Raw genomic sequence first — 144,179 nt, 5'->3', positions numbered from 1 at the left:
GCTGCCCCCAGGGCGGTCGGCCACCAGGAGTCGTCCCAGGCTGAGGGGGTGGGTCAGAGGATGAGGACCTCCGTCTTGTCCGAGTTCAGTTTCAGACGGCTGCTCCTCATCCAGTCAGCGATGGCCTTCATGCCCTCGTGAATGTTGGTTTAGGCGGTGTGAGGGTCCTTGGTGAGGGAGAGGATGAGCTGGGTGTCGTCGGCGTAGGAGATGATGTTGAGGTTGTGGTGGCGGGCCACTTGTGCGAGGGGGGCCATGTAGATGTTGAACAGCGTCGGGCTGAGGGATGAGCCCTGGGTGTCACGTTATACGGCGCTTGCCATTCCTCTCCACTACGACGCACACACAGATACGACCCGGAATACTCACTTCCGGGTGGAAGTCGAGTACCGGTCTAGTCGTTCGCATAGCGCAAGGGTCAGGGAAGCGCTTCCGGGGGAAACGCTTAAACACCGCGTTTCCCGCCGGCTCGGCGCTTCGTATTCCTTTGGATTCCCCGAGCCGCGAGGCGCGAGATAGCGTCCTGAAGCATACAAGCGGAATAGCGAACGCATTCCCTCTCCGCTGGAACCCAGCTAACTGCCTTCGTCCTCACTTCGGAAACATTCCAGGTATCTCAGGTTCCCCAACCCTTGCCCCCTTGACTCTCCGGTCCGTTGAAGGGTTTCTCCTCTTTGTTGTGCCTGAGTATGAAGTGAGCCTGCCTCTGATGATTTTTTCCTTCTCGCGCACCGCGCCATTCACGATTTTGCCATTTGAGAGTTTGCCAGTTAAAGCCTTGCCATTGAAGAATTTGCCATTGATGATTTTTGCCACTGATGATTTTGCCTTCTCGCGCACAGCGCCATTTCTGAATTTGCCATTGATGATTTTGCCACTGATGATTTTGCCTTCTCGCGCACAGCGCCATTTCTGGAATTGCCATTGATGATTTTGCCACTGATGATTTTTCCTTCTCCCACACAGCGCCATTTCTGAATTTGCCATTGATGATTTTGCCTTCTCGCGCATAGCGCCTTTTGGATGATTTTGCCTCTGATGATTTCGCCTTACCGCGCATTGCGCCATTGCTGATTTTATTTTTTGACATTATTGCCTTTCCGCGCAGAAGCGCCTTGATGTTTTGTTTTCTCTACTCTGGAGCAGCGTTTAACTTTGCGTTCACCTTCCAGGGTTGTTATTGGGAAGTTAGGTTTACTTTCCACTGACCATTGTGCGAGAGCACTGAAATTTGATTTGCTGCATAGCCTGTCCTAAGCACCTCACCTGAGCAACTGCCGTGTAGCGACCTTCGTCACCGCAGTAATGGTGAGTTCCCTGAGTCTAGGACAGGAATAAAATCTGTGTGTGTTTCTACGGTGTGTTGGGGTTCTTCACTGACCTTAGTCTTCCTGTTTATAGGCCATTCCGAGATACCCTGCACGCCTACCTACCGCTTTCGTTCAGGCTCCTTTCCCTGCGTCCATCTCATCCCTGCTGGGTTCTACTGTCCACGAGGGTCAGGTGGGTACAGGGACGGGCGCTCTTGTCGTCTCTGCGGAATCGCTGCACAAGCAGAGGTAAGTCTTGTGGAGCACCGGACACTGGGGGACGCCGCAGATGATGTCGGTGACAGAATCTTGTAAGGGTCCACTGTCCCCAAAACCCAGCCATACCCAGATAAGTATGTGCCTGGAAGACAGGGTGGGGAAACTTATGGATGGCTTGAAGTCAATCAGAGGAAATGTGGCGCTTGAGTGTTTGGAATTAGTAAATGGACTCCAGCATGCGTGAAGGCAATTCGCGACGGTGCCCGACAGACAAGCCAGCTGGCACCCCTTCCATGTTTATAATTTTTTATTTTCACTGTAGTCTGTAGGTCTATTCTGAGTGGCAATTGCTGTAACAGCAAATTCAAGCAATGTACCTCTGCCCAAGCAATAGCTCAACAAATGTATTCTTGTTTTTCCAAGTACTGCAAAGGTCACCAGGTCAGTTATCAGCTATTCCTGCTCAAACCCCAGTCAGCTTGTAGATACACTCACCCTTCCCACCCTGAAGCCACAAACCTGACAAGAATACTTAATCCGGACTCATTGGACAGCAATGTCTCTCAGAGAAGGAAGGACAAACAGAGACAATTTTGGGACTCTTAGAATTCACTCCTGCAACATTTGCACATGCGTTGCACAGTTCCAGTCTAGGATCCACATAGCCTGGAAAAACAACACAGACATATTAGTAGGTTGGTGAGTGCTAAAGGGTTGCCTTTCACATGTATATCAAACAGTTGTTTGTGCACGGGGGAGCACTTTAACATGTGTAGAAGTGACACTCTCCTCAAACCTGACCTGGACACCATGATCCACTGAGAGTGTTTGTCTTCATTCGGGAAGCTGTGTCTACTTACTGCACATTATCGTAGGGCACTGACGTATAGTCCAGTGAATGAACGAATAATTGAGTTCATTAGTCAATAAAAACCACAAACATTGTCAAAATCTACATTCACATATCACACTGTTTTTGTTAAAAAGGAAAGTACAAATAATATAAAAAGTAACACCAGTGATACAAAAAGATAAAATCACATTATTATTAAAAAATGTTCTTAACCACTAGCCCGGGTTGCTACCACATTTATAAAAGCTATTCCTAGCCATGAGCCCAGGGTGACTACCACACATAAAGTGCTGAGGCGCATGTTAAATCCTTGTAATAAGCCCACGCTCAGCAAAGGCAGGATCGGGACTTGGGCAGCAAGGGAAGAGGACAGAGCTTACTCCACCCCTAGCAGTCCACCTTGATCTCAAATTAAGTCACATGGTCATTGCCAGTGGCTCTAGAACACGTAAGAAGTGACGAAGTGCATATATAGGACCTACATATAAAGCGGGTGGTCGAAGGGGCGGGATAGGGACTCAAGACATAATCTCTAGCGGCCCACCTTGGCCTCATGTTCCGCAGTTGTTCACAAATACTGGCTGTGCTGTCATCTTTTTCAAAATTCCTCATTCAAGATTACTGTTGATTGAATCACACATGTTGTCATAAATATTTATTCTACAAAGAAAGATCCGTGAACATAATATTTTTTAAGAATGAGTTCCATGTGAACACTTGTTCCAAGGATAACTTGATACCCATGTTCACATGGACATAAAGGCTGCTCTTGTTTTTGTTTAAATATACCCAGCAAGAAGGTGAGCAGACACCACAATTGATTGGAAGTTCTGCCTAATCTGCGGGGTGGAGGTCCATCCTAAAGCCGCCGTTAGAGGGTAAGAGATTACATCTAATCCTTAGTCCCCAGCATTGGTTTATGGCAAACTAGGAAGAGGCGCAGAAATGTAACCTGAGCTCTCTGATATCAATCTGGCATGTTACCTATTTTATTTGCCAGAACTGAAAAGTCTCAAGGCAGCCTTGGAGGCGTTCCCACATTGAGTACCTTTTTTTGATAGTTAGCACGCTAGGAAGGGTGAATTGGTTGTCGCTTGGACTGCTGGGCGTGATGCAGATGGCACACTTTTCCCTGGGTGTGATAAAGGATTGAGGCCTCACCGCTTGGACCGCTGGGCGTGATACAGGTGGTACACATGGGCCCTGGGTGTGATATAGGGCTGGCACCCCAATCTTAATTTTTTAGTCTCGGTGCTAATGGTTTCGTAACACTGGTGGTATCTGAAAGAAGCGAGAGGTTTGCTCGGATCGCTAGGTGTTACACAGATGGTACGCTAAGCCTCTGGGTGTTAAAAGGGGTGCAATTTGGACATTAGGGAAATATTAAGATCTGGGAGATCAGGTGTAGCTTGTCTTGGTCCAAGAGGGGCCTGTGGTTCATTGAGTTATTCCTTTTTTCTATGACACAATTGTCATTTTCTTTGTCCCAGAGCTGATAGTGACAGACTATCGGGCTCACTTGGTCTCGTATACCGCGCAGGTCTTCCCCTAGTCATAGTATAGCATGCACTAGGAGAGGGCTATTTTTTTCTCATTGCAGTTTGAAATTGATGCAAGGTATTCGATGCTGTGGTGATTCGATGCTGTGGTGATTTGATGCTGTGGTGATTTGATGCTGTGGTGATTCGATGCTGTGTTGATTCGATGCTGTGGTGATTTGATGCTGTGGTGATTCGATGCTGTGGTGATTCGATGCTGTGGTGATTCGATGCTGTGGTGATTCGATGCTGTGGTGATTCGATGCTGTGGTGATCCGATGCTGTGGTGATTTGATGCTGTGGTGATTCGATGCTGTGGTGATTCGATGCTGTGGTGATTTGATGCTGTGGTGATTCGATGCTGTGGTGATTCGATGCTGTGGTGATTCGATGCTGTGGTGATTCGATGCTGTGGTGATTTGATGCTGTGGTGATTCGATGCTGTGGTGATACGATGCTGTGGTGATTCGATGCTGTGGTGATTTGATGCTGTGGTGATTTGATGCTGTGGTGATGCGATGCTGTGGTGATTTGATGCTGTGGTGATTTGATGCTGTGGTGATTTGATGCTGTGGTGATTCGATGCTGTGGTGATTCGATGCTGTGGTGATTCAATGCTGTGGTGATTCGATGCTGTGGTGATTTGATACAGTGGTACTGGTAGATTAATGCAACTGTAGTGTGTCTCAATATTGTGTTTTGTTGATGTCACAATGTGTTGTATGAAGGTGTTGCTATTTTCACAATTGTTTTTCATATCACAGTAAAGTCTGCTATTTGCTGCCAATAGTATGACGCTTTAACAATTGCACTTTCTTCCAGGTTGTGACCCTTCATATGCATTGCTATTTTGTGTTTTTTAAATGTATATATTGTTGCATCTGTACATAGCATTGAGCTCATAATAAGTAGCTGGGACCAGCAATCCTTGTGCATAATATTTTCCCCACAACGAAAATAGAACTTAAAAATTCCCCAAAAACCCCAGAGAAACTAGTGTGTGTCTGTCCCTTAAAAAGTACCCAACCTATCATGGAGTCACTGTAGGAAGCCGGCTCTGTACATACTATTCCAAAGTGAGGTATAGTGTGCACAGAGGCCAGTGGAACCCCAAAGGTAGGCAGAGGCAAAGTTAGATAGAACCTCACCCTCTATTTGTGGTAGTGTGGTCGAGCAGTAAGGCAGTATCAGAGGACAGTGTTAAGCGTTTGTTGTACACACTCAGTCAACAAATGAATTCACACACTCGAAGACTGAACTTCAGACCAATTGTTCTTGTAAAAAAATATTCTTTTAGTTATTTTATTTTCTAGAACCAAGCAAGCCTGGCACAGGCAAGCAATAAGTACTTTACAATAGTAATGCAATTGAAATACAGTTTGAATGATAATTGTATATGCACTTTGATTTTATTTACAGTTTGTATGCAGAGAAATGCAATGCAGTACATAGACTTGAATAGGCTTTTTAGTAAAATAGCAGGTAAGTAACTTTTGAGATTACTAGGCTTACACAGAGTAGTATACCTAGATACTACTCTGGGACATTTCCTGCAAACTCCACACTTTGAAACTTTTCACAGAAAAACAGTCAATGTTATCCTATAGAGGAAAATAGTGTTATCGGTTTTAGGGTAAGTATTCAGTAGTGGGAGTTGAGGTTCTGGGGGTAGACTTACGGTTCCCCCAGGGTCAAGGATGCACTCTCGTTACACCCTCAGTAGCACTAGGGCGGCCGAGTGCAGAGTACTGAGGCCCAATGTTATCCAATGGGGAATAGGGGGCCTCCGGTTGGTGGCTGCTGGCTAGCAGGCCACTCAGCTGTGGGAGCAAAGCTCCTGGACTTTAGCTCAGGGCAAATGGAAAACAAAATAGCACCAAAGGTGCACCCTCAGCGGCACTATGGCGGGCGGGTGCAGGCTGCTGTTTCGACGTCAGGCGCCCTGTTTTCAATGGGGGACCTCTGGTTTGCACAGCAGGTTTGGGGATGAAGGTCTTCTGGGTGCGACCACCACTTCAAGAGGTAAGTTGGGAAGTTAGGGGTTGGTTGGGCACCGTTGGTTTGGGCACACAAGGCCCTGGGACGTCGGGTGCAGGGGTGCCTTTTGGGGTCGGATCTTCTTACCAGCTTCTGGTCACGGTTGGGGGGCCTTCTGGATTTAGACTGCAGGAGTCGGCTGGAGGCTTGAGGCAGGTCAGGGGTCACCGGATCCTGGGTCAGGATTGCCGGGGTGACCTCCTCGTGGTGTTTGCCCACTCGAAATCGGGCCGTGGACGGCGGGTGCAGAGTGGGGCGGATTCGCGGTGTCCGGCCGGAGCCAGAGGTTGCAGGTGAACAAATCGGGTGGTCACGACGGGAGACAAAGTCTTTGTGCTTGAAGGCAGGCAGATCCTCCGGAGTTTTCGAGGTTGCTGGCTGCAGGACACACTAGGACTTCGGGGGAGGAGGTTCGAGCTGGTGACAGGCCGGTAGGGCTGGGGCCAAGTCAGTGGGCGTCTTCCTCTTATTAGCTTCGGCACGGCTGTTCAGTCCTTCTTCTTTTCTTGTTGCAGGTTCTTGTCTGAGGAAGCAAGGTTCAGGGGTGCCCCTAAATACTAGATTTAGGGGTGTTACAGGTAGATAAAAGGCAGGGACCAATGGGTCCCTTCCCTGCGGTGGGTACATCCCCCTATTATGCCACCCTCCAGTGGGAGGGTGCATGAGCCTGTCCCTGGTTGGCTGAGTCCCCTCACCTTCAAGATGGTGTGGACTAAGAGTTGGGCTTCACCTCGCCTCCCCCACCTGAGGGGTGGAGTTGGCAGAGGTGGGTACTCTCTTCCTCACTTGTTTTTCCCGCCGGTTCTCCCACCCAAAGTGGGGGTCAGAACCAGTGGGGACCAGTTGCTGAGAGCAGCAAGTGGCCTGGGGAATCTCACCAAGGCGGCAAGCCTTTGAAGCTTTTCCTTCGTGAACCCTGCCCATCCTGGGGGAGGAGGCTTGGCACCTCGTCCTAGGATGTGCATTGTTTCAGGCCCTAGAGAGCAGCAGGCTCTCGACCCAGGGGTCAAGAAACATGTCTGGTGGTGGCAGCTGAAAGCAGCCACTCACCCTGGACACTATTGGTAGGTTAGGTTTCAGGGGGCACTCTCTAATATGCCCTCTGTGTGCATTTTTTATTAAATCCCACACTGGCATCAGTGTGGGTTTAATGTGCTGAGAATTTTGATACCAAACTTCTCAGTTTTCAGTGTAGCCATTATGGTGCTGTGGAGCTTGTAATGACAAACTCCCAGCACCATATACTCCTAATGGCAGCACTGCACTTACAATGTCTAAGAATGGACTTAAACACTGTAGGAGTACAGTGCTCATGCACCTGTACCCTCACCACTGGTATAGTGCACCCAGCTGGAGTGGTGACTGACCTATGCCAGGGCAGTGGGTTGTAGGCATGGCACACAGAGATGTGTGCCATGTCGACTCTTCACTTTGTTCTGCACCAAAACACGCAGCCTGCAAAGGCAGTGTGTGTGCATAAAGGTACAGGGCCTCTAAGGGTGGCACAATAAGTGCTGCAGCCCAGAGGTCTTCCCTGGTCACAGTGCCCTGGGTACCTGTGGTACCATTTACCATGGGCTGACCTGTGGCTAGAGATGCCAATTGGGTTAGTTTTGGGGAAAGAACACAGGCCCTGGGAACCTGATTGGCAGGGACCCAGGGCACTTCAAGTCAAAGTGCATCAGTAGTCTGGCAAAAAGTGGGGGGGTTACTGCAACAGAAACCCACTTTCCTACAGTCGCCACTAAAACACATGCAAACCAGGTTCCCCTGACAGGAAAAACATTTACAGTATTGCCATGAATGGCACGCACACACTAAGGCACACGCATTTCCCTGGTCATAAGAGGGAACCTTCGACACTAACATAATCCAACACAGGAGGACACACATATGAACTATCAATCAATCAATCAATCAAAGACATTTATAGAGCGCACTACCTACCCGTAGGGTCTCGAGGCGCTTGGGGGGGGGGGGGGTGCCGCTACTGCTCGAACAGCCAGGTCTTGAGCTTCTTCCTGAAGGAGAGGTGGTCTTGGGTCAGGCGCAGGTCGGCCGGGAGGGAGTTCCAGGTCTTGGCGGCCAGGTAGGAGAAGGACCTTCCTCCTGTAGTGGCTCTGCGGATGCGTGGGATGGCGGCGAGGGCGTGGCTGGCGGATCGGAGGTGGCGTTTGGGGGCGTAGAAGTTGATTCGGTTGTTGAGGTAGCTCGGGCCTTGGTCGTGGAGAGCTTTGTGTGCGTGGGTCAGGAGGCGGAATGTGATTCTCTTGTTGACCGGGAGCCAGTGCAGGTCTCTTAGGTGTCCGGAGATGTGGCTGTGTCGTGGGATGTCGAGGATGAGTCTGGCTGAGGCGTTCTGGATGCGCTGGAGTCTCTTCTGGATCTTGGCGGTGGTTCCGGCGTAGAGTGCGTTGCCGTAGTCCAATCGGCTGGTGACGAGGGCCTGGGTGACAGTCTTCCTGGTCTCTGTGGGGATCCACCAGAAGATCTTCCGAAGCATGCGCAGGATGTTGAAGCACGACGAGGAGACGGCGTTGACTTGCCTGGTCATGGAGAGGGAGGAGTCCAAGATGAAACCCAGGTTGCGTGCGTGGTCCGTCGGTTTGGGTGCGGTGCCCAGGGCGGGGGGCCACCCTGTCCTTCTTCTGTCCTGCACTAAATATGCAGGACAGAAGAAGGACAGGAGAGAGGCACTATTAGAACTGTAGGCCATCTTTGAGGAGGCCCAGGCCGATATTCCTTTCCCACAGACAATAAGCAAAGCACCTCCTCCGCCATATGCAGGTATGGAGGTTCTCCCCCCGATGCCAGCTATTAGGATACGCCAACTCGCCAATTGAGGTGGCCAAAGGATCCCCTACCAAATAGCGAACTGTTAGGTCTAGGCATGAGGGCCTAACAGGCCGGCAGGCCCAGCCACCACCCCATTCCAGTGTTAGGGCTCTGTGGTGAATGAGCCACTTTTGTGGTCTGACACCCTATGATGACCCTCAACCACCACCATTCTGTACTGACTTAAGTGTGTTATGTTACCTTAGCCTTAATGTAGGATGGGTTTGCATATGCCTGCTTTTCTTCTGCCTTTTAGTGGAATAGTCTTTCCGAAAAATAGAAGGTATGGGATGTTGAGGTGCAGTCTTGTGGGTGGTGGTGCACACATGTGCTCAATGTTGTATACTGAGGGATTAAGTGTATAATGTCATTTGGGTTAGGTGAATTATGACTTTGACCTATTGGCTTTGACGTGGTCTAATGTCATTCTGCCTTCTGACTTTACCTTGCTTCTGTGTGCACAGTGGTACTTGTAAGTTGTATGGATGAGAATTATAGGTGCTACTTTGACATGGTCTCATGTCATCCTTGCTTTTCTGATTCCATCTTGCTTTGGGCCTTTGTGTGCATGGCTTAACTAACTCTGAAGCCATTTTCTGTGCCTGCACGAAGCTGCAAAGTGGGGAGGGCATGGTCTGCTCTTTCCTCCTGTTTCTCGCATTTTACTGACTAGAGAGAACTGGTTCTTATCAGAGGAATGTACATGGTTTGACTTGTAGGGCCTGATCAACCGTTGCTCTGACCTTGAAGCAAGCTGGTACGGGCTCTCATGAGAACTAGGGGCGTGGCTTGCTAGAAGCTTCGCTGTGTTTTGAATGTGTATTAAAAAGGGGAGTCTACACTGGCTTGGTGGAAGTTCATCCGTGGAGCAGACGTGCTGTCACGGAAGAGTAGAGGCTGGTGTCACCTCTGACCTTCACCCGGTTCAAGCAATGGACTCCCCTTGAGCAAAGTGGGGTGAAGTGATGGAGCATTAGGTGAGGTGTCTCTGCTACTAACTGTCTCTTGATTCTTTACTGATTCTCTCCTTTCCTTCTTATTTCTGATTCTTATATCCATACATATATATATATTTCTACATATATATATATTTGCCTTGATTGGGTTTCAATCATATTATTGATATGTTAGAGTCTGCTATGATAGGTGCATTTGGCTTACCGTGTGGTGCTATTTACTAATAAATACATCCCAGATATACCAATTCGTCTTTTCCTTGTAGCAGGAGGTGTGGACTCTTCTTGGCCAAGTATTCTGTTGTAGAAGGATGGGTGAATTCCCTTCTAGCAGGTAATTGTGTTATAGGAAGTGATGCGCAAATTATTGTTTTCTTGCCTTGCCTTTGGGGGAGTGTTGAAAGTTTGCCCACCTTAGGAAGTGCTGTGTATATGTTATATTCCATAAGTTTGGAACGGATATTCTCTCCCTGGGAAAGTGGCGGTACATACCTTGGTCCAGGGGAGATCTAAAGTTTGTCATTACAGGGCTCCCTGAAGCTGGAGCCCCCTGTCCATTGTATTCGGTCCATCAAGCCCCAGTGGCTTGAAGAACGTACACTCCCACCGGGTCAGGGGAACACACTTGGGTAACAGGCAGATTCATAGAGGTTCTGGACAACAATACGACTAGCGGGGGTGAGGAACGGGGTCCCAGTCCTCCGGGGTCCAACAACAATGTGGGACTCACAGGGTTTGCTCAGGTAGCCAAAGAAATGATGGGTAGCGGGTTTGAAGGCAAGTTCCGACCAAAAAGAACCACGCATAGCTCGGAAAGAAGGAGGCAATCTAGGTGGGAATTAGAGGAAAGGCGTGAACTAAGGAGAGAGAGACTGCACCCGTGCCATAGAAGCTCAGCCAGAACGCAGAGCAACGTGCCCTCCTCCTGAGGAGAGCAGGGTAGGCACAGAGCACTATTCGAGGAAGAGTCCGAGTCAGAGCTAGAGGAGAGGCTTCCGGCTGGGACCTGATCCTCACCAGGTCATCAGTATAGGAGAGAAGTTGACATGAAATCAGAGACCAAGGTAGCCTGGTGCAAACTCAGCGGAGACATAGGAGAAGTAGGATGGCATCTTTGCGTGAACATGATGGGAGCAGCGACGAAGACGTCCGCTGCTCCTCTGGAGCATGCAGGACAGATAGGCCGACCCCAAGGGCGATAGTGGCCAGAGAGGAAGGTGAGATCTTCACACTGCCATTTTCCCACCTGCTAACCTGCTGGACTGAGGGAAATTAGCAGTTTGATAGGCCCCTCGAACCAGAGGAAATGGCTGTGGTGGAAGCCTGCACCTGGCACTGGCACGCAGGGGGAGATCCCAAGTGGAACGTCCCCTGCATGCAGGATTGCCTAAGAAGATGGGAAAACTATGTTAGCCAAAAACCAGTGGAGCTTCCCCTCACCAACATGTACTAACTACTACAGGAGGGCACGTCTGGGACATCTATGTGCCCTGACCTAAGATGGCTAAAGAAGGGACTAAGGACCAAATTGTCATCTTTGCTGGATGGAGCGGGGAAATGGATCTCATGTTTTGAGAAAGACACTGCGGAAGGTAAATCTTGCAATAGGCATTGTTAAAAGGCTGAGCAGCCTTATCGTAGAACAGACTAACACAGTGTTCACCTGAGCTCGCATCCTAGCAGTCCCGCTGACAAACAGCAAGCAGGGTGGGGCCACATTAAATTAATACAGGAACCAAATCTGGATGGCCCGGAGGGAAATGTTCCCTGACCATAAGTAGGAGGGCTAATGGCAGAAACTATGAAACCTCAGGAGACCATAACTGAGTTTCTTGATAGACTGAGGGAACAATGGGGACAAGAGACAGGACAGCCATGGACTGACACAGGCCAGCAAGGTGCATTCTTTTATAACATTCTCAAAAAGGGACTACCCACCAAGATACAGAATGTTTTGGACAGCATGTTAGAGTTAGATACCAAACAAGTGTTGGGAAATACGGGGAACAACCTTTACAACGCAACTTTTACAATGCACTACCATTACAACGAAACTGTTACAACGCAAGTGGATTTACAACGCATGCCATTACGACGCAAGTCTTTACATCGACTTGCGCTAGATGGCGTGCTAACATTACAAATAGTGTAGTTTACTATCCCAACACCTTCCCCACTGTTAAGTGGACTGGAGTTGGAATAGTAAATTACACTTTTCTAATGTTAGCACGCCATCTAGCGCAAGTCGATGTAAAGACTTGCGTTGTAATGGCATGCGTTGTAAATCCACTTGCGTTGTAACAGTTTCGTTGTAACAGCATGCGTTGTAACAGCACGCATTGTAACGTCATACATCCGGGAAATACATGCCCACATATTGCACTATTACAAAAAGAAACAAGAGAAGGATATTGAGAAAGAAGAGCAGACCCAGAAAGACACCGCTAAGTCAGTCCAACACAAGTTGAAAAAGACCGCCCTCGAGGGGCCGCGTTGGCCGCAAGTGTACAAATGGCACCAGTCTTGAAGGGGACTCCACCAGAGGATTCCAACCTAACTACAAGGGCAGGAGTCAGGGAGGTTGGCTGCAGCAAGAGCTTAGAGAATGTTACTGCCACAGAATGGGCCACATGGCCGACCAATGCCAGCTAAAAGCATATCACACACGGAGGTTGATAGACAAGGGCCAGTCCCTGCAAAACCCCCATCCCAAAACCAAACACAAAGGGACCCAAACCTAACATACACACAGCCTCAGGGAAGTCAGACAGCTACCTCAATGCCGCACCCTGCAGCAGGGATCAGGTAGTTGGGCAAAGGCACGGTAACAACAACAACAGACAGGTAAGCCAGCCCAGCTGGGACTGGGGCCACAACAATGACAGGGAGGGGTAACTGTCTGGGGAGGCAGTGCCTTCTCACAAACGAAGAACTCAAATATACATTAAGTCAAAACCCCCGATAACGAACCATCCATTTCATTCATACCTCGCAATTCACTGAACCAAAATTAAAAAGAAGGCCCAATGAGACAATATTAGGAATCCAAGCCTCTACCTGCATTTGGGAAATTCACAGCTGCTGGATGTGGTTTGTTGATCGGGTATCCTCACCAGAGTCCGACATTCCGGGTGCCCACTGGAGCCTAGGCCCCACTCTGCTGCTGATGCCCAGGGCGGGGTTGTCTGCCCACACCCTGATGAGGGGGGCAGGGTGCCTCCCATCCAGTCCTTAAAAACAGGCACTCAGGCCCGCACCCACAAGTCAACTGCACATGTTCCAATAACCAAATCGAAAGGACCCCATTCTCGAGCCCCCAGCCCGGGACCAAAATTCCTTCATGGCATGAGGTTCCAACTGTGCCCCCAAAAGCAAGCAGCCTCCAGCCAGTGGAGGCCCCCAAAACAAATCTGTTGTCCAATGTCGGGAGGCAGGGTTGCCGTAGGTTCGGGACAGTGAAGATCCCATCACCTCCACCGGATTGGATCCGACAAGTTGCGGGGCACCACGTTGCACCGAGTTAGTCGGGAGGGGAGGACTGCCTGAATTGCCAACTGTCCCAGTCCATCACCTTCATTGGATGAATTTCAATGAATTTTCGACCTTAAATTCCAGGTTCTCGGTGCAGCAATGATTCCTCCTCCATTCTCCCTCAAAGTTTTCCAAGCATCCGAAAGCCTGCTCACTGGGTCGTGCTCCTCCAGAATAACAAAATTAGCGTGCCGCCAGTTAAGGAGTCCCAGGCCACAGCTGGGAACCACAGGTCCAACTACCCAGGAAAAGAAGGGGTCAAGGGAGTCGGCAAAGATCCATCACGAAATTAGAACTCAAGAATGTGCTCACCCCCTTATCAGGCCTCGCAGTCAGCCAACACCCCAGGCCTTGCACACACCATCCGAAGGAAACAGTAAACCCAATCTCAGACACTGCAATATCAGAAAAACATGGAGGCCACAGAACAGCTTTCCAACCACCTCCATTCTCTCTTTTGACAAAATGGGATAGCCAATTCATGCCAGTTCTAGGGAAGCACCCAAAAGACTGAAAAAAAGAAAACCAGAGCTGGCCCAAAGGGACGTTTAGAGAAGAGGGGCATAGTCAAGACACCAGGCGCCACTGGGAGGGTCACGTTGCATGCCTCATTCTGGGACCAGAGGGGTATATACATGACCTCAGGATACGTAGCGATCGCCACTCACATTCATTTGCGGCAGGCCCCTTATACATCGCTCCACGCACGTGTAGGTCATAACCACCACGCACACTGATAGTACCTCCCTTGTACACCTTGGAAAGAGGGGCTGGTGACTCCCATGAAACCTTAGCTAAGATTGATGACACCCCATGTTCACGAGATTACCCCATAAAAATGTTGCACCAACTTAACTGCCAGCTAGGCATGGAGAGGGGCAAGGGCCTACATACCATACAAATGAAAAGACCCAACAACCCCTAGAAATTAATGCGTCCCATAACAATAACGCTCTTTGCAAAATAAGATACCCCGACTGGGGCCACCTTCTGGTGCCTCACACAAAATGGTACGAATGAATGGAGAAAAGGCACAGCCCTCAAAAGGAAAAGCACAGGAGCCCTGAAGGAAAATGAAGGTGCATGCTATAACGCACTGTTTTTTGAACTAACAAAGAACACATAGCTCTTATTCAACAGGTTGTCAATCGAACGTCTAAGTGCACCACCTTTTCAGTGGCCACATCAGCACCCTGCAGCATCTACAGTGTGTGAATTAAGGACTAGGAACTGTACAGTGAACTGTTGCCTCGTACTTTTTGACTAAAGACACTCCCAATTAGCAGAGATCACCAACACCTCCCCTGGATCCAGTCCCAAGACCTGCAATAATCCATAAGTTATGTATTGTTGCACTTCTATGTACCCTCTGTTTGCTATGGGTGTTTCCGCATCCATTTGTCATCAATGTATCGCCTAGTCTGATGAAGTCTACCCCGAAGCTATCACCGCACTTGCGTAGGAACCTCTCCTACATCACATTTAATTACACCAATCCCAACACTAGCATTCCACACGCCAAACATAGCGCCCTCTTACGCAACATATGGTATCAGTGCATGATCACTGTGGGCTCCAAGACAACAGCCAGGTAACGTTACGTTTGTTTGCTGACACCTCAACCAGTAGGCCAATGTGAGAAGCTGGCCTGGTATATGCTGTCCACTAGTTAAAGTGGGCACCTTGCACCAGTCCAAATGACCCTTATTGATGATTAGGTTAAAGATAACCTTTATGAAAGCTATCCTAGTGGTAGCTATGGAGAGCAGACTTCAGGCTAAGTCTCAAAGAAATGTAAAGCAGCTTGGTTTACCAGATTATAAGCTACTGAATGACCAAATGAAAGGAGAACCAAACAAGGAATATATCAAATATATGCATTTATTACTCAACACTCTTTACTAACCTCTTTATGAGATTAGAGAACAAGGCACACAATATTAAAGCACTAGAACGACAGTAAATAGCACAATACACAGCGGGCCCCAGGGGGAGACCAAACCATATACTAAGAAAGTGGTATAACAACCACGACTTGACTAGACACAGTGCCTAGAGCACGTAGAATCACTGGGACCCCAAGGTAGTGACACAGGGGACCCACGGAGGACGGGTGCATTGTGAGAACACAGAAGCGAGCTCCGTGCAACTCTATGGGAAACTCGCGGTTGGAATTTTAAAGATTAAGGACACTTAGGAGAGGACTTCAAGCAAACCCTTTGGAACATAGAAGGTTCTAAGGCCAGCACCCTTGTGAGTACCGAGGTACCCGTGTTACCTATCCCAGAGGAGCCGTGTGCATAGGGGTCAAGTGGTGTCGGAAACGCTCGTTGATTTCAATGGCGTGATGCAAAGAAGTGCTGCTGCCGGGAAGATGAGAAGTGTCCGGTGTGATCCAAGCCTGGATCAGAGCTGAGAAGAACCTGAAAGCAGAGGGGACAGAGTCTGGGTCACTTCACAGTGACCAGGGGCACAATAGACGAATTCCCACTGATGTCGGGTGTTTCAGGTGAGAAGAGGTAAAGCTTGACTCTGCAGCCACGGGGACCAGGAGATGTCGATGATGACCAAAGTCCGGAGGTGAGCTGTCCCACGAAGGATGTCGAGTGCTGGGGGGTCAGTGTCCGGATTGAACACCAACAAGCCTTGGCAACTGCAACCCATGCGGTCAGAGGAAAGATGCTTTGGTGAGGACCAGCAAGGTCCTGGAGACTCTCCAAGCTATGGAGAGTCAGGGAACATCTGGAGCAACCATGAAAGCCCATGGAAAGTCAAAGTTGCCTTCACAGGGACCCACAGGTCAACGGACCAGGGACTGCAAAGGGACCTCGAGCTGAATCACAAAATACCAGCACACAGAACACTCGTGGAGAGTAGGCCGGAAATCTACAGTGGAGATACTGCCCGGGGTCAGGACTACAAGTAGCACAAAGCACAGCCTCAGGGGTCTCCAAAAAGCATACACGGTGCACAGGGGTTCGGGTTGCACAGTCCCCATGAGGGATACAGGCCTCAGAATTGCTGAGAGCACAGACCAATCTCAGAGACCTTGGGAACCCACCTCCTGTGTTGCAGAAATCTTCTGAGTCCTCAGGAGCTTCGGAGATGCAAACCGGTCAGATGCGTTTCAGGTGCCTGCCTTGCAGGGGAGTAACTCCTTTACTCCAATAGAGATTCTTCAGTCGTCCAGCGTCGTGCAGATCGTCAAAGTACTTGGTTTCTGTAGCAGAGTTTAGTCCAGGTAAAATCTAAAGTCCTGTAGTCAGCGGTTCCTACTTTATACCCAAGGAAGGGGTGGTACAAACTCTGGGGACCCACCTATGGGAGGCTACACCCATGTCCTTTGTCCAGTTTTGCGCCAGAGCAGGGACAAATGGCTCCTGGAACCGGTTTGAGCTGGACTATGCACAGGGACACCAAATGTGCCCCCAGTGCAGACATCAAAGCACTCTCAGAGTGCACCAACCCAGCCCCAATACACTAAAGCCTGTCTGGGAGGTGGTCACACCTCCCTGTGACAGGAAACCTATTGTCAAGACTTCCCCTGCCAGAGTTTCGTCCACCAGCAGGAGGTCAGACTCGTGTCTGTGGCTGGCAGCATCCATTTTGTGATGCCAGGTTCGGTTGTCATATTTCTCCCTCTATGAAGGTGGAATCATACCTCCCACACCAGTTACTGGTGTGGGAGGTATGATTCCAAGGTGTTTGACACCAAACACGACATGTTTCCATGCAGCCGTATTAAAGTTAGCATTTACCGCAAGGTTATAATACACTTAAGTATATATGGTTGGCTGCATCACAAACAACCCCGGAATATAGGTTCTGAAGGTGCAGAGGAGCTCTGCTCATGCAGTTGCAACCTCTCACATAAAACCCAGCGCCCTGCCTTCAGGATTGATAAGGCCTGCCATAGGGGTGACTGATAGGTTTATATGTGCAGTGATATGGATAGTTATAGTGAACCTATATCTAAGTAAGGGGTGCATGCACCACCTACCCAGGCTGCATTAGCAGACCTGTGGTGCCATTTTGAATGGTGTCCCAGGGGTGGCATAATACATGCTGCAGCCCCTGGGAGACCTCTATATATAGTACATAGTATACCATATACTAGGGACTTATAAGGGTACCCCAGAATCTAATCTGGAGTGTACCTAAAATACATGCAATCAATTTAGAGGAGAAAGCAGCTAGACTGGGCTCCTGAATAGCAGGATCCCAGCCAGACTAAGTCGAAAACAGTGAAACATCAGCAAAAAGTGGGGGTAACTATAAGAAGCAGATCTTACTCTCCTACAGCACAGACAAGCTTAACTTGTCCCAAGAGGTAGCCCCTGAAAAAGCAAAATGCCTTCCCCACCTACATCAAGATACAACCCAACAGAGTAGAACCCCATAGAGTAGTAATGTACCTAACCCGATACAAGACCAATCCCACAGCATTGTACCTTTTCACTGTGTCTAGCGACATTCAAACAGAGGTAGATAGGATGTGCAGGAGGGGCACAATAGGAAGAAAAGAGGTTCTTGGAGGTAGCTAAACCGCCACACCAATATACAATCATGTCCGCCTCTACCTACATCTGTGGTGGCCCTCATCATTTCTGGGACTGTCTTCTTCAATAACAAATGGACTCCAGACATGGAGTTCCAGTGTAGGGCCATCAACCTCAATGATACACAGGGAAATGAGTCTCATAGGGGAAGGTTAAACAACAGCATAGATACCCCATGTCAGGAAATACTGAGGTGAATAGATTTAGGTTGTAAAGGAAGGGGCAACCCTTAACTGTACAGAAACTTACACTGTACTCCCTGTGTTTCAGAGGAAAAGGAACCATCCCAAGTGGAACGAATTAGAACTGTGGTACAGTGCCGCATATTCCGGACATGCAATGGGGCACCTCCATGCTGATGGATACTTACAGGCAGTGCAGCGAATTTGCTCACACTCAGCTCATCCCCAGGTGGCATGATGTAGGAGAGTGGCATCGACTGCATAGTTGCCCCCAACTTTTTGCTGATGTTTTGACTGTTTTATGACTCTAGCCAGGCTGTGGCCCTGCTATCCAGGACCCCAGCCTATCTGCTTCCTCTGTTAAACGATGTGAGAACCCAAGGTACAAGCCAATTGGATACTGAGGATACCCTGGCAGTCCCTTGTAGATGGTACCCTAGGAACCCAGGGCATGGGTCCCTCAGTAGGCCCACCAGGGCTGCAGCACTTATTGTGCCACCCTGGGACAGCCATACAAACTGACACCACCAGACCACTACTGTAGTCTGAGTAAGGTGGTGCTAGCACCCCTTACAGGGATATAGGTACCCTATATCCCACCCCACTACAACACATATACTCTCATAGGTCACCCCTATAGCAGGCCTTGGTAATCCTACAAGGCAGGGTGCTGAGGGATGTGTGAGGGGGGACCCCTACCTGAGTAGAGCCCCCCTGCAACCTTCGTAAAAACCATTCCTGGGTTGTTTGTAGTGATGGAGTGATTGAGTAAGTATGGAAAACAATCAAAGGAGAAGTGTAGTGCGATAAATTGAGAACCGATGCAAGGTGTAGTAAACAGGTGTATGCTGCAGGGATACTGAGAGGAGGGGGAAGTATGGTTAGAAAGAGAGTTGGTGTCGAGTGTATGTTTAGGTATGCCACGTAAATAATGGGGAAGTGAGTTGTGAGAGACAGAGGGTTGATGTAAGGCTGAGTAAACAGTTTTAGGGTGAAGTGTTACGGGGTCAAGTGGGAAGGTAGTGGAGTGAGAGCCGTTGGTAATGAATGCATGAAGAGTGTCTGCGGAGTATGGGGTAGAGGCGAGCTGTTAACATTGGAATACGGATAGGGGAGACGAATGTTGTGAAGAGTGAGAGTGAGCAATTGGCAGAGTAAATGTAGTAGTTGAGTAGAGAAAAGGGTTTGGTAGGTGAATAGTGAATTATCATTCAAACTGCTTTTAAAGGGGCCACTTAGAGGAATTTACGAGTGGGTTGTATAATAATATGGCATTTGGAGAAATTGAATAATGTACTTCGACAAATGATAAAAATAAGTTGCACAATATTGGACAAGTTAGTAATGGTTAAATGTTTTATTGTTATTTACAGTGACCCCCGACGAAGGGCGCTTGTAGCCCGAAATGCATTGGGTACTTTTAATAAACACTGCCTTGTGACAAACTTTGCATCTGTCATGTTTTAGAAAGAGGTCCGGAGGGGCACAACTTGAACATATGAAGCTTTGAAAATAGCATATCACTCCGCGTGTGGGTGAAAGCAGAGTTGAATAATACAAAGTGAAATTAAAAATGATGGAATACTTGCAAGATAATGAGCAAATTGGAGGAAAACTTAGACTGCCATGAGGCGCAATTGGGCTGTGCGATTGGTTTGGGGCGAGATGACGCCCCACTACGAGCAGTTGATGACCCAGGTGCCGTTTGGGCACGGCATTTCACCAGTGAGCACGCATTCTTGGAGTACTTTGAGAAATATGGAGAAGCATTGAGAAAAGGTGTGCATCCCATCACCATAATCGTTCATTCTTGTTTGTAGTGTAGCCATACCATATACTCTTAACCGCATTATAAGTCTATCGCGATAACGCGATAACTTGAGAATGGCTACACAGAACCATATCGTGTTTGGTGTCAAACATGTAGGGATCATACCCCCAGTCCAGCCATGGGCATGAGGGCATGATTCCCCCCTGCTAGAGGGGCGATATGGGAAAAGCGGCAGAATTTAGACACCAATTTAAAAGTGCACACGTAGTACAAAATGGCTACTACCCGCCACCCACACAACTCTGGCTGGCTGTTGCTGGGGAAAATCCCAGCCTCGCCAGCTGGACAATAGGGCTCCAGTGGCAGGGAGGTGCTAGCACCTCCCCAGACAGGATATGTGGATTGGAACTGGGTGGGTGCACCTTAGGATGCCTTTCAGAGTTGCACGTAGGCTGCTACAGCGCCTACATTCTGCATACACCGCTTGGAACCGGTTCAGGGGCATCCTGCCCCTCACCCAGGCGGGAAACACACAAAGGGAAGAGGGTGTAGCCACCCTTTCCCACCTCACCACTCATTGGTGGACACTACTCTGGACACTCCCCTAATCTTGGGGATAAAGGTGAATAACGTGGCCCCAGAGCCTCAGATTAATCTTGGACTTTACAGACTTGACCTTCGACGAGCTGCTGCCCAGCTGACTGAAGAAACTCCCTTGGGGTAAAGGAGTTACCCCCCTGCTTGGCAGGCACCTGAAACACTGCAAGTGACCCGGTTGGGACTTCGCTGCTCCTACGGACTTCGTCGACTCCCAGCAACCTTGAGGTGGGTTTCCTGAGCATCCCAGAGGCCAGCGAGTGTGCACAGCAAAGCTGAGCACCGTGGACCGCGTGGGTGCCGAGATTCCCAATACCCCAGGACACCGGCCACCTCTTGCATAGTACACGACCCTGACCAGTGGGGAAGTTGTGCTTTGGCCCGTGATTGAGCCAACCACTTTGCAGCAATTGTGTCAAAGATCAGCGCCCTAGCCCTCTCCGGTGGCCCGTGGGCTCCCTTTTACGCACGCCAAATTGCCGCCTCCCGCGGTCCCTTGTCTCTCGACTTGTGGGCCCTAGCGGAGATCAATCTCAACTTTCAAGAGTTTCCCTGGTTGCTCCAGGCCTGCTCTACAGTCTCTCCAAAGGAGACCTCTCACAGACCTCGTGGGTTTGCACCAGTAGCTGATTTGTTCTTCTTGCATGGGTTGCGGTTGCCAAGGCTTAGTGGATCCAATCCGGACACTAACACCGCAGCGACCCTCATCTGACGTGGGACAGTTGCCCTTCAGAAGCTGGCCTTCCTTGAAGCCTCCCGGAGCCCGTGGCTGCAGATCCAAGCTATGCCTCTTTCCACTTGAAGCACCCGACATTGAAGGGCTCTTTCCTTTGAGCTCCCTGGTCACTGTGCCGTGACCCAGACTCTGTCCCCTCTGCTTTCAGGTTCTTCTCTACAAACTCTACAACTTCAATCTTCACGGCATCATCGACACTTTTGGCTAGCAGCAGTTTTGTACATTTTCCCATTGAAAATCAGCCTGCGACCCGACATCGAAAACGACCTATGCACCCGGCTTCCCTGGGGCAGGTAACAGTGGTACCTCGGTACTCTCGTGGTAGTGGGCTCCTCAAAAGCTTAACTCCAAGTTTTTAACTGTGAACTCCTGCTAGAAGTGTCTTTAATCTGTTTAAATCAAACCGCAACATTCTCCATGGGATATAATAGAGATCCCGATAGCAGCTATTTCCACTGCACGCGCCTCCCGTGGGTCCCCTTCCTCATAACCTGGGGTGGATTCTTAAGGGGCCAGCGATTCTAAATGCCCTAGGCATTGTCTGTAGAATTGTCGTCGTTCTTATACCACTTTTTTAATATATGGTTTGGTCCCCCCCTGGGGCCCTGTGATTCCAGTGCTATTTATTGTGTTTATAAATGCTTGTTTGAATTGTAACTTTGCCACTAGCCTCATAAAGAGACTGTGGGATTCTGTCTAGAATAAATATATATATGTTATATATATACCTGTGTGGGCTACTCTTTCATTTGGTCATTCAAGAGGTTATCTATGGTAAAACAATAAGCTTAACACTCCTTCAAGACTTAGCCTGAAGGCTGCTCTCCACAGCTAACACTAGGATAGCTTTCTTTAAAGGTTGTCTTAAACCTATCATCAATAAGAGTCGAATTGGACTGGTGCAAGTTGTCCCCTATAACTAGGAGACAGCATATGCCAGTCCAACCTCTCACACATGACCTCTGCTCCCTTATCACCATACACACCCCGACCCTGGTCATTCCCAGAGAAGATTAATCAGAGTTGCTCCAACACCCGCTAAGGAAGAAGACAACTCTGTTGCATCAAGCTTGAGAGAAAAGAACTGCTGAATATTTTGGCTGGGCTTAGTACAAGGACATTCTGAATGAATTCAGAATATTTTCTGACACAAAAATCAATGCAGGGGGGTCCTGTCATGACTTTCTCCCTGCGTTCTTGTGTCCACCACCAAAGGGCTGAACTGTGGGACTCTCCAGTGGTCTAATAAGCTTCCAGACCCTCCCCTTCATGTACATACTGAATTCCAGTCATTTGGATTCTACTTCCAAATTGCCATCCATTCCCAATCCATGCTGAGTTTTGTGAAAGCCAGCCTTCTCATGCTTGAAGCCAACCTGCTAATGCCTGAAACTCAATTACCAAGAATTCTCTGCTCACTGCTTTGTCTCCATCCCTGCAGGCCAAGGATGGGTGGAGGAATTCAGCTCACCTGTGGCTGGCTGCTACTAGCCTGCTCACACATGATGCCTGTGATTACTGTGAGCTCTTTAAGGCCCCAGCTCCTTTCAGTCCAGTGTTGGTCATTGCAGCTGTGTGTCGGTGAGACTTCCCCTTGCTTCCAGTGCTCCCTGAGCTTTTGCTGTCCTTTGTTTCCAGTGTTTCCTGAGCTTTAGCTATTGCTTGTTCCTGTCCTGCTGCTGTTTTCCTTGTTCCTGAATTAGCACTGCCTGCAGTGCTACCTTGACCCCGGAACCTTAGTATTCCTTGTTCCTGAGCCACAGCAGTTTCCCTTGTTTCTGAACTAGCACTGCCTGCAGTGCTACCTTGGCTTTTGAGCTTTTGCTAAATTCTTGTCTTGCTCCAGCACAGCCTTCAATGCTACTTTGTTTCCTTGACTCCTGATCCAGCACTATTCTAGTGTACCCTTGTAGCCTCCCCTTCTGTATGTATTTTCCAGTCCCTGCCTTTCTTCCCATTTCCTTGGTTCCAGTTCCTCATTTGCTGTCTTCCTATTCTGCTGTCTTGCTTCTGTTACCTTGTGTGTTTGTTACCTGTTTATTGCCAAGTGTGCCCTGTGATTTCCTTCCTTTCCTGTTAAGCACTCCTTGCTAGCTCTTTGTCCATTGTGCTAGTGTTTAGTTCTACCCCCTTTGCTGTTACGGCCTTGCGTGTTCCTGTTTGATCGCCAGGATCCGTGGGCACAGCTGACTATCTAGGTGGTGTTTCTTGTTCACTGTGAGTATTGTCTTTGAGTTACATTTATAACATCGCCCTAGGTATACGTTCTACAGACCCTGCCTTTGGATGCTTATCCTATATGTGGGTATTTGCAGTCAGTATTTATAACAGCAATTGTGGGTGAGAAACTTACTAAGCTTCAGTCTTACTGTGTGGAGCTCCTGAGTGCTTTACCCTACATGCCCCTTTATTGTTAAAGTTGTTTCAGATATATGTCTTGCACAGTCGTCCTGGGTGTAGTTTTTCTGATTGCTAAATCACCTCATGGGTGCCTGTCGTTTCTGAGTCTTAGCCATCTTGTTCCTTAGTGCAGGCTTCTCCTTTGGATCTCTTTTCTCCTCTGACTTCCTGTAAGATGCTGGGCAGCGCTCTACTCCCCTTTCTGCGTATGTCTTCTACCCAGTTCTCAGTCCTTGCCCAAGTCCCTGACTGTGTCCCAGACAGTCCCGGACAGTCCCTGACAGGTCCAAAGCATTCTTCACAGTGCAAACAAAAGCGGACGCCCACTGGTTGATGATAACTAAGTAGGACATGCTGAAGATGATTAACAGCACTGTGGACTTAATGCGATAAAAAAAAAACTGAGAGCTATCTGCCTCATGATGATGTAACATTGATATGTGTTGGACTTAATGACTGCAGTGGAGGGAGGAGTGTTTGCCAAGATCGGTGCGTCCTGCTTCACGTTTATTCCAGGGAACGCCCTGGATAACGGAACTCTGACTTTTGCCATCCAAGCATTGCACTGTTTATAAAGAGAATTTCGTAAGGAGGGAGGTTCAATGAAATTGAATGAGAGAGCTGTGATATTATATTCAGGGGGTTAGACATAGTCACCACCAAGTGCTATGTGACAAAAGGAAGGTAGGGTTTGTGAATTATGTGCCATGCGTTAAAATCCGCATGTGCATGAAGTGGCGTGACTAGACTTTTGTCACATAGCACTCGGTGGTGACTATGTCTAACCCCCTGAATATAATATCACAGATCTCTTGTTCAATTTCATTGCAGCCTTGAGGAAGCCCTGGTCTAGATGACCATGTAAGGGCGAAACACGTGTCGGCTGTTGAGAATCTCTAATTGCACTTTACTTTGTTACGAATACCTGACCGCAAAATTGATCTGCCTAAAACCATCACCTGAAAGCGTGAAGTATTCCTTTATCTAAGAGCACTGAGAAACGGAGGGGGAGGCAATCACATACTCTTAACTAGTTATTAACTGAGGTATAAAAGGTTCAATACCTCGAGAATCGCATCCTCCAAACTTAGGATATAAGGCAATTACATCCAGGAGGAGAACCCTTGAACCTTCCCCTGCAATTAACCAAAAAAGACTCAGAGCCTGCTGAGGACAAAGAAACCCAAAGCCTGGAACCACCACTGCACCTGACACCTACAGCCCGAATCTGGGTGGCCCACTGGTCCCAGCGAGGCCCCTCAGAGCTCCAGAGTCCGAGTCCACAGTGGGTTGACCCCTCCAGGACTCCCCGACGTCGCCTGCAGCCACTGCATAGAGACCCCCAGCCAACCGCGGGTGGCTCGGTAAGGTGAAATCTGACCTCAAAAGACACCCCTGCATCCAGTCCCCCTGGAGAGGAGAACCCGAGGTGCACCTACGTCCCGAGTCCCCCAACTTTCCTGCTCAGCTGTTGGTTTCTCCCGGAAGTCTTCCTGGACCGAGCATGCAGCCAAAACTCGAAACCAGCAACTCCCATTGAAAACAACAGGGCACCTGATGCCAAAACAGCACCCTGAACCCAGCTGCCCCTATGCCGCTGTGGGTGCACCTTGTGTGCTAAACTGGATCCCCCTTTGCCCTGAGCTTAAGTCCTGGAGCTTTGCTCCCACAACCTTGTGGCCTGCTTGTGAGCAGCCACTAACCGGAGGATCGCTATTCCCCTTTGGATAACATTGGGCCTCAGCACTCTGCACCCGGCCACCCCAGTGCCACTGAGGGTGTTCTGAGAGTGCATCCTCGCCCCTGGGGGAACATTGGTTCTAACCCCAGAATACCAACTCCCACTAACTTGTACTTACCTGCAAACCAATAACTTCATTTCCTCCCATAGGATTGCATTGACTGTTTCCCTTGAAAATTCTTCTAAGTGTGGAGTTGGTTTGTATGAAACACTGAAAAACTACATAACTGTAAAAAGAGAATTACTTACCTTTTGCCTAGAAACTGTTTCAGTGTGATATCTAGGCATATCACACTGATTACCAAAAGTAACTTAAAAAGTAATCTAATAGGTAACGTGTACTGTAATATAAAAAGTAACTAAAAAGTCATTTCGAAATATTGATTTACCTGTAATTCAACCAACTGCATTTGAACCTGCATTCAACTGTAAAACATTGCATAGGATTTTGCAAAGTATTATTTCACTTACCTGCACCAGGGTTGGCTTGATTCAAGAAATAAAATAACTTAATATTATTTTTGATACAAACAAATTGGTCTGAGCTTAGGCTTTGATTGTGTGACATCATTTGCTGTCTGAGTGTGTACAACAAATGCTTAACACAACCCTCTGATAAAGCGTTACTGGTTGCCCACACTACCACAAATAGAGAGTAAGGTGCTATCTACTTTTACCTCTGCCTGCCTTTGGGGTTCCACTGGACTCTGTGCCCACTATAGCGCATTTTAGTATAGTTCATACAGAGCCGGGTTCCTGCATGGGTCAGATAATGTAGTTCAAAATTCAACTGGAGGGGGGAATGTTGATATTGCTAAAAAACTATGCCAATGCTTATAATGGTACACTCGCATACACAAACGAAATCGCATCACTATTATCAAATTCACCCATCATGAATTCTCCATCAACCCAGAAGCAGAAATGCGTGATCAGGTAGGCTCTGCAACCTAAGCCCATGGTAACTGATTGACAGGTCACAGATTGGGTGGCACGTAGCCTGCATGCAAACGCATGAACAGAAAAGTCTGGTCTATCCCCCAGATAAGCACAGCGACACCACAATGGTACAGAGAAATTGGCCCAAAGAAGCTTACATGGTCAGAGAGGTGTGTGCATTCCCAAACCACCAAAAAGTCAGATGTCACATGGAGTTAGGAATATACAGCCAATCGGGACACAGCACACACAGTTCAGGCAGTGATCACGCTCCCCTAATGCCGGACATCTGGACACATTACCCACTGGCCCACGTTGTATCCACGCAAGGTCGAGGCCCACCTGCATTTGTTATCAGGGAGTTTTTATTTACGACTTCAAAGACAAGGCCCACATTCTTTTACCAAACAAGGATCGCCAGTGACACCCAAAACTGTATAAAAATCGCTTGAATTGACAGACTTTGAGACAGTCCGGAGACCCATTTCTGTAAACTGTACTCCCGACTAAAGTGTTTAATTAAACCAACTGATCCTATTTTACCAAATTCTTCTTGTCTTTTGTTTTCTCAAGGTAAATTCATATTCGAGCAACAAATATTCTGAATCGAAATTTGGAGAAAAAAAACAGGGTAATTTATTTTTTCCATTAACTTGCATTTTGTAAGGAATTTGTAGGCAGGAAAAAGCTAAAATAGGATCATTATTCCATACGTGACAACATTTTGAACCTGGTAAAAGGGAGATTTAAACAAAAATATGAGGAATTAATTTTTCCCACTGATTTACATTGAAGACAAAGAGATTTGAGGAGCGAGACACCTAAACTAAAGCCATTTTGGGCTTAAAAATTCAGGGGTCTACCGCATGAATGGGGTCTGTTGGCATGTATGTTACTTTCCAGGGAAACAAAGACTGATTGACTTAAAAAACACAAGAAATGACTTGAGACTGTATTCCCATAAAATATTTGGGGGTTTACCATCTTTGTAAGAGAAAATGACAACCATTTGTTGTTGTTTTAACTGTCTCCGAAGGCCTGGACATGACGCCAAATAGGACTTTATACAGGGGGGGCGTGGCTTCGCTGAGCTGCGAAATGGCCGCGTGCTAGAGCGGCTCCGCAGGCCGAGCTGAATTAATACTTCAAGATCCGACACTGTTGACCCAAGTGGGAGTCTGCTGCCGTCCCACTGTCTTGTGGGTGCGGCGACATCACCGGAGAATGATAGCAGGGACGTCTGGAGCAGGTGGAGACGGAGACGCATATGAGGCCTGCACGCGCATGATCTCCATGAAGCCGGGACCTCGGGTGAATTCTCTCCCGGGAGGCCCCGAGCCGTGGCTGGGCGGCGCGGACAAGAAAGAGCAGTGGCGGAGGGAATGCGGACGAGAATCGTAGCAGGAGGTTTTCGCGCTGCAACAAGCAGGTGCCAGCTGCCGTTGGAGGGCTGTGAGCGGTAGGCAGAGGAGGAACCTGAACGGGAGCCTGGGAGGACAGCTATGCGTCGCATCCCAAAGGGAGCGGAGGACACCAGTAGCAACGGTGGGAATGTAAGGCGCAGCGGGGCGCTCCGCAACTGCGGCCTGGGGACATTTGCAGCGGCCTATTTATATCAGCACGAGAGCGGGGGGCGCTCAGTGACCGCCCCTTCTGCGGTCGTAAAGTGGGACATTGCCCTCGGGTGGCGGGGATACCGAGAGAAAGGCACCGCCTGGCTGCCATCACATAGCTTGGACACACATGGACTTGCAAGCTTGGGGAAGACTGCTTTACTGTGAGTTGGCTGGCACTAGTGCGCCCAAAGAAAGTGGAGGCATCATAATACACCGGCTGGCTGCTGAGACTGCGGAGGGCGGCAGAGGATAACGCGGTGAATGACCGGTGCGGTTGAAGGAGGCCAGATTGCAGAATCGGAGCTGCGGCCCTCAGGTCATTTGGTGTGGAGGATAGGCTGATGGCTGTATGAAGTGAGCTGTACAGAGGGCTGCGGTGGAGTGGGTAATCGCCGATACCAAATAGGAGCCGCTACGTTATTGACTTGGCCTGAGTAGCCGCTTTACATTTACAGCAGCGCAGATGCTTGGGCTGCAGAGGCCGGATAGCACTGCGAAGTGCCGCTTGGGGCCCGGGGGTAAAGGGGGGACGGCCCCTGATGCACATTGAGTAAGCTGGAAATTAACTGCAACAGCTCGGCAGTGCAAAGGGGAGCCGCACCGGACGGGAGACGACGATTGTGCAGAGGAACGCCAGTTGAGGGGCGTGCTGTGAAGTGCATAGCGGAGACGCCCTGCGAGAGCCCCTATAGAGCCGCTGAGACAGAGGGATGCATACCTGCCCTGCTAATCTACAGAGGGGGTAGGCGTCAGTAGTGACATTTGTTGGTGAGGATTGATCCCTTGTGGAAGTGACCAGTTACTGTCACGCTGAGTCTCGCGCCCGGCAGCGGTATCCCTAGTAGACGGGAAGCCTGATTGCAGCAGACATCGTTGAGAGGAGCCAAAGGTCGGCCGAGATGAGGAAACCCGATACGAGAGCCCAGGCTCACTTTTGACAAAAAAGCTAACAAAGCGGCGGACGGTAAGACTGGTCAGCAGAGTCAGGTGGAGGAGGGTGCCGCCTCGGTGCCGCCGGCAGAGGACATCCAATCCATGTTCAGGGACCTGAGAGCAAGTCTTCAAGGTCTCGACTCCAAAATGGACTCCCTTGCAGAGCGAATGGACCGGATAACACAGAGGATGGACAAGCAGGAAGGCCGAATGGGAGTGTTGGAAACCAGAGTCACGGAGACGGAAGAGGGGCAGACGGAAATGGACAAAAAACTACGTGAAATGGATGGGGTGCTACAGGTAATCAAGTAAAAGAATGAGGATTTGGAAGCAAGGTCGAGGAGAAACAACATAAGAATTACTGGTATATCGGAAACCACAGACATTCAGAACATGGAGAGATACATAGAGACCATGATGAAAGAGCTTTTTGGCCCTGCCTTGTCCCCCATGTTCCTAATAGAACGGGCCCATAGAACGTTAGGCCCTAGGCCACGACCAGGGGCTCCGCCGAGACGTATCCTGGCAAGAGTCCTCAACTATAGGTATCGGGATGCGATCCTTCGATCGGCACGAGAGAAAGGGGACGTGCAATACGATGGGAACACCATTGCTATGTACCCAGACTTCACGTTACAAGTACAAGCGGCCCACAGAGAGTTTCTGCCAGACAAGAAGATTTTCCAACAGATGGGAACTAAGTACTCGCTGATATATCCCGCCAAGTTGCAGATTCAAGGTCCTGGCAAGCCCACCTTCTTTACGGATGCAAAGGCTGCTTTGTCATATGTAAAACAGCTGGCTAAGGAGCAGAGACAAAGGCCGCAATTAGAAGATCCACATGCGGCAAATAATCTGAGCGATAATGACTGAGGGCACCGGAGTGCTGCACTAGCTGGGTAGATAAATCCATGGCTCTGAGTTATTGAGTAGCGGTGGTTTAGTTGGTAGGGACGTTAATTGGATGTAAGAATCTACTAGATAGGTTTGTCAAGTTCTCTGCTGATGTTGGGGCTTTCTCGGCGCACATGTTGACACTGGTACGTAACCATAATGGCTCCATGACTTGGGGCAGTCAGTGTTTAGCTCGGCCACCCTGCCATGAGTGCAGGGGTGTTATGCCGGCGGGCCCACGTTCCCCACGGGATGATTCCCTTAGGGCTCCTACTATGGGGCTATTGTTTGCGAGTTTGGGGAATTGGGGGGGGGGGGTCACAGCCTGTTTGGGGGGGTTGGTGTGGGAGGGGATGGGGGAAAAGGGTACGTTCTTTTACGGGTATCTGCCAAAAGATAAATGTACACCCAGTAGTCGATGGTGGTTGACACGAGAGGTTATATCCACATTTGGACACCGCCGGGCTGCTATTACAGGTAGCACTAGGCATGTCACATCTAAAATGTATTACTTGGAATATTAGAGGTCTGAATGATCGTCGGAAGGCGAGACTGGTCCATTCATACCTCACTAGACACGGAGCGGACATATGTCTGCTGCAAGAGACACACCTGACGGACAGCACTGCGGGTATGCTTAGAAACAAAAGATGGGGGGAGGTAGTCGCCGGGGGGTACTCCAACTATTCACGGGGGGTGGCTGTACTGTTGCGCAGGGGACTGCAATGGCGCACACACCACACAGTGATAGATAGGGAAGGACGGTACATTTTGTTACAGGGGACACTGTACAACACACCCACGATGATCATAAACACCTACGGCCCCAACACGGACGACCCTGATTTCTTCCAACGCATCAAGCAAATGATTCAAGCATTGAACAACACTTCGGTCATATGGGGGGCGACTTCAATGCGGTCCTCTCGGACGTGGCCGACAGGCAGGGCGCATCACGTGAGCACCACCCGAGAGCAACTGCGATGCTGCAAGATATTAGATCTGACATGCACCTAGTGGACTCCTAGAGATTGTTACACGCAACACTTAGAGAGGGCACATGTGTGACGCACCATAACAGCGCCTGGTCGAGGCTAGACTTCTAGTTGTTGTCTAGGGATATGCACACTTGGGTAATGGCGGCTGAACACCACCTGCGTACATTCTCAGACCATGCACCTGTACAGCTGACATTTAAAGTGCCAGATCCATATATTTCTCCGTTCAGCTGGAGGTTTCCTTCTAGGGCATTGCAGGATCAAGTCTTTAGAGAAGAGTTACGGGGGAAGATAGAAGACTACTTCACACTAAATGAGGGCACAGTGGAATCACCTGGCAAGGTATGGGAAGCGTTTAAAGCTGTGATACGAGGTGATTGTATAGCACTCAAAAAAGAGGTCCTTAAAGATATACGTACCACATTGCGGAGACTGGAGCTGAAGATTGGAGAGCTGGAGCAAATGCAGGTTCGCTCCCCAACTCCTGCTATTATGGCGCGGATCCGGTCTAAACTGTCAGAGTATCAAGCGGAGGCGAAGAGAGAAACGGTGTACCTATATAAAAATGCCCAGGCAAGGCGCTATGGCGAGGGGGACAGAGCCGGGAAAACACTAGCGGGATTACTCAGACCACCTAGGGGAGCGGATTACGTAACTGAAATGACTACGGAGGACGGGGAGTTGGTCAGGTCACCGCCAGAAATTTTAAACACAATGTCCCGGTATTACGAAACGCTATATGCTTCCAAGACTAACCCTTCCCAGTCTGATATAGTGGACTACTTGGATACCATGGCATTGGCATGGTTTAGCGACAGTGCTAGGCAGTACATGGAGCTTCCCATCATGGTGGAAGACATTAGGCAAGTAATAAGCAGTATGCCGGCTGGTAAGGCTCCGGGGGCAGATGGGCTTACTGCGGCCTTTTATAAAAAATACTCAGATATACTGGCGCCACGCCTGTTGCAGGTATATCTCGAGGCTATGGAGACAGGTATCCTTCCCCCCACGCTGAGAGAGGCTATTATTATAGCTTTGCTGAAACCTGCAAAAGATCCTACAGCACCTGACTCATACCGCCCACTCTCCCTCATAAATCTGGATGCTAAAATTTATGCCAAACTCATAGCCAACAGGTTGCAACCCATGCTGCCGCAGATAGAATTGCCAGACCAGTCTGGTTTTATACCAGGCCGCTAAACTGCCCTTAATCTACGAATGTTGTTTGGAATTCTGCACTACCTGGCCCCCCATGTACAAGCAATTGCTGCACTACTAGACGCCACAAAGGCGTTCGATTCGTTGGAGTGGCGATTCCTTTTTGTCCTGCTTCCCCACATGGGGTTTAACCCCTTGTTTATTAAACAAATTCAGTTGCTTTACACGAAACCTATGGCACGGGTACGAATAAATGGGCAGATGTTGGAACCTTTCGCCATAACCAGGGGAACAAGACAGGGCTGACCATTGTCGCCACTGTTCTTCGCCATCACCACAGAACCATTCGCGGCTCGGCTTCGCCAACATCACACGCAAAGAAGCATTGGGTTCACGTCCAGAGGACTGCTGATCTCAATGTATGCAGATGACATGATAATATACCTCACAAACCCCAAGGACAACTTTGTGGAAGTAATGCGAGAGATTGTCCGTTATGATGGACTTACAGGCATACAGGTGAACTGGTCCAGGTCCGTGATTTTTCCGCTCACTGACAATACTACCCAGATCGACACGGAATACCCTATACAGTGGGCAAGTGAGGAAGTAAAATATTTAGGAATATGGGTGAGCAGATCGGTGCAGGAAATATGGCTGGCAAACTACGCGAAAGTGATGGACTGGATAGAGTGCAAAATACAGAAATGAAAGCACCTTCCGTTGTCATTAATGGGGCGAATAGCCATCATTAAAATGGTGATACTAACCAAGCTCCTATATATGTTCGTAAACATTCCGATGCCGCTAAACACACACTTTTCAGAAAGCTGAGATCCCACGTCCTTGACCTGGTATGGGCGGGTAAGCAGCCTAGAGCATCCTGGAAGCTGTTGACACTACCCTTTGCCCAGGGGGGCTTGGGTGCTCCTGATTTTGAACTGCTATAGTGCTCAGGCGCAATATTTGCACATTTGGCAGCACCCTACGCCCTTCCAACCCCATGTAGCGATAGAAATTGACAGAGTAGCTCCCATTCCGCTGAAAATGGCGATCTACCAGCCTTATAAAAGGCCTCATTTAGAAATTGACACGGTGGAAACAATGAGGTGGTATTGTACAGCTTTCCATGAATAATAAGAAAGATTTAAATACAGAAATTATGAAAATGTTATGGAGCCATAGAATTACCATACATGATTAAATTGGCAATAGTCCCTTTGTCATCATGAGAGGCAGAATTCCCCACTCCAAAGTTAATCCTGGTTGGATGAACAAAGGAGGGAAAGTTGATTGGGACATTGATGAAATTAAAGATTGTATGAGTAAAACTCAACAAAAGAACAAGATATATATTGATAACAAACATGGAGTTAAGGATGTAAATATTCATGTGGGACAATGGGTAAGAGTGAAATCTAGTAGGAAGATTGTGAAAGGTGAAAATAGATTTAGCGAACCAAAAAGAATTGCTAAAGTTAATAGAAATACAGTCCAACTAGAAGATGGATCCATCTACCACATGAGTAAACTGGCCATTGTCAAAAAACATGATGGCGCAAATGAAAATCACCCTACCAGTTCTGACTCAAGTTATGACAAGTACTGGTGGATCAATATTAGTAACACATCCAATGTAAATGTTCCAGATGAGGAAACTTTTTCCACTAGCAATGAGCCTTGTCATACTTCTGAGTTCAGTAATTTTAATACAAGTAATCGTACAAACCAAAATTGCGTAGGAAAAACAAGCAGTTTTGGGAGGAAAATTTTCAAACCTGAGAAATTCAAAGATTATGTTTGTATTACATATATATAGTTAGCCTATGTTATTTAATCTTTTTTTATTTATTTAATTATTTATATAGAGAGGATAAGGGCTTTGCATAGATAAAGAAGGGGGATGTGTAGTGATATCTCTTTAATAGATTTTTATGTACTGAGTGTTGTTCGTTCTGTGTTCTCTATGTGGTGGGTGGAACACGGGGGAGTTCAGTTGGAGTGTAGCCGAGGACGCGTCTTGATCTCCTTGCCTGTGCTGTACGAGGTTGCTTATAAAGGACTTCAACTTTAAATCTACATTATATGCTTCATTACACTCTGTCGCGGTTCTGCGCCCGGGGGTGGCCCCTGGTCCAGCCACACCCCCCTCCGCCCAACCAAGGGGCAGGCAAGTGCTTCACTCACATGCAGTGGATTGGTTCAATGCTGGAGAGCGCGTGCGCAATGTAGACACAGAGGAGGGACTCCTCCGTGTTTACATGTCTACATTGCGCACGCGCACTTCAGCACTACCGGCTTCCGCACGTGCTGGCGCTGTGCGTCCTGCGCATGCGCAGTCCTGATCACGGTGCCATCTGCCCCCTTATGGACGCCCCTAATGCCCTCTCTGCCCTGCGCTCTCTGCTCCGGGGGATATCAGGTCGGGCCCTGCCGGGGGTGCTGCACAGCATCAGAGAGGGTGAGAGGATAGATGGGCTTTGGGGGGGGGGGAGCTGTCCTGGGCAGCTGGTGCTTGCCAGCAGTCGGCGTGTGGGACAAGTAGAGGGGTGTGTGCGCATGCATGCATGCATGTGTGTGTGCATGCATTAAAGATGCGGCGGGGGTACAGAAAGAGCATGTGCCAGGACACATAACAGCTTAGCAGTCTTGATACCTTAAGTTATGCTGGCACTTACAGCGCTTACCTTTAAAGAAGCGAGCGGAACTACAACTCCCAGGATGCACTTATCTACTGGTTAACCGATGGGGTTGAGATCTACCAGATAAAGGCATCTTGTTATGATTTGGGAGAAAGAATGTCAGTTTCTCATTTTGAGGTATGAGGAGATATGTAGGATGGATTAAGGGAGTGCACCAGTGCTTTAAGTGGGGCAGGCTCTGCCAGTGCTCAGTAAGTGGAATTGATTAGAACCCCCTTTGAAACGGGTTCCTATATAAATGACTTTTAACTCTAAAGGCAAAATCGTCAATCAGTGTCTCCTCTGGGACTGTAGAAACCTTTAAGTTAGTCCCAGTTAGTAAAGTTTACATTTCACATATTTTACTTCGCATTTATTTACTACGAGTATTTGCATTTTACAGACTGTGTTTTGGTAAGGATGTTGGGTATGAATCTTGTATGGTGTGTATACACCTCTTGCTGTCTTGTCTATCAGTGTGACTCACAGTGGGGCTGGGGGTCAGGGTATGAGTCACAGCTGTGGAGTTTGGCTGATGGCAGTGGAGTTTCTAACCGTGCCTTACCGAAGATCATACCTTATTCACACTACATGTTTATCCAGCCCTTGGCCTCTTTGCAGAACGCAAATAGCAATGGTCGTGTGTTACAGTAGTAATTATAATTCGATATGAAAGTGTTTGAAGGAGGTTTACTCAGTTGTTGAAATATTCATAGCATCTAAGGAAAAGAAAAATGCACTGTTTACATTTGGGCATCACACCATATATACTTCACTTTACGACACTCAGCTCCACCCTATGCCACAATACATCCATGGCTCTTTACTCCACTTGTGCCACTGTACGCCCCACCACTCCACTACACTCCTCTCTTCTACGCAACGCTACGCTATTCCACTCTGCCCCACGCCACTCCACTCTACAGCACTCTTTTCTATGCCATCCTATTCCAGTCTATGCCACTTGACGCCACTCACAACTCTACTCTACTCTTTCATTATTACATTTTAAAGTAGCATGGGCTTCAGGTAAGTTGTGTTTTTAAGAGTCGCCCAAGAGAATTGTTTAGCTATTTTTCTATTGTTTTTGCTCTGTAAATCATGGCCAAGCTCCGGATAGGCACCATTTAGAGGACTCTTCATCTTATGTTTCCCTCTCTCCTTCTCCCAAGAAACAGACTAGAGGGTGGCATGAGGACGATTTTGTGGAAAAATAACTATAATCATTTTTGAGACCCTGTCCTCTATGGATAGTCCTGCTCCTCCTACTACAATAGCATAAATAAATAAATAAGGTTTCTCCTTCTGATTCCTCTCACTCTGAGGGTAAAGAGGTAGAAATGTCCACTTCTGACCAAAGAGGAAAATACATTGATAAATAGACTTTGTTCAAGATATTTATGAAGCACCATAGTAAGAAGGGGTTTCCATGGGATGATGTTGCAGATACTTCTTCATGGCAAGTACTAAGACAATTTCAGTGTGCTTTTTCCATGCACCAATCTTTGCATCATCACACACACTATGTCATGAGTACTCACAAACATTTTTGCAAGGGCCACAAAGTTTGGACTGTGACCGAGGGCCTTATCCATGCTAATAGGGTGGCGATCTGGAGGCGGTGGGTACTTTTGGTGCAAGATGACTTTGAAAATGAATGTGTTTCAAAAGTTAAGTGGTGCAGGGCCACCTAGTTAGTTCCTTTCGTTAACTTCAATTAACTTCTAAATAAAGGCTTGTTTATTTAACAGCTTTTTAATGATAGTGCTGAGCCGAGGGAATAGCAGCGCAGTGATGCTGTTGATCAAGGGGCCATGTGTAAAGGTCAGGAGGGCCGCATGCGGCCCCGGATAGTACTTTGAGTATCACTGCACTTTGTAATCCTTAGGGAAAGTACATACCTGGTTTAGATGAATTCACCTAAGTTTGTTTCCAGGTTACATCGTTTAGAGGGTATGGAAAAACGATTCCGGGACTAGTGTCAGTGGATTCTTGAGTTGCAAGCTTGCTTCATCGTGTCCCTATGGCGGAAAAGGTTCTCTTCCAAACGTGAAGCTTACTTGGCATGGAAAAAGTCCTATGCTGGATTTCATTTAGCCATGAGAGTGGGCGTGTATGGAGCTTATTTTTCTCAGTCGCTCATCCCTGACTTTAAAGAGCTCTTTAAAGCCGTCCGCAAGGGCTTGGAGTGTACGTCCTTGCTGCAAATCAAAAACGTAGGAGGAATTGTTATCAGACGTATCCTTTGATGAACTGCATGTGTCACCATTGGTGAAGGAGCAGGCATTGCAGCCCTGAAGAGCTTGTTTAGCAAAGAAAGGCGCACTGATTCAGTTCATAAAAACTCAGTACTTCTTCCATCTGAAGAAGTTAAACTCTTTGGCCCAGAGTCGGAAAAACAGCTATGTTGGTTGTTCAAAGAGAAGAAACGTTTTTCTTCCTTTCAACAATAATCTCTGCTAATATGTGGTTTTCTTCAAAGTCTTCTTTTTTGACAACCCTCTGGAAGAGCTCCTCCTAAACATCAGACTTACAATACAAGGAAGCAGCATGAAACGTAATTTGCTGGATGTTTTGACCAGATTGGGAAAGCTGCTTACCTCAATAAATTTACACATCCATAACTATGCTGAAGTTGGCCCCAAGTGGCATGTTGGAGGCTGAATCAAACATTTCATGTTGGCTTTAGAAAAATCTGCTCCAATGTCTGGGAGCTGAAAGTGGTCAAGGAAGGATATCTTGTAGAATAAATCTTCCTTCCTATAGACTTTGGGACCATAATTACCCCCTGCACGTCACAATCCTATTAAGAAGTTGGTAATGCTTTAGGCAATTCTGTCTCATAACAAAGGAGTTCGTTGTTCCAGTTCCTATAAAAGGAGTACGGCTTGGGGCTTCTTCCATTGTGTTTTTAGTTCTCAAAGTGTCGGGAGTAATCAAACTCCTAATTGACTTGAAAAACAATACAGTTGAGAAGGAGACCTCCTTTCAAGAGTGAGTCTTTTCTCAAGATAATTACTTGCATTCCAGAGAAACCCTTATGATTACAATAGATTTTATAGAAACTTATTTTGTCATTCCCATTTCTGTTTGTCGTCAGAAATTCCTACATTTCTGCAAGTGTGGAAATCGCTATCAGTTTCAAGTACTGCCTTTGGACTTAAATCTGCTCCAAGAGTTTTCAAGAAAATATGTGCCCTCTGACCCATAGTGCCCTCACCCCTGTTGCTGTGTCATATCATCAGAGCTTACATCTCAGAACAAAGCCTTAATTGTGCTTTGATTATTTGTCCTGAGAATTGTGTTCTTTTTTGTCTGCTTGGTTTGTAGTGCCACATTAAGTGAGCTGTGGATATGATTTTGATGTTGGAGTGACTGGTGGAAGACATTCACCAGTTGATCACTCATCTCTTAGTTAACTAAGCCACACCGTCCCTGCTCATTTCGAGATGGTGTAGGCCTGGTAATGTTGGTTGGCTGTGTGAATCTTTGAGCTGATCCTGCATATGTGATACTTTCTGCCTAATGTGCTCTGTTGGATGTATAGTGGTGTACATTGGTTGCAAGTGATGCTGGGAGCTAAGCGGTTGCTACCTCTGTAGCACATTTGTGCTGTATTAGAAGTATGCGGAAGTTCTAACATGTACTGTCGGGTGTTCATTGGTGTGGTTTCATGAGGATGAGTTTTGGATTTCTCCAATTAGATCTAACGATGTAGTACACATGTGGCAAGGTAGCTCAGCCTTTGTTTATACCTAATGAGCTTTATTGGAGCAGGCCAGACCCGGTATTCCAAAGAGTGACTTGAGCAGAACCCGTACAACATTCTAAAGAATGAGGTACCACATCCTGCTGCATGTTTGCAGTAAGTGGGCGAGGTAACAGCTGGAGCAGCAATGACAGGTGGTGACATGAGCAGAATCTATGCTACCTAGAGGGCAGTTTCGAGCATGTTTGCACTCCAACCACCTCATACTCCTGAAGGTGCTATAAGAGGAACGATCTGTATGCACAGGAATCCTAGTTGTCAATTCTAAGCCCTAGCCGCAAGGATTGTACTAGAGTGCATGAGAGGTTGAGACATAACATGGTTAATAGGCTACTTCTCTGCCAGAACCAGACTAATCAGGCATATTTAACCCGCCTGTCATTACTCCTCAATACACATTCATAACTTCAGGTTAGATCCCAGAGTCCTTTGATGTGTTGTGTGGAAATGAGTTGGGTTTCTCCTTTACCTTCCTCCTAGACATTTTCCCTTTTTATTTTTATTAGAGAACGTAATTGCAGGGCAAGAGCTTCGAGCACTTTAACAATGGGGATGCAATGTCATGGGGAAAGAGACTAGAAAGTTTCCTTGTTTTGCGTGGTACACCAGCATGGCATGGATCTGATGGAAGCCTCATTTTCAGCCTTAGTTACTATGTTACTGGGTACTTATAGAGCGCGCGGCTACTCCCAAGAGTGTCCCGGCGCTAAGGAAAAAGAACCAGTGACAGAACCAAACAGGATGCCCCGAGGCCGCTGAACTATTGTGCAAACAGCTAGGTTTTTAAACTGCGTCTGAAGCTGAGGAGGTCCTGCGCCTGACGCAAGGCTGGAGGCATGTTATTCCAGAGCCGAGAGGCCACCACCTGAAACTACCGTCCACCCAAACGAGAGCGGGAGAACCTTGGGATCTGCGAGAGTAGCAGATTGGAAGACCTCAAACTTCTAGATGGAACATAGTGCTGGCACCTGTTTCTCAGATATAAGGCCCCAATATTGTGGAAGGCCTTATAAGCCAGCACCAAGACCTTAAAATTTACCCTCTTGCGTACTGAAAGCCAATGCAAGGACTTCAGGTGAGGAGTCATGTGAGTCCTGAGGTCCACCATAAGTATGGCTCTAGCCGCGGCATTTTGTACCACCTGGAGGCGGCCAATAATATAATCCGAAAGGCCGACGTAAAGAACGTTTACATAATGAAGACGGGACAGAATCAGTGCTTGTACTACTGTTTTCTTGTGGGAAACTGAAAGTAACGGCAGGAAGTTACGCAGCATTTTCAGTAGGCCAAAACATGTGCCAGCCACAGCCTGAACCTGGGATTTAATGGACATATCCGTGTCCCATTTTACCCCAAGATTCTTGACAGTTGTGGCTGAGGTAGCAGGAGGAGACATGTTCTGTGGCCACCAGTCACGCCACTCTTCCTCCGGATTGTGACAGAAGAAAATCATTTCTGATTTCTCCAAATTGCACAGTAGTTGATTCTGTTTAAACCACTCAAATACTGCTGACAAGCAGATGTTTATCTTGTTCCCATTAAGGGCCTCATCCTTACCACACGTGAACAACAGTCGTGTATCATCGGCGTAAGAAATGATTTTAGCGCCATAGTATTCTGCCAATGGCACCAAAGGGGCCATAAACACATTAAACAAAGTGGGGCTTAAAATAGATCCCTTTGGGACACCTACATTCAGTGGCGGGATAGGGGCCGCAGAACGGGGTGACCAAACTGTTTGCTGACGATTTTCCAGATAAGATCTGAACCACTGCAGGACCGTGCCCCCAATACCACACCCTTGGAGTCTACCCAAAAGGAGTTCATGGGGCATGGTGTCAAAAGCTGCGGATAGGTCCAACAATATCAAAACTGCCTTCCCTCCTTTATCAAGTGTGACTTTAATGGATTCAGAGATTTCCAAAAGGGCTGTTTCCGTGCTAAAATTAGCTCGGAAACCGGATTGGCTTGGATGTAAAACACAGTTGGTCTCAACAAACTCCGCAACAACCTTATTTACAAATTTCTCCAAGGCCTTGGAGAAAAAAGGCAGCAACGAAATTGGCCTGTAGTTGCTGGCTACAGAAGGGTCGACGGAAGATTTTTTTTTTTAGAAGAGGAAGAATTTTCCCATGCTTCCAACTATTAGGCATCACTCCTTCAGCCAGAGAGAGGTTCAAAACCTTGTTGATGGTCGGGTTTATCACCTCTGCAACAGATGCGAGAATTTTCGCAGCGCAGGGGTCTGAGGGTGAGGGGGGGGTTATCAAAAATAGCTGCTGTGGCTGCGGGTACTTCCTCCAACGAAGCTTGTATGGTAGTGATTTTTGTATAAAAACAGTGTGCAATGTTGGTCATCCATTCATTCGTGGTAATAAAAAGATTTTTTGTTGCACATGGGGCAGAGAAATTTTTGACAATTTTAAATAGTTCCTTACTTTTATTGCCTGCTTTCTCTATTTTTAAGGACAAGAAGTTCTTTTTTTCCAAGCGAACATAGGCTTTTAATGCCACTTTATAAGTTAACTTATCCACGGAACTAAAGTCCTTCCTCCACGCTCTCTCCAAACGTTTGCAGAGACTTCTACTTTTCCTAAGAGTCTCAGTGAACCAAGGGCTGAATCTCTGCCGCCATTAGCAGCACGGGGCTTTGTAGGAGGAAGCTCATTTGCACGGGATTCCAGCCAGCTTTTTAGAGAGCATACATCGTACATTAAATTGTCCCTAAAACAGATAGGATGAGTTTTAAGTGCACTGCCTAGTGCTGCCAGGGTCATCTGGACTTAGTCCAAGTAATTGTGATTAGGATCCAACCTGGCATCCAGGTGAGCGTTACCAACAAAAATGCCTCATTCCTACTTGCTCTTTAATATTAGTGCGGTCACTGCACTTCTGCATGGGCGAAAATCCCATTTCCAATCCAGAATATAGTATTTATTGAGCCGTAGCCTCCATGAGCAAAGCCACCCTGGAAACAAAGAAACAGTGGAAACTAGAAACAAGGAAGAAATGGTTTAGAGACCTCTTTAGAGCTCAACCTGAAGTCCTTGTCTTTTCTTCTGGCTGTAAAAGCCTGCTGCCATCAGACCTTTTAAACTCGAAAGGCTTGTGCTTGTTAGGTTCCTCTCACAAACAGCCTTTCACCCCTAAATTGAGACCTGCCTGTAATGTCAAAGAATGATGTGTCAGTGGTAACAGGGATTGTACTCTTGCATTTTGGTTTAAATTCACAATTGAGATTGCCATAAATGACTTTACTTCTGAAGTTTTCGGGATTCTGGGTTTATTTATGCAGTTACTTTTAAATGTCCACTCATCTTAAATTGCTTGTTCCTTAAAATGTTGATTGGCATCTACGGATTTGGCTAGAGAGCGATCACCTCCTATGGGTCTCCTACGGTACACTGTCAGACTGTGGCCCTGTTACGATTGCCTGTTTACACAAGAGAAAAGTTGTGGAGTAATACTAGAGGCAACACGGGTGATTTCAAGGGTGATGTCGTTCTAAATAGGCATGAGTCGTGTCCTCTAGTCTTTCCTAGAGTACGCACATAACCATTTGCGGAAAGGTTGAAGTGTGATCGTAAGCTTCACACTAGTGATGCTGCGCTTATTCGGCATAACGCTGACCCAGATGGGTATCTGGTTCAGTACAGAAAACGTCTGCTCAAGAAGAGTAGTGGAGGCCTAACGGAGGTCTACAAAAACATGCCTACCTCCCATTATAATGAATATTCAGTAATGGAATGTTGTTTACCCACCTTAACCTTCAGGTCTTCATCCCTTCTCATCTATTAACTGCCACCTCACAACCCAGCTTTCACTGATGTGCTTCTGGGCTCGGTTTTGGAGATAACTATTATCCCCCCGGCCCTTTGTACCTTAGGTGATCTCAATACTTGGTTAGATGCCCCGTACTCCAGAACACCTCCAGTTTACTTTCTGACCGATAATCTCTGGACTTCCATCAGCTAGTCATGGGACTCGTATATCCGGCATGCTGCGCCATCAATGCCGATTTATCATCAAAAAGACATAAAAACAACTTCACAACCTGGAGCTATCAAACATCATTCACATTAATCTCCCCAGGACCGTATCTCCAGCAAAAGGTACTACTACAAACATGTCTCCTAGACCATGGCAGCATTTTGACATGAACACACCGTGGGGAAAAGGTACTGCCACCAAAACTTTGAACCCAAAATTGTCCATTTATTCCTATCAAAATATTCTACATTGACCTCATCGAAAAGTGGGATAATTTAGTTCCGTTATAAAACGATGCAAAAAGGAAATCCGACTTCTTGAAAGACAATGCAGGAAAACATACTGTAAGAACAACATATTTTAGGTTCCAAAGACAGTACAGAATATCTGTCCAGTAAACGAAAAGTCTAACTTTTCTCATTGCATCAGTTGGGCGTCATGCCCCAGTAAAGACCTCTTTAAAACACTATATTCCATAATGCACCATGCACACAGATGAGCATAGAAGGTACTTAGGAGCTTTGCAGTTTGCTGCCGCGCCACCTCGTCAACAATGGTTGAAGACCTGGAAGGATATTTCCAACTACAAGCAGTCTGTAAAACAACCATTGTCAAACAATGCTTCTTTCAAAATACAACCAGCGGTGTACCCCTTCGACTCTTTGAAACCAAGGAACGGATGAAAGCTGTAAACACAACAGGATCTCCCCAAGACTCCTGTCCTACAAAAATATATTGAAGCATTCTTTAAGAAGCTCCTGTGGTCATACCTGCCAGAGCTATCCTCGGTTGATCCTTAGCAACTAGAGATATTTCAAGTAAAGAAGCCAGGGCTTTTATTATTGGAACCCTGCAAACTAGTATCCAAAGGGCCTATCCTTTGTAAGCTCCTCGAAAAGGCAGCCTTTGGTATGAAGATGGCCTCTACACCTTAATTCTAAAGAAATGAAATAAGCAAGTTGTGAAGAATCCAGAACATGCAGCTAGACATCTTACACGTAGGCAGGCAGGACCCCATTACCCTTACCCTCAAAGCCCTACACTGTTGCCAGAAGAGAGAAGAATATTGTACGTAGTATTCTGCTTGCGCGCTGAGCAGTTCTAGGGAGTGGACCCATCTTCACACAGTCAAACCTCAGACTGTGTAGTCAAAGCTCAAACATCAGATCCAAAATAGTGCTATTCCCGATTGTTTCCTTTTTAAAAAGATACCCATTAGAAGTAGGTGCTACGTTCAGGCGTCCAAGCTTGGTGACTAGCTACCAAAGAGAATAAGGGCCATAAACAGTCTTGTAGAATTCAGAACAACCAATTTAAGATGAGTGGACATTTAAAAGTAACTGCATAAATAAACCCAGAATCCCGAAAACTTCAGGAGTAAAGTCATTTATGGCAATCTCAATCGAGACCTGACTGTCCTAAATCACGTTCCAACAACTTCACAAACTACAAGTCACTTGGTTTGTATACACAGTGAGCAAAACTATCCCCAAACTCCTTAGGCGTAGTTCTCCGTGCTTCATACACTACCACATGCTGCTTCATCAGATCTGGAGCACATCTCCGGGTCTCACACAGGGCATCAAACTTCTTCCCTCATAGCAGACACATAGACCTACATCTTCTACACCCTTCTCGACTGGGTTATCGGTGCTCTGTCCATTATGGGTATTTCCACTGCTGTGTAACATACTTGGGGTTTCAAGCAACATGCTTGTGACCACAGGTAGTGGACTCACTTTAGTTGAGTTTGGCATGTCTATCACATGATCAGGCGAGTGAATTAACTTCCGGTTAGTGCCAATTACAGCGCAGTGAATGGGACACACTCACTGTTACACGGACACTGATCATACGTGGTGTTACACGAAACAGTAACCAAGTGACCGCCTACTAACTAAACAGGGAGAGATAAGGTGAAATATAGATCCATTCTTGATGCACCCTGGCAGGCACCCCCTAGAGGTGTACGCTCATAGAATGGTGCAGTGAATTGGACGTATCATGACCTGTTGTGATTAGAGATGGAGTGTTTTAGAAGGAGGAGGGGGCTAGAATTGATGGAATATATTAGTGTTGTGTCTGATTATGTGCTACTGTACCCCTTATCCCTTTAGAATCCTGAGACCTGCTATCTAAAGGACATAGGAAGTTGATGCAGACTAGAAGTCTCCAATTGGTGAGACTTCATACAACTGCTTGTTTATAATTGCAACTTTACAATTTTGCAGTCATGGTGATAGACACTGGTGTTTTGTTGATAATGGGACATTTGAAATGCATATTGTATTTCAATGTATGTTCTTATATCCTTACAGAGTGGGGACCTGACTTCAAGCTGGTACCACAGATCAATGCCATACCAGTAAAAGTATGGTAATTTAATTGATTTCTTTAATTTACTCACATTTATAGAGCACAGTGTCGAAGTATATGGCCCTGAGGAATGCGAAGAACTTTTAGGGTCCGCTAGGCAGGAACATGTTGACCAGATCTTAATAGGGAACAGCCATTTCCCTATTCTCACTTAGCTGATTTTAACCTATCCACTGGAGACACTAATAAAGGATTGACTTTGTCATCCAGGAGATAGTTGTAACTCACAATTTGATTCCTGCACTCTGCTCCTCACTCAACCCTACATTTGATGACCCAAAACACCTCATGCTCCTGTCCTGCGGGAGAGTTGTAGCCCACACTGGATACGTTCCAGTCCCAGTGTGCAAGAGGGAACCTAGTGATGAAGCATTTCACCCTTGGGTGAGCGAGGGTTCTCGTCTTCACGCATGTGTGCGTCTGTCACCCTATCCCCACAGTGAATATCTGGTGAGTAGTGTAGATACACCATACGGTTACCTTTTTGTGAGTTCTGTAATATAGCAGTACCCTAAGGTGGGAGGGATGGATCCTGAAGGGCTAGAGCAGTACCCTGAGGTGGGAGGGATGCACCCTGAGGGATAGAGCAGTACCCTGAGGTGAGAGGGATGCACCCTGAGGGATAGAGCAGTACCCTGAGGTGGGAGGGATGCGCCCGAGGGATAAAGCATTACCCTGGGGTGGGAGGGATGCACCCTGAGGGATAGAGCAGTACCCTGAGGTGAGAGGGATGCACCCTGAGGGATAGAGCAATACCCTGAGGTGGGAGGGATGCACCCGAGGGATAGAGCAGTACCCTGAGGTGAGAGGGATGCACCCTGAGGGATAGAGCAGTACCCTGAGGTGAGAGGGATGCACCCTGAGGGATAGAGCAGTACCCTGAGGTGAGAGGGATGATCCCTGAGGGATAGAGCAGTACCCTGAGGTGGGAGGGATGCACCCGAGGGATAGAGCAGTACCCTGAGGTGAGAGGGATGCACCCTGAGGGATAGAGCAGTACCCTGAGGTGAGAGAGATGCACCCTGAGGGATAGAGCAGTACCCTGAGGTGGGAGGGATGTGCCCTGAGGGATAGAGCAGTACCCTGAGGTGAGAGGGATGCACCCTGAAGGATAGAGCAGTACTCTGAGGTGGGAGGGATGCACCCGAGGGATAGAGCAGTACCCTGAGGTGAGAGGGATGCACCCTGAGGGATAGAACAGTACCCTGAGGTGAGAGGGATGCACCCTGAGGGATAGAGCAGTACCCTGAGGCGAGAGGGATGCACCCTGAGGGATAGAGCAGTACCCTGAGGTGGGAGGGATGCACCCTGAGGGATAGAGCAGTACCCTGAGGTGGGAGGGATGCTCCCCGAGGGATAGAGCAGTACCCTGAGGTGGGAGGGATGCACCCGGAGGGATAGAGCAGTACCCTGATGTGAGAGGGATGCACCCTGAGGTGGGAGGGATGCACCTGAGGGATAGAGCATTATCCTGAGGTGGGAGGGATGCACCCCAAGGGATAGAGCAGTACCCTGAGGTGGGGGGGAATACACCCTGAGGGATAGAGCAGTACCCTGAGGTGGGAGGGATGCACCCTGAGGGACAGAGCAGCACCTGAGGTGGGAGGGATGCACCGTGAGGGAAAGAGCATACCTGATGTGGGAGGGATGCACCCTGAGGGGATAGAGCATCACCATGAGGTGGGAGAGATGGACTGTGAGGGGCTGGAGCAGTACCCTGAGGTGGGAGGGATGCACCCTGAGGGATAGAGCATACCTGATGTGGGAGGTATGCACCCTGAGGGCTAGAGCATACCTGAAGTGGGAGGGATGCACCCTGAGGGATAGAGCATACCGGAGGTGGAAGGGATGCACCCTGAGGGATAGAGAAGTACACTGAGGTGGGAGAGATGGACCGTGAGGGGATACAGGGGCACCTTGAGGTGGGAGAGATGGACCGTAAGGGGATACAGGGGCACCCTGAGGTAGGGGAGATGCACCCTGAAGGGATAGAGCACCACCATGAGGTGAGAGAGGTGGACTGTGAAAGATAGAGAAGTACCCTGAGGTGGGAGGGATGCACCCTGAGGGATAGAGCAGTACCCTGAAGTGGGAGGGATGCACCTCGAGGGATAGAGTAGTACCCCGAGGTGGGAGAGATGGACCGTGAGGGGATACAGGGGCACCCTGAGGTAGGAGAGATGCACCCTGAAGGGCTTAGAGCACCACCATGAGGTGAGAGAGGTGAAGTGTGAGGGATAGAGCAGTACCCTGAGGTGGGAGGGATGCACAATGAGGGATAGAGCAGTACCCTGAAGGGGGAGGATGCACCTCGAGGGATAGAGTAGTACCCCGAGGTGGGAGAGATGGACCGTGAGGGGATACAAGGGCACCCTGAGGTGGCAGGGATGCACTGTGAGGGTTAGAACAGTACTCTGAGGTGGGCGGAATGCACCCTGAAAGGGTAGAGCAGTACCCTGAGGTGGGAGGGATGCGCCCTGAAAGGGTAAAGCAGTTCCCTGAAGTGGGAAGGAAGCCCCCTGGGGAGGTAAAGATGGAACATGAGGGGATACAAGGGCACCTTGAGGTAGGGGAAATGCACCCTGAGGGGATAGAACAGCATCCTAGGGGTGGGAAAGACGCACCCTGAGGGGTTCTTGCAGCACCATGAGGTTGGGCAGTCTTGCTGATATCAGGATGAGGAAAAGCAAATACACTTTCTGTAGGAGCCAGACCAACGAGTATGGGAGGAGAGAGAAGATGCACTCTTGGAGGATTAGTCACAGGTATGCTCTCTTTGAGGCTAGGTGCACCTGTAGGAGCCAGACCAACGAGTATGGGAGGAGAGAGAAGATACACTCTTGGAGGATTAGTCGAAGTCAAAGGTATGCTCTCGTTGAGGCTGGGTGCACCTGTAGGAGCCAGACCAACGAGTATGGGAGGACAGAGAAGATACACTCTTGGAGGATTAGTCGAAGTCAAAGGTATGCTCTCGTTGAGGCTGGGTGCACCTGTAGGAGCCAGACCAACGAGTATGGGAGGAGAGAGAAGATGCACTCTTGGAGGATTAGTCAGGTATGCTCTCTTTGAGGCTAGGTGCACCTGTAGGAGCCAGACCAACGAGTATGGGAGGAGAGAGAAGATGCACTCTTGGAGGATTAGTCACAGGTATGCTCTCTTTGAGACTAGGTGCACCTGTAGGAGCCAGACCAATGAGTATGGGAGGAGAGAAAAGATACATTCTTGGAGGATTAGTCACAGGTATGCTCTCTTTGAGACTAGGTGCACCTGTAGGAGCCAGACCAACGAGTATGGGAGGAGAGAGAAGATGCACTCTTGGAGGATTAGTCACAGGTATGCTCTCTTTGAGACTAGGTGCACCTGTAGGAGCCAGACCAATGAGTATGGGAGGAGAGAGAAGATACATTCTTGGAGGATTAGTCGCAGGTATGCTCTCTTTGAGACTAGGTGCACCTGTAGGAGCCAGACCAACGAGTATTGGAGGAGAGAGAAGATACATTCTTGGAGGATTAGTCACAGGTATGCTCTCTTTGAGACTAGGTGCACCTGTAGGAGCCAGACCAATGAGTATGGTAGGTGAGAGAAGATGCACTCTTGGAGGATTATTCGAAGTCAATGCACCTGTAGGAGCCAGACCAACGAGTATGGGAGGAGAAAGAAGATACACTCTTGGAGTATTAGACAAAGTCAAGGGTATGCTTTCTTTGAAGCTAGGAGCACCTGGTTGGGTGACGGGAATTTAATAAGGAAAATAGCACCTAAAATACCACTCTGTACGGGGAAGGAGATGTATGCTCGGTGAGAGCATCTTGGTGTAGGAGACAACCCCTTTGGTAGAGATGTCTATAGGAATGCTTCATGGAAAGCATTAGGGTAGAATAAAAACAAGCATTTGCAATGCAATAGGTCTCGCATTTGCGAGATTTTGAGCTATTAGCATTGTAAATGACAATGCCACTTATTTATGTGTTTTGAAATTCTGCAAACAACGACTACGAGTACAAAGTGCACATAAATACAAAGCATTGTCATATACAATACCAATAGGTGAAAGTTTCGAAAATGCGAGACCTATAGCATTACAAATGCTTGTTTAACTTTATCCACCTTGCACAGGTCCAGGGATTCTTTGCAGCGTGTTTAGAATACATTGGCAAAGTAAATAGGTCACAAAGCAAGACCTATTGATTTTGCCAATGCTTATTAAGTAATACGTCTAGTAATATAGACGTTCTATTGATTTTAACCATGTGGTTACAATCATGAACACATGAACACCACCATCGAGTTACAGCTGCTACCTAACCAAAACCGTGGACTGAAAAATTGTACATGACGCATGAATCGCACCAGCAGCTGATTTCCAGAAGTACTTTTCCACAATTATGGAATTATTTTGCAATTGTTTAATGCATTCACTCAATTCCTAATTGTCCTATCCAAGCCTCTCTTCCACCCCCCACCCCCCTTATAATTTTTTGTATCCCAGTGACAGCACCTTCTGAGTGCCCAGGAATGGACCGAGCCCACTTTATAGCTATAAGGTGAGAGCCGACGGCCACATTCATGTAACATGTGAAATATGAAGAGGAACTAAATGGCAGGAATCGATTACCTTTAAGCATTTGCATTTAATGTTCAAAAATCGATCAGTGTTCTTTGCCAGTAAACTGGTCCCGTTGTGTATCCGTTTTAACGCCCGATGGTAATTATCAACGGGTCTGGGGCCCGCCCAGTTATACCGCTGCAAAACAACGAAAACAACTTTCAAAATAAAGTTAAACTCACAGGGCTGCTCTGCTGTGTTTCTCCCCTTCTTCTTCACGAGGGCTCCCCTTCTCTCCTGACAGGGGCGTGCAATGAAGTGTAGGGTGTGGCAGGACCCTGTCTTCAAGAACCCGCTGGGGATCATGTGACCCGGGTCCCTGACGAGAATCGAAACTGAACATATAAAGAGTGGAGCTAACCCAGTGTTGATGGGGGCGAGACAGAGCGGAATGCGAGAGTGACCGATTGTCCATGATAAGCGCTATACCGCAGGAGTGTGATAGACAACCTGGGATGACTGATGGACAGTGGAAGGAGGGACAGTATGTGACAGGAAAGAGAACAGCGATGAACATATCAAAAGTGCGAGGATGAGGGCTAGAGAGACAGCGGTTAATGGAGACCAGTAGGAGAAGAAGGGGCAGAATCTTCGGATGAATTGAGGGGTAGTGGGAGAGGAAGGGACAGAGTCTGCAATGCATGGAGGGGAAGTAGGGAAAGACAGGACAAAATGTAAATGAAAATAAAAATAACCTTCACCCAGGTAGGGGGTGAAGCGGGGATCGAACTCACAAATCTCAAAAGGACAAACTGTACGTTCAAACCTCTGAGCTATTTTCATACCCATTGACTGTAAAGCAACACGCCCGCGAAAAGTGCGCGTGAGCTGCGGGAGCTGCTGGTGTGCGTGCGCGGTTGCGAGCAGCAGCATATGTTCCCAATTATGGCGCCCGTGTCTGGGCACGATAATTGGAAACATATGTTGCTGCTGCGCGTAACAGACACCAATAGGCCATGGGTGGAGCAACGCGCCCGCCTTTGGCCAATTGCGTGCTGTCTTTATTAAAAAGACACACGCAAAGGCCAATAGCGTGGCCCAAAAGGAAAAGCACATGCACGAGTGTGTGTGATTCCTAGGTCAGTTTCCAAACCCCCTACAAGAGGTCTGTCGCTGCACGAACAGTCCTATGCACTGCAACGCTAGGCGTGAGACATAAAAACCTTGGGCAAGTTGAACTTGGGTGGGGAGCATGGGAGTATTCTAACAAAAAGACGAGCACTCTTTGGGGATAGCAAAGCACCTTCAGAATGCTCTGTGGGTCTTCGGCTCAGTGCAGATTCCCTGGGGGCGTCTTGTTGTTTTTGTCCTTGCTTCTCCAAATGCTTGGAGGGGCTGCTTGCTACTCTTTTCCTAGCTCCTTGCAGTGCTCTGTCCTAGCTCATGGTGTTCTGTCCTGGCTTCTCATTGTGCTCTGTCTTGACTGGTCCACATTGCTCTTTTCTGTCCCCTAATATTGCTCCGATGTGTGTCTAGCTTCTTTTTCCACTCTGCTCCTTAGGGTTCTCTGTGAAGTATTCTGCTGTTCCCTCTGACTTCATGCTCCGAACCCTATCATTTCTGTTGTGTTTCTGGCTTCACTCTTATCATTCCTGAGCTTACTTCTGATTTATCTTTGATTTTTCAGTGCACTTTAAGGGATCTTGTTTCCTTCTGTTCTAGGTTTACCTTGTTGCTCTTTAGAATGGATCAGCTCCATCTAGCTAGGCCTCTGACCAGACTCTCTCCTTCTTGTAGATGACTTTGAGGACCTGTTGCAGAGTAACGAAGACGCCGTGCTTCGTATTATTGCAGATGAGCTTCGTCAAGCCTTGCCTGTAGACGCCATGCTGAGCTCTGAGCACAAAGCCGTGGAGAAGGTATGATACCAGAGCCTTTGCTCTCTGTGCAATACACTGTTTACTGCCCCTGATGCAGACCTGTCCATTTAGGAAACTTGCAGGTTTGGGTAGACAGGAAGGTTTTTAGAGTCTTTACCATTTTATTCCTCTTTACAACCTCCGGCTGGTACCATCTCCTGGAGGAGCTGATGCTATGCTGTTGTGTGACCAACTCTAAATTGTCCCATCCCTAGAACATATTCAAGCTTTTCTGAGTTGCACGCCTAATCCAGAACACATATACTTGATTGTAGGCCTGAACTGTCTTTTAATGTCTTTACGAATCCCATCCCGTGGCTTTGGTACGCCATCCTCTTACTCTATGGCTGCGTATTGTTCTTAGCTCTTCAGGCAAAGTCTTCTTATGTAATTATTATTTCATCATGCAAAATTCAGTTAGTTTGTCTAGCCCTCAGTGTAGTTTGTTCACCATCCTGGAGCTGTATGGCAATTGGCTTTGAGTGGTGTATGATGAGCTACTACTTTGTAGTGGTTAGTTATGTGTCTTTGTGGTGCTAGGGATTGGCTGTGATTTCTGTTGGTGGTTGATATTTCCCCTGGTGATAAGTGGTCATTTTCCTGTGAGTGACTGGCAGGCCTTCTGTGTAATCTTTGGTGGTCCCATTTGGTGGCGTTTAAAAGTGTTTCTTGTCTCTGGGATTGGTGCTTTTTCCCCTAATAGTGATGTTCTGTGTTCATCTTCCTTTTAATTGACATACCTTTTCTTCTGGGGAGTTTGTTCTGCATTGGTGTTTGGTGGTCCTCTTTCTCGTGCCAGTTTATGCTTTGACTCACATCAGCGGTGTTTGGTGGATATCCTCATTGTGATGGTTAGTAGGCCTTTTTCTTCTGAGTGGATATTGAATTCTCTGGGTGGCGTTTAGTGTTTTGTATTGTTGCTGTTGTTGGCCATCGCCTTGATGCTGCTTCGTGAATCTCCTCCAGTTAGCGGCCAATAGGTTCTCCTGACAGTCTGTTTCCTTTTAGCAGTTTGCGTTGATACTTCTGGTTGAGGTTCATCATTGTCCTCCAGGTGGTGGTCTTCTTGGGTTCCTCCTCCTCTTTTTGTCAGTTGTTGGTGGTCTTTGATGCCCTTCTGGGAGGCATATGGTGCTCCTCCTCTAGTCTGTGTGGCGTAGGAATTCTTTGGTTAGCAGTGGTTGGATGTTGCTGACCCTGCTAGCTGCAGGCTGTTCTCTTCCCTAGCAGTTTCTGGTGGTGTGTATCCTTCTCATCCTGGTGTAAGTTGTTGCTTTGCATATTGAAAACTTATAGGTTTGTAAGTTCTGTCATTTAGTGTTTGGAGCAAAACCTTTCTCATTATCCATGGAAGTGTCTGAAAGTGGACCACTTATGACTGCAGCAGCTCACAAACCCTCTCCTGCCTAGAACTGCCCTCTGATTATTTTTTTTTTTTGCTTTAGTCAATTGGACAGTATTGGCATCGCTGCAAAACATTACTGAACACAGTGCAGGTTAATGTCCTCATACTAGTGTAATGTTGCTCCTCCTCCACTTGCTAGTGGTTGGCAGGCTGTACTCCTGTCCACAAACAAAGAGGACTGTAGAGGGGAACATTGGAGGAAACTGGGGTGCCCTCCACTCACCTTTCATTCAAAAAAGACTGAAAACTCCAATCTTCTTACACCCTGAAAGTCAGGGTAAGAACCCTTTTAAGACCTGCACAAAAAAAGGCCTTAACCCCTAATTTTGTGGTCATTCATCTTGGGGTGAGTCTTGTATGAAAACAAGGTGTGGTGTCAAAAAATGACCACAATTGTGTAAGAAATAGGAAATGCGTCACAGGAGCAACCACCAGAAGCTGGTTGAATTGTGCTACCAAACAGTTTAACTTGGTGTCATTCAAATGTTAGCTTCTGCGCTAACCCCCGCAATGAGCTTTGTGAGTTCCCTATGAGTAAGAGAGTTCACACCTCACTCTCTAAATCAAAATGACCCAATCTAAAGGGAGGCTAGAAAAGTGCCAAAAAAGACTGCCAGTGGTATTTAATATGTGGGCCTTCGGCGCCTGGTTAAAAACCAGGCACATGCTCTGGCCACAAAGTAACAAATGGCCAACATGTTTCATGGCCAGAAGAAATGTTCGACCTATTCATCATGGCTAGAGGACCACACCGTCACCCAACAGTACACCGTGCTACATCATCACCCGGTAAAGGTCTACCAGTTAGTTAGTTCAATAGCTGTATCTATGTCACTAGATTGAACCCCCTGCAGTGCCAGAGGTTCAGAATCCTCTTCAAGGTGCACCACGGCTGTACTCCTGGCCATGTTTGGTCTGCTGTCTTTGAGGTGATGAATGTTCTGTGGCTGAATACTGCTGGTTTCTGTAATATAGGTTGAGCGAGAGTTCTTAGGTTCTTCTGGGAGGCATTGTTCATTTACTTATTTATAGATTTTTTCTATAGCGCAAACTTGACCTGAGGGTATTAGAGAGCTTCACAGAGTATGCACAGCAACATTCACAGGCAATACACAAGCAAATTAATAAAAACGGTGGGAATCTATGATGATAATATATAGACGATGTTGGAATAGATGAGCGATATAGTTCAAAGCAATGGTAGGTTATTTCGAAAGTTAGGAGTGCACAGCTATTTTTAGAGGTGTAGTTTTTCAGGCTTTTTTGATGGTTGATGAGGGAAGTGTTATTTTAGAAAGGTGGGTTCAAGTTTTTATAGAGAAGAAGTAATTTAAGTTTTTTTTTGAAGTGTAAGAATGATTGATTGTCATGTAGATCGTGTGGCAGGGCATTCCAAATTCTAGCCACATTATCAGAGAAGGAACAGGTGAGTGATTTTTCTTTGTTAAATTTGGGCAGTATTATGAGTAGGGTGTTTGAGCTTCGTAGCCGACTCTACTAGCCAGCTTTTGATAGTTTGTTAGCACGATAGGTTTGTTTTGCAGTGTAGGGAGCTTTGAGGGTTATGCAGGCGTTTTTGAATATACTTATCGCAACAATTGGTAGCTAATTGAGTTTTCTAAGTGTGGGAGTGATGTGATCATAGCGGCTCTTTACAGAGATAAGTCTGGCTGCTGCGTGGAGTGTGGATTTCATAGGAATAAGGTGTTTTGTTTATGCCAGTGATTGTAGCGGTACCATAGTCCAATTTAGAGAGGACTAAGGATTATACTACGGTCGTTAGGTCTTTAAGGCGGGTTTGATTTTTTTTTTTTTGATTCAGCTTATAGAAGACACTTTTTGCTGAGTTGCTAATGCAGTTAGCTTGACAAGCCAGTTGTAGACAGGCTAGGACTTTCCATTTGGTTGTTCGATGAGTTTGGTTTTATTGTGGTTAAGCTTTAGGTAGCGTGTGGTCAGCCAGGATTGTACTATGGAGAGGGTTGTTTAGATGTTTTATGTCTTTAGATGATGAGATTTTAGTGTAAGGTTGGGTGTCCTCTGCATAGATATGGCGAGCAATTCTAGCCTGTATCAGACAGCTGCTAGGGGTTCCATGTAGAAGATGAACTTTGCCGGGGACAGGATTGAACCGTGGGCGACTAATTGTGGGACTGATACTGCTGGTGAAGTGGAGTTGTTTAGTTTGATTTGGTGAGATCGTTGGTTCAGGTATGAGGCAAACCACTGAAGAACAGTACCGTTGATGCCTGCATGCTGCGAGAGGGTGTTTAGGAGAATGTTGTGGTCGAAAATATTGAAGGCCTCAAAGAGATCCAGGAAGATTAGGAGGCAGGCCTGACCATCGTCAAGAGATCCGTGTAACTCGGTGATGTTCAGAATTGCAGCTTCTGTACCGCAGCCGTCCCTGAACCCAGATTGGAAGGTGTCATATATGTTGAATTTTTCAATGTGGTTGTTGAGCTGTGAGAGCACACATTTCTTAATAGGTTTGGCAAAGAGAGGGAGGCTGGTTAAAACTTTCTGCTGTTAAATGCACTCTTTTAAAATTGTGTTCAGGTGACCGGGCATGTAAAAAGGGCACACTATTTAAGTTTAACTTGAGGTAAATGTTGTGTTGCTTACCTGTGTAGTAGTGTGGAATGGGCACACTGCACACCTCATGCACAGACATGGACCTGCAGTGCACCTGGGCACGTGCCCACCAGCAGCCTAAGGGACACCTTTCACCCATTCCTGTACATGGGTGCCAACTGAACAGAATACTTGCCTGGGTGCAAAATTGTTGACTACACACTAAAAGCCCTGGTATTGACTCCAGGGTTAGGAGCTGCAAATAGATTAGGCTTGCTACCATCTGCCCGTGCGCCACAGTAGGAATTGAAAGAAAAGGTAGGCTGCTCCAGTGGCTCACCCTGTTGTCCGTGTTTTAAACCCCCCCCGTTGTCCGAGTTGCAAATTTGGCCCTCCCGCCCCGTTGTTTCCTTTGTCCCTAAATCCCACACTCCTTGCACAATGTGGGCCCCAAAGCAGTGTGTCTGATTGTCTCTTAGGTGTACTTTGGTTCCTTTCAGATGCAGCAGAGCGTCAAGCCCATGGTGCACTTGGATGCATTCCTGTACGAGGACAGCTTGGTCGACCAGCTGTGCGAGGAAGGGACGATGAGCCGACACTACTGCTTGTCCTGTGGTTCTTGGAAGACCGCACCCTTGGGTAGGTACCACTAACAGAGCACCAGACACATGGAAGTGCTTCCAGACCCTGGGCCAAGAGGACAGATGGCTAGTACTGCGTTAGGTGATGGGTGTTCACTGCAGGCCATGAGAAGGCAATGCTAGCCCTGTGCCAGGGTATGAGAAGGCAATGCTAGCCCTGTGCCAGGCTATGAGAAGGCAATGCTAGCCACTGTGCCAGGCCGTGAGAAGGCAATGCTAGCACTGTGCCAGGCCATGAGGAGGCAATGCTAGCACTGTGCCAGGCCGTGATAAGGCAATGCTAGCACTGTGCCAGGCCATGAGAAGGCAATGCTAGCCCTGTGCCAGGCCATGAGGAGGCAATGCTAGCACTGTGCCAGGCCGTGATAAGGCAATGCTAGCACTGTGCCAGGCCATGAGAAGGCAATGCTAGCACTGTGCCAGGCCATGAGAAGGCAATGCTAGCCCTGTGCCAGTCTATGAGAAGGCAATGCTAGCACTGTGCCAGTCTATGAGGAGGCAATGCTAGCACTGTGCCAGGCCGTGAGAAGGCAATGCTAGCACTGTGCCAGGCTGTGAGAAGGCAATGCTAGCACTGTGCCAGTCTGTGAGAAGGCAATGCTAGCACTGTGCCAGGCCGTGAGAAGGCAATGCTAGCACTGTGCCAGTCTGTGAGAAGGCAATGCTAGCACTGTGCCAGTCTATGAGAAGGCAATGCTAGCACTGTGCCAGTCTGTGAGAAGGCAATGCTAGCCCAGTGCCAGGCCATGAGGAGGCAATGCTAGCACTGTGCCAGGCCGTGAGAAGGCAATGCTAGCACTGTGCCAGGCTGTGAGAAGGCAATGCTAGCACTGTGCCAGTCTATGAGAAGGCAATGCTAGCCCTGTGCCAGGCCATGAGGAGGCAATGCTAGCACTGTGCCAGGCTATGAGAAGGCAATGCTAGCACTGTGCCAGGCCATGAGAAGGCAATGCTAGCACTGTGCCAGGCTGTGAGAAGGCAATGCTAGCACTGTGCCAGGCTGTGAGAAGGCAATGCTAGCACTGTGCCAGTCTATGAGAAGGCAATGCTAGCCCTGTGCCAGGCCATGAGGAGGCAATGCTAGCACTGTGCCAGGCCATGAGGAGGCAATGCTAGCACTGTGCCAGGCCGTGAGAAGGCAATGCTAGCACTGTGCCAGGCCGTGAGAAGGCAATGTTAATAGTTATCTACACTGTGCACAGTTGCTGCTGGCACTGCTTCAAGACATGGGGAGGCATCGGGGCCACTACATCAGGCTGTGAGTAGGCACTGCGCCAGGCTCTGTAGTGCCATTTGGGCATCACAATTCGGTGTGGAGTAATGACTCGCATTTACTCTTATATTTTACTGATTCGGTGACTCAACAGCGATAGCTGTTCTAAATTAATTTTTAATCAAGCTGTTTAAAATAATTGGATTTAGTTTACGGAGATCAAAGGATTTTCAGGACGCATCTATCAGTTAATCATTTTTCCATAGTCAGTCCAAAACAAATCACTGTTCATGAGCCAAAACCACTTCTCACAATTCTTTTGATATATTTGATAACTACAATAATCATTAGTCAGCAGCAATAACAGCATACATGGTGCAAATAGGTATATCAATTCTAATGATCTTCAACCATAACAGAACAGCTGACACGTGTTGGCAGCAAAAGACAGAGCTTCTTCAGGGCTGTATGTGACAAGCATCAAACAAAGCAAATAAAAGTGCTTTATTAAGATATGATAAAAAACAAAATACATTGTTTTATTTAAATATTTGAAAAAGGTTTCTTAGCCATCTCGTGATAAGCAAATAAATCTATTTGATAGTATTATGTAATGTTCCGTAAAAGCATATTTTTAAATTTAGAATATAACTATGCTGAATGGTGACAATTTTGAAAAGATTTAATTTTAAGTACATTCTAGTGCAGAATCGGTTCTGTGAGCGATTGTTTGTTCTGAGCCAGTCCTTCAGTGACTCTAAATGACAAGCAGCGCGCGTTTCCTTCTGTTGCCTGATCCAAGTATCAGGATTCTGTGGAATCACCTCTCAAAGGTACAGGTACTATGTTTAAATATTGTTTGTCCTAATGAAAAAACATACATATATACGCAAACAAAAACTTAATTATTTCAACTATGTAGCCAAAAATGTTACCAATATATCAATAAGTGAATCCCATCTCAAGTCCGCCTTTTCCCCTGTGGCCTCGACCTAGGACATTAAATACTGCTTTTTTTTATCTCCGTCTTTCCTAAAATATTTTCAATAGGGGGAAAAATATATATTTAAAAAAGAAAGAAATACTGGGGGATCCTAGGACCCTGGAAGATTTCCTTAAATTTTTTATTATTAATACTTTTTAAAATTAATTTACCACTTGCCGCACTTTTTAATCAAAATCTATATAACTCAAAAATTCTTTAAATTTGAAAAGTAGAATCACTGTTCAGCAAAAGGCCATCGTGCAGCCACGGACGTCATTAGATTCCTGATACGGTTTTGAAGCTGTTCCATTTATAATGGAAAACAAAAGGCTCTGGCGTTCATTGCTGTCAGAATCCCAACTCAGGAATGTGCATTGCCAGTACAGCATCAGGCCAGAGTGTAGATTACTACAACGAACACATACCAGCATTACGCATGCATGATGAATTCACTTACAACGCACTCTCATCGACCACAGTCACATTTACCATTACAACGCAAAGCACAACCACGCTTTACATTACAATGCCTTATATCACATATACATAATACATGTGTATAAAAGAGATTAATCCACGCTATCCCAGAGCACTGCTCATCCCTTTACTCTAAAATATCTGTCCGAGGCATATGAGCTGCAGATTACACACTTTTGCATAGATCGCCATCTGGTGTTGGGTCCGGATGTTTGCACTTGTTTTTGTCCTGGAAAGTCTTTGGAAGTCACGTGGTAGGTGACTCCTCCTTAGGATCATAGTGCGCATGGGCATCGGCTCCATCCTCAGATTGTTTTTTTCCGCCATCGGGTTCGGATGTGTTTCTTGCGCTCCAGTCAGAACCGTTACCGATTCCAGTTTCGACACACAATCCTTCACCTTTTCGACGGTATTGTCTCGAACGCGACCCCTAATCGGCGCGCATCTCTACCAGTCTTCCATTCCGGTCGTCGAAGAAGGCCTTCAGGCCAAACCGAGCCTTGGCATCTGGCTCATGGAAGAGACACCATTTAAGAAGTGTCCTCGAGGGTGTCGATGTGCCAGAAGAACGGGTCGAAGAAGAGCTCATCAGCGTCTCCGAAGCCGATGATTCAGACGTCGAAGAAGTGACTCAAGCTCAACGGGTCGTAAGTACAGACGTCGACCCCGACCCACTCCCTACCACAACAAAGGCTTCGGTCACACCTTCGCCTTCGGGCTCAGTTGCACACCGACACTGTTTCCCATGCCCAGCCCTTTGGCCCGGCAAAAAAGCCTACTAAGCCTTCCAGCGACACGGGCTTGAGTTACCTGCTACCGGTGCCCAGACCCAATCATCGGCACCGAAAAAGAAGCCGCACCCATCCTCGGGGTCGACTGCTACTTCCACCCCGAAACATTCAGGACCGAAGACTTCCAACTAGTGACTCCCCGGCACCGAAAAAACACTCGGAGCCGATGAAGAAGCCACTCCCCAAAACTTCAGACTCACGCTCTTCGGAGCCAAAAAAGGAATCGACACCGAAAAAATGCACAGAGACTGGTAAATCGCATGGCTCCAAGCCCAAAACAGCTCCGCAGCCAGCGCCGAAAAAGCCCTCGATGGCAACATCGTCGACACCAAACACCCAAACTTCCTTTGGAGAGCTTTTTCAACCAGACCCTCAACAAAAAAACTTTAACTAAAGACCCTAAAAACGGTCAATTGACTCTCAGTTCCAGAAAGAGACCACTGAGCATGCCTGCACCAGCTCCACCACCTAAAAAGAGGGATATAGCCACATCACCTCTTAGGGTACCTTCTCCACCTCCACCTCCCCGACCTCCGTCTCCTACGCCATCCCCTCCACCAGTAGATGACGACGACACATATGATGACACAGGGGACGGTGACAACATGCCACTAGATGACCCCAGTCCTCCACATTCCCCAGACCCCTGGGATGACTATAATACGCCTGATGTCCCTAATGTCCCACAAGAGGACATCTACCCCTCTAGGCCTTCCCACCCAGAAGATACCATGGGGTTTAATCAGATAATACACTGGGCTGCCCAGTACCACGGGGTCGACCTCCAAATACAGATTCAGTAGAAGATGATTTTTTTAATGGACACTTTCAACACCACCCAAAGGTCCACATCCACTTTGCCCATGCTCAAAGGGGTGATTAAACACGCTACAGAAGTATTTAAAGACCCTGGCAGGACTAGAATCATCAATCCTAGAATTGAGAAGAAATACAAAGCTGCCCCTACAGACCCAGCTTACATCAGGGACCCTGTTCCATTAGACTCCATGGTCGTCTCAAATGCTAGGAAACGGGCTAATTCGCAGTCAACAGGTGAAGCAGCTCCGCCTGACAAAGAGTCTAAACTCCTGGACGCCTCTGGCAAAAGAACAGCGTCCCAGGCAGCTAATATTTGGCGCATCGCAAATACTCAAGCCCTGTTAGCCAGATACAATAGGGCTCACTACGATGAGTTAGAGTCCCTGCTCCAACACCTCCCCGACAAATACAAACATAAGGCCAATGACCTAATACAAGAGGGTAAACTTATCACAAACACCTCTATCCGGTGTGCTCTTGACGTAGCAGATACCGCGTCCAGAGCAGTGAACACAAGCGTCCTTCTTCGTAGGCACGCATGGCTACGCATTTCTGGGTTTAAACCTGAGGTGCAAAGCACTATACTTAATCAGCCATTCGACCAGCAACACCTCTTTGGCCCTAATGTTGATGCGTCCCTTGAGAAGATGAACAAGCATTTACAATGCAATGGTCTCGGCATTTGTAAAGTTAGAGCTATTGGCATTGCTCATGACATTATTTTTGTTTGTCTTTTTTTTAAAAACATTTAAAGAAACGGCATTGTTATTGACAATGTCAATAGCTTAATCACTCTCAAATACGAGACCTATTGCATTTGCACCCACACACAGATTAAGCTATCGACATTGTAAATAACAACGCCGTTTCTTTAAATGTTTTAAAAACTAAAACCTAAACAAAAATAATGTCATGACCAATGCTAATAGCTCTCTTTTACCTGCTATTGTGCACCTCCCTCTTTGCCGCCCCTCTTGCACACACCCCCACTCATCATCACCCCACCTTTTCCAGTCTCAAAGCCCCCAGTGCTCCCGCTCTACAGCACCTCTGCATTTCCCATGTCTCTGCATCCCCTTTACAAGTTCACATGGCAGCAGCCGTTTACATTTCCTCCTGTGAACTGGTTAATGTAAACGCTAATGCAAAAGGCCAAGGAGAGGAATTTCTTTTGGCACTTGGCTCCACCTTTGTCTAATCTTCCACAATTGGTGGATGGAAAATGGACATCTAAATACGTTGTCCTGAAATACAAGTTTTAACATTCTTAAAAATAAAATTCACCAAGGTATATTTAATGTAGTATCTGGATTCTCCATTCAGGAGTACAGTGTAAGGGAGCTTAACAGTCCTAAAATATACATACAGGGAATACAATATGAAACAAGCATTGCTAAAGTCAATAGACCTTGTTTTTTTAAAGATCACACTTGCATGCCCTTTACAATTTGCAGTCAGTACTTTTCAGATGCAGGATTCAGTTACGTAGTGACACATCCACGTGCTCTTTAAAAAACACACACACACACACACAGCGAGAACTATTTGCTTTGCCAGTACTTGTATTTTTTTTAACAACCCATGTATGCATGGGATCAGAGGGTTTAACAGCAGTGTTATTTTTGTGGTTAGTGCAGTGTGGAGGGCAGAGTACGCATTTGTATGGCAACTGAGACCACTTTTTGGTTTGTGATGGTACACAGTATACGGGGATTCATGGGGCCAAGGAGAAGTATATTGTGTATTGGTGGGTACGGTGTGCATGGGGTGAGAGTAGGGAGCTTGAGTGCGTGAGCATGGGGTAGGTGTGTTTGTGCAAGGGACGTGGCGCAGGTCGTAGGCACAGATTGTGACTTTGAATGGGGGGCATGGTTTGTGCTCGTGGACACAGCGATGAGTGTCTGCATTGCCAGGAGGCATGCACTCTGGATCGTGGAAACTCGCCGACCTGACAACAACAAAGGAGACTGGTGTGACTCAGGCAGGTGATCTCATGCCCAAAGAACTAAGATTCAGATGGCGAGGCACATGCGTGGGCATCTCTGTGCCTGGGTGAACGTCCCACTGACCAACGATACTCAACACCAAAAGGGTAATGATGACCCAGAAGGGGGTGGGCACGCGCTGCCATACCTACCCATACATTCATGGGAACGCTCCCCGGATATTAACACACGCACTTTCATGTACATGATAAAATCACCGAGTGGTCGCTCAGTGTATAATGGAAGTCTGGAAGGGTTGTGGGATTCCCATTAGGTAGTTTCGGATACCCCACCTGGATTATAAAGTAGGTGTTTGAGGTCCCCGATTCCCCGACCCCCTTCCCCCCTGCTCGAAGGACACTGCAAGTGTGATTACCTATCCCATGCTTATCACGACTATCGCAGTATACTGAAGTTTGAGGGTCGGGGGTTCAGTCCCGAGGTTATAGCCACACCTTGATGAATGACAAAAGTCTGCCCCATCGCACCCCATATTTTGGTAGACGGGATGTCTTTCCGTCTACACTTAAAACGACAAAGGGTGAACAGACCTTGACGAGATGTTGACTGTGTATCTCCAGTCCGACCTGGACAGACACTTACCTTGGGTTTGTACAGCCACTTTCAGAACCTGTTCATCATGCCCTGCTACTGCTGACAGTGCTCTGATTCTGCTGAGTCCGGGCTCTCCCCTTCTGCTGTATCGTCCCCGAGTTAAATCAGCTGTGAAATATTTCCCTCCTGCCCGTGCTTCGGGTTTCTCCTGGGCTGCCAAGCTGGGACAGCGGGGGAGGGGGCGCCGCTGCGGTATCTCCGGCACTCCAGTGACAGCCACACTCCTGCCGCTGCAGCAGTTACAGGCGGCTTACATTACTCCGCAGCGAAACAGGCGACGGACTTCACAGTCAAGTGCACTCAGAGTAGGCACAAACAAAGGACTAACACTGGATAGTTTACCCACGCGAGATACCGTGTAATAAAATAGGAGCCATCTTGGGACTGTCCTGATCCTTTGTTTAATGGGTTGAGGATTGAAAACGCAATGTAGGTCTCACAAGGACTGCCGCTTTCCACGCATACTAAATCAAATATATATTATTTATTTATTCAGTGTTATAGGCATTGGGTTGTAGGCTGCTACCAAGATGAGGCCGGTCGAGACGTCACTGTCTCAAGTATATTTCTAGAGTAAAAGTGACGTTTTGCCTGACCTTTACAATTGCTAAGGGCCTCCCTGGCCAATACTATGTATAACGTCATCAACAAGAACTACCCGTTTGGTTAATTCTGGGCTGTCCTCGGGGGTTGAGACTGAAAAAACATAAAAATGTATTAATCAAATCCGATGTCCACTGGCATACATGTTACGTCGCAAACATTATTGACATCTATTTGCATTTTTTACGTGTTTAAGTTCGTTCTGAATGACTGTGCTTAAGGAGACCAGAGCAGCAACCGGACGAAGGGGGAGCGGACGAGCACACGACTGCCTTTCTCCGAGGCAGAGCAGAAATGCCTCGGAGACAGGCAGCGTCCTTTTCGGATTCGGGGGCGTGTTTTGCTGTTGTCTCCTCCCTGAGACTTCTCGCAAAAAACACGCCCCCCGATCCGAAAAGAACGGGGCCTAATGTGAATGACTGACCTCTTCTCCAATGGCTGGCCAGCATTCAAGAGGCCAGCCAATGGAGAACAGGGGAGAAGAGGGGCGGGTTCAAGCCCCTCTTCTCCAAGTCATTAAATCTCGGAGCGAGACTGCGCAAGCGCAGCCTTCGCAGCCGAGACCTAAAAAGGACACAGATACAGCCAAATCAATGGGAGCCTTGCAATCGCAAGCTCCCAGACGTTCTTTTCGTCGCTCACCCTACAGGGGCAACTCCAGGCGATACTTGTCTGATACCCCATCCACCTTCTACAAGTCTCCCACCCAATCCACCTTCACAAGAGGTTACCACAGAGGAGGATACAGAGGTAACAATAACAAAGGCAGAGGCAAAACTAACAACACCCGCTCTGCCTCCACCCTTGCCCAATGACTTCCCCCCCACTTCCCCCGGACCATTCCACTCCTGTCGGGGGAAGACTACAGCAGTTCCTTCCTGTCTGGACTAACATCACCACAGACAGGTGGGTGTGACAAATAGTGCAATCAGGTTACTGTCTCGAACTTACCTCTACCCCCCCCCCGAACATTCCACCCAAACAGCGTCCAATGTCAGCAGACCATTTGTCACTCCTCAAACAAGAGGTGATTTCCTTACTACAAAAAAGGGCAATAGAACTAGTTTCCCTGCACCAACAAAACAAGGGAGTTTACTCCCTGTATTTTCTCATACCAAAGAAGGATGGCTCTCTGAGACCTATTCTAGACCTCAGGCCACTAAACCTATACATACAATCAGACCACTTCCACATGGTCACACTTCAGCAAGTCCTCCCTCTACTTTCACAGGGCGACTTCCTGGCCACCTTAGATCTCAAGGACGCCTATTTCCATATTCCCATACACGCTGCTCACAGAAAATGTCTCAGGTTTGTAGTGGACGGGCAGCAATATCAATTCAAAGTACTCCCTTTCGGAGTCACAGCAGCACCAAGGGTATTCACCAAGTGCCTAGCAGTAGTCGCAGCCCATCTAAGAAGACAACACATTCACGTCTTCCCATACCTCGACGACTGGCTCATAAAAGCCAGCTCGTACAACCAGTGTGTTCATCAAACTCACGCGACTATCCAATTACTCCACGACCTGGGGTTCACAGTAAACCACACCAAGTCTCATCTGCAACCCTCTCACACACAACAGTACCTCGGCGCCACAATAAACGCCTCAAAAGCGTTAGCCTATCCCAGTCCACCAAGGATAGCAAGCATTCTCGCTCTCCTACCCAAATTTCAGCCGCACCACTCTCTCCCAGCTCGAGTGTTCATGCAGCTCATAGGGATCATGACCTCTTGCATTTTCATTGTGCCTCACGCAAGACTCCAGATGCGTCCCATACAAGAGTGCTTAGCACGCCAATGGAACCAGGCTCAAGGTCAGCTAACAGATCTGGTGTTGGTAGATGGTCGCACTCGCCGCTCTCTGCAGTGGTGGAACACCAAAAACCTTTCCAAAGGGCGACCGTTCCTAGAGCCAGTTCCTCAGATTGTCATGACAACGGACGCATCGCTCTCTGGCTGGGGAGCTCACCTATTACATCACACCATACAAGGCAAGTGGACACCTCGACAAAAGTTATTCCACATCAATTACCTGGAATTACTGGCCATATTCCTAGCATTAAAAGCATTCCAAAAACAAATATCGGGCAAGGCGGTCTTAGTCCGCACGGACAACATGACAGCCATGTACTACATCCAAAAACAAGGCGGGACACACTCTCTGCAGCTCTCCCAGCTAGCACAAAACATATGGAGATGGGCTATACCTCAGAATATATTTCTCTTCGCCCAACATGTCCCAGGAGTCCAAAACACCATAGCAGATCTGTTAAGTCGTCAAACACAACAGATTCACGAGTGGGAACTCCATCCACAAGTTCTCCAACCATACTTTCAGATATGGGGGCAACCACAGATAGACCTTTTCGCCACCCACGAAAACGCCAAATGCCCAACCTTCGCCGCCAGATATCCACACCCATTATCCAAAGGCAATGCGATATGGATGAACTGGGCTGGCAGATTTGCGTACGCCTTTCCGCCTCTCCCACTCATACCACTGGTGGTGCGCATACTACAGCAACACTCACTGACTCTAATTCTAGTTGCTCCAACTTGGGCCAGACAACCATGGTACACCACATTGCTGGAACTAAACGATTACACCTCTCACCGCGCCTCTTAACCCAGAACCGTGGAGAGATCAGACACCCGGACCCAGCTCAGCTCAACCTTGCGATCTGGCTCTTGAAATCTTAGAATTCGGTTATCTTAACCTCCTGACTGTATGAACGTCATTAAGGAAGCTAGGCGCCCTACCACTAGAGCCTGCTACGCAGCCAAGTGGCAACGATTTGTGATAAATTGCCATAACAATACCATCAATCCCCTAGATGTGTCTACCCAACACATCATAACCTACCTACTACACCTACAAAGGTGCAACTTAGCCTACACGTCTATTCTGCTACACCTTGCTGCTATAGCAGCATATCTACAAAATAGACAACATTTATCACTATTTAGAGTGCTCGCCATCAAAGCCTTTATGGAAGGACTCAAAACGATAATTCCTCCCAGAGTTCCACCCTCACCTGTGTGGAATTTAAATATCGTGCTCACACGACTAATGGGGCCTCCGTTTGAACCTCTACATAAATGTGAGCTACAATTCTTAACATGGAAAGTTGCTTTCCTAGTAGCCATAACTTCTCTAAGAAGAGTTAGTGAACTACAAGCCCTAACTATTCAAGAACCATTCTTACAAATGGTTCTCCGCACTAATCCTAAATTCCTCCCTAAAGTCATTTCCCCCTTTCATCTTAATCTGTGGAGTTGCCCGTTTTCTTCTCGCAACCACACAGTCGCAGAAAGAGATCTTCATACTTTAGATGTTAAAAGAGCATTACTTTATTACATTGAAAGAACGCAACCTTTTCGGAAAACCAAACAACTTTTCGTTTCGTTCTCATCACCACACAAAGGCAATCCCATATCTAAGTCCGGGATAGCCAGATGGATTGTTAAATGCATACAAATTTGTTACCACAAAGCAAAACGCACTTTAACTGTTCCTCCTAGAGCCCACTCTACAAGAAAAATAGGGGCTTCTTTGGCATTCTTAGGCAACATTCCATTAGATGATATCTGCAAAGCAGGTACATGGTCTACACCACATATGTTCACTAAACACTACTGTGTAGATGTGCAAATGAAACAACAAGCCAGTGTGGGCCAAGCTGTACTCAAAACCTTATTTCAGACTTCTGCAACAGATAATGGGGGCCGCCACTAGACGTGGGACTGCTATACAATCTATGCAAAAGTGTGTAATCTGCAGCTCATATGCCTCTAACGGAATATGCTACTTACCAGTATGCATCTGTTCTTGGCATGTAGAGCTGCAGATCTACACACGCCCACCCTCCTCTCCGGCATCCTTTATCTGTTCCAGTATTATCTGATTTAGATACACTATACAAGGGCATTTTCCTATTTCTTACAAAGCTCCATCATTTCCCTGCTGGCGAAAAACAATCTGAGGATGGAGGCGATGCCCATGCGCACAATGATCCTAAGGAGGAGTCAACTACCTCGTGACTTCCAAAAACAAGTGCACACATCCGGACCCAACACCAGATGACGATCTATGCAAAAGTGTGTAGATCTGCAGCTCTACATGCCAAGAACAGATGCATACTGGTAAGTAGCATATTCCTTACTATCCCTCAAACATTGCCCTTCCCTAAACAGAATAAACCCTCACTACCCATCCCTGAACCCTAAAAACTACTTACTACCACTTTGCACTACCTATTCCTGAGCCCTAAACATCCATACTGCCCCTTAACCCTACCCACCCCAGAACCCTTAAAGCTCCTTACTATCCCTTTACGCTGCCCAGGTCTAAACTTTAAATCCCTTGCTGCCTTTATACCACCCATCACTGAATCCTAAAACGTCCTTACTTCCCTATACTTTACTATCCCTGAAAACTAAAAATCCCTTACTACTCCTAAATACTGCACACCCCCAAACCTTAAAACCCTCTTACTACTACCCCTATCCACTTACCATCCAAAGCCCTGAAAAATGCTTATAATTCTTAAATGTTTCACTGCCGAAAAAGTTTTAAAAATCGAATGCTCTGTAACTTACCTCATTGTGGTGATGGATGGTTGGTGTGGATGAGTGAGGAGACTGCGCTAGGCCATGGTGAGGCCGGGTTAGCACGGCAGTGGCAGTGTTTATAACCAATCTCTGCCAAAGGCTGGCTCCACCAAATTACCAGCCCTGCCCAGTTTCAAGTGTTCTGTACGCTACATTTTAAAAGTTTGTCAGCCCACCATACACACACTCGCATCATAAACAGAACCGGAAAAAGGTGTGAGAGGTCAGAAAGCACCTCACACAAGCATCGGCAAATGAGCTGCTGGTTGGTACTCGCCAGTTTCTCACGTTGTCATCATTGGTAACTTTCATGACCGAAACGAAAAAAAAGGTTATTGTGCCCAAGTTTAATAGTTTATCTGAGAGAAGGTGAAGAAAGAAGCAGAGTAGTGTCTGCTTGTGTCATCCATCAACCAACTGGACCCCGTAACGTGAAAGAAGAACATTGCTTCTCCAAGCTAGAATGAGCCAGCCTTTGGCAGAGATGGTTCCAAAGACTGCCCCGGGTATTTTGAAAGTGTACAGTGCTCATTATAATGAGGTCACTGTTTGCATGGTCCAGTGAGTGGAGGGCGACCTGGTCATCATCCCTCTATTGCTCCTTCTTTTTTTGCTGAATAGAGCTGCATTGGACCAATAGGATTCACTGCGGTAGGCCATGGGGAGGTCATGCTAGCGCTGCATTGGACCAATAGGATTCACTGCGGTAGGCCATGGGGAGGCCATGCTAGCGCTGCAGTGGACCAATAGGATTCACTGCGGTAGGCCATGGGGAGGCCATGCTAGCGCTGCAGTGGACCAATAGGATTCACTGCGGTAGGCCATGGGGAGGCCATGCTAGCGCTGCATTGGACCAATAGGATTTACTGCGGTAGGCCATTGCTAGCGCTGCTGTGGACCAATAGGATTCACTGCGGTAGGCCATGGGGATGCCATGCTAGCGCTGCAGTGGACCAATAGTATTCACTGCGGTAGGCCATGGGGAGGTCATGCTAGCGCTGCATTGGACCAATAGGATTCACTGCGGTAGGCCATGGGGAGGCCAATGCTAGTGCTGCTGTGGACCAATAGGATTCACTGCGGTAGGCCATGGGGAGGCCATGCTAGCGCTGCAGTGGACCAATAGGATTCACTGCGGTAGGCCATGGGGAGGTCATGCTAGCGCTGCATTGGACCAAAAGGATTCACTGCGGTAAGCCATGGGGAGGTCATGCTAGCGCTGCATTGGACCAATAGGATTCACTGTGGTAGGCCATGGGGAGGCCAATGCTAGCGCTGCTGTGGACCAATAGGATTCACTGCGGTAGGCCATGGGGAGGCCATGCTAGTGCTGCTCAAGGGCGTTGGTAAGCACGGCTAGCAGTACCCGCTGCGCATGAGTAATGTTTATACTGTGGACAAAAGAAGAAATGGGAGATGTTTAACCCTAGTGTTGGTGTGCAGGATCGGTCCCCTTCCATGACTACAGCCTCGCTAAAGGTGCGAGGATTATGGAGTCCAGACAGGCATCGGCTGGTGTTTCTGGCAGTTGGATAGCGTAGGGGAAGAGGGTGGTGCAGGCTCTGAGTGGAATAAAAACCTGCTAATGTGTACCCATTCAGTTTTCTGTAATATTTACCATATACTTTCCCTTATCTCCTGTTTCTGCTTTAAAGAGTTCATCTCCCACTCCCTTTCCCTGGTGGAGTTGAAGTTTCTTTTCCAGCACGCGCTTCCAGACCTAACGGGCAAGATGCTGCTCGACGTTGGTTCCCGACTCGGTGCTGTCCTTTTTGGGGTAAATTAAATTGTTCTCCTTTACTGCGATACTCCTATTTGTGTTAATGTATGCCTTTTCATTTGATAGCAATTTGGGATTGAAAGAATGTGCATGTCTCCAATATTGTTGTCTGAAACGTTTTTATTCGTATGATCCTAGACAGTCGGCTTTCCATAGTACACTATGGCACACTGTAGATTGTTTGCGACATAGGCCACACTGAGACTGCCAAGGCCTCAGAACAGTTACACCTGCCCAGAACAGTGTTAGTTGCACCGTGTGGTGATCCTAACTGATTTTGGGGCCCCAACCGTGGTGGTTGAGGTCGTTTGCCACTGGTGGTCTGGGGCCGTCCTGCAGTGGCTCTGCAAACTGGTCAATTCCTATCATAGTCAGGGACAGGCCTCGGCCTCTGTGCGCATGTTTGAGAAGTGTGATGCCATGGCCTAAACAAAAGTCAGGATACCAGATGTCATGCAGTCAGGCACTCCGGGCAGGGAACACGCTCGTACACCATGCAGAGGACATTCCGTCGCTGTGCACGACATTATTCCTTGGTTAGGGGCTTGCTCTACTGTGTGTACACATAATGTACTCAAGAGAATACACCTTGGGCATCTCGAGAAAGCCAAGATACTACTCTGCCCATTTCCCTCATCTGTCCAGCCCCTGTTGAGGTCAAAGTAGGGAGCAAGAGAACTGCTGCCAGGCAGGGTCGTGCCTGCTTTTAAGTTTCAAGTCCAGGTTGTGCTCAGTCACATTCCTAGCAAACACAAGGAGATGATGGACGGGGCGATGAAACTTTTCAGACACTCACGCCCAATCACTATTACAGCAGGGTTGAATCCATCATCGTTCTGTAGCTCACTTTGCCACCCCATTTCAGACCCGGCTATATGCAAATCAGTCTTGACCCAGTGCCTCATGGGAACAGTCCAGCCCGAACTGTCAAGCCAGTTCCTCCCTGGACCGGAAACAGTCACATTCCTGCCTGCTGTGCACCACTTAGACAGACCAGCCTTTTTAATCTTATCAAATCTGGTGAAAATCTCGAGGAGGAGGTCCTCGGTTGTATTCACAAATCTCAGGATGAGGTCCTCTGTTCAGATAGCGTAGTTCATCTCTTTCGCCTGGTGGACTGGCTGGAAGGTTGTGGGCCTCTCCATCCAGCTCCTCTGCCTCCAGCACACATTCATTGGCTCATGCATGTTGGTGAGATCTGTTATTCTGCAGAGCACGTTGCAGTTTATGAGCCCTTGCCGGGCCTTCTTAAGTTGGAAATCTGTTTGACCATGCAATACCCCTGGTGTTCACATTTGTCCTCCACCATTGCCCCCTACTTTGTTGTCCCTGTCCAGGACATTCACACTGCCAGGGGGGGACAGGGTCTACTCTATTGCAGCAGCAAAGCTGTGGAATACCAGCGCTGAATCTCCGAGATGTGCCACTGAGTATGTAACCTTCCATCGTAAGTGGAAAACTGGCCTCATTCCACCTTAATGATGGCGTTCCCCTGGCCCTTCCTTAACATTTTGTGCGTTTCTAATGCCTTTATGTAATTTAAATTTCTCTTCATTAACGCCATGAATCTTAAGGGTACGTGCGCTCTAGAAATAAATGAAACATGCATACAGGATCCAGAAACCCAGGCCCATTGCGCAAACAACATCTTCTTTGCAGATCATCTATTGAACCACATGAAGTCATTAAATAGTGGTGGCGCTAGGTGGTGCACATCCACGATGGCCGTACACCTGTGAGGCTCTGGCGGCTCGGCGCATAAAATCCTAAATTTCTCCTACACTCCCAATGCGAATTGATGCTGAGAGCGACGGCCCTGCTTGCGGGTGGTGGAGGGCACCCACGGAGCGAATTCTACGCCTCATCGTGCATGGGCAACGCGGTTAGAGCCCGTGAGTAATGACAGGGGACTGGGGCACTGTGGCTCTGGTTCCTTAGAACAGCGTGCTGAGCTACTGGTAGCCCGGGGAGTCCACGTGGTGTCAAGGCCGCCCGGGAGGCGCCAACTGTCCTGGCCGCATCTGACGCGCATTGCGGAGAAAAGCGGGCGGCAATGTACGCTGCAGTGTTCCCCTGTTACACAGCTCAACGGTGAACGAGGTACTGCAGCCACGGGGGTAAAGCAAAAAAGACCGGTGCATGCCACTGCGGCAACCAAGCTGCAGCCAGGGACTCCCGGCGACATTTTCATCTAAGTAACCTGCAGCGCGGCCCACGACTGGCCGAAAGAGTCAGAGGTCCTCCTGAAATAAAAAGAGAACACTGTTGGGACCACAAACTGCTTCACTGACAGATTACCTGGCTCCTGGGCGAAATCGGTGAGTGCCGTGCTTTGGGGCGGCAACGGCCGGTGGCAGTACGGTGCGGCTGCTTCTGTGGAGCCGGACGGTATGATCCTGCGTGGTAGAAGGTATTAAGACTGTAATCCGAGTATGCCTGCTATTGAATCTGCTCTGTGAGACGGCGGAGGAGCACACCAACTGTAATCAATTTGTGGGTCCGAGGCAGCGGAAAGAAGTGATTGTGAGGCACTGGCGGCGAGTCATTGGGAGAGCGGCGGAATAACAGGCAGACCATAACGTAGTGGCCCCCTCCTATGAGAACTCTCCTGCAGTGTGCCTGGGAGACGACGGGACGGCCTCGGCGGGGTGACCCCGATGCTAGAGCTACTGACACGGTGCACGCAGGAGTGAGTGCTATATTTTGCAAATCGGGGGACGGATGGAGCACCCCCCGTGCCTGAACTGATTATTGCTTTGTGTGCCAACCAGTGGGTACGATTCTATAAACCAGAGGAGAGACCACCGACTCAGCTCCCAGGTGGAGGCAGGCAATACCACAGTGTACACGCCCCCCCAAAAAAAGAAGAAACTAAATGGCTCCCCCCCGGATCGGGAGGTCACTGTTGCGCATTGTAGTGGTGGCCAAACTAGACAGCACATCAGTTATTAACGACAAGAAGGGGGGACAAGAAGAGGCGTGAGTCACCTTCAGGCTGCGTCAACGGTGCAAAGACACAGGCAATATCCAACACGATGGGGAAGCCCCGCCTCTACCAGATCCACCTTGGCGGATTCCGGAACCACTAATATGGATCAATCTCATACTCCCCCCGCAGACCTCGGACGACGCTGTTAAGACTCTGCTCCTTGCCATGAAACACAGTCTCAATGATTTGTCTGGCAAAATGGACACCATGAATAATAGACTGGACTTCCTAGTGCAAAAGGTGGATAAGCATGATGGCCAAATTAAAGAAGTGGAGCAGCGAATATCAGACAATGAGAATGCAACATCCCAGATGCAGAAACAAGTATCGCAGATGGACAAACTTTTAAAGATAATGGCGGCCAAGAACGAGGATTTGGAGGCTAGGAGCCGCCGCAATAATGTTTGCATTATTGGAATGCCAGAGAGCACCAACACGGGGCGTATGGAGGACTTTGTAGAGCGAATGCTGACTACCACTTTCGGTGCAGACTCCTTCTCGACACATGGTGGTGAAAAGGGCACACCGGTCCCTGGGTCCTCGTCCTCCCCCGGGCAGCGCTCTGCGACCCATAATCGCCCGGCTATTGAACTATCGGGATTGCGATGTGGCCCTCAGGAAAGCCCAGAGCAGGGAATCACTACACTATATATCCGGATTTTACAATGGCGGTGCAGGAAGCAAGATGGAAATTTCTACCAGTGAAGCTCAAGCTACGTAAGGCCCAGATTGAATACACCCTAATGTACCCTGCAAAACTCCAGATCTCACATAACGGCAAGCAAATCATCTGCGCTACCCCACAGCAAGCTGAGGACTTCCTAAAAACTACACAGCGACGATCGCTGCGGCAATGCCCTCTATCCTGCTCGCCCTCTCCGACATAGGACTAATCTAACTGTGAATTGCAGCACTTATCGGGTGAGGGGGAGGTCTGCGGTGCATGGAGTGGGAAGAGATGTGGGACGATCCTGCTTGACTGCTGTGCTCAGGCCGCCCTGCTCCTCTGAGATGCGGTCATTAGCATTGACTCCCCCTCCCCCAGCCTGCATTACTGCACTGATGACGAGGAGAATACGAACAGCTAAGTGCCCGGCTGGGCTTTCTGGTTTGTTTCTTGTCAAGTATACAAGAGTACCTGAAGACTGTCGCGAATACAGTCAAGTTATGCCACTTCACGCCAGGTAGTGTTAGAGTACTTACATTTAGCGCTGAGCCCCTCTCCCGAACTGCTCCTTTTTTCCCCTACATCGGGAACCGCAGAGGTTGGCACTGCAGCCAGGGAGACTGACTCCGGAATCTGGGATCACGGTTCGATCCCCGGCGCCGGCGGCAGATTAGCCCAGCACCATGTGACTCTGGGCAATAGCTTGCTTAATCTTCCCAACGGCCCCCAGCGCCTAGAGACCCTTAAGGGTGATTGTTCGCGCTTTATAAATGTGGATTATTATTACCCTGCAGTGGAGGTGGATTGAGGGAAGGGTAGTTATTGCTCACTGGCGCCCCCCTTGCAAAGGAGATCCCCATTACTGGTTCTTTTTTGTTCCCTTGCTTCAGTCTCTCCTCATAGGGAGGCCATGAGGTTATTGACTGACTCGTAGAATATAGTTCTGGTTGGTGGGAAACTGGATGGGCAATATTGTACCAGCACGTTTGGGGTGCTGATGTGGGAGGGGGTGGATTGGGAAACGGATGCTCGGCGAAATGTCGTATTGCAATGGACGGAGGGGGAGGGAAGGGCGGGGATGGGGTTATTATGTCCTTTTTTTTGTATTTGGAGGCCAGCGATTGTTTGAACTGTCTATATTCTGTGGACAAGTTGTACTGACAATGCACACCATCAGCAGTAGCGCCATACTACGTCACTTATTGTCACTGGAGGTCATTGGTACTGTCAACACGCACTGAATCTGCACGAATAAAGATGTTAACATGGAATCTGAGAGGCCTGGGGTACCCCCGCAAGCCATGTCAAATATTGTCATATTTGGATAGACATAACATCCAGATAGCGATGCTACAAAAACACGCATAGATCCTCGTTGCGAATCGTGCTTTGGCAGCGGGTGGGCCACTGCGCGGGTTTTCTCGTCCTATTCCACATATTCACGTGGCACACTCATATTGATCAAAAGAGGCACACCCTTCATAAAGGGAGGTTCTTACAGTGACCCCTCGGGCGCAGCTGTCTACTTTGGGGTACTTTGGGCACCCAATCGATTACCCTCGCCTGTTGCTATGGGCCAAACATGGACACTCCGGACTTTTTCACCACCTTATGGGGCCAGATAGTTAAGGTAGGCTCCACACACGTCATATGGGGTGGGGATTTTAATGTTGCATTATGCCCTGCACAGGATGGGTCTAACACCCTTCCACAGCTTTACAATAACGCACATGCCACTCTATCCCAATTATTTCTAGATCATGGGTTGTTAGATACTTGGCGATATGCTCACCCGACAGCCAGGGAGGGTACCTTTTATACAGCAGGGCACCAAAACTGGTCGAGATTGGATTATTGGATAGTTTCTAGAGGGATCAGTGCATGGATACACTCGGTTGAGCATATGGCTCGTGCGCACTCAGATCATGCCCCTGTGTGCCTGATAATCGAGCCTCCCAGCTTGATCACGATGCCCCGATGCTGGAGACTAGAGCCGGAGGCATTATTAGATGCGGTGTTCCAGGCGGAGGTCGGCGAGCAGAGAGCTGACTTCTTTACCAGAAATAAGGGTTTGGTTAAATATGCATATACAGTGTGGGAAGCGTTTAAAGTTACTGTACGAGGCACATGCATGTCTAAAAGTTTTGGGGTGTTATGGGATTTGCGACGCACACTACGTAGTTTGGAAACAGACGTTAAGACCCTGGAACAAAGGATGTGGGAGGAGACATCAGGAGAAAAAAGAGCTCTGCTGCAGGACAAAATGACTGAATATGCGAAAACGGCTGAACGGGAAGCCAAATGTAAGGGTAAATATTTCAAAGCCCGGCGATATGGTGAGGGTGAAAGCCCGGGGAAGGCACTGGCATCAGAGATGAGACCTATCCATTTCTCTAATTATGTGCTGGAAATAATAGGCGACGATGGAAGGAGGCATAGAGATAGCAGAGATATTCTGCTCGCCTTCACTGACTTTTACACCGCCCTCTATGATTCGCGTCACACTGCCCCACCAGACCTGTCACATTACCTTGAAGATATAGCGCTGGGATGGTTGGGTGAGGGTCAGAGGGAGTTTCTGGACGCCCCTTTTGATGATGATGAGCTTCGTGAGGCCATAATGCAGATGGCGTTGGGGAATGCTCCTGGCCCCGACGGTATCCCCATAGAATTTTACAAACTGTATATTGACCAACTGTTTCTGGTTTTAAAAGAAGTGTTTTCGGAGGCTCAGGAACTCCAGATCCTTCCTGCGTCGATGAGGGAAGCACTCATTATCTCGCTCCTAAAGCCCAAGCCTGCTGACCGATGCGAATCATACCGGCCCCTCTCGCTCATAAATACAGATGCCAAAATACTTGCTGAACTCATTGCTAACCGGCTCAAACTTCTTATAGAGAAACTGGTCCTCCCAGACCAGGCCGGTTTTATCCCTGGCAGGGCCACCGCTCCTAATTTGCGGACATTGTTCTCTATACTGCAAAATGTGGACCCCAAACTGGCTCTAGTGGCGGTCTTCCTAGACGCCGCGAAAGCCTTTGATTCGGTGGAATGGAACTATCTCTTCGCCATACTTCAATGCATGGGGATCCCCAACAGTTTTATGAATTATATTAAGCTCCTGTACACAGCGCCGACGGCTAAGGTCCAGATAAGTGGACTATTCTCAGCCCTGATTACACTCTTGAGGGGCACTTGCCCCCTATTATTCGCGATCTCAATGGAGCCCCTGGCCGCCAAAATCAGACAGCATCATGCGGCAGTCGGACTCCGAGGCTTCCTGCGCCCTGTCCTCATATCGTTATGTGCAGACGACGTAACACTCTATGTCAAGAACCCGAGTCAAAACTTGAACCCACTGCTCAGGGAATTTGTTAAATTTGGAGGGGTATCGTGTTTCTGAAGCCGGGCAGACCCCCTGAGGATCCGGGGTCGTATCGTCCCATATCATTATTGAATTTTGAACCTAAACTACTGGGAAAGGTCTTGGCCGATCGTCTACGAACATACATACTGGAGCTGATCCACCAGGACTAATCGGGCTTTATGCCGCATCGGGCAACGAGGCATAATATCCGACGGTTCGATAGCAGAAGCCCATAAGCTAGGCTGCCCGGTCGCGGTACTGCTGGCCGATATAGACAAGGCGTTCGACTCCCTTAGTTGGGAATACCTTTTCCGCCTCCTCGAGGCAGTAAACTTTGGTCCCCGATTCCGGAGGTATATCCAGCTCCTATACACGGGTCTCACGGCGTCGGTCCGGGTGGCCGGTCATCGGTCGGCCTCGTTCCCGCTCCTTCGTGGCACCCGACAAGGATGCCCACTATCCCCACTGTTATTTGCGCTTGCTATAGAGCCACTAGCCGAATGGGTGAGGAGGGACGCAGTGATGCGTGGGTTGTCATGGACTCCGGACTACACAGACAAAATAGCCCTGTACGCGGATGACGTACTATTTTACATGGCTGACCCACGGGTCTCGGGGCCTAGGGTCCTTCAGGTCCTCCGCATCTTCGGTGAGACGTCTGGTCTGTGCGCTAATCCTTCTAAATCTATTTTATTCCTGGTGTGCGGGGACCTAGGACACATGGCTTGGGCAAACCAGGTGACTGTCGCTACCGACGGGTTTTAAATACCTCGGGGTCTACGTGACCCGAGATCAAGATGCGGCGTGGGCTCGGAATATAGCCCCTCTTCTCTTGGCGGTGCGGGACGACACAACAATATGGTCGCAACTACCCCTCTCCCTCTAGAATTACCCATACCCGATCCCGCAGACGTGGTTCACGCAAGTAAACGCCCTGCTGAACAGGTTCCTCTGGCAAGGGGGCGCCGTGCGGGTGGCCCTGGCGACCTGTGTACAATCTACATACTGCGGGGGAATAGCAGCGGCGGATATGCGCGCCTATTACTGGGCATCCCAGCTGCTAGTGGTCAACGACTGGTGGTATGGGTCGCTCCAAGATCCGGCGTATGCGGTGGAGCGTTTAACTCTCCCTCACACGCGGCTGCTACACTTACTATACGACTCCTCTTCAGTAGCCGGTCATCCTCCGGCATGCGGTACGGTGATTCAGATCTGGCGGCGCGTGGTACGTATGATGGGCTGGTGGGGTAAACTTACCGGGATGACACCCCTATGGCGCGGTGCCTTCATCCAGCCGGTGGCGGCCCTGGAGGGATTCCGGGAGTGGGATACAATAGGAATCTCCACGTTGGGGGATGTTATGCGAGGGCCCACAATTAAATCCTTCCAACAACTACAAACCGAATTTGACCTACACAAATCCCAGTTCTACCGATACTTACAGCTTCGACATGCGTTGATGCCGGCGGTGCGTTCACTGACGTCCCTACCAGAATATCACCCCCTAGAGAGTCGCCTTTTGACGGGGGACCTCGGCCCTCATAAGATCAGACAAATCTATCAAATCCTTACAACACGCGCGCAACACAATCTCCATAAGACACATGAGCGATGGCAGGCCGATCTCCCTGACCTTACAGATGATGATTGGGCGGAGGCACTGGCGAGCCCCCGCTATACAGCAGTTTCCACTAGATATCGCCTGATCCAATATAAATACCTACACAGGGTCTACTACACTAGAACGCGATTGTGGAAAATGGGGATGATTCAGTCCCCGTGTGTTTACGTTGTGGCGCGACCGAAGGCACGTTCTTCCATACAGTATGGCTCTGCGTAGCTATACAACCCTATTGGTGCAAGGTCCTTGGGTGTTTGGGGAACGTTCTGGCCTGGGAGCTCCCACTCGAGCCAAGACTCACACTCCTACATAGCACCGAGGACATCGGGGGGAACAGATATAAACGACACTTACTGTTTCTGGGGCTCGTGTTGGCGAAGCGGGATACAGCGCAGAGCTGGAAGGGGACCTCCCCGCCCCGCCTAGGCAAGTGGAAGAAAGCCATGGACCAATGTATGATGGCGGAGATTGCGGTCTTTGTGGCACGTGGCTGCCCCCGGAAACATGGGAAGATATGGGGAAAATGGGCCATATACAGGGGTGTGGACCTGCCACAACTTACTCCAGACGATTCAGGGGATCCCATAGAACGCCTGTTGAGACAGGAGAGATAAATACAAGGTGTGGGGTGACTGTGTACAAACATATTAGGATAATAGTAATGATGCCATCCCGGAAACGGATGGGACTACGTGTTGACACGGGGTGGGTGTGGGAGTCTGATGTTTGCAGACTAGGGGTTGGGGGCGGTAAATCAGCACAATGTGTACCCTGGGGGATGTACTTGCCCCATAATCTCTGGATAACTGTGCTGGTTGTTCGTTTAATAAAATCAATAAAATATGTTGTTAAAAAAAAATAAAATTGGAGGGGTATCGGGATCCATATAAACTGGGCCAAATCTCCGATATTTCCGCTGACTGCAGCAGTCTTGCCCTTTGATGTAGATTATCCCATAGCGTGGTGTGCTGATGAGGTGCGATACTTGGGAATCACGCTTACGAAAGAACGGGAGGAATTGATGAGGCTGAACTATGGGCGCACAATGGAACATATTGCTGGATGTGTAACCCGCTGAATTGCTCTCCCGCTGACTATGGCGGGACGTATCTCCCTTATAAAAATGGTAATTTTACCTAAATGCTTATATTTATTCCTAAATATCCCGTATGATCCAGGTAGACATTTCTTCTTCAGCCTCAGAACTGAACTGATCAGGCTGGTATGGGGAGGCAAGCAGCCTAGGTTAAAATGGGACACACTGATGAGGCCGAACGCGCTGGGGGGATTTGACATTCCCAATTTCGAATTGTATTATGTAAGCGCCCAGGCACATTTTGCTCATTTTTGGTTTAATCCCCCTCGATACACACCTCATGTGGCGGTTGAGCATTGGCTCGCACACCCCATCCCGTTAGAAGGGGTCATACTCTCACCATTCAAGGCCCTAGATCCAAGTCCCACCTCTGTGAAATGCACGCTCAGAGCTTGGCACGCTCTAGCTATTAGAACACAAACACCATGCATATATTCACCACTGGTCTATCATCCACAGATGCCCTTGCTGCAAGAAGGGATTTTCAGGAAAATAGCCCAGGGCAGAAATTTCCGAAATTGGGGAGATTTATATTTAAATGGTAAATTCCGCACCTTACACCAGCTCTTTCAGGACCCCCCGCCAACCACAATGGAAACCTTTCTATATGCTTGCTTAAGGCATGGAGTGAGAGAATGTATGCCGGCTTATCCGGCGGAGCCTGGGCTGTTCGCACCACTGCATAGTGTCTTACGCGCACCCACAGCTTCACATCTAGTGTCGGCACTATACCGCGCCATGTATACAGATGCTATATATCCGACATGTCCCGCCCAAGACAAATGGTCCTCTGACCTGGAACGTTCTCTTACTGATGCGCAGTGGACTTTTTGCTGCAAACAAACGGAACAAATTTCCTCAAATAGTCGCCTACGCATCACTCATTATAAATATCTGCAACGTAGCTACCACACCCCGCTACAATTACACAAATTTGGGCTGCGGGACACGAGTAGATGTGCCAGGTGCAGGGCGGACTCCGCGTGTTTCCTCCACCTAGGCTGGTCTTGTCCGGGTGTGCATGAGTACTGGGAAATGGTCTCTGTGCCACTTCCGCAGTCTCCCTTGCTCGCTCTGTTGGGCTATACAGAACAAATGCCGGCAAAACACCGCTGGTTTGTGTCCCTCGGACTCCTGTTGGCGAAACATAGGGTGGCATGTAGATGGCGTCGGGGACGGGCTCCCAAATTCAAGGACTGGATCGAGGATATGATATTATGGCAGGATCAGACCAAACTATATGCTGAACTACTCCCGACAACGTCTAGACCCCGAGACATATGGGGCCCACTTCGCACATACCTGCTGGAACCCCCGGACACTGGTGAACGGAATGGTACTGTATAACTCATGCAACATTACCCCCCCTGATCTCCCCCCCCCCCCCCCTCCCCTATGGGCTTGATCCCACCCCCCTCCTGGGGCCTCTATATCAGTAATGTAGATCTAGGTATGTGCCACATAATGTTCGTTCCATGGCCTGTATCGACGGATTGAGAACTGGTGTCCTGTATAGCCTAATCTGCTGAATCTATAAGTGTAATTGATTGCGACTTGATCCTATGTAACCAGCTGACTGTTTCCTAAAATCCCCACGTCAGATATGTATGTATTGCTTCCAATGAAATATAAATAAAGTTTTCAAGAAGTCATTAAATAGTGGCTTGTGGATAATAGGTTGCAGAATACCCCCGATTTCCCCCTCCCCCGCACATTCCATCATATTCCACAAGAACCTTTTACACCAGCTCGGTGAGGACGTCTCTGGTTACTGGTGGACACAGGAAGAGACTAGGTCACTCGCATAAAGCCGCCTGTGGTTGTGAACCGCCAGTCTTGGAGAATCCCAAATATCCTGTGGAAATCCATGAGGACGGGGACTGTGCCAGCTTGTGGTGCCCAGTTTAAGCAGTGTGTGTTTGGAGGTCATGACCGCCCAAAAGGGGAACGCAGTGTCCTTGGAATCCCCTCCAGATAGCACATAGCTTTGCTTTCAATTGTCGCATGAGCATGCATGTTTCAAATACCTTTTGCAGCTTCAGAATTTCTTGCTTGTAGTAACATGTTGTCTCCAACAATTGGGTAACCTCTTCATACAGAACTGTGCCAATATTCCTAGCCCCATGTGGCAGTTTCCCTTGGGCTTGGCCAGTGTAGGAGCTATAGGGTCCACCTATATCTCACCCGTCTTGCTGTGCACTTTACAGTGTCACTTTCCCGGCACAAACTCCAACACTGAGAGATGCCTCAGTTGCACAATTATACCCTGTAGCTCCATATGTGGGAGTGCCGCTTTGTTGCTCATCCCGCACATTGGCTTTTACCAGGTTAGACGCGACCTTGAGTGGGATTTCGAGAAAGATTCCCACTCAAACGTCCGCTCAAGTACTACAGTCAACTTGCCACCCACCAAACCCTTCTTTTGCTCTTCCTTGCTCCATTTCCCAGTTCCTCCAGCTTCCATCTTGGGTTTTCCTTATGTGTCCTCCAAACCCTTGCTCTGCCTGCGTAATTACCCAGGTACTTCCACTGTTCCCCAAATCTCTGCTGTTCCCTCGCCCATGGGGCTCGTCCGCCCTCCCTTGTTCTTCTGCTGTGGGACACTCAGGCCCTGCTTGCCTTTTCATCTCTTGCTGCTAAACCACCCATCCCTTTTTATGCCACACCCCAACCTGCACCCCCTGCTGTAAGCTTTGTTTGTCACATTCACTCACCACATCATGTTGTATTCTTACTCTCATGAGTGTCTGATCGCACACAATATCCCCCCCCCCACATTCCACTTTCTGCCACATGTTCATCCGACAGCTTTGTCTCATCTGATCGGTCCGCTCGCCAACTCCCCATAGTAACCGCCTATGTGACCACTTCCTTCAGATGCCCAAACGAGATCCCGCCCACCTGATTCTGCACAGCCCTCCAGCATTCCCACTGCTCTCACACCTGCTGTTTCCTGTAGTGTGAATATCCCCTTCCAGAAGCATGGGTGGCTCTCCCTGGTTGTACTGCTAGTGTCAGTAATCCCGTGTTAGCCGCCCCACCACCTGGACTTTGTCCCCCTGTCCCTTTCCCCTGCTGCCTTCAAGCACCGAGATCCTTTGGCCCCATTGTCGTTCTTCAACACCCCGGGGGTGGTTCTGTATGCAGCATGGTAGTATGCAGAAGACCCAGCCACTGTCCTTGTTCCACCACTTGTAAGCCCTTCCTTCCCGGACACCTCGTGCAACTTATAAGTAAAAGTGATCAGCTACCCTGTCTGCTCTTGTTGAAATGAGTGACAATTCAAAGCTTAGTCAGTCGGTTCTTTCAGTATAGTCAGTGGCTCACCAATGTAATCCATATCCTGAATCATCAATTTGGGAAGTACAGGTTAAATAATGTAGCGCAGTTTGTAACCTGTCTACAAAGCATACCTGATGTGAAGATCCCGTTTCATCCTTTTCCCTCTCCTTGTTCTCTAGTTAATCAAATGTTTAATCCAGTGTTTTGGTTTTCAAAACTCCCCATGCCAGTCTACCACACTATGACCCCTTGGTGACCCTTAGACCCTCCGCTTATTCTAGGACACTGAATTGATGGATTAAGGGTACATCCAAAAATGGTTCCCCGTGGCTATGCTACCACAGGTCTCTGCCCAGATCTTTACACTGAACTGTTCTTTCTGTTGAACCCCGGGCGGGGGAATGGTGGTTGTTGCTGTGAGATCATCCGAGTCCCTTTTCTGTACCTCAGGGTGCTCTGTACAGCTCTGCTGCCCGGCTCGTCGGTGTCGAGATGAACAAAGAGTTTTGTGAGCTCCAAGAGAAGATGATCAACAAATACCACTTCAGCGACCGAGTCCAGGTGATGCGGAATGTGCCCTTTACACCAGATGTGCTACAGCGTGATTATTGTGGGGACCTAGTGCCACACACCTGGGGGGACATGGGATACACCTGGGCCGGTATCCTTCACCCTAAGAAGCTTTGTCTGGGCTCAGGGTTTTCATGGGTCAGGAGGTTGAGGAGCTCGCTCAGGCCCTCTTTTAGAAATCTATTCTCCTGTTTTCTTTACTGATGATGTGCTACTTACACTTTTCAATAACTTGCCACACTAATCCTCTTAAAGAGACAGTACTCCTTTACTTCATTCCCATTCCTCCAGTCTCATGCTGTGTCAGGACTACTAGTCCGATGCACTGTGTTTTTCTCTGCATATCAGAAGTCTGAAAAAGGGCCTCCTAGGCCCAGGATCTCCACTCGTGCTTACCCCTTCTCTGGTAGAGCGTCCATTGGAGGAGTCCTACCACTCATCGGCTAAGCTCTTACGTGCATTAATCAGAACAGTCGTCTGCAGTGCTGCAGCAGGCAGGGACCCTCCCCAAGTATGCCCCCCCCTCACCCCAGTGACAAGGGACCTCAGGGTCTCCTGGCACCTCTTACTAGGACCACGTGAAAGTAAAGACAAGGAAACAAGCGTGTTACGCTAGATGAACATGGAGGTCTCGGCCTTCCTCGGATGTGAAGATACCATTGAGCAGTCGCAAACAGTCTCTTCGTTGGACCTCCCTGGGCCCTCTTGATAATAGCAAGTCAAACCAAATTCTTTTTATAATCATTCCTGTCTCCCACCTTCTTCCTCTGATCTGAGTGAAGGCCAAAATACAAATAGCTTGACCAGCCCACCTCACCATTGTTTATAAACTGCACACAGGGAGTCTCTGCAGCGCCCTCAGGTCAGTGCTGTTAGTACCCTTGGATAGCCTGGTTTCTCCAAGCTGACAATACCCTTAATGTTTCTTTTTTCAATCCTGTCTACATGCTCAGGTGCTTCACGCTGACATCTGTACACAGACGTCCCTTCTTCAGGATGCTGATGTGATTGTGCTGCACAATGTTTTCGAGTATTTCCTGGACAAGAACGCGCAGACCAGGTAATGACAGCAAGTTCTTGGACGCTTCTAGGCCACCTGGACACTTTAAGTGTGACACGAAGAGACTCGGTGATAGTTGATGAAAGGAGGGTAGGCCAACCTGAGCAGGGCTTATTTGAATTTTCAGCACGAGGGATGCATGAAATGATTCTAGTGACCAGTGTGATGATGGCCTTCTCGTGATGGCTCGTTACAGTCTCGCTAAACTCCTCCTCTTGCAGTTTGCAGAGTTCATATGTTATGTTAACGGGCCTTTGTAGAGCGCAGCGATCACTCAGAGGAGCATCATGGTGCTAGGCGGATCACTTGGTAGACAGGGGAACTGGGAGTGGAGAAGTGGCTTAGATAGGCGCTCTACATAGTGCGTCAGGGGCCGTTAAAAATCCGGGGTTTTCAGGGCCTTCCTGAAAAGAGTTTCCGATTGGATAAAACGAAGGTGGTTGTGGAGTTGGTTCCAGGCTTTGGAGCCAATCACTGCGATTGATTTTCCCCCTTTTGAGACACATCTGAACACTGGGGGTTTTAGCAGATTGGCGTTAGATGATCTAAGAGTGCGGTATGGTACATAGCACGCAAACCTGGACCAGAGGTAGTGAGGGCCTGAGGAGTGGAAGATTTTGAAGGTAATTATCAGGATCTTGAACAGGATTCTTCTATGGATTGGTAGACCGTGTAGTGCTTCCTTTGCAGCCGATGCTGATGACCTCCTGGGCCATTTAAGAACTAGGCGGGCTGCTGCGTGTTGTACCATCTGTAGTTTGTGCACGACCAACATGTTGGCACCCGCATAGAGACTGTTGCAGTAGTCCAATCTAGATGCAATTAGGGACACTGTGACTGCTTGTCTCACCGTGCTGGGGACTAAGTCAAAGAACTCTTTGAGTGATTTTATCATATGGAAGCAGGTCCCGGCTACTGCTTATGATTGCTGGTGGAAGGATAGTGTTGAGTCAAGTTTGACCCCCACATTTCTGGCTACTTTGACTGTATTGGGGGGAGGGGGGATGTCAAGAGGGTCACCATAGACTGGGGGAGAAGGTGCTCCCTTTCCCCAAAGGCACGATTTCTGTCTTTACTGACCGCTGTGAGACATTGCCAGAGGTTTTCTTCTGCCAGTGTGGTGTTTTTGTCTAAAACCAAGACTAGCTGCGTGCCATCCGCATATGAGATGGTCTCGAAGTTAAAGGACGATATCAGACTGATCAGTGGGGCCATATAAGCATTAAAAAGCACTGTGCTAAGGATCGACCCTTGTGGAACCCCAGAAAGCAGGCGGTTTTCTGCTGACTGATATTGCCCAAGGGTAATGACCTGTCTACGATTTTGCAGAACCGATTTGAGCCAGGCCAGGGCAAGATGAGAGATACCGTAGGGTTCGAGACGGTCTAAGAGGATGACATGTTAGACCGTATCAAAAGCGGCTGATAGGTCTAATAAGACTAATGCAGCATTCTTTCATTGATCAAGGGCGGCTTTAAGGGTTCAGCAGTGTACAGGAGGGCTGATTCCGTAGAGCTTTGAGGCCTGAAACCTGATTGATTGGGGTGTAAGATATTTGCTCCTTCCAGGTAAGTCATGAGTTGAGAGTTAATTGGTTTTTCAGTGATCTTGCTTAGACATGGGGGTAGGGAGCTGCGTCGGAGATTGTTAAGGGTGGTGGGATCGCTCAGTTTTTTTTTTCGGAGCGGTTTGACAGCTGCAAACTTCCATTCATTGGGAACTTTGGCTAGTGACAGGGAAGCATTTATTATCCTGTTCATGACTGGATTGACAGTATCTATCATAGCATGTAGAAGTAAGGGGGGACAATGGTCGAAAGGGGATCCTGATTTGACAGCGAGAGTCGTGTGGCGAGTTTGGTCTAGGCTAAAAGACTCCAAAGTTTGAAGGGATGGTAATATGTGCGTTACTCCGTTGTTGTCCTAAAGTGACGAGCAGAAAACAAGCTCATTGTACTTTCTCTGCTAGATCATTTTTCATTTCATAAGGCTTTATTCGAACATTAAACAAGTTCATAAAAGCACACAATACAACAAGATTTATTATAATACAGAGGCAGAAAAATTCATCAAGATAAAACATTTAAAAAAGCATACTTTTCCTAATATTAATAGATTTAAGAAGAAAAGTAGCCGTATAAAAACATACTACCGGATGATGTAGATTAAAAAGTAAACACATACAATCACGTATTGTTCTGACTTCAAATTTTAAAAATAGGGGTTTCAAATAAGCTATCCGGAGATGTTTGTACAATTGACAGAGCAGAAGAAAGTGCACAGTGCTTTGGGAAGTAGAGTTATCACATGGACATGGACCAACAGGATGTAAATTCAAAGAAGGGAAGGCAACAAGGTTGTGGACAACTCCCATTCTAAATCTGGTCAACACAAACCGATGTGCTTTCCAACTTACTTGAGACAGATATGGTTGAAAGCCCACAACTTCATTTAAATCATGGTAAAAGGTATAAGATGAAAGATTGGAGCTGTTCTGATGTCTCTCAATAGCAGCTTGTTGTAAAAAACACTGCTTAAGATCAGATTTAGACAACATATCTGCCCCGTGATGATCCTCTAGGATGTCGATGTTAAAGGTCACCCGAAAGTTATCAATAACGTACTTCAACCATGGGATCCTTGTAAAGTGGTCCATAGTAAGACAGTCAGAAATGATAGCTCTACACAAAGAGGTCTCTTCTTTAATCCAAATGGAGCGCCATAGGAGCAAGGGTCTAAGGAGAATCAAATCGGATAGATGGTAAATACCCAATTCATTATGAACTAAGGTATTGGAGACAGAGCTTGGCAGGCACAGACGTTTTTTTCAAAAATACGTTCTCCTCAACCTGAAGAGAACCTGCCGGGGCATAGCCCCATAAACCGGCTCCGTACAGAGCAATTGATACACACCGTGATTGATACATTTTCAGCATGTCGTTTATCCGCCTGTCTCCCAATTTGGTAGCCATAGTGAAAATACCAAAGGCACTCCTGGCCATTTTAGACCGTACATTCTTAAATTAATTTGCCCAGGTGTTTTTATTTGAAAAGGTAACCCCCAAATATGAAAAATTATCAACAACCTGAACCTTTTGACCCTCTATGAAAAAGGAGGGCTGTTTCTTACCGATCCTACGGCCACATTCCATAACATAGGTTTTGGATTTATTTAAAACTAGCTTTCTGCTTTTAATAAATTGCATAAAACCATCCAGCAGCTGTTGAAGACCGTGTGGTGTACGTGAGATTAAAACCGCGTAAAGTAACACAGGGACATATTCATTATTAATTTTGGGAGCATCCACTGCCAGAGATTTAAGTAAGAATTCAATCTCATTGATAAAAAGTATAAAAAGCAATGGGGCTAGCACACAACCCTGACGTATTCCACGCCCAATCTTGAACATGGATGTACATTCACCTTGTGACCCAAAACGGACACAAGCTCTTAATTTAGTGTATAGGCGGGCTAAGAAGAAGACGATACCCTCTGGGGCCCCCATTTCTAACAGCTTTTCCCAGAGAATGCCGTGGTCCACCAGATCAAAGGCACTACTTAGATCTGCAAAGCAGAGGTAAATAGTGCCAGTCTTGGCCAAGGTATATTTACCCACGAGCAGTTCTAAATTTAAACATTGCTCTATCGTTCCACAACCCTTCCTAAAGCCGAACTGGCTCTCGGCTAAGATACCATTTTCTTCAGCCCATTCCTCCAATCTCACCATGAGCACTCGACTCATAACTTTAACAGAAGAGTCCAACAGGGAGATTGGTCGATAATTCTTGGCTTCCCCACGATTGCCTTTCTTAAATATTGGAATTAAGATGGATTCTTCCCAGGTCGGGGGCATCTCATTTCTGACAGCTGCATTAAAAATATTAGTAAGCAGAGGTCCCCAAATTTCTGGGACCAATTTATACACATCAATTGGGACCCCATCTGGGCCTTGTGCTTTCCCCCCTTTACTGTCCCGTATACTATCTAAAACCTCTTGTACCTTAAAATTTAATGGGATATGCGGCCATTGATTCCCTGAAACTAGAGGTCCACCATCTGACTGTAAAATTTTTGAGAAATGCGAGATCCATTCTGCCTGCATAACATAGGAAGTTAGTTCTGGAATTTTGTCATCTTTAAGAAATGGGGAATTGACAGTTTTCCAAAACCAGGTACAATTATTCAATTCAGCTGCCTTGGTCAAGTTGTCCCAGGCCTCTTGCCGAAGTTCCTTTTTCCTATTTTTAAGGGTTTCGTTGTATCAGGTTCTTAGATCTATAACCAGTCCCTTATCTCTGGGTTTAGCTGATAGAGCAGATTTCAGCTCCCTCAGGGCCGAGGTGCAAGCTGAGTTGAACCAACCCCGCGGTTGATCCTCTTTATGTTTACAGGTACCTGTGAGTTTTAGGTTAATGACCGCATTAATACTAATAAAATGTTCGATAGAACAAGAGGTACCTAAATTATCTTCAAGGATCGCGGTAATATGTACCAGGGAACTAGTTATGATAGAATCAGACGTAATGTCTGCCTTATCCCCCTTCCATCTGAGTCTAGTACCGTTAGGGCGCTCAGCCTCAATACTATTAATAGTACGGCCAGGGATACTAACGTCATCCTTTTCCCACAACTTAGCCTTTACTACCAGGCAGTTATGGTCACTCAATTGAATATCTATTACTTTTGGGGCCGTAAGCAAAACCTCAAGGCCCGGGGAAATGCAAATAAAATCTATTACAGAATTCGTTCCCCTGCCTATAAAGGTAGGGCAAGTATCCCCCCTTGGCGTTTTTCTCATTATCCATGATATACATATTATATGAGGCGAGGAAATTATTTAGGGCATCTCCATAATAATTGTGTTGGAAATGGAGGATCCCGTCCTCGTGGGCGTCCACCAATCCGCAGATGTTAGCCTCAGAGAAAGGGCAGGTGGTAATATTGAAATCCCCTGCGAAGATCATATCAAAGACTTCATTAGAGTCCTTGAAAAACTCTTCCAGTGCTTTAGAAAGATCTTTAACCGGCTGATCCCTGAGATCGATAAAACGAGAAAGATCTTTAACCGGCTGATCCCTGAGATCGATAAAACTAGATCATTCTCCTCAGGACGCTGACCTAGATTGTCCTGTTTCCCAAGGACGCTGCCATCGCTCGTGTTGTCTCTGGGGGAGCCAGTGAACAGGCTAGTCTAGTTCTCACCTGCACGTGACTGTGATGGCAGTGTCTTGCTTTGGACAGCAGCTCTTTGTTCCCAGGTAGCTTTGTAGGATGGCAGTGTATGCCCGATGCTTAATCTTTTTATTGAAGATTTAAAAACTAAGGAAAAGACCACCTATTGCCGCACTTGGCAGAGTGGTGGGTGCTTGTCCACTCTTGGCCGATCTACTTTAGTCCAGACTATGAGCGTCCAGCATTTATGTGAGTGTAGAAGAAACCGTGACTCCTTGCGGCCCAAATACACATCAGACCAGTGTGATTTTCTAAAGATTTAAACCCATAGTTCATGGAGTTCATGAGCAAACTGCACCTGCGATAGATTCCAAAACCTAGAGATAGAGAAAAAGTTTAGTAATATTATTTTGTAAGAGTTACAAAAATAATGGAGAAGTTTTCAGCCTTCAGAGAACGGACCCACTGCCAACCTCTACCCCTCGTGTCATGCAGTCTGGGCTGGTCTAGGCTCATCTGACCCTCGTGCTGATAAACTGTCTGAAGGAAAGGGGGTAAACCACTCCCTCGTGTAAAATGAAATTCTTTTTTACTCTGCCTTCTTTTTGTGATGCATGCTAGAAGCCTTGTTCTTCTCTGGCAGTTCTCCTTTTTCTCTGGTTTGCAGGGAGAGTTGCCCTGATACTCAGACCTCTTCAAACTGCTGCAAGATGGTGATATATTTCAACATAAGGTTGAGATTTGAGGTATCCATTAATGAAAAGACCAAGCCACATATGTGCGCATTACATTGTTTTAGACTGCATTATTATTTGATGAAAACCTAGAGTGAAATCTGTTCTGCTGTACCCTAGTTAACGACAGCCAACACACATTATTTTCTGTTGTGGTCTGTTTACCACACTTGTTTCCTTCGTGCAAGCATTGTGCGGACACCTATTCACGTAGCACCCTTTGAATTTGTACACTGAGTTTTGCTTGGCTGTATAAAAAAGATTCACTCTGTTGTTAAGATGCCTCTGAGGCCAGTGATTTTAATCTGCTGGAAGGTCTCACTTCCGTTTGTGTATTTATACGACTTGGTCATTTCATTAACTGATAATGTAAAATCTCATTTTGTGTTGGATCAGTTTGGGAGGGTCCATCGTGCACTGATCATATTACCAGAGTCCTGGTATTACCAGGCTGCCTCTGGGTTGATTCCTATTACAGGTAAGATGGGAATAGCCTGGAGTGGCCCCTGTTTTGACTCTTATTACAGGTAAGATGGGAATAGCCTGGAGCCGCCCCTGTTTTCATTCTTATTACAGGTAAGACGGGAATAGCCTGGAGCGGCCCCTGTTTTCATTCTTATTACAGGTAAGACGGGAATAGCCTGGAGTGGCCCCTGTTTTGACTCTTATTACAGGTAAGATGGGAATAGCCTGGAGCCGCCCCCGTTTTGATTCTTATTACAGGTAGATGGTAATAGCCTGGAGCCGCCCCTGTTTTGACTCTTATTACAGGTAAGACGGGAATAGCCTGGAGCCGCCCCTGTTTTGACTCTTATTACAGGTAAGACGGGAATAGCCTGGAGCCGCCCCCGTTTTGATTCTTATTACAGGTAAGATGGGAATAGCCTGGAGCCGCCCCCGTTTTGATTCTTATTACAGGTAAGATGGTAATAGCCTGGAGCCGCCCCTGTTTTGACTCTTATTACAGGTAAGACGGGAATAGCCTGGAGCCGCCCCCGTTTTCATTCTTATTACAGGTAAGATGGGAATAGCCTGGAGCCGCCCCCGTTTTCATTCTTAGTACAGGTAAGACGGGAATAGCCTGGAGCGGCCCCCGTTTTCATTCTTATTACAGGTAAGACGGGAATAGCCTGGAGCGGCCCCCGTTTTCATTCTTATTACAGGTAAGACGGGAATAGCCTGGAGCGGCCCCCGTTTTCATTCTTATTACAGGTAAGACGGGAATAGCCTGGAGCGGCCCCCGTTTTCATTCTTATTACAGGTAAGACGGGAATAGCCTGGAGCGGCCCCCGTTTTCATTCTTATTACAGGTAAGACGGGAATAGCCTGGAGCGGCCCCTGTTTTCATTCTTATTACAGGTAAGATGGGAATAGCCTGGAGCGGCCCCCGTTTTCATTCTTATTACAGGTAAGATGGGAATAGCCTGGAGCGGCCCCTGTTTTCATTCTTATTACAGGTAAGATGGGAATAGCCTGGAGCGGCCCCCGTTTTCATTCTTATTACAGGTAAGATGGGAATAGTCTGGAGCGGCCCCTGTTTTCATTCTTATTACAGGTAAGACGGGAATAGCCTGGAGCGGCCCCCGTTTTCATTCTTATTACAGGTAAGATGGGAATAGCCTGGAGCTGCCCCTGTCTTGCGAGCATGGACTGTTCATTTCCTTAGTGTGCCACTGTGAGGAAATGGGGTGCGTTATATTGTGTGGTTGTGCGACCTCACCGTGTAATACACTTAAGAACCCCTTTAGGACCTATCGGGTTTCATTTGTTAAACCTTAGCTCCACCGGGATGGCTGTGGCTCTGAGCAGCAGGGCTTACACCAAGGAACAAGGGTAAAGCACTTAAACAACACCAAGACACCTGAAGAAGAAATCCACACAACACTCAAGAAATCTGACACTGATTTATAAAAATAGACTGTATTTTTATAAGAATTTAGACACCAAAATGAAAAAGATCCATCGGAGGGTTCCAAAGATACAGAATTTACAAGAATTAAGAAACCAAGGCAATTCACTTAACCGCAAACAAGCACTGGCAAGTTCATCGGATTTGACATGAATAAATCAAATCAAAAGAGAGTTTATTTCAGTTAATTAAAACCATAACAATACATTTACTAAAAACAAATGCTGTGATTAAAAGAAGTTATTATTTCCCCCTTTTTTTTCTCCTTTTGTTTCCTAAAAGAATAAAACATTTTAACATGCATGGAGGACAGTTTAGTAATTCTGGAGCATTGATTAGTCCCTGTAAGGTGTACCTTCCTACGTTCTGATGTTATTCTGCGTTGTGTTCGGGAGTACAGTCTGCTTCTGAGTTGGCCGTCTTATTTGCTTTTTGCGAGCAGGGCACAGGGTTACTTTTTAGTGCTTGTGCATGAGCTAAGAGAAAATTTGTTAGTTGACAGTTCAATGAGGTTTCAGTTGGGTCCAGGGTCGCCATGATTGCCGATCTGCCTGTTCTTATGCCTCTCCTCTAGTGTTCATGGCTTTTTTTTGGGGAAAGTGACTTGTGCTTGGGATAAGTTCGGACAAATACAGACAAGGTGGACAAAGTCCTCTTTACTGCACCCGCATAGTCTGCAGTCTTTGGGCCCGTCCTGGACCCATATTGGCTGGTCCATGGTGGATGGAAATTTACCCATATGCAGGGCTATTAAGTCCAGTTTTTTGTGGGCCGAGAATGTAATAGTTAAGTATGGTGCTGGGGTTAGTGATTTGTAATTAGATATTACCATGCAAGCATGTTTTCTCGTGCTGAAGGTGGTTTTGTCTACTAGCAGCAAGTGGAACTTTACTGATTTGTTTATAACTTGCTTAAAGGCCGGGTAGGGCAGATTGATTTCCCAGAGTTCTCTTGTACAAGTGTCTGTTAGAGCCTTTTTTAGGTTTTGGCTATATGGGGACTTTGCGTCTTCCTCTATTTCGTCCCACAGAGCTTTGTTCAGTTCCGAGACTAAGTTTTGTTTCAAGTTATACCATTGCTTCATGGTTGCATACTTTCTTCCCAACGTTTCGTTTGTTACCCCAAATTCTAAACTGGTCTGCGCTGGTGAAGCTCCCTGATGGATTTGGAAGACTGTTTTGTAGATTGCCACATGTGCTTTAAGTAGATCCGCGTCTTTCCCATGGAGAGCTAGGCTGCCGTAGGATAGCGTTTTGGCTTTAATTGTTGCCAGTAGGTGTTTGAATGATGGCCCCTTGAGCTTTTTTGATAAGGACCTGAAGGCGAATGATAGGGCGTTTGCTCTCTGAGAAATGTAGGCTTTTTGCTGCAGGTGGTTGTGCCGGTTATCGAAGTAGAACCCCAGGTACTTGTAGTTAGATACTACTTCTAGCTTTTGCCCTTCAGTTGGAATTGTTGATTGGCAGTCCGTCGTCTGGTGAGGAGCATTGTTTTGCTTTTTGTAATGTTTATCTCTAAGTTATTATTGACTATGAATTCCGACATTCCCGCAAGTGCCCTTTGTAAGCCGATCTTGGATAGGCTCATCAAAACGACATCGTCTGCGTAGGATAAGTGGGTTAAGAGTAGAGTACCTAATTTAGGTGAATGAGATATGATGTTGTTGAGCTCTGGCGCGAGATCTGCCATGAAAAGATTGAAAAGATACGGGCCGAGACACAACCTTGTTTGAGCCCTTCGCTGGTTTTGACCTTTCTTGATGGACTTGCTCCGTCTCCCAGTTTTACTCTCATCCATGTGTTGGAGTATAAGAGCAATATTCCTCTGCGTATTTTGTCTGAGACGTTCCATCTGCGCAGTTTTCCTCATAGAATATTACAGTCCACGCTATCGAAGGCCGCCTTTAGGTCGATGAAGCAGAGATGCAACTGTTGTTTCCTTCGAATGTATTTGTCGGCTATCAGTGAGAGTGATAGAATATTTGTTGTTGTCCCGCACCCTTTCCTGAAGCCTGTTTGATTAAGCGGGATTCGTTTTGTACTGTCAGACCAAGTGGTCAGATCTTCCAAGAGTAATGACGCATAGTACTTCACGTCCAAAAGCGTTATCGGCCTGTAGCCCGCTGGGGATGTACTATCTCCACCTTTGAAAATCGGAGTATTTACTGAGCCTTGCCAGCTTGACTGGATTTGATTTTCTCTCTCTACTTCGTCGAACAGTATTTTTTAGTCTTCCACTCCAGAAGTCTGGGTCAGATTGGAAGATTATTGGGGGGATGCCATTTGGACCTGGGGCCCGCTACCACGGCTCTTCCTAAGTATTCTTCTTACATCTTTGTCGCTGAAGCCTGGATGTACGAATGCGTCTACTGCCTTATAGCTCTCACTCGATTGTGCCTCCTCTTCGTAGTGCAGAGTTGGCCCTTTCCTGGTGCTTGCACTGCCCTCCGTCCTTCTCTCAAGTATACTTCTTCTATGTTGTACAGTGTGTGTCGTCCGCTGGTTGGTGAGCTGTTTGTTGTTGATTTGACACGAACACTTTTCAGTAAAAAGTTAGGCTAAGTGTAATGCGGTCACTTGGAGTCACTGTAGGTGACCAACTCCAGTCAAGAGCCAGTCAGGGGGACCAGCCGGGTCCTCAAGAACAGTGTTCGAGGCATGTGGGCTGCTGAATTCATATCTGTGCATAGATCGCCGCCTAGTGTTGGGTCCGGATGTTTGCACGTTGTTGTCCTGGAAGAGTCTTCGAAGTATCCTGAGATAGGTGACTCCTCCCCTGGACCACAGTGCGCATGGGCATCCTCTCCATCCTCAGATTGTTTTTTTCCGCCATTGGGTTCGGATGTGCTTATCTTAGCTCAAGTTAGGAAAAATTAGTTTAAGGCCAAAAGGCCTTTAGTTTTCGTCGGTACTGTTCCCGCTCGGTATCGACAGCTTTCTTGATTAGTTTAGCGAACTTCTTCAAGTTTTTTTCGGATCCGTTTAATCCGACCATCGAACTTCCATCGACGATGGAATCGAGGACCCCATTCAAACGGTGTCCTGTTTGCTATGCCAAATATCCACATATCGACGTCCACCCGGTGTGCAACAAATGCCTCTCGCCGGATCACGACGAATCAAAATGTATGGCCTGTGCTCGATTCCGATCCAAGAAGACTCTCCGGAATCGACGGGCAGCGAGATTAGAAGCGCAGCAATCGGCACCGGCCCCAACCAACATCTTCAGCACCGAGGACGAGGATGTTGAAAGCGTGGAAGGCATGAACTCCAGCCCGCTTCCGAACACGATTCCCGATCAGAAGACGCCGATGAAGTGCTTTTTCACAGGGAAGAAGCCGACGATGAGGTAGGAGACTACGATGAGGCCTTCGGGGCCGAAGAAGATAGCTCTGGTGAAGAGCAGGGCCTACCCGTTGAAACGGAGGCTATTAAAGTGCGTCATTCTACGGCTCCGGTCAAGGGATCGCCTCCGGGCCTTACCCGAGATCAATCCCGCAGTTCTTCGGCCCCGCCTTCGGGCCCGGCCTCGAACATTCAACAAGAGCCATTATTACCCAAAAAGACTGGTTTCCCTTCCACGAAACCGAAACCAATCGTCGCACCGGTTCCACAGAAACCGAAAGTGAAACTAACAGTGGTCGGCTCGAAGACCTCCACTCCTTCGACCCCAGCCAAGACCATCGGCTCTGAACGCACTAAAAGGGATTTCGGCGCCGAACTCGCTGCAGCGGATGTCGGTACCGACCCGAAAAGGAAGGCCATCGGTACCACAAAAGCGCCTCGGCCCCCGGCACCGAAGCAATCGGCCCCGACCACCAAGGTTAAAATGGCCGCTCCATCGAAATCCACTTCGAAGGCAGCGACTAGGGTCAAGTCATCGACTCCGTCGACCGCTACTGCCTCTCCTCGACTCGATGACCCTGTGGCTCCGAAGCAGTCCACGCCTACCTCTGCAGAACCACTCGGCACCAAAGAACCTTCGGAGTTCTCGGTGCGACAAGTTGCGGCGTCATTGCAACGCATCAGAGAACAGGCAGCCCTCCAGTCCACGTCGGGCCCCGAGCCGAAAAAGGCTCCAAAGGCACCTTCGGCACCAACCAACATCACTTTTGGTTTGCCGCCGTCCACAGCTCCGAAGATGTTAGAGATCCGAACACGTGTCAGCCACACAAGGTCCCCATCTACTGGACACTCTCCTACTGGGACTTCACCGTCCCAATTCATCGACGCCGACACCGGCAGACTCGTGCTCCGAAAACGGAAGGTCACACCAGAGCAGACCTTGGACTCTTACAGAATCCCTCTAAAGCAGAAACTGCCAGCGGAATCGGAACCGGTTCTATATGAACGCCTGCATACGTCCTATCCGGATCCCCAGACCTTTTCTCCGACGCCCTCCGACACGGACGCAAAGGAGGATTACATGGGTGATGATACCACCTACCCCAGGGATATAGATCCTGAGGAGCAGCAGGACCCAGATCAAGCTTGGGATGACCCTGCAGACCCGGGTGCCGCTACAGATACCCAGGACACGCAGCTTTATGGCGCCAAAACATCTCCCATAGAGGACACTGCTGCCTTCAATGCCCTCATTGAACGTGCCGCAGCCAATCATGGAGTGCAACTCCACTCGGACACAATTGAGGACGATTTCTTAGTGGACACTTTCGCCTCCTCTGAGAGGACTGTCAAGACTCTGCCCATGTTGAAAGGTGTTCTCAAGCCAGCAAAGGACATTTTCAAGGAAACAACCAGGGCACGGGTGATAAACCCCAGGATTGAAAAAAAATACAAACCTGCGCCCGGGGACCCTATGTACATTAGAGGTCAGTTACCTCTGGACTCCATGTTGGTTGCTAACACTCGCAAACGAGCGCACTCGCAAACAACTGGTGATGCTCCTCCCCCAGACAAAGAGTCAAAGGTGCTGGAGACCTCAGGCAAGAGGATTGCAGCTCAAGCAGCAAACGTCTGGCGCATTGCCAATACACAGGCCCTCCTAGCTCGCTACGATCGTTCACACTATGACACGCTAGAGTCACTACTCCAACATCTACCAGACGAGTACAAAGAGGCAGCGGAGCTCCTCATCAGAGAGGGACAACTTCTTACAAACGCATCCATTAAGTGCGCACTAGATGCTGCCGACACAGCTGCGAGGGCGATAAACACCAGCGTCATGTTACGCCGACACGCTTGGTTAAGAATCTCCGGATTCAAACCTCAGATTCAAAACAACATCCTAAATCAGCCTGTCAACCCCGACTACTTATTCGGACCAGAAGTTGACACCACCTTAGAAAAGATCAAAAAGGACACTGACACTGCAAAGTCAATGGGGGCTCTGCAAACGCAAACATTTTGTAGTGGCTCCTTTCGTCGCCCCGGGAATAGGGGAGCGGCTAGAGGACAGGGGTCACAGCAGACATACAATAAAGGGGACCCACAGAGTACCTACGATAAAAACAACAGAGGTGGATATCGTGGCTCCAGCACCAAGGGCAGAGGACGCGGTTACGGCAACACCAGGTCCTCACCCAAGAACAAACAGTGACGCCCTCTCCCTTCCCCCCGACCACATAACACCTGTCGGGGGGAGACTCCAGCGGTTCCTGTCCACGTGGAATACCATCACCACGGACAGGTGGGTCAGAGATATTATCCAGCACGGTTACTGTCTCGAATTAACCTCCACTCCACCCACAATACCGCCAAAGCACCGTCCTATGTCCGCAGAGCACTTAGCATTATTGCAGCAGGAAGTGCTAAGTATGCTGCAAAAAGATGCAATAGAGGTTGTGCCCTTCAACCAGCAGGGGACAGGGGTGTACTCTCTGTACTTCCTAATCCCAAAAAAGGACGGGTCGCTCAGACCTATACTAGACCTGAGACCCCTCAACCACTACATTCTCTCAGAGCATTTCCATATGCTCACCCTACAGCAGGTTCTCCCGCTGCTCAGCCAGGGAGACTTCCTAGCCACACTAGACCTCAAAGATGCGTACTTCCACATACCCATACACCCGTCACACAGGAAATATCTCCGGTTCACTATTCAGGGGCAGCACTACCAATTCAAAGTCCTCCCCTTCGGTGTGACAACAGCACCCAGAGTTTTCACCAAGTGCCTAGCTACAGTGGCTGCACATCTCCTGAGACAACACATTCACGTCTACCCTTACCTGGACGACTGGCTTGTTCAGGCAAAGTCAGCCCAGCAATGTGCCAGCCACATGTCCCTCACCATTCACCTTCTTCACAGTCTGGGATTCTCACTAAATTACCCAAAATCACATCTCCAACCCGCACACGTACAACAGTACCTGGGTGCGACCATAGACACTCTGGCAGCCACAGCTCAGCCAAATTTAGTGAGGATCAACAGCATGCAAATGCTGATCTCAAAGTTCAAACCTCAACACTCCCTTCCTGCGCGAGTGTTCATGCAGTTGATAGGCATGATGGCCTCCTGCATTTTCATAGTCCCACACGCGAGACTACATATGCGCCCGCTTCAGGAGTGCTTAGCACGTCAATGGAATCAGGCTCACGGGCAATTAAAAGACCTAGTGTTGGTAAGCGGTCAGGCATACAACTCTCTGCATTAGTGGAATCCAGAAAACCTTTGCAAGGGCCGACCGTTCCAAGAGCCTGTTCCACAAATAATACTGACGGCGGACGCGTCTCTCCAGGGATGGGGAGCTCATGTACTCAATTACACAGTGCAGGGACTATGGACACTACAACAAAAGAAGATGCACATCAACCTTCTGGAACTGATGGCAATCTTCCTGGCAATGAAGGCATTCAAAGTACACTTGTGCAACAAAGTCGTGTTGATCCGGACGGACAACATGACTGCCATGTACTACATACAGAAGCAGGGAGGAACACACTCTCCACAGTTGTCTCATCTGGCTCAGAGCATGTGGAAGTGGGCCATTCAGAGGAACATATTCCTCATGGCGAAACACCTCCCCGGCAAGGACAACCAGATGGCGGATCTGCTCAGCAGACACAGCCACCAGATGCACGAGTGGGAGCTACACCCATCAGTACTCCAACCGTACTTCCAACAGTGGGGTCATCCAGAGATAGACCTATTCGCCACAAACGAAAACGCAAAATGCCAAAGCTTTGCCGCCAGGTTCCCACATCCACAGTCGCAGGGCAATGCGATATGGATGAACTGGTCCGGCAGATTTGCGTACGCTTTTCCCCCAGCGCCATTAATACCGCTGGTGGCACGCAAACTGCGGCAGCACTCACTGACACTCATCCTAGTTGCTCCCACATGGGCGCGCCTGCCATGGTACACCACCTTTCTAGAACTTTCCGTGGTGCCGCATCAAAGGCTGCGGATCAAACCCGCATTTTTAACGCAGAACCATGGCGAAATTCAGCACCCAGATCCGCAACAGCTGAACCTGGCAATCTGGCTCCTGAAGTCCTAGAGTTTGGCTACCTAAACCTGCCTCCTGACTGTATGGAGATCATTAAGGAGGCCAGGAGACCCACTACCAGAGCTTGCTATGCAGCTAAATGGAAGAGGTTTGTCATTTACTGCAACAACAATGACATTAACCCGCTAGATGCATCCATTCAAAATATAATCTGTTACCTCTTACACCTATACCGATGCAATCTGGCATACACCTCAATACGTATCCATTTGACCGCAATAGCAGCCTATCTCCAGAACAGGCAGCACCTCTCTTTATTCAGAGTGCCTGCCATCAAAGCCTTCTTAGAGGGACTCAAAAGAGTGATTCCTCCAAGACACCCACCAGCACCGGTGTGGAACCTCAACTTGGTCCTCACCAGACTCATGGGTCCACCCTTCGAACCTCTCCACTCATGTGAGATTCAATTCCTCACCTGGAAAGTAGCTTTCCTAGTGGCGATCACTTCGTTAAGAAGAGTTAGTGAACTCCAGGCACTAACCATTCAAGAGCCATTCATACAGGTTCACGCAAACAGGGTCGTACTACGTACCAACCCCAAATTCATGCCTAAAGTAATATCGCAGTTCCACATGAATCAAACTATTGAACTGCCTGTTTTCTTTCAGAATCCACAAAATGTCGCTGAAAGAATGCTCCATACACTAGATGTCAAAAGAGCACTCATGTACTATATAGACAGAACTAAAGACTTTAGGAAGACAAAACAACTTTTCGTTGCCTTTTCTCCACAACACAAAGGCAACGCCATCTCCAAAGCAGGTATAGCCAGATGGATCGTTAAATGTATTCAAATTTGCTATCAAAAGGCTAAACGCACATTAACGATTCCCCCACGAGCCCACTCAACACGTAAGTTAGGGGCGTCCATGGCTTTCCTGGGAAACATTCCTTTACAGGAAATATGTAGAGCAGCCACATGGTCCACTATACATACATTTACCAAACACTACTGTGTAGATGTACACTCAAAACAGCAGGCAGCTGTAGGACAGGCTGTTCTCAAAACTCTTTTTCAGACCGCTGCAGCTGGCACTGGTGGCCGCCGCAAATAGGAGGTACTGCTATGTATTCTATGCACAGATATGAATTCAGCAGCCCACATGCCTCGAACTGAATATGCTACTTACCAGTATGCATCTGTTCTTGGCATGTAGGGCTGCTGACATTCATATCACCCACCCTCCTCCCCGGCACCTGTAGCAGCTGCAGCTCTCAGAATTACTGTATAGCATGGTCATCACTTTCCGTATCTACTCCATCACTGCCACAATGGCGAAAAACAATCTGAGGATGGAGAGGATGCCCATGCGCACTGTGGTCCAGGGGAGGAGTCACCTATCTCAGGATACTTCGAAGACTCTTCCAGGACAACAACGTGCAAACATCCGGACCCAACACTAGGCGGCGATCTATGCACAGATATGAATGTCAGCAGCCCTACATGCCAAGAACAGATGCATACTGGTAAGTAGCATATTCATACCTTAACAGGAGAAGCAATCCTCAGTCAAATCCAGGCTCTTTCATCCTTTGCAGGCTTTTCCAATGGAAGTGGTCCTGATGCAAGGAACGAAGGATGCTCAACATGCTCAAGAATACTGTGGTTGCGACGCAGTCAATGGGGGTCTTCCTTCAGGTACTCCTCAGTCCACGAAGATGGATTGGGGATCCTGGTTGTAGTGTTGACACGAGGTCCTCTCCGGTCTGGCCGAAGTCCAGTCGCCCGGTGTTACTGTTGCAGGCCTATCCTTCCTGAGTCAATAGCTCATCCTCTGAGGGTCTCATCAGCTCTCCGACAGCACTCCCAGGTTCAGTGAACTCGGGTGCAACTCTGTGCATCAGGTCTTGGTCCCAGGTGCTGCGGCTGTGGTAGTGGCTTTTTCTTTTTTTTGTAGAATTTTATATAGCTGGAACTAGACCCGAGACATCGGGTATCAGAGTGCTTTACATGAGCACCAGTTTCGTTCCATGAGGACAGATTCATTTTTGTTAGGCACGGGGAGATTAAGTGATTTGCCCAGAATCACAAAATTTTGCGAGTCGTTGCCGAGACTTTAATCCGGTTCCCCAGCTTCGAGGTCAACGCTCTAACCGTAAGGCTACATCATCTCCCCAAGAGACTTGAAGACATTTGGCTACCAACTTACCCCAGCAGGCTTCTTCAGCTGTTGTGTCTCTGTGCTGCGACCTGGAGGCCAGTCGGATGGTCATTGGAGTCTCTAGGCTTCGCTGGGCTCTGGAGGTAACTTCTCCTTGAGCAGGACATGGCAGGCACAGTCCCTCTCTTCACTAGCCACCAGATGCAGCAGGTGCAGTCCTCGTCGGTGCAGCCTCTTTGCTGGTCCCTCAGTGCAGCAGGTGCAGTCCCCGACGGTGCAGCCTCTTTGCTGGTCCCTCAGTGCAGCAGGTGCAGTCCCCGACGGTGCAGCCTCTTTGCTGGTCCCTCAGTGCAGCAGGTGCAGACCTCGACGGTGCAGCCTCTTTGCTGGTCCCTCAGTGCAGCAGGTGCAGTCCTCGACGGTGCAGCCTCTTTGCTGGTCTCTCAGTGCAGCAGGTGCACTCCTCAATGCTGGTCCCTCAGTGCAGCAGGTGCAGGCCTCGACGGTGCAGCCTCTTTGCTGGTCCCTCAGTGCAGCAGGTGCAGGCCTCGATGCAGCAGGTGCAGGCCTCGACAGTGCATCCTCTTTGATGGTCCCTCCGTGCAGCAGGTGCAGTCCTCGACGGTGCAGCCACTTTGCTGGTCCCTCAGTGCAGCAGGTGCAGTCCTCGACGGTGCAGCCTCTTTGCTGGTCACTCGATGCAGCAGGTGCAGTCCTCGACGGTGCAGCCTCTTTGCTGGTCCCTCAGTGCAGCAGGTGCAGTCCTCGACGGTGCAGCCTCTTTGCTGGTCCCTCAGTGCAGCAGGTGCAGTCCTCGACGGTGCAGCCTCTTTGCTGGTCCCTCAGTGCAGCAGGTGCAGTCCTCGACGGTGCAGCCTCTTTGCTGGTCCCTCAGTGCAGCAGGTGCAGGCCTCGACGGTGCAGCCTCTTTGCTGGTCCCTCAGTGCAGCAGGTGCAGGCCTCGACGGTGCAGCCTCTTTGCTGGTCCCTCAGTGCAGCAGGTGCAGGCCTCGACGGTGCAGCCTCTTTGCTGGTCCCTCAGTGCAGCAGGTGCAGTCCTCGACGGTGCAGCCTCTTTGCTGGTCCCTCAGTGCAGCAGGTGCAGGCCTCGACGGTGCAGCCTCTTTGCTGGTCCCTCAGTGCAGCAGGTGCAGTCCTCGACGGTGCAGCCTCTTTGCTGGTCCCTCAGTGCAGCAGGTGCAGGCCTCGACGGTGCAGCCTCTTTGCTGATCTCTCAGCGCAGCAGGTGCAGGCCTCGACGGTGCAGCCTCTTTGCTGGTCCCTTAGCGCAGCAGGTGCAGTCCTCGACGGTGCAGCCTCTTTGCTGGTCCCTCAGCGCAGCAGGTGCAGGCCTCGACGGTGCAGCCTCTTTGCTGGTCCCTCAACGCAGCGGGTGCAGGCCTCGACGGTGCAGCCTCTTTGCTGGTCCCTCAGCGCAGCGGGTGCAGGCCTCGACGGTGCAGCCTCTTTGCTGGTCCCTCAGCGCAGCGGGTGCAGTCCTCGACGGTGCAGCCTCTTTGCTGGTCCCTCAGCGCAGAGCTGTTCCTCATTAGTTGAGATCTGAGTTTGGGTGCCAGGGATGTCCTACTTATGCTCAGAAAATGTCCTCAGGGCAGGATGGGGTTGGTAGCCAATGGGCTACCAGGTTCCCTCCCATCTGATGACCACTTCTAAAGTGTGGCATCTTGGCATCCCAGGATGCAGCATTCTGCCCCCTTCCAATATGGCAGAACCCCTCTTCCTGCGTGTGGTGCTCCCTAGCCTAACCCAGAGGTTTGGCTACCAGAGGGTTAGGTGGGGGGGGGACTACATACCTCTAGAACACCGGTTTGACAACTGGCTTCCCCGTCCCTAGTGCCAGCCTGTCTACCTAAACAATCGCAAAAACAACAATTGATGGACAGAATGCAGAACAATGTCATACATTCACCCCAGTACAGAGATCTGGGCCGAAATCCATCGTTTTTTTGCTCACCACTCCATTCCAGTTGGAACCCAGCCATATGCAAATCAGTCTTCACCCTGTGCCTCATGGGAACAGTCCAGCCCGAACTGCCAAGCCAGGTCCTCCCTGGACTGGAAACAAGCATCCTAGGACCCGTTTCGGGGTTTCACCCCTCTTCAGCCAGGATAGCTTGATTCCAGTGGCATGGAGAGCACTGGACCCACGTCTGGGCATACCCGTCCCACTCGGGGTGACAAATGCAAAAACAACAATTGATGGACAGAATGCAGAACAATGTCCTACATTCACCCCAGTACAGAGATCTGGGCCTAAATCCATCGTTTTTTTGCTCACCATGCCAGGCTTGGCAGTTTGGTCTGGACTGTTTCCCATGAGGCACAGGGTCAAGACTGATTTGCATATGGCCATGTCTGAACTGGGGTGGCGTAGTGGGCAAATGAATGATGGATTTAACCCAGATCTCTTGATTGGGGGAGAATGTTTGAATCATTCAGCATTCCGTCCATCATTTGTTGCAGTTACACTTTTCGCCCTAAGTGGGATGGGTATCTCCAGATGTGGGCCCTTGCTCACTGTGCCACTGGATTTAAGCTAGCCTGCCTGATGAAGGGTGACATACTCTGAAACGTCCCAGGATGCTTGTTTCCGGTCCAGGGAGGACCTGGCTTCGCAGTTCGGTCTGGACTGTTCCCATGAGGCACAGGGTCAAGACTGATTTGCATATGGCTGGGTCCAAATTGGGGTGGCGTAGTGGGCAAAAGAACAATGGATTTAACCCAGATCTCTTGACTGGGGGAGAATGTTTGCAACAAATGATGGACGGAATGCTGAATGATTCAGTTACCTAAACAATCGAGCAGCCCCTCTCCCAAGTATTCCTCATTTGCCCTTCAAAGGCGGCTTTGCCTTTGAAGCTCACCTTTTGGGCTGCCATTTATTTATTTATTTATTTATTGAATTTATAGGGCGCACAGCTACCCGGAGGTTTCTCTGCGTCAACGGACACAACGCAAGAGGAGGAGCTGCATTATTGGTTAAATAACCAAGTCTTCAGGTCTTTTCAGAACTTATGGTATATAGTTCCATGCTGGAGTTGTAAAGGGAGGGAGTTCCATAGTGAGGTAGCTAGACAGGCAAAGGATTTACCACCCGTGCGTGCTTGTTTGATCCGGGGGACTTGGAACTTCGCCTGAGATGAAGAGCGAAGAAGGCGCGTAGGCAGATACTGGTAATCCAACATCCTGAGGTACTGTGGCGCTGTCCCGGATTTAATCCTGTGCATGTAGCAAAGGGCTTTGCATTTTGTGCGATTTTCTACCCTGAGCCAGTGAAGGTCTCGCAGGGTTCCGGAGATGGATGCATTTCTAGGTAGTTGGCACAGTAACCTGGCTGCAGAATTCTGGACGACTTGCAGCTTACGAACCACTTCTTTATTGGCGCCCAAGTAAAGTACGTTGCCGTAATCCAGTCTGGATGTAATTAGGGCCTGTACAACTGTTTTGTGTGTGGAACTGGGCAGCATCCAGAGTATTTTCCTCAACCATTTGAGGATGGTTAAGCAGGTCGAAGCGACCTTGATCGCTTGCTGCCTCATAGAGAGTTGGTCATCTATGATTATACCAAGATTGCGGACCGATTGAGATGGTTTAGGGAGATCGCCGATTTGAGGTGGCCAGTGTTGGGGACCCCAAAGATCTTTGTTCCTGCCAAGGATGAGAACTTCCGTTTTCCCCATGTTTAGTTTCAGTCGATTGGAAAGCATCCAGCCAGCTATCTTTTGTGGCCTTACCTGGAGCGATGGTACATTAGGTGTCTCCTTGGAGGGCAAGGAGAAGATGAGCTGGGTATTATCTGCATAAGAGAAAATGGTTAGCCCAGCTTCCTCAGCGATAGTGGCCAGGGGGCTAACATAAATGTTGAAGAGTAGCGGGCTAAGCATGGATCCCTGGGGGACTCCATACAGGGAAACCTGGACCTTCGAGCTAGCATCAGGAGAGAAGACCTGAAAGGTCCTATCCGATAAACTAGACAACCATTTGAGTGCTGTTCCAACAATACCCTAAGAATGTAAAGTTTGTAGAAGGGTAGAGTGAGATACAGATTCAAAAGCAGCACTCAAATCGAGCAGTATGAGTGACAACGTTTCTCCCCTGTCCAGGCGCTTGCGAAGGGTTTCAGTGACGCCCAAGAATTCTGTAGAGAATCCAGCTCTGAAGCCTGACTGTGATGCGTGAAGGATTTTTTGTGAGTCTGTAATACAGTTGCTTGTTGACATGTTTCTCCAGGATTTTAGATCGGGTAGGGAGAAGGGATATAGGCTGGAAGTTAGAAAGTTCCGCTAAATCGGCATTTGCTTTTTTTTTTGTGTTGCTTCCTGCCTGGGGGAGGTAACACATCCGCAAGTGGCAAGCCTCTTTTGTTATCTTTCCTGGAGTCGTTTGCACATCTCCCCAGGAGGGCAGAAAGTTGTCTGCAGGACTGACCCCTAGTATAACAGTAAACAGGCTCTGGAAACCTTGGGAAACTAAAGTGGCAACTTTTGAAGTTGCACTTTGCCCATCAGTGACATTAAACTCGATTTAACCATTGAATTGGATTTAATGCACTGATTCTTTTGATACCTTACAGTACCAGCTTTAGTCCAATTCAGACGTTAGCAGGGCTGAGATGTCAACCTGTAACTCCGTACTTGCCAATGGGGCTACGAGCCTTTCCACAGTAAGAACAACAATTTAGGGTTTTCACTGTTGGAACATGTGAAAGTACTAGTTCCACTTTTTGACCTACAGCACCCTGCCTTAGGGCTTGTTAGGACTGTTTAGGGGTGGGTGACTTGCATATATTAACAAGCATTGGCAGAGCCAATAGGTCTCGCCTTTGGGGCCTTATAAGTGTTTTGATAAAGCTATTGCCAAGGTCTTTAAGCTGTACTGTAGAGAAGTGTGGCTGCTGTGCAGCTTGCTGAAAAGTTTTAATAAAAGTGCCAGATGCATTTTTGTTACCTTGTATATGACCAAGAAGGCATTATGTACAACTGAACGACCGTATTAAAAAAAGTATTTACAATAAAAAATGTCCTCAGTTTGCTTTTGTTCTTGCAATGCTGGCAACTTGTTGATGCCTATTCCAGTGGTTGTTTGTTAAAGCTTTTTTTTGAGGGGGCATAAACAATCGGAGGGTGAAGGTTGGGAACTAGTACCTGTATTATAACGCTAGCAGCGGCCGGACGCTAGGGGAGAATCAACAGATGCCAGATTCTGAGAGCAGGCTGAGGTGGTAGTGGTGACTGGTGCGGAGACGATGCTGAGGTGATTCTAAATGATGCTCAGGTCTTGCTGAGTGATGATGATGTGGTGGTGGTTTACTAGTGCAATGGCGATGCTGAGTGATACTGATGTGGTGCTGAGTGATGCTGTGGTGGCGCTAAGTGATGGTGGCTCCGAGTGATGCTGTGGTGGCGCCGAGGGATGCTGTGGTGGCGCCGAGTGATGCTGTGGTGGTGCCGAGTGATGCTGTGGTGGCGCCGAGTGATGCTGTTGTGGCGCCGAGTGATGCTGTGGTGGCCCTGAGTGAGGCTGTGGTGGCGCTGAGTTCTTTACACTGTGCTTAAAAACTGTTGTGTAAGGGGAGCTGATTTCCGTGTGAAGCGCTATAATGCCCTTGGTTCAAGTTTGCGCTATAATTATGCAAGACAGGCAAGCGGGTGTGGCCTAATTTAATGTAATCGGACAATATCAGGTGAAAGCACTACGTATTCACAGCTCAGGGAGCGCTTCTTCTTATGACAAATCTCCTAATATCACACCCGTTGCGGCTAGGGCTGCGGATGTTAGAACTGGGTAACTAGGTTAGAATCTCGGCTCAGGCGCAGCATCTTGTGATTCCGTGCAAATCGCTTCGTTACACTGTGCTTAAAAACTGTTGTGTAAGGGGAGCTGATTTCCGTGTGAAGCGCTATAATGCCCTTGGTTCAAGTTTGCGCTATAATTATGTGGGACAGGCAAGCGGGTGTGGCCTAATGTAATGTAATCGGACAATATCAGGTGAAAGCACTAAGCCCAGGAGTTGTGTGCGCACACGCGCTAAAAGGAAATTTTTAAAAAACAAGCGAGTGGTACGAGCGCACGCGGCGGCAAAAGTGAAAGCAGCTGCAGCATCCCGCGAGCGAGGAAAACCAGATGGCGCAGCCAGATGGCGGCTGTGCGCGTGCCTGCTGCGTAACTGCAAGCTTTAGGCCACAAGCAAAAATTTGTGGTCGCATTTCTGAAGCCCACTCACTAAATGTCTCGCCAGTGCAGCGCATGCGCTGGCTCAGGCGAGACCTAAAAATGGAGGTTTGGGCTTGACCGTTACCTATAATGGCAAAGTTGAGTTACCAGTTTAAAACTGCTCTTTCAGTCTGCAGTGGCAGATTGGGAGCCTTGTTTTACATTGTCCCATTATGGTGGCAAAACAAGTGCTGCAGCCCCTGGGTACCCCTGAGGCTTACATGTAACTTAGTCTATGCCAATTGGGGACAAGCCAATTAAGCATGCACAATTTTAAGGGTCAGAGCAAATGCAGTGAGTTCTACTTAACAGGGCTCGGGGCATTTCAGAGCCATTACGCCTGGACCTAGTAGTCAAAATGGGGGCAAAAAGACAGATTAAACCTTCAAAAAGCATGTTTCTTTACACAGACCCCCTCCCTCCAGCTTATACTTTCAGGAGATCTCAACTGGACTGCTGGTGAGTCACCCTGACTATTCAGCGATGAAGAATGTTAGGAAACTGGCTGAACATTGCAGGGCCTACCTTACCTTACCTTACCTTCCTCTGGGTAGCTGACCTACCTCAACTATTACAGGCCCCAACCTGAACTGAGCCTTGGCAAAGACTGTGTCTCTGCCAAACTTCTCACTACCCTCTACTTGGGACTGTGAGGTACCTCTCTCACCTAGCCACACCGTAGCTAGGGCATCACCTAGCTGACCCAAACCCAACACTTGAGTAACTCCGCCATGACCAACAGGGTCAGTGGGCCTACTTTATGTCCTATTATGTGATCTGACCCCCATGCCAAGGATAGTGCTGCTGCAAAGGCACTAAGAGGCTACTGACAGCTGTCAATGCCCAGATCCACAAACTAGCTCTCCACTGACAGGTGGATGGGCTACTTGGGGGGCTACTGTGGCTCCCTGTAGTCTCTAACTTTTCAGAGTGGGGGGCTACCACTTAAGGTGGCAGACACCCTCCTTCCACTCTTTCCTCTGCCAGGTCAGGGGGACACACTGAGTCTGAGCAGGCGCCTGACCCTCTTGGACTTCTTGGGGGGTCAACGAGGCTCCACTAGGGCCAGTCTCTGGTTCCTCCCCTACTTGGGTAGGTTTCCCTGGCTCTCGAATTAAGATTGACCTTCCTTTCCTACCCTTGCCTCTTTTTGGGGCCTATGTCTCCTAACTGAGACAGGACCTCCAGGATCCTTGGGACTGGCAGCTCCCTGGGCAACTGCCTCCCCTAGGCTCAGACCAACCTCAAGGAGGTCATTGCCTGGGAGCAAATCTAGGGAGAGTCAGGACTGACTACCACCCTATTCCAGCAAATGACCGTCCCTTCCTCTAGGGACACTACGGCCACAGGGTGGTCTGTGACCTCCCTTGGGGTTATTCTAACGCTCCTTACCAATCCTGGCAAGTACTGGTCTGGGGACACAACCTGCCCACCGCTATGGTATGACTGGCACCTGTGTCTCTCAGGGCTATGGCTGGGATCCCATTCACCTTGAGGTGGTGGAAGTGGCTATTTCCAACCTTGGGGATCAGCAGCTTATCATCTGGACCCTTCCCTGGTTGAAAGCTACTAGGACCTCCTCCTCCCCTGAGGTGTCCTCCTTGAAGGCTACACCAGCCACTCCAGTGCTAACCTTCTTCTTGGGGCATGCTGCATCCCCTCGGTGGTGTCATGGCTCCTGTCAGTCAAAACACAACCTCTTGTCTAAGAGTATCTTCAGCCCTTGGGGCCCACTACTGTGCTTGCTAGAGGTGGGCTGGGTCTCGACTCCCTCCTTAGGGTTCTAGTTTTCTGAGGGAACCTCTTTGGTAGGTTTATTACCTCTCTCCTTTCCATTCTGTGGGCCTTATCACCCCCCTTCGCCCCCACTTTTTGGGATCACGCCCTGGGTCTTCTTGGGTACTCTTGTCCTAACCGACTCATCAGTCCCCGACGATGCAGCCTCTTTGCTGGTCCCTCAGTGCAGCGAGCCAGTCCCTCTTCGGGCTCTGGGGCCTGGCTGGCTGGTTACTGATTTGTCCCCTGCCCTGCTGACACAACTCCCGCCCATGCCTCTCCTGCCAACCCCCCCCACCCTTCCCCCCCGTGCCCATGGGACGTGTTGCAACACACATGGCTTGTGGCCGCAGGGCTCTGGGGCCTGGCTGGCTGGTTGGTTACCGATTGGCCCTAATGACACAGCTCCCAGCCATGCCTCTCTTGCCCCCCCTGTGTTCCCATGGGAAATGTTGCAGCAGAAATGGCTTGGTGCTGGGGCCTGGCTGGGTACTGAGCTGCCCTACTGACAGCTCCCAGGCATGCCTCTCCTGCCCCCAGTGTGCCCATGAAACGAGTTGCGACACACATGACATGTGGCTGCAGGACGCTGGGCCCTGGCCAGTTGGTTACTGACCTCCCCTACTGACACCGCTCCCAGCCATGTCTCTCCTGCTCCCCCAGTGTGCCCATGGGAAGTGTTGCAACATACATGGCTTTTCGAGGGCAATGTTCTCAGCATGCCCTAGACTCGAGCTGGAGGCCATGTCCATGGTTTGGTGGGTAGTGCCCACGTACCAGTGAATCCACCGCTGCTGAGGAGCGTCTCAGGCCCTACCCTGTTTGGGTCAGTGGTGCCTGCACTGATGGAGGCAGGTGGAGGCCCCTTCCCATCATGCAGAGCAGGGAGTGAGGAGCTCAGGTGGGAAGATGTGTCGGCACGAGCCCTTGGTGCTTGCCCTGCCAGACGCAAGGATTAATTTAAAAGGTAAGGGCTAAACACTTAGTGGAACTCCATGACCTCAATCAGGGGTCACTAAGGCTAGCCGCTGCTGCTCCCGGCTTGCATTTTGGTGCCCATGGCACTACCCTTGCTCCCCCTGGTCTGTGCCATGACGGCAGCTGAAACTGGATTTAAATAGGGCTCCAAGAGCCTTGTTTACTTTATAAAGGAGTTAACGGTGAGACGAGTGGCCAGTGTCATTCGAGGGTCAATGGGTGTGTGATGTCTCTACCACTCCCTCTTCATTTTAACATATTGGCTTCCATGTTGGGAATTAAGCAGTGAAAAAAGGGAAAGAAAACTCAACTGTTGTGCACTCAAGATAGGAGCCAGTGTTTTATCGCAGGTGAGATCCTCTTCCTCGTTGGTGCAGAACGGGAAAGGGCTGAAAACTCATCTCTTGGAGGAGCAGTGGCCACTGTAAAGACCTAAGTCAGAGACAAAAAAAAACCTTTTGGTAAATCAACACTTCAGGTATCGCACTTACACATGGAACCTCATGTCACCAGTATGATAACCATAGGATAGAATGATATGAATAGACCATATATAAAAATGACAAATGTATTCAATAAACAAATGTAGATGTCAATAAAAACAGTATTCATACAAGTATTAAAAATATGTAGTCCCTATCTGAACTACATACAGAGCAAAACAATAAAATAAACAAAATAATTTTTTAGCAGATACCGTATCATACTATTGAAAATTGGGAAAGACAAGTAGGGAAGATGATTCCAAATCTTAGAAGAGTGCTACTTAATCAAAAACAGATCAATTGTAATCGTCTAGAGCATTATTTCATAAAACCTGTAGAATACAATTGTCCACATAGATTTGGAGTAGACTCTTCTCAGTGCATGGACGCGTTTCGGTGGGCATTAGTTTAAAGCCATCACCTTCATCAGAAAAAACACATAAAATTCCCAACAACAACATAAAAATCTTAACAAATGTATTAATAGGGCGAGAGTAACCTCCAAATAAGCACGCGCGACCAAACGGTTCAGGTGTCAATAGTTCCAGATACCTCTATAGAGGGGCAGATAGTCACCCTTCAGCAGATAAAAAAATGGGTAAACTTTTTGATGTAGCGTCCTTTCCATACATTCATTTGATCCCAAATATCTCTATCCGGCACGGTCTTGCCGTAGGAGAGCTCCCGGCCATATACAGATCCTGCCTTGGGACTGTTTTTAACCTCCTGAGCGATTTAAGCTAGTGGATACGTTCTAAACACCCGACTCGCTAATTTTGCAGATCTTGATTCCCCTATATCATCCGGGCGATTATGCTGTAAGACCGTGCGGATAGAGATATTTGGGATCAAATGAATGTATGAAAGGGACGCTACATCAAAAAGTTTACCCCTTTTTTATCTGCTGAAGGATGACAATCTCCCCCTCTATACAGGTATCTGGAACTATTGGCACCTGAACCGTTTGGTCGCGCGTGCTTATTTGGAGGTTACTCTCGCCCTATTAATACATTCGTTGAGATTTTTATGTTGTTGTTGGGAATTATATGGGTTTTTCCTGATGAAGGTGATGGCTTTAAACTAATGCCCACCGAGACGCGTCGATGCACTGAGGAGAAGAGTCTACTTCAAATCTATGTGGACAATTGTATTCTACATGCTTAATGAAATAATGCTCGAGACGATTACAATTGATCTGTTTTTGATTCAGTAGCACTCTTTTAAGATTTAGAATCATCTCCCCTACTTGTCTTTCCCAATTTTCAATAGTATGATCAGGTCTCTGCTAAAAAATTATTTTATTTTTTATTTTATCGTTTTGCTCTGTATGTAGTTCAGACTTGGACTACATATTTTTAATACTTGTATGAATACTGTTTTTATTGACATCTACATTTGTTTATTGAATACATGTGTCATTTTTATATATGGTCTATTCATATCATTCTGTCCTATGGTTATCATACTGGTGACATGAGGTTCCATGTGTAAGTGCGATACGTGAAGTATTGATTTACCCAAAGGGTCTTTTTTTATGACTTGGGTCTTTTCGGTACCCTTCTCCTTTGGTTGTTGGGTCCCTCTCTCTTGTTTTGTGGCAGTGGCAACTGTAGCCTGTGAACATTTTGGGTTGTGAAAACCACTGTGCTGATCCCCTGAATCAGTAGATTACCAAAGAAGTGCAGTTCAGGTGAAGCAGAGGAGCGTGGCATGTCACGAGGAAGGAAAACGCCTTGACGGTAGTGTAAGCACACTAGGAGGTGGGGGTGTTGGTGTGTGTGTTGGTCCCCTCAATGGGATGAGGTCAGCACTGGCACAATGCTGTTAATTCTTCTATCATATTGTTGGCATCCACTGCATGACGGGGGTGTGGGGGGAGGGTTTCCCAATCTTGGATTTTGAGAATAAGGTACACAGGTGGATTGTTTGCACAGGGCAAACAGGAACTGCTGCAGAAGTGGGTAGGGTCGCCCCAAGTACTTTTACCTCATTGATTAGGAAAGATTCACCCCATCCACTAGCTGGTGCTCTATGTATAAATTTGTCACCCAAAGCCACCAGGCTTAGAGCACTTTGGACCTGTGGAAGAACAGAAGATCCTGCCAGTGAATGTAGGACCTGTGTCTGCTGCTACATAAGGAGCGCCACGCTCTCTCTGCTGGTGCGTTGATATTCCTCTCTGTCATAATTATAAGGCATGGGACTCCTGACGCTCTCTCCTCGTGTAGTAGGAGGTCTGTGTATCCTTCCAGTGTGTGTATGGCCTGTCTCTGCTGCTACATAAGGAGCGCCACGCTGTCTCTGCTGGTACATAAGGAGTGCCATGCTGTCTCTGCTGGTATATAAGGAGTGACGCGCTGTCTCTGCTGGTGCGTTGATAGTCCTCTCTGTCATAGTGATAAGGCATGGGACTCCTGACGCTCTCCTCGTGCAGTAGGAGGTCTATGTATCCTTCCAGTGTGTGTACTGCCTGTCTCTGCTGGTACATAAGGAGTGCCACACTGTCTCTTCTGGTACATAAGGAGTGACGTGCTGTCTCTGCTGGTGCGTTGATAGTCCTCTCTGTCACAGTGATAAGGCATGGGACTCCTGACGCTCTCCTCGTGCAGTAGGAGGTCTATGTATCCTTCCAGTGTGTGTACTGCCTGTCTCTGCTGGTACATAAGGAGTGCCACGCTGTCTCTGCTGGTATATAAGGAGTGACGCGCTGTCTCTGATGGTGCGTTGATAGTCCTCTCTGTCAGTGATAAGGCATGGGACTCCTGACGCTCTCTCCTCGTGCAGTAGGAGGTCTGTGTATCCTTCCAGTGTGTGTACTGCCTGTCTCTGCTAGTACATAAGGAGTGCCACGCTGTCTCTTCTGCTGCACTGATACGCCTCTCTGTCATAGTGATAACACATGGGAGTCCTGACGCTCTCTCCTCATGCAGTAGGAGGTCTGTGTATCTTTCCAGCGTGTATGGCCAGTCTCTGCTGGTACATAAGGAGTGCCACGCTGTCTTTTCTGCTGCACTGATACGCCTCTCTGTCATAGTGATAACACATGGGAGTCCTGACGCTCTCTCCTCATGCAGTAGGAGGTTTGTGCATCCTTCCAGTGTGTGTACGGCCTGTCTCTGCTGGCCAGATGGCTCAACAGTGTATGGATTTGGTTTTCAGGGCCTGGACCTGCATCAGCAGCCATGCACGAAAGAAGGGTGCGTTCTTGATAACTGTGCCAGCCCTGGAGGAGTCCCTCGCCAAGCTCAAGGTCAGTGTCTACTCACATCCTGCTCCGTGCATGCCCGGTGGGCAGGTCATGCCACCTATTTAGACATTCAGAGTGGTGTTTCTGGTTACTCCAGTGGTAAACTCCAACTCTGGGCATGCTGGTGACCATAGCTTGCTTTTCAGAGTGGGAGCTGAGGAAAACAACAGGATGAATTGTGTCGGTGCGGGCTTCTCTTGCTATGTTTCATTGCTGGTTTTCATGTAGTGCGAATCTGCCACTGGGGTGGACTGTCAGGATTAAGGGTGTCCATGTGGCTCCAGGGTTCGTGTTGATTGGGTTGCAGTAGTTTGTTTGGCTCGTGCTTTTTGTTTCTGCTGGTGAGCGTGTTGTAAAGTAGAGCTCATGAGTGGGTTTGTGGTGTGCCTTGTTGGAGGAGCAGGGACCCATAGATATGGTTTGGCTGGCTCGGTGCTGTTTGAATTTTTGTCTGAACACGGTGGAGGACCCATGTTGTCATTTGCCTGCCCTTTGGTGGTGTGCTGCTTGTTAGAGGTGTAGTGTCAGTGAGGTTGTGTGTTCTATCAATCAAGATTTTTAAAGCGCAGCTATTCACCCGCAAGGGTATCCAGGCGCTGAGAACCATGCTGCTTGGGAGGGATCAGTTGAGCAACCAGATCTTGACCCCTTTCTGAATTCCTGATGAGAGGGTGAAGTCCGGAGGTGGAGAGGGAGGGGCCAGGACTATGCCGCAAGGTAGGAGAAGGGGCGTCCTCCACTGTTGTTTCGGCAGATACGTGGGTGTGAGCGAGGGAGAGAGAGGCAGGTGTCTGTAGGGCTGGTGGGAGCTCAGGTAGTGGTTGATGTATGCTGGTGGTTGATTGGTCAGGGCTTTGTAGGTGTGGGTCAGCATCTTGAATTGACCTCTCTTGTGGACAGGGAGCCAGTGGAGTTTGTTCAGGTGATGGGTGATGTGGGTCCATCTGTATGGTCTACGGTCTTTTCAGGAGGTGTGTGGTAATTCTGCATAGAGTGTGTTGCCGTAGTCCAAGCAACTGGTGAGGAGGGCTTGAGTACCGGTGTGTCTGGTGCTATTTCAAGATCTTTCGGAGCATGTGAAGAGTGAGGGAGGAGGCTGAGGAGACTGCATTGATCTGGTTTTTTATGGTGAGTTTGCCGTCCACGATAAGGCAGAGGTTCCGGGCGTGGTCTGTATGGAGTGGGTGAGGGTACTAGCTTGGCAGGCCACCAGGAGTCGTGCCATGGGGAGGGTTTGTTCCTGAAGATCAGTACTTCTGTTTTGTCTGTATTAGGTTTACAGCAGGTATTTTGCATCCAGATGGCGACACTGGTCATGCACAGGTGGAAGTTGGTCCTCATGTTAGATGGGTCTTCAGATAGAGAGAGGATGAGCTGGGTGTCGTCTGGGTAGGATATGATGTTCAGTCCATGGGATCTGCCGATGTTGACCAATGGTGTCATGTAGGCGTTGAATAGAGTAGGGCTGAGTGATGAACATTGAGGGACACCTCAGATGATGTTCATGGGCTCCAAGGTGGAAGGTGAATTCTGTTGTCATGTGATGAAGGTATATGTTCAGTATCTTGCCATTTTGGTTCTCTGTTACACCTGACCTCATAGACAGATGCACAGGGTTTGTGTGGAGCTGGAGAGGGAAGGAGAAGTCAGACGAGGACTGTGCGATGTGCCTCAGTCTCCTGTATGGAGCAGTCAGCAGGGTTAGTATTAATGTCAGACCTCTACTAGTCCTGCTTTGTGGCCTCTGTGCAGAGCTCCGCTCAGACTGACAGTAAAGCCACATGCCCCTGGCTCTCCAGTGTCCTCGGGTTGTTCCTTGGTCTCTTCTCAGCTGGCAGAAGTGCAAGGCTCGACTTGAAGTGATCACAGAGCGGGTCAGTGTGGGGTGTCTTCTGTTCATGGTTCTGTAACCCTGCTAGAGGTGGTCCCCTCGAGTGCTGGTTGGGGTCTTCTTTAAGGATCTCACTCCATGCCATACTCTGACCACTAGGTGTCACTCCTGTACTGTTGTCCGCTTGCTGCCACCACGTACTCCACCACTGCCATGCACTGCTTGTCCACTGGATGTCACTGCTGCTTTTGTGCTCCTTCCATAGGCTTAAACACTGCTTTCTGGAGCTGCAAACTATGCTCCTGTTCCATGGTTTTCAGCCTATGTCCTCTGCAGACAGGTTGTGAGGGTTGTGAACCACCATTGCAGTTTTAATGCATGTGGATAGCTCAGTTTGTGCTTTGTAAGTATTGTTTATCTGTGATTATCTTGGACATTGTAGGGGGCATTGTTTGTCAGATAGAGAGTTGCTTTGGAGCACCTCTACTGAGAAGCGTAATTATGAGTAGGCTAACTTGTTGCGGTTCCTGATTGCATGGTTTGTCTCTTGCGGTGATTGAATTGGACTCTGCATATAGTCTGAGGACTCAATGTTTGTGTCTGTTGGGGTTCATGAACATGAAAGCAGACATTTGTACATTTCCCAGTGCATCACAGAAGATGCGCACACTCCCCGCTCCTGTACCATAGGGTCTAATGTAGTGGGTTATGTTTGTGGTACCCTGTGTGTCCCCTAGCACCCCAGCAGCTCCTGCATCTGGTAATAAGCCTTCTGGCACCCTTACTACGAGCCAGGGGGTCACTAGCTGGAGGGTTCACACACTGGTTCCTCTCCTCTGTTCTAAAGGTATGTCTTGTGTTTCAGACTGGTGTTGACCTGAGAGCCTGGGTGGAAGAGGTCCAGCTGGACTGCAATGTGTACCTAGGTCCGGACACCGACAACGAAGCCCTGGAGAGCATTCATGTGTACCAGGTCCGGTAGCAGGTTCTGAAGCAGCTGCTCAAAGGACTCGTGCGGGTCTGCGGTGCATCAGGATTGCCCGCACAGACGCCTCCAGGAGCCCCAGCACCGACTGATCACCACCACACAGGAAGCAGTGCCTTCAGCATGGACTGGTAGAGGGTCTGTGGTGCATCAGGATTGCCCACACAGTGGTCTGCATAAGCCCCAGGATTGCCCACACAGGGGTCTGCATAAGCCCCAGGATTGCCCTCAGAGGGGTCTGCAGAAGCCCCAAGGCTGCCCACACAGGTGTCTGCAGGAGCCCAAGTGTTGTAATGACTTGACCATAGAATATACCAATGTGTATGTAGCCCTTTCTCTTTTTCCCTTGCCCCCTGTTACCCTTGTCCTCCCCTCTCCCTCATATCACAATGGAATGTTCCATACGGTTGAAGGTGCTCTGGGATTCTGTTAACATTGCAGCTGGCACTTGAGCTCTGACTGAAGGGTTCATGGTGTGTGAATAAACTTAGCAAGAACCACGTTGCCTTCTCGACTTTTTATAACACTGGAGACGAGGATGGGCTAGAACACACAGAGTGCATTAAGGAAAGGAGAGCAAATACTGATTTACAGCCCACATTCCCTGCTGAAAGATGGAATAAAATGTAGTTTTAAAACAAATGTGAAAATCATTGTTTTTTCAAACATTTTGTTTGTAGGAGTCATTTGTTTTGTATATGGGTGGACCTCCGACTTTATTAATGACATTCAGTTCAGCCGGGTATGTGGGCTGTCGGTCATTGTTGTCTCTCATTTCCTTCATGCTCTCTGCTGTGTGTTCTATCCCAACTGCTGCATCAATCGATTGTTTCAGGTCTAGGTTCTGTGTGAGAAGTTTCTCCTGTACATTGGGATTATTGGTACATCTGACCAACTGATCACGACTCCATGAATCTGTTCAGGATTCACATGTGTTAGATAAACCTTTAAGAGCCGCAATATATGCTGTTACTTTTTCAGCTTTGTCCTGAAACCTCATTGTGAGAAAGTGGCTCTGTATATACTGTTCCCAAATAAGTACAGTGTGTACAGAGTCCACAGTCCGCAGAGGTTTGGCAGAGGCTAACGTTGGATATAACCTTACTCTCTAAAGTGGTAGCTTGGTCGAGCAGTAAGGCAGTATCAGAGGACAGTGTAAAGCATTTGTTGTACACACTCATTCAGCAAAATGGTCTCACACACTCAAGAACTGAACTCTAGGCCAATGGTTTATATAGAAAAAATATATGCTTGTTTTATTTTAGAACCAACAATAGGTATTAAGATATACTTTCTCAGAATGAGATGCTTTAGGTAAATACTTTTGCAATATGCAATTGGCTTTTGTAAATCATTACAAGTTGTTGCAATATGCAACACAATTCTAAACACAATAATGCATTGAGTTCAATGGAAGTTTCAAGTTATTTGCAATAGATTACTCTCAGGATTACTTTTGTAATTCCGGGACTGGATCCTAGATTCAGTCCTGGGTCAGTTCTCAGAAACAAGTGCTAAAAGTTGACTTAGTTGCTGTTATGATTTTTAGACAATATTTTGCTATTTTAAATGTTGGCACTTAGAAAATATTTAATAGAAACAGTCAATGATTCCCTATGGAAGAAAATTCGAGTTGCAGGTATAGTATGTTCTCATTACTTTTGTAATCCAGTACTGGGTGCCTAGACTCAGTACTGGGACCTCTATCTAAAGCAGGTAAGTAATTATATTTTCACAGTTTGTACGATTTTTAAAGAATATTTGAAGTTTGCAAAAATCGACACTTAGAAGAAATTTCACAGGAAAACAGACAATGATTCCCTATGGAAGAAAATTGGGTTACTGGTAAGTACGGTTGTGAATATTTTTCAGGGTCCGTGCTGGGCACCAAGATCCAGCACTGGGAGCTCACCTAATAGCAGATGAGTATTTTCGTTTTCGTTACTCGGCTGATTTTTGGTGAATATTTTAAGTTTTGAAAACTCCACACTTGGAAGAAATTTCAGAAGAAACCAGTCAATGTCACCCTATGGAGAAAATTGAGTAATCGGCTTTTAGGTAAGTACTCGACTGCCACAGTTAAGGTTCTGGGCACAGACTCAGGTGTCTCCCAGGGTCAGGTAGGTACAGTTGTTACACTCTCCGCCGGCGGAGCCGGGTGCAGAGTGAGTTAGGCCCAATGTTATCCTATGGGAGGCAGAGGGGCCTTGGTTGGTGGCTGCTGACTAGCAGGCCACGTGGCTGTGGGAGCTGGGCTCCTTGGTCACTTGCTCAGGGCAAATCGATAAGTAGATAGGTGTAGAGGTTACACTGCCAGGGCCACTCGGGCGGCTGGGTGCAGGGTGCAAGCTCGGGGACGAAGATTCTTCAGGTGCCACCACCAGTTCGAGAGGTAAGTTGGGTAGTTGGAGGATAGGTAGGTACCCAGGAGTTGGGCACCGGTGGCCGCAGGGCGCCGGGTGCAGGGGTGCCTTTTGGTGTTGGGAAATCTTACCCTCTGTTGATCGCGGTTGGGGGGATCCCTGGTTCTGAGGCTGCAGGCGTCGTCAGGAGCGTCGAGCGAAGTCCTTGGGTGCCGGACTCGGGGTCACAGTTGCCGGGGGGTCGTCCTCGTGGTCTTTGTTCACTCCGGCACAAGCCAGGCTTGGCGGGTGCAGAGTGTGTAGGGTTCGCGGTTCCGGGCTAATGCCAGGGATTAGAAACTGATATTGAGTAGAGCCTCTACTCATGGGAGTCCCAGGTGCTTGGAGCCAAAAGGTAGGCAGGTCCTCCGGGGTTTGTGAGGTTGCTGTCCACAAGAGATGCCGTGTTGTAGCAGGAGCAGGTTCGAGGGTCGTCAGGCCGGTAGGGCTGGGGCCAAAGCAGTTGGTGTCTTCCTCTTCTTAGCAGCTGCAGGGCAGGTCTTCTTTCATCTTGCTCTTCTTTGTATTTCGGAATCTGGAATCTGGGGAAGGAAGGTTCAGGGTGCCCCTAAATACGAGATTTAGGGGCGTTACAGGTAGGTGAAGGGCAGGGACCAATGGGTCCCTGTCCTGGGGTAGGTACACCCCTTATCCTGCCTCTCTCCTGTGGGAGGGGGGCAGTAGCCTAGTCCTGATAGGGTAGGGCTCCCCATCTTCAAGATGGCGAGAGCCCGGAGATGTGCTTCACCTTGCCTCCCCCACCTGAGGGGTGGGGTTGGCAGGCTGGCACATCCCCTGTCCTTATTTGGGGTTTCCGGCAAGGCTCCCCGCCAGAGTGGGGGCTGCCAGTGGCCTGGGGAAGCTCACAGAGGCGGCATGCCTTTGAAGCTTCCCCCTGCCCATCCTGGGGGAGGAGATCTAGCGCCTCGCCCAGGATGTGCATTGTTGCAGGCCACTAGGAGACCAGGGGCTCTCTTACCCAGGGGTCCAGCAGCATGTCTGCTGTGTGGCAGCCTAGGCTGCCTCCCAGACCAGACGTGGATTGTAGTTTAGGTTTCAGGGGGTGTAGGAGAGTAGGATCTGCACTTATGTTGCCCCCACTTTTTCTCTGATGTATACACTGGTTTCTGGCTATAGTCTGGCTGGGTCCCTGCTAATCAGGCCCCAGTGTCTCTGTTCTCTCTAAACGACTTGGTGTGCATATTACATGCACTAGTGATTGGACACTGTGGTACCTTATGAGCCCCTAGTATATGGTACCTTAGGTACCTAGGGCATTGGTACTTCACAGGCCTACCAGGGGCTGAAGCATGTATTATGCCACCCCTGGGAAGCAGACTCAATTTGACAACACAGGCCTGCTACTGCAGCCTGTGTGAGGTAGTGTTAGCATGCCTCACAGAGGTATAGGTTCCTATATCTCACCATACACACACATATAAACCAATCAGCCACCCCTATGGCAGGCCCTATTAATCCTGAGGGCAGGGTGCTTGGTTTACTATGTGAGGGGGTGCCTCTGCATGAGCAGGACCCCTCTGCAGCTACTAGAGTCTATTCTCTATGGCTGTTTGTGGATGCGATTAAACCATATACTCTTAAGTGCATTATAACCTTGCGGTAAATGCTAACTTTGGGATGACTGCATCAAAACATGTCGTGTTTGGTGTCAAACAACTTGGAATCATACCCCCACACCAGTAACTGGGAGTATGATCCCACCCTTCTAGAGGGGATGACATGCACCCACTGTACTAAACGACAGAAATCTGAAAGAGCCCTGGCATCACAAAATGGATGCCACCAGCACAGACACTGGGCTGCCCTCCTGCTGCTGACTGAAACTCGCAGTGGAGGGAGCCTAACAAAAGGCATCCTGTCACAGGGAGGTGTCACCACCTTCCAGACAGGATTTAGTGTATTGGGGCTGAGTGGGTGCACTCCTAGAGTGCTTTGAAGTCCTGAACTGGGGTAGCAGTAGGCTCCTCTGTGCATATGCCAGCTCAAACCGGTTCAGGGCTACCTGGCGCGGAACTGGACAAAGGGAAGTGGGTGTAACCACCCCCTACCCTGATCCTCCTAGAGGAGTGGTCATAGAGCTAGTCCCTCCCCTATCTTCACTATAAGATAGCAAGCATTGCCATTGCAATTCAGATAACCCTGGACGACGCTCTACAAAGAAGAATCCTGGCCCTTCGACGTTCCACTACCTTTGGAAGACAGAAGAATCTCCCTTGGAGTCAAGGAGTGACTCCCCTGCTTGGCAGGCACCAAAAACCTTTAATCAACGGTTGCAAACTTTTCCCGATCCCGCCGGAGTTCGAAGTCCCTGCTGCCCCGGAAGTGGATTTCCTGACTTCTCGACGGCCATTGTGAGTCCCCAGCGAAGCTGTGGCGAGTGGACCCCACGAGTGACGAGGAACAGCAATACCCGGGGACCATGCACTATTGTCGAGTGCAAACCCTAAACCACGTTCTACGAACTTGTGCATTGGACCATTTGTGGCCCAAGCCTCCAGCAGGTCTTGCACCAAACATCAGCGGCCTACCCCATCCCGAGTGACACTGGGCTCCTGTGAAGCATTCCTGAGGAGGCGTTTTCGCGATCACTTGCCCGTTGGCTAGTGGGTCCCCCGAAGACTTTTCTATCGACTCAAAGGGCTCCCCTGGTTGCTCCAGGCCTTCTCTCACTTACCCTTGCGGGGTTAGTCCCTCAGACCTTGCTGGTCTGCACCATCGACTTTCTTCAGTCTACACGAGACTTGGAGTTGCCAAGGCTTGTTGGCTCCATTCCGGTTGCCGACACCGCCATCAGCCGCAGACGTCGTGGGACACTCCGAATCCAGCTGCTGGTCATCGTCGAACACTCCTGGACCTCGTGAGTGAAGAGTCAAAACACCATCGACGACCTGAAATCACCCGACATCCGTGGTCATCCATCTTCCTGGCCACCGGTCACTGGCAAGTGATTTTGAACACTGTCCCTTCAATTTTCAGGTCTTCTCCATCTTGAATCCAGGCTTGGATTCCACCGGACACTTCTTCAGTCGACGCAAGCAGCAAGTCTTCTTTGGTCTCCATCGAAAACAGTGACGCGACCCGACACCAAAAGACACCTATGCACCCGGCTTCCCTGGGTGAGGTAACTGGTGCACTCCGGTGCCCTAGTGTGTGTTGGCCCTCGAAGTACTTACCTTGTAAGTGGCTTGATTGTAGTCTTCCTCGAAGTACCCTAGAACTTTAAAAATCAAACCGCGACTTGCGCCATTGTAATTAATAGGGAACCCGCGGCTGTGTTCACACACTGCACGCGTCTCCCGTGGGCCTGTTACTTACCTGCTAACACTGCAGTAGTGAAGCCCCAGCGATTTCCCAGGCCCTAGGCCTTGTCATTTTGCAAGTCGACATCCTTATACCACTTTCTTAGTATAGGGTCAGGTACGCCCCTAGGGCTCCAGCCATATTTGTGCTTAATTTATTGTGAAACGTTGACATTTGAAAGTGTACCTGGGTTCTAATCTCATAAAGAGATTAGTAGAGTGTGTCTAGTAGTAAATACATATATATATATTTGATATATACCTGTGTGGTGTCCTTTCATTTGGTAATTCAAGAGATTATAAGGTAAAACAAGCTGCTTTACATTCCTCTAAGACTTAGCCTGAAGGCTGCTCTCCACAGCTACCACTAGGATAGCTTTCTTTAAAAGATTGTCTTAAACCTATCTACCATAAGAGTCGAGTTGGGCTGGTGCAAGGTGGCCACTATAACTAGTGACCAGCATATGCCAGGCCAACTTCTCACAGGGGGCATCTCTAAGATGCCCTCTGGGGTGCTTGGTACATTAAATCCCACACTGGCATCAGTGCGGGTTTAATGTGCTGAGAAGTTTGATACCAATAGCGGGGGACTGCCCTGCGGTCAGTCCTATGTAAGTGTTGTTACCTATTGGAAACAGGTGGGCAGGTGCAGTGGTCACCAGCCATGCCATGAATGAAGGGCAAATTGTGTACCCGGGAGATATCTGTGGGAGCTGGTAAACGCCCGTTGTAAGGGGGGTGCGAGGGTGTGGCGCAGAGGTGAAGTAACCCTGGGTACGGGAAAGAGTGACATTGCGATTAACGACGGCGTCCATTAATGCTACATATAGGGGAGTGCCCGGTGCCTAAGTGTTCATGGTGGTAGATCATCAGTCTTGGTTTCAACTGCTATCAAGAACGTCTCCCACTCCTCACCCCCCGTGCGGGAATCGCCTCTCATACGAAGCAATCTGAAAGTGGGTGCCTCGGCTCTGCTCCATGTCAGCAATACCTAAAGCCAGCCACGAATATCTGGAGGGGGCGGGGGATTTCCATGCCATGGCTATGTTCTCTTAATCCAGAACGAAGGCCAGGTTGATGAAGCGGTGCAAGTGTTTGTCCCCCTTCCTGTGGGGCTGCAGTCTAGTAAGCAGCATTCAGGGGAGGAGGTGAGGGAGTGTGTGGACAGTTTTGCCTCTATTAAAGCTACTTCTGTCCATGTCTGTGATAATGGTGCGCAAGTCTACATGAAATCTGCGTTATGTAGTTTGCAACGGGGGCATTCCGGGTAGATTGTTGGGAACATGTGTTAAATGCAGGTTGGTGAAAGGTAAGTGTGGTGCATGTAGTTAAATTGGGTGATACAAAACCTGTGATTGCGGGAAACATTTGGTCAATCGTAGGATGTGAGCCCAGGCTGCATCAGTAAGAGGCTGGTGGAGTACTACGTCCCATCTGGCATGAGCCCTTGTGGCATGGTCGGGTGGGATAGTGTTAAGAGCGGGGTACAGAAATATGATAGCATGACGTGTGGAGTCAGATGTCAACAACCTGGACAGAGCTTGGGACGGTGGCGGTTCGGCCTCCTCTGCACCCCACGACTCATAGGTCACTTGTCGTAGAACACAATATGATGGGAATTGACCAGCATGCAGTGAGTATGTCTCGACCATGTCTGGGAATTACATGAGTGTTCCCTCGTTATAGAAATCCCCAGCCTCTGTAATTGCAACAGCAGTCCATGGGTGTGAGTCGACACGCATCTGTGTCCGGGGCAATAAGGGCAAGTCCCTGATGGAGATTGAGGGGGAGTACGGTAGGGCGGAGCCTTTGGGTGCAGATACCTACGCCAGCAAGTGCGGGCTACCATCATTTGACAGAATTCGAGTGTCAGACGGATAGTGGAATCAGATAGCCAATTGTAAATAGCCGTTCCCAGCAGGGCAATGCTGCCAAGCGAAGATTCAGGGTGTGTTGGGCACCCAGCCAGGACATTGGCCACTGCAGTTGTGCTGTGGCATAGTCAGCTCAAAATTGGCTGTCCCCAGGCTGCCTTCCATGAGTGGGTGCTGCAGTGCAGACAGAGCCACCCGACGGCAGCCCGAGCTCCAGATTAACTCCAGCAGTAGTCCATTCAAGTTGTGGAAGAGGCTCCTGGGGAGTACGAGAGGTAGAACCGCAAAATAATACAACAGTCTGAGTATGAGCATTTTTGAGATTGCGACCAGGCCCAAAGAGGACAATGGAAGTGGGTGCCAGAAGGGCAGCGAGCGGCGTTTGGATCCAATGGCCCTGTCTATACTGCCCTCCCTGAGATCTCGGTCGGAATGATCCATCTGTATGCACAGATACTTGAAGGTGTCGAACACCACAGCAGGTGTGACTCCAGGTGTTCCAGACGGTTGTTGATCAATGTGTGCATACTTGATCTCCAGTTCCCTAAGGTGTTGTTTGACACTAGAAATGATCCGCTGTGAAGTTTCACTTCCAGTTTGAAGTCAGGGTAGGCTGAGATCTGAGCATTTTCATATGACCATGGGCCTTTGGTGCAGAAGCACTGCAGGAGTAGGTCACGATCCCTGTAGTTGAGGAGATGGGCTATGATGGGGCAGAGGGGAGCACCTGGGAGGGGGAGGACGACCCGGGGTATGGTGCGCTCAAGCAACCAAAAAGAATTGGTGCCTTGTCATCAAGGACATTTTTCACTAGCCAGTCCTCTACGAACAGTTTCAGGCTGGGACCCTCTGATAGTTCCGGGAAGCCTAGCAGGCTGATGTTGTTGTGCCTGGACCTTCCCTCAGCATCCTCTACTGTGGTCTGTAAGAGGGTGATCTCCTCTTCCACTTTCTTCAGGCGTTCCTGTATTTCCTTGTTGAAGGGGTGAAGGACTGCCAGCGCAGACACGGTCTCTTCCTCTCGGTCTGTCAATTTGCGCAGTAGGTTCGCCTCTACCGAGACTGTCAATGTGGGCCTTCAAGGAAGTCACCTTGTCAAATTGTGCTGAGTAAACCTTGAGAAGCTGTTCCAGGTGTGTTGAAGGCTGCTGAGGGTCTTGTCTCCATGTGTAGGATCCATTGCAGTGGCCTCGCCCATCATGTATTGCAGTTTGGTGGTTTTAGGTTTCACCATGGCAGTCAAGCAGTGCGCCCCCTCCCTCCCCCCGGGCAGGCTGCTGTTATGGATTCCCACTGCGGTGGATCAGGTCGGGTCCCTGGAGACCCAGGCACTAGTGGTCCACGCTAAGAGATGAAGAAGGGGCGTGCAGAGTGCTATGGAGAGTTGCAAAATATCGAGCAAAGGCCAACCCCGCCGTAGGGATGGGAGACATATGAGTGAGTGGCGCATGTCGGCCCACTCAGAGGGAGGCACGCAGGCAGCCGCGGCGGCCAGGAGGGCAACCGCTGCGGAGCAGGGGACCCTAATTGCAGCAAGTAGTCACTTTTTAGCGGTCAGACGGGTACAGCACCACCACAGCCATTATGCTCCAAGTGTGCCAACACCCACCGGCAGTCCAAGGTGAAGATCCCTGGATGGATGACTTCTCAGTGTCCCCAAGGCTGCAGGTAATGCCGGCGATGTAATTCCGAAACCGCAAAAGGGATGTAGCCCTACAAATCCCGGTCACCCTAGGGAGGTGAGCTGAGCGGGCCAGATGCGGACGCTGCCATCAGATAGGTCTGCAGGTGCTCCCCCAGGGTTCAAGGATCATGTAGTACCCCAAGGCGGGTGGGCCGGTCCTGCAGGTAGGATCAAGTGTGGTAGTAGAAGGGTGGGCACCGCCTGACAGGCTGATACGAAAGGCACAATTTCAGTGATTCTAAGGCCTATCTGGCTCCGGTCCAATGTCCTCTTCACCGCTCAGCACCATGGCGCACGGGGTCCAACAGACCAGGAGGGAAGGGTACACTGTGTGGTCCATGCCTTAGTGTAACAAGGCCACCCGCTGTCTAGGGGTGAAAGAAGACAGTCCAGAAACGTGCTCACTCCTCTGAGAGAATGTAGGGGATTCAAGGTCATTGTAGGGTCCTCCACCGCGAGGTCTCCATCATATGCTGGGCGGGGGCGGGCTCCATCTTCCGGGATGGGTAAAGGGCAGGGGCTGTCCAACAGCCAGATAGGATTGTTCAGGCTCCAGCGCCCATGCAAGGATTCAATCATCGATAGGCATCAGGACACCCAACTTGCTACAGTAGTTTGTTGGGATCACTGGCGAGGGCTGTAGATATGGCAGTTTCGCTCATGCAGGGCCCTATGGCGGCAAGATCCAGGAGCCACGGGCGCCCACGTAAGCTGGCCAGGCCTCGCCCTTCTATGGCACCTGAGGGCAGGGTCCCCTGCAGCTCACGGGATCCCAGTATCGAGTGGGGGCCATGGATACGAGCCCACACACATCCGGCAATCGCACCCTGCTCACCCGCAGGTAGGCAACAGCCTGATCCGAAGCCCACAGCCAGCCAGCAACAGGCGCTCTGTGGTTGGGCCCAGCCGGGCTGCGATTCAAGGTAGGCCTCGCCCCAGTTCAGTGTCCAGCGGCGGCGTCGTGGGCGATGAGTCAGGGCATCGGAGGGTGCCCGATTAAGTTTGCCTCTTATGTTGACTGTGATGGAGGAAATTACAGCCGGATAGTCATTGGGGCCACTGCGGAGCTCCAAAATACATGTCTAACTCAGGCCCATCTTGGTCACGCCCCCCTCCTTAATGGCCCTTTAAGAGCTCTTGATGCAAACACAGTTATGTGTTCTGTACCGGTTTCTTTCTGTGTGAGCATGGCTCCTAACCCTTGTTGCTGGCATTAGTAGTTAAATGAGTGGAATTATTGGGAACAAACCTTCCCAGTGGAGGACCACTAGCAATAGCTGTCTTTGTTATGAAAAGCCTTTTGACAACTCTCATCACACTCAAATGTTGCATTCTTTTTAAGTTGGTTACGTAAGGGATCAACTATATTTGCAACACCTACTACGAATTTCGGATAAAATTCAGCAAGTCCAAGGAAGGGCTTGAATTCATCTTTGCAGGTTGGTACTGGTGCCTTTCTTACTAATTCTACTAAGTCAATATTGTTATATTCCTTCCCTTGATATAATGAGGCCTAAATACTCCAGAGGTTACCACAATGCGACATTTTTACTTCATTATGGTTAACCCGGTTAACCTTTTAGTCTGCTTAATACTGCCCTGAGAGTGTTGTCACGTTCTTCAATACTGGTGCCAAACATTAAAATGTCATCCTGGAAACAGATGGTTTGTAACACGTGTTGCATGATCCGTTGGACTGCTGCCGAAGCTAGCCCAAAAGGCATTCCTTTGTATTGAAATACTCCTAATGGGGTTACGAACGAAGTAAAATGTCTTTTCTACTTGAAGGTAGGCCGAAGATCGGTCTAAAACACTTGAATAAGATACCTTGTCAATAAGTGTTAGGATTTCACGGATACGGGGTAATATAGATCTTGTCATTTAAGTCTCTGAGGTCGACACATAGTCTAATCTGGCCCTTAGCAGCTTTATGGGTAATTACAATCTGGGCTAACCACTCCAAGCATTCCATAGGTTTGATTACTTTTGAGTAACTTATCTAGCTCTTCTCTGAGTGGAGCATGAAGTAGGGGAGGAATGGGTCTAACCTTTTGTACAATTGGTGTAACCTTTGATTTGAGTTTAATGTGTTATTGATAGTTTTTAACAAACTTCATTATTTTGACAACACCTCAGGAAATGTATTGCAAACTTCTTACCCACACCTAGAAGGGTTTACTAAAAGGACAGGATCAGCACTTTTGGAGTCTAGTTTTATGCCTAAATCTTTCTGATGCTTCCATCCAAGACGTTCGACCCCTTTTTAGGTCTATGCGCGCTGCATAGGAGGACCTTTAGCCGTCGTTCTGCTCTTTTTCGAAGCACATACTCGTGCTTGTGGCGGCATACACCTTGCCGGAGCACGCAGGGGCGTGCCACAAGCACGAGTATGTGCTTCGAAAAAGAGCAGACTGCTCTCCCCAGCACGCACACTCGTGGGCTCACCTCCTGCTCCCCCTCTCTCTCACAATTAACTTTCGTGGCCGCTCTCCTCGGCCCAGCCCCTCCTCCCTCCACTCCATTGCTGCTAGTCACACTCCATTGCGAGTATAAACAGTCGCTTTAAACACATACTCGACAGGCCTGTTCGCTGTAGCTGCTAGACCTATACCTACGTTACATGTCGAAAATGCAAAATGATGCCGCTATTTTTTTTCATCACTCACAGAATTCCCGTGTCTTGCGTAGTGATCGGAGGCCCTTAAAAATATGTTTTAAAAGATTTTACGCGTTCATGTTTCGTGCCTGCTTTTTTCCCTCTAGCACATTTAGAACGTGACACGTAAGCGTTGTTTCGGGTCTGTCTGCTGTGTACTGCTTTCTGCTGGACTTGGGTAGTTATATTTTAACAGCGCTGTGTGTGTCTCCCCTCATTACTGTTTTATTTCCGTCTCCCTGCTACTGCATCGAATGCCACAGCTGCTGGCCGGGATGATAGCAGAGCCCCTTTCCTCTCTGAGCCACAGACTGGCAGCACGGTGAGTCCAGCCCACCCCCGCCCTCCCCGCAGCAATGCCTTTAGCTGTGGGACGACAGTAATTCTAGGGCGCAAACTAGTACTGCTGCTTCTGGCTTCTAGTTTCACAAAGGTCTGCTGTGCAGCCCCCTCTTCTCGCCTCCCTTGACCTTTAACCCGTACAAAGATTAGCTCTGCTGTACCCACGTATGCACTGACCTTTTAACAAAAATATTAACATCTGCCTACCTTTCATTAGCAGCCATTTCCTGCTCTATGACAACATAGTCACAGATGCAGTCCTAAGCCTCGACGAAGACAGTGCTTTCTACGACTGAGGTAAGTGTGCAACGCCCGCTGCTGCGAGCCCTTCAGCGTGCAGTGAGTGTGCACTGCACCACGATCACAACGGGTGTGTTCAACTTGTCTCTCTGTTGAGTAGGTTCTCTCCTCACTTCTCTGTTGAGCTCTCTGCTTTTTGCCTAGTTTCTCCCTTCGCTCCTTTTCTCTCTCCGGCAGTGCTTCATTTCATGTTCATCCTTCTCTTCCCTCTCTCGGGTACTACTTCCCTTCACTCGTCTCTGTCCATCTTTCGTTGGGTCTTTCTTTTCGCTCGACTGTCTCTTGAGTGGCCTGCTGCCCCCCTGTCCCCCGCTCAGCCCTTCCACTCTCTTGCCACCCTTTCATTTTCTTTCCCCCTTGTTGTTTCTTTTCCCCATCCCTCGCTCCCTTGAATTACTCCGCCTCTTCCACTGTTTGCTACCTCTCTCCCCCTCCTCCGCAGTCACATCATGTTTCTTCACACACTTCACGTCCTACACTGTCTCATGTGATGTCATGCACCCCCACCCAGTAACAAGAGGACATGTTACACAGACGTTTCACATTGACCCTACGCAGTGCAGGAAGGACGCTTATACCACCCACTAGCTCCAGTCAATGCACTCACTTACCACCCTGCAAGCCAGACATCTCAGACACCCCCTTTGCACATCTGTAGTCCCCAGGCCACACCCAGAAAAACAAGCATTGGCATAGCCAATAGGTTCGCAATGCCCTGTCTTGAACACTACTATCTGGCGGCGCAGTTACAATGGGTGGCCCGGTGGCTGGCGGACAAATGTCGGGAGGACACTGCGACGGCGGAGGGCCCGCCGCTGGCAGTGGCGGAGCTCCTGCGGATCTTTCACCCGACGACGGGTGCTTCGCGGCCCGCGCCGGTGCTGTTAGCGGTGGCGTATAAATGCTACCGTAGAAGCCTCCGGCTCACCGGCACCAGGATCCCTTATGCCCCGGCTATGCCCCTGGAGGGTTCCCCTTGTGGCCGGGGCATGCTTGGGGTCGCGGAATTGAGGGACTGGCATGCGGTTGATATCCACACTTTAGAGGACCTATACCGTGAGGGAGAGCTATTGCCATTCGCGACCCTTGCGGAGGAGACGGGGCTGGCGCAGGGCCAGTTTCTCCGCCATCGGGCACTGGTGGAGACGCTGGCAGGGCATAGGGGAGATCTACGGGAGGAGCCGGAACACCTGGTGATGCAATATCTCCATGTGTTAGGTCGAGGGGGGCACCTGATTAAATGGTTTGCTGCGGCCTTACGCACGCATGCAGCACAAAGCTTGGGGGCACTACGCGGGAAGTGGGAGGGAGACCTTGCCCGCCCCATGGCGGATAAAGAATGGGAAAGGGCGCTACAAGGGCCGAGGAGGGTGCCTAGAAATATGAGATTCCGCCAAATACAGTTCTTCGTCTTGCATAGGGCCTATCTAACGCCTGCTGCCATTAATAGATATTTCCACCGTGTGGATGCCAGCTGTCCCCGTTGTGCGGAGGTTGATGCTGATTTGCTTCACATGTTGTGGGGCTGCCCGGAACTGAATACATACTGGCAGGCGATACACGGGATGCTCCGCAGGTGCACGGGACGGGAGATCCCCTCTGACTGGCCTACTTACCTGTTGCACCTCTTTCATAGGTCGCCCCCGGTTAAAGTAGCCTCCCGTTTTATAGATCTGGGGATCATAGTGGCAAAGCGACTCATCACTAAACGCTGGAAGGCAGACGCCGCACCGCACGTGCGGGCGTGGCGCGGCTCTTTTCTGGTCTGGGCCAAGGTGGAGGAGGTGGCACTTCGGAGGGAGGAAACACTGGGCCTCCGGATGACGCCGATCGCGTCCCAATGGGGAGAGATGCTGCAGGTCCTGTTACAATCCGATGGGGTGGCCCTGGCTGGGGACGGGGGCGAGCTGCGGGAGCTGCGTAGGCCGCTGGGGGGATGTCCGATCAGGCGGGGTGTCGCGGCGCTGGGTATGCCTGATTAGATATTGGCGTCCATACATACTGCAGTCCGGATGATAGTAAATACGACATTCCAGGGGGTGGGGGCCGGGGGAGGGGCTCGACGGGAGGGGGGTTTGAGGGAGAAGGGCACCTAGAATTCAAACTTGAGAGCTGCTGTTGGATGTTGTTTTAGTTGTTATGTGGTAGAAGGGACGGTTCCCCAGTTGCAGGCTGGCAGTTCAGCGCTGTTTGAATATCGATCTGGGGGTGCACTGTACAACGTACGTCTTTGACAAAAGAGACTGCGGCCTGATGCTTTCCGCTAGTGCTGTGACTGCAACACCACGCGTGATGATAGTTATCCCTATAGACTCACAGGTTACAACTTTAGTCAATGCTGAACGCCCCTCACCTGGTGCAAAGTGTTCTGATTATATGTGATGTGTTCTGAGACTTTACTGTGCATCAGTTGTAACTATGCTCTCTGCCATTATGTGATGTATTGTATGATTCTTGCTGCAAAACTTTAAAACTTAATAAACAGATTTCTAAATAAATAAATTGGCATAGCCAATAGGTCTCGCCTTTGGACCTTATAAGTATTTAGTTATGCAGCACAATATCCTTACTGCAACAACATTAACTGTTGCAAATCACTGCTATTTGGAAAAAAACATTAAACTTATTTTTATCCAATAAGGTCTATGGAGAACAAAAATCTACTAATGCTGTTACAGGCTTATTTATTACAATTTCATAAGATGGAAATTTCACATGCTTGTTCTACTCGGTAACCTGAAAAACAAATGTATTTTCTTCTTGAGTGTTTGCAGGTTCTACCATATGCTCTTGTTTGCTTTGTGTATTCCTACCCTCTCTGGCAAAGTACCCTTTCTTCCCACATTTTCTACATAAAGAGGTTCTGGTTTGGCAGTGTATGAAGTTTGCAAGTTAACCTATACTTCCACAATGAAAAGACTTGGTTCTCCCATTCGCTGATGTTTCCTTGTGAAAATCATCGTTTTAATATTCTATCTGTAGGAGCCATCTCTTTTGTATGCGGTGGCCCTCCAACTTTTTAATGAGTCAGTTCAGCGGGGAGGTGACTTGTCGGTCAGTATTTGCTCCGGGTTCCTTCATGCACTCTGCTGTGTTCTATCCCAGCTACTTGAGAGGTTTCTCCTGTACTTTGGGATTGTTGGTACCTCTGACCAACTGATCAAAAATCAACAAGTCTGTCAAGGAGACCACGTCACACGTGTCAGATAATCCTTTAGGAGCCGCAATATATGCTGCTACTTTTTCAGCTCTGCTCTGAGCCCTCGTGAAAAATGCGTCCCTTTCTAGGACAACATTTATTCTTTTGCCAAAAGGGTTTTGCGGTTTGTTGGAAGTGGCCTGGTCTACATCCACTTGGTTGTGCTCTTCATCCTGTTCGTCTTCCTCTGTCTGGGATAGATCTTAATAAACTTTCCTTCCCTCTATCCCCAGATTATGTAGTAGGATATGCTGCTTCCTTCGTGGCTTACATGTTCCCCTCCTATCACAATCAAACACGACTCAAACATTGCAGTCCACTGTTTCCAGGGTAGGATTGGTTCTCCATCTTAATTTAGAAAAGGCGGGGGCTGGGACATACTTGTGGCTGCCATTGTACAAAATTAGATTTAATAGTATAACTTCTTTCTTTAGTGTTATTATAGGGAGATTTGCTACTTCTTCACTCTTGATACTAAATCTTACCTACAAAAAACTTTCCTTTAATACAATATTTATGCTAAAATCAGCAATAGTACATTCCACACGGTTCGTAGTTGCCAATGCTTGTTTAAATACAAATATTGCAGCTACAGATGCCTTCAGAAGCCCCTGATCATCACCACCACACAGGAGGCGGTGCCTTGAGCATGGACTGGCAGAGGTTATAGGGGCCCTGGCAGGCCTAGGTTACACACTGCTGGATGGTACCTGAAGCAGGGGGCCCTCTGCCCCCCAGAAGTAGCAGCATCTGGGACAGAGCCCAGGGGCCTGGGGGGGTCCCTTGGGCCTTCAGCCTGTCCCAGTTACAGCCTCTCGCTGACCCCAGTACAGTCTGGCAGAGGGTACCAGGGCCCTGGCAGGCCTAGGTTAGACACTGCTGGGTGGTACCTGAAGCAGAGCCCCCCCCCCCCCCCCCAGAAGTAGCGGCATCTGGGACAGAGCCCCGAGGGGGCACTTGGGCCTTCAGCCTGCCCCGGTTACATAATCTCGCTGACCCCAGGACACTCTGGAAGAGGGTACCAGGGCCCTGGTAGTCCTATGTTAAGCACTGCTGGGTGGTACCTGAAGCAGGGGGCTCCCCAACCCCCCAGAAGTAGCGGCATCTGGGACAGAGCCCCGAGGGTGCCTGGGACCTTCAACGTGCCCCACTTACAACCCCTTGGAGGTCCCAGGACACTGTGAAATCTGTCTGTCCATAAGCTGTGGGTCTGTAACTTACAGTCCACCCCATCTGACCTATGTTGCTGATCTGTGGAAAGAATGTGATGTAACAGGAAGTATTAATGTGTCGTTTTACAACAGTTCAAGTGTTTCAAGGGTTGTTTACCGAAGTAACTGAGAGAAACGGGTAAAATGTAGCTTTTTGCAGCCGAGTAGCCCCCCCCCCCCTTCCAGGAAGGGACAGCAGCCTCTGCCTTCCAAGGTCTCTACCCATGGAAAGAGAGAATGCCAATAAAATGTCTTCAGATGCATTTATTTCTCGTTTTATATGTTTTTTGTTTTCCCAAGTTGTGTTAGGAGGCTGCGTAGCAGTGGGGGTACAGCTCCTGGTCTGGACTCCCCAGAGGTGTGCTGGAACATGCCACACCCCAGGCTCCCCAAGTCCCCATCATAGAGGAGTACAGCTCCTGGTCTGGACTCCACACAGGTGTGCTGGAACATGCCACACCCCACACTCCCCGAGTCCACGGTAGAGGGGTACTGCTCCTGGTCTGGACTCCACACAGGTGTGCTGGAACATGCCACACCCCAGACTCCCCGAGTCCACGGTAGAGGGGTACCGCTCCTGATCTGGACTGCAGAGGTGTGCTGGAACATGCCACACCCCAGACTCCCCGAGTCCACAGTAGAGGGGTACAGCTCCTGGTCTGGACTGCAGAGGTGTGCTGCAACATGCCACACCCCAGACTCCTCAAGGCCCCATCATAGAGGGGTACAGCTCCTGGTCTGCACTCCACAGAGATGTGCTGGAACATGCCATGCCCCAGACTCCCCGAGTCCTCGGTAGAGGGGTACTGCTCCTGGTCTCGACTCCATAGCAGTGTGCTGGAACATGCTACACCTCATACTCCCGAGTCCTCGGTAGAGGGGTACTGCTCCTGGTCTGGACTGCATAGCGGTGTGCTGGAACATGCCACACCCTAGACTCCCCAGTTCCCCATCATAAAGGAGGTACAGCTCCTGGTCTGGACTCCACAGAGGTGTGTTGGAACATGCTACACCCCCAGACTCCCCGAGTCCACGGTAGAGGGGTACTGCTCCTGGTCTGGACACCACAGAGGTGTGCTGGAACATGCCAAACCCCAGACTCCCCAAGTCACCATCATAGAGGGGGACAGCTACTGGTCTGGACTCCACAAAGGTATGTTGGAACATGCCTCACCCCAGACTCCCCAAGTCCACGGTAGAGGGGTACATCTCCTGGTCTGGACTCCACAGAGGTTTACTGGAGCATGTCACACCCCAGACTCACCAAGTGCTCGGTAGAGGGGTAATGCTCCTGGTCTGGACTCCACAGAGGTGTGCTGGAACATGCCACACCCCAGGCTCCCCAAATCCCCATCATAGAGGGGTACAGCTCCTGGTCTGGACTCCACAGAGGTGTGCTGGAACATGCCATGCCCCAGCCTCCCCGAGTCCCCGGTAGAGGGGTACAGCTCCTAGTCTGGACTCACAGAGGTGTGTTGGAACATGCCACACCCCAGACTCCCCAAGTCCCCATCATAGAGGGGTACAGCTACTGGTCTGAGCTCCACAGAGGTGTGCTGGCGCATGTCACACCCCAGGCTCCCTAAGTCCACTGTACAGGGGTACAGCTCCTGGTCAGGACTCCACAGAGGTGTTCTGGAACATGCCACACCTCATACTCCCAAGTCCATGGTAGAGGGGTACAGTTCCTGGTCTGGACTCCACAGAGGTGTGCTGAAAAATGAAACACCCCAGACTCCGCAAGTCCTAGGTAGAGGGGTAATGCTCCTGCGCTGGACTCCACAGAGGTGTGCCGGAACATGCCACACCCCAGGCTCCCCAAGTCCCCATCATAGAGGGGTACAGCTCCTGGTCTGGACTCCACAGAGGTGTGCTGGAACATGCAATGCCCCAGACTCCAGAGTCCACGGTAGAGGGGTACAGCTCCTGGTCTGGACTCCACAGAGGTGTGTTTTCAGTATCATCAAAGAGCTCTCCAGCGCCAGCAACGACGACATCACACCGTCGCAAGACCTCTGCAACTCCCTCGCCACATTCTTCCACTGCAAGATCTTAGATATACATGACAGTTTCGGACCCCAGACTCCGCCTCCAGCCACCAAACCAACGACCACCCTCAGCGCATGGACCCCCATCAGCACTGAAGACACCACCCACGTCATAAACACCATCCACTCTGGCTCCCCCTCCAACCCATATCTCATCATATCTTCAACAAAGCCGACACCATCATCGCACTCCACCTCCGGAATGTCATAAACAGCTCCTTCACGTCAGCCACCTTCCCTGAAAGCTGAAAACACGCAGAAATCCACGCCCTTCTGAAGAAACCCACAGCGGACCCCAAAGACCTCAAGAACTTCCGCCCCATCTCTCTTCTCCCCTTCCCGGCTAAAGTCATCGAGAAGACCGTCCATAAACAGCTGACTGCATTCCTCGAAGCAAACAACTCGCTCGACCCATCCCAGTCCGGATTTCGAGCCAACCACAGCACCGAGACCGCCTTCATCGCAGCCACCGATGACATCAGGACCCTGACGGACAATGGAGAGACAGCCCCTCTCATCCTCCTGGACCTCTCGGCAGCCTTTGATACCGTCTGCCACTGCGCCCTAATAACCCCCCTCTACAACACTGGGATCCAAGGAAAGGCCCTGTACTGGATCACATCGTTCCTCTCCGACAGAACACAGAGAGTCCGCCTCCCTCCCTTCTGCTTCGCGGCCACCATCATCTGCGGCGTACCCCAAGGCTCCTCACTCAGCCCAACCCTCTTCAATATCTACATGAGCCCCCTCGCCACCATTGCACGCAAACACAACATCAACATCATCTCCTACGCCGACGACACCCAACTGATACTCTCCCTCACCAAAGACCCATCCACCGCCGGAACCAACCGACAGGACGGAATGAAAGATGTCGCAGAATGGATGAAGCACAGCCGTCTGAAGCTCAACTCGGACAAGACTGAGGTCCTCATCCTCGGACAATCCCCATCCGCCTGGGACGACTCCTGGTGGCCCACGGCGCTGGGCACCGCACCGACACCCACGGACCACTCACGCAACCTGGGATTCATCCTGGACTCCTCCCTCACGATGACCAAACAAGTCAACGCCATCTCCTCTTCATGTTTCAACACCCTGCGCATGCTCCGAAAGATCTTCCGGTGGATCCCCACTGAAACCAGAAAGACGGTCACCCAGGCCCTCGTCTCCAGCTGACTGGACTACGGGAACGCCCTATATGCAGGAACCACAGCCAAACTTCAGAACGCCTCCGCACGACTCATCCTCGACATCCCTCGCCACAGCCACATATCCGCCCACCTGAGAAACCTGCACTGGCTCCCCGTCAACAAGAGGATCACGTTCAGGCTGTTCACCCACGCACACAAAGCGCTCCACAACATGGGCCCCGAATACCTCAACACCGCCTCTCGTTCTACACCCCCACCCGCAAGCTCCGCTCCGCCAGCCTCGCCCTCGCCACCGTCCCATGGATTCGCAGAACCACCACCGGAGGAAGATCGTTCTCCTACCTGGCAGCCAAGACATGGAACTCCCTCCCTGCACACCTACGACTGACCCAGGACCATCTCACCTTCAGGAAACACCTCAAGACCTGGCTATTCGCGCAGTAGCAGCACCCCCCCCCCCCCCCACCCCCTCCTTCAGCACCTTGAGACCTTCACGGGTGAGTAGCGCGCTCTATAAATGTCACTGATTGATTGATTGGAACATGCCACTCCCCAGGTCCCCATTATAGAGGGGTACAGCTCCTGGTCTGGACTCCACAGAGGTGTACTGGAACATGCCACACCCCAAACTCTCCGAGTCCACGGTAAAGGGAAATAGCTCATGGTCTGGACTCCACAGAGGTGTGCTTAGACATGCCACACCCCAGACTCCCCGAGTCCTCGGTAGAGGGGTACTGCTCCTGGTCTGGACTCCATAGCGGTGTGCTGGAAAATGCCACACCCTAGACTCCCCAGTTCCCCATCATAAAGGAGGTACAGCTCCTGGTCTGGACTCCACAGAGGTTTACTGGAGCATGTCACACCCCAGACTCACCAAGTGCTCGATAGAGGGCTACAGCTCCTGGTCTGGACCCACAGAGGTGTGCTGGAACCTGCCTCGCTCCAGACTCCCCAAGTCCACGGTAGAGGGGTACGGCTCCTAGTCTGGACTCACAGAGGTGTGCTGGAACATGCCATGCCCCAGACTCCCCGAGCCCCCGGTAGAGGGGTACAGCTCCTAGTCTGGACTCACAGAGGTGTGTTGGAACATGCCACACCCCAGACTCCCCAAGTCCCCATCATAGAGGGGTACAGCTACTGGGCTGAGCTCCACAGAGGTGTGCTGGAACATGCCACACCCCAGACTCCCTAAGTCCCCATCGTAGAGGGGTACAGCTACTGGTCTGGACTCCACAGAAGTGTACTGGGGCATGTCACACCCCAGACTCCCCAAGTCCACAGTAGAGGGGTACAGCTCCTGGTCTCCACAAAGGTATGTTGGAACATGCCTCACTCCAGACTCCCCAAGTCCACGGTAGAGGGGTACAGCTCTTGGTCTGGACTCCAGAGGTGTGCTGGAACATGTCACACCCCAGACTCCCTAACTCTTCGGTAGAGGGGTACATCTCCTGGTCTGGAGTCCACAGAGGTATGTTCGAACATGCCTCACCCCAGACTCCCCAAGTCCACGGTAGAGGGGTACAGCTCCTGGTCTGGACTCCACAGAGGTGTGCTGGAGCATGTCACACCCCAGACTCCCCAAGTGAACAGTAGAGGGGTACAGCTCCTGGTCTGGAACCACAGAGGTGTGCTGGAACATGCTACACCTCAGTCTCCCCAAGTCCCCATCGTAGAGGGGTACAGCTACTGGTCCGGAATCCACAGAGGTGTGCTGGATTATGCCACACCCCATACTCCGCAAGTCCACGGTAGAGGGGTACAGCTCCTGGTCTGGGCTCCAGAGGTGTGCTGGAACATGCCACACTGCAGACTCCGCAAGTCCACGGTAGAGGGGTACATCGGTGGGTGGAGCTCGCGGCAAGGACTGCAGTACACACCATCCACTCACAACTATTCACTTTTGGGGGCGGAGTTTGACAGGACTGAGAAAGTGGCTGAATTGAGGAAGTGCAGGTGGGGTGGAAGGGCCTCCAAGAGAAGGGAGTGTGGTGATGCTAAGAGCCAGGCATTAGGTGTAGAGTACTCCAGCGAATGTGGAGGCATCTAGAAGCTTTTGGAATCAGAGGACTTGAGCCTACCATGTCTTGTAGACGCGGTAGAACCAGAAGTGCCCTCCTGTGGAACATGACCAGAGCTCAAAGCAAAGACTGGGCAAGAATCAAAAGAACATGATGAATACAGTCCTGATTGGGGAGGTGAGCAAAGATAGACAGTGGCGTAGAACATCTGGGTAGAGTGCCTTAATGACACAAGAGTGTGCTGTCGCAGGCGACCACTGGATGGAACATCCCCAGCTATGCCACGCTGACGTGAGGTGGAGGAGGGCGCTCGTGCTGACGTGAGGTGGAGGAGGGCACTCGTGCTGGCGTGAGGTGGAGGAGGGCACTCGTGCTGACGTGAGGTGGAGGAGGGCACTCGTGCTGACGTGAGGTGGAGGAGGGCACTTTTCTAAGCTTTGACCCTAAAAGCAGTCAGTGCTCCGCCACGTGTGAGGGAGGAACGTTTCACAACACTGTGGAGCTGATGATGGAAAAGATGATAAAGGCCTTCAGATCAGAGTGCACAAACCGAAACTCAACGTGAGGTGGAGGAGGGCACTCCTGCTGATGTGAGGTGGAGGAGGGCACTCGTGCTGATGTGAGGTGGAGGAGGGCACTCGTGCTGATGTGAGGTGGAGGGGGGCACTCGTGCTGATGTGAGGTGGAGGGGGCACTTGTGCTGATGTGAGGTGGAGGAGGGCACTCGTACTGATGTGAGGTGGAGGAGGGCACTCATGCTGACGTGAGGTGGAGGAGGGCACTCGTGCTGGCGTGAGGTGGAGTTAGGCACTCATGCTGACGTGAGGTGGAGGGAGGGCACTCATGCTGATGTGAGGTGGAGGGAGGGCACTCGTGCTGACATGAGGTGGAGGTGGGCACTCGTGCTGACATGAGGTGGAGGAGGGCACTCGTGCTGACGTGAGGTGGAGGAGGGCACTCGTGCTGTCGTGAGGTGGAGGAGGGCAGTCGTGCTGTCGTGAGGTGGAGGAGGGCACTTGTGCTGTCGTGAGGTGGAGGGTACTCGTGCTGACGTGAGGTGGAGGAAGGCACTTGTGCTGCCGTGAGGTGGAGGAGGGCACTCGTGCTGACGTGAGGTGGAGGGGGGGCACTCGTGCTGACGTGAGGTAGAGGGAGGGCACTCATGCTGAGGTGATGTGGAGGGAGGGCACTCGTGCTAATGTGAGGTGGAGGAGGGCACTCGTGCTGACGTGAGGTGGAGGAAGGCACTCGTGCTGACGTGAGGTGGAGGAAGGCACTCGTGCTGACGTGAGGTGGAGGAGGGCACTCGTGCTGACGTGAGGTGGAGGGAGGGCACTCGTGCTGACATGAGGTGGAGGAGGGCAGTCGTGCTGACATGAGGTGGAGGAGGGCAGTCGTGCTGACATGAGGTGGAGGTGGGCACTCGTGCTGACATGAGGTGGAGGAGGGCACTCGTGCTGTCGTGAGGTGGAGGAGGGCACTCGTGCTGACGTGAAGTGGAGGGTACTCGTGCTGACGTGAGGTGGAGGGGGGGCACTCGTGCTGATGTGAGGTGGAGGAGGGCACTCGTGCTGACGTGAGGTGGAGGAAGGCACTCGTGCTGACGTGAGGTGGAGGAAGGCACTCGTGCTGACGTGAGGTGGAGGGAGGGCACTCGTGCTGACGTGAGGTGGAGGGAGGGCACTTGTGCTGACGTGAGGTGGAGGGAGGGCACTCGTGCTGACGTGAGGTGGAGGGAGGGCACTCGTGCTGACGTGAGGTGGAGGGAGGGCACTCGTGCTGGCGTGAGGTGGAGGAAGGGCACTCATGCTGGCGTGAGGTGGATAAAGGCTCTCGTGCTGACGTGAGGTGGAGGAGGGTACTCGTGCAGACATGAGGTGAGGTGGAGGGAGGGCACTCGTGCTAGTGTGACGTGAGGTTGCAAATGTGGGAAGCTGGCTCTGTATATACTATACCAAAGTGAGGTGTAGTGTGTATAGAGTCCAGGAGACCCCAGAGGTAGGCAGATGTAAAGTTAGATAGAACCTTACTCTCCAAAGTGGTAGTTTGGTCGAGCAGTAAGGCAGTATCAGAGGACAGTGTAATGCATTTGTTGTACACACTCAGCAAATGGTCTCACACACTCAAGAACTGAACTCTGGGCCAATTGTTTTTGTATAAAACTTATACTGTTGTTTATTTTTAGAACCAAGCAAGCCTGGAACAGGTAAATTGATAAATACTTTGCAGTAAATATACAGTTTGAAATGCAATTGTAAATGTACTTTGAAATGGGTACAGGTTGATTTACTGGTAATGCAATACTGTGAAACAGCACCAGCATCAGCCCGTGTAAGCTGGGTAAATCCAGAAGGCCACCCGGGGCAGAGGTGTGGGGTAACACAACAGGCAGAGAGTGTGTGAGCATTCACAGTAGAAACAGTGGCCGCAGAGACATTATCCTATATGTTGGAACACCGTATCCCTGAAGTCTGCAAACGTGTCCTGCTACCCCCGCTCCTGCCAAACACAGAATCCGATCATCGAGGGAGGAAGAGCTTGAGGACACCGTGGACCGGAAAGAGCCTGGCGGAGTGATAATACTGTGGCATTCATCACTCCTAACCCCGGCCAGGGCGCGCTTGTTTGTCTGCAGAACTGACTTCCTATGCCAATCACTACGCCACAAAAAGTTCCTTCTTTAGACTGGAGGGAAGCAGACCATCAACTCCCCCGCCAAAGCGCCCGTAACTACCCGTTCCATCCTCAGTCTACTGGGAGGCTCCTGAATAATAATTACCATCTTTGTCAGAGCCCAAATGCTGCATACTGGAATAACCACCCCCAGCCACACTAGAGGTTTAACATACCTACCTCTAATCGCTTTTCAGCTTTGTGTGGTTTGGAAAGTGTAGTTTGACTTAGCGTAGAACAGGCTCGAGCACAAAAATCCATGGCGGCACACCAAACTACCCCTAACGATATTGTCCTCCCAAGTGAAAGTGCAGAAATACAAGAAACGGAAAGTAGCAATCCCTTCCCAGCATTTAATCTAACACTGCCTAGAGGAGCTGATATTACTACCCTGGGGAATATTTGTAGACATCAATCTACGCAGATGGGGGACGAAGGGCAAAGAGCCCCGGAGCACCCTCCTGCAGTAGAGGCAGTCTGCACAAACAAACGTCCTGATCCTAGAAAAGATGACACTATAGTACAAATTATGTCATGGAACATCGCAGGTCTACGCACTAAAATAATGAATGGGAGCATGCTGGATTTTGTTCAAGACTATCATGTAATATGTTTACAGGAGACATGGTCCACTAATGAATACCATCTGATAGGCTATAAAACTTATTTTTCTGCGGCAGTGGCAGGTCCCCATGGTAGGGCTAAGGGGGGCCTGATGGTGTTCATAAAAAACACCATATCAGGGTTAAAAGTAACACCCCTTAGCCTACATTCTAATTACCAGATATTGAAACTTTCACTCCTGAAGAACGGGACAATCATTTTAGTGAACATGTATGATAACTTGCCAGAAAATGAGAGAGCAAATCTACTCGGGGCTCTCCGTAATAAACTATCTATTCTGACGAAAAAAACACAAGGATTAGATGTCCCAAGCATCGTTTGGGGTGGGGACTTTAATCATCATCGCTGCAACGCAGAAAATAACAATATCTGTGGTGTGGCTGAAGAAACAGAAAATTACACGACTCACTTCAGTCACACTAAGGTAGGAGATTTCTTAAATGAAATATTGTCAGAGCTAGGACTACTGATCTTGAACAAAATCAACACCTTGTCTGGACAGCTACAGGCCACTTATCTAGGCAGGGGGTGGGAGTCGACGATCGACTACATACTGGTCTCAGCAACACTCGAAAGTAAGGCCCAGAGTTTTAGATTGATAGTCAACACCCTAAGCGATCACGCTGCCCTGGCCTTTGACTTGGTTATTAACCATGGGCAATTCACATTACACCCGATGATGACTGCACTTGCCCAGAATAACATCTACCTCACAAAAACAAATGGCTTTGCCATAGGTTGGGGAAAGATTGACCCACTAGTTATGACAAATAAGGTGGTTCACGCGGTGTATCCCGCCATTGTGAAGTGTCTAGATATGGATACTAGCGAAGAAGAACTTTTGCACAATTTTAGTTTAATCTTGGAAAAGGCAAAAGATCTTCTAACATCCAACAAGAAAGGGAATAAGAGCGGGAAAAAAGGGTGGTTTAACCATGATTGTACCTTGGCCCACAAATCCTTAAAAAAAGCACTGATAAAACCTGTAAGAGATCAAGAGGAGATCCGTAGATTAAGAAGGTCATATCGATTAGCCTGTAAAATAAGAAAACAGGAATTGAAAAAAGCCCTCTGGGACCAATTATACGAGAGCTCCCAGAACCGAAACAGTGAACAGTTCTGGAAGGTAGTAAAGACCCCCTTCCTGACAGATATTTGTGATTTGCCAACAGTAGAAGTAGCGATTGAGGGCTCAGCATGGGTAAACCACTTCTCTAAAGTTTTTGGAAAAATACAAGGAGCAGATTTATCAGAGGAGAATAATAAGAGTCCACAAGAAGGCTTATTTCCGATTCCTTTAACTTTCGGAATAAATGAAGTCACAAACGCTGTTAAAATGAGCAAAAGTGGAAAAGCCCCTGGCCCGGACGGCGTACCAGTTGACTTTTTTAAGTTTAAATTAGACTTGTGGGCCCCAATCTTAAAGAGAGTGTTCGATGCAGTAACAAAGTGTGGGCTACTCAAAACTTGGACCCAATCAATTATGGTCCCTATTTTTAAGAAGGGAAACAGGGA

General features: G+C 49.0%; 1 protein-coding gene across 4 annotated transcripts; it reads left to right on the top strand.

Annotated features, from left to right (window-relative positions):
- Nucleotides 1-34,112: 34,112 nt before the first annotated feature.
- Nucleotides 34,113-117,659, top strand: LOC146799746 (uncharacterized). 4 transcript variants are annotated; one of them, XM_085627430.1, is made up of 8 exons: nt 34,113-34,264; nt 50,963-51,084; nt 55,564-55,702; nt 69,462-69,583; nt 83,059-83,169; nt 84,132-84,238; nt 114,256-114,346; nt 117,040-117,659. In XM_085627430.1, exons 1-8 carry the CDS (start codon nt 34,135-34,137, stop codon nt 117,154-117,156), a joined length of 939 nt encoding a protein of 312 aa, XP_085483556.1. In that variant the 5' UTR covers nt 34,113-34,134; the 3' UTR covers nt 117,157-117,659. The 4 variants fall into 4 exon arrangements, with proteins under 4 accessions (XP_085483556.1, XP_085483555.1, XP_085483557.1 ...); XM_085627429.1 differs by having other exon boundaries at nt 55,543-55,702; XM_085627431.1 differs by lacking the exon at nt 83,059-83,169 and having other exon boundaries at nt 55,543-55,702.
- The last annotated feature ends 26,520 nt before the right edge of the window (nt 117,660-144,179 follow it).

Source organism: Triturus cristatus, chromosome 9 (genome assembly GCF_964204655.1).
Source record: "Triturus cristatus chromosome 9, aTriCri1.1, whole genome shotgun sequence".
NCBI lineage: Eukaryota > Metazoa > Chordata > Amphibia > Caudata > Salamandridae > Triturus > Triturus cristatus.
This window is presented reverse-complemented; position numbering and strand designations above follow the sequence as displayed.

What these genes read in the sequence shown, in the direction of transcription:
- LOC146799746 (XM_085627429.1), top strand. Translation starts at nt 34,135, where the DNA reads ATGCGCAGTCCTGATCACGGTGCCATCTGCCCCCTTATGGACGCCCCT. An exon ending in TTGGAAGACCGCACCCTTGG is followed by an intron (nt 55,703 to 69,461) that starts GTAGGTACCACT and finishes TCTGCTTTAAAG; the next exon opens with AGTTCATCTCCCACTCCCTT. An exon ending in AGTCCCTCGCCAAGCTCAAG is followed by an intron (nt 114,347 to 117,039) that starts GTCAGTGTCTAC and finishes CTTGTGTTTCAG; the next exon opens with ACTGGTGTTGACCTGAGAGC.